Below are 123511 nucleotides of genomic sequence, written 5' to 3' on the forward strand. Positions count from 1 at the left end.
AAAAAATCCAAAGGCAGGGAATATGGTTTGATGGTAAAAAAAATACCTGACCATTTTCAAATCTGTGGATTCAATTTCTAACACAGAAGGAAAGCAAGAGATATAATACATCCTGGGAAAAACACTTTTTACAAAGACAAAAAAAGAGGCTTTTAGTGTCAGGAAAATGGCTATCCTGAGTGACGGGCAGGGAGACATGTTGAAGACCACAGTGATAAATCGATTCAGTTGTGTAAAAGAGGACATAAAGATTGAATAAGAAATTTTTCCAACAGGTTGAGGTGTTTGAGTAGTCGGTTGGTCCCAAGCTGGTGCTCTTCTGCAAGGGTGTAAAAATCTTTGGAATATAGGTTAAAACTGGCAGTAGGGATGAAGCTTAAGAATTCTAGGCCAGTCAAGTTCTGTTTGCTTCTTGACCTATGGTGTCTGAGGAATCCATTTCACAAGTTTTGCATCCTTGAACCAAAACATGCGCTCCCACCAGAACAGGCAGGCATCCTCTGAATCTGGGAACCATTAGCTGATGACCAGGTGTTTATACACATGAGCCTCTGGAACTATTTGAGATTCAGACCCTAACAGTTAGTTATTCTGTTGCTCTGGAGACTGTGGCAAAGCAGCATGTCACAGGCTGAGGGTCAAACCTTGAACACAAATACCCAGCTGTAAAGGCCATAGTTGTTGATGTGACCTTTTTGGAGGTGATGGGACCTTGAAGAGCTGGATGATGTCTTCATAGTGCTAGTGAGACCTGGCTACTCCTCACTGGCTTGCTGTTTTGCTTTGGGGGCCATAAGGTAAGAACTTGATTTAGCTTTGATTTGGGTTGTGTGTTCTGTAGCCTCTCTGCCCCCTCAGCACGGAACCTGAAGAGGCAGGGACAATCAGTGGATCAAGATGAAACTTTCCTTTTCTAAGTGGATTGTGGCAGATGCATGGTCCAGTAAATAAAAGGCTGTCCGAGCAGAAGCAAGACGATAGTGTTTATTCATTTCACCATGAGACTGAAGAAATGTGTTGAGGCTGAGGGTCTTTATCACAGTAGTGTAATCACGGGTGGCCTTGGAGGGCAACGAATGAAGAACAGCACTGTGGTGGGAAGGGGACAACAGATCTGTCTCCTGGAAACTGTGGCAGACTGGTTATAAATATATTCAACCTCTTTAGAACATTTGTTATTTAACTTTTAGGGATAGCAAAAATTATTTCAGCCAGTACAATAAGTCTCCTAAGAGATTTTAACAGTGGAACGTTTCTGAAGATTAGGCTAAACTTCCTGCCCCCAAAAATTTTTAGACTCCATTTAGGTAAGGAAACAGGATGGAAAATGTGTTTCCAGAGTCAATGTGTATCTTTTTTTAATTATTACTTATCATTTTGTTCATTTATACTTCAAGTGACACGTGCTAGATGCATGTGTCATAGTCTGTGCTGCTGTTTGTTATTTACTGTGTGTTCCCTATGTGTGTTCCTGTCCTGCTCAGAAGTAGCTGAAAAACTCCTGCTCCTGCCCCCAGGTACAGGAAGGACTCAAATTTTACACTGCATTTTGCTTTTGTTTGAGGTAGGTGTATACTTCAAAATAGTAGTTAAAAATCTAGCACAGTAAATGTAGTTCTGCCATGAAAATATAACAAACATGAATAGACAAATATATAATTAGCATTGTGTAGATAATAATTAGATAATAGCTAAATAAAGTTCTAGACATGTTTGTGTCGAGATTACCACATGGTGGCAGCAAAAGTCAAGAATATAAGTACTGCCATATTTTTAAAACCATTTGAAAAATAAGAAATTGAGAAAATACACCAATGGGTGGCCCATCACCACATGCAGACAGACAGCTCTAACTGGAGTAAGTGAATTACAAAAGAGGAAGAAGAGAAAGAAGATGAAGTAGGGAGAGGAACATGAGGTGGGCAAGATGATCAAAGAATGAATAAATAAAATGGACAAAAGGAAGAGAGACACGGGAACAGAGAATAACTGTGGAAAATTAAAATGATAAAATATAAGAGAAACGTAATAGCACAATGTTCCATTCTCTTTGACCCACCAAAGCCACAGTCCCACCTTCCAAATCATTTCCATGTGGATTAAATTCCAGACTGGAGCAGTAGTCCAGCCCAGGGCACTGCTGGACAGGAGTCAGGCTCCAGAGCTTCAGGAAATGATCCTCCGTTCTCTGTGGCTTTTGGTGATGCACGGATCTGCTGAAGTGTAAAACTGATTAAACTTCATACTAGGTCTCTGGGCTTTTCCTAGAAAGACACTAATTATGAGGGTGAAAGCTCCACTCTCACAATCTAATAATTTCCTGAAGGTCCCCTTCTCTGAATATCACCATATTGGGAATCACGACTTGCAAATGTTGAAGGGTTAGGACCATTGAGTCCATGACAACTCTGTTATCACAATAAACAGCAGGGTCAACGTGACAGAATGAACAGTGTGACTCACACAGACCCACAATAGTGAAATGGCTAATTCAGACCACAGCCACAAATAAAGCAGATGAGCCTACTGACTCCTCTCACTTGATCTATATAAACAGAAAACTTCCAAGTCAAATATCTGAAATTGTAGACTGAATTAGAAAAGCATCAAAGCCAATTCCCAGACTTGAGCCAGTTTACATGGAAGGGAAGTTGGCCTCTACTAGGAGAAACCTCCCCACTCCCTGGCACCATGCACAGTCATGCTTTCTTCCCTAAAAGGACCTTGGACTTTTATCAGGGTAGATGCATACTGAAAAGAAAGCAGTAATTAGATCCTTAGAGAATAACTGGACACCAACTTTAGCATTAACTGGACATTAATTCCAGTAGACATAAAACATCACTGTAGCCCTCTAGTCAATGTAAAGGTTAATGGGGATGTGGGGATGGGATAACGGGAATTACTTTAAAAGATTAAACTCTAGTAACCAGAAGGTGTAGAGGAAATAACAAATTTATAATCATGTACATGACTGATAAAGTATATCCATGTGGGTGTTCGTATTGAATTTGAGTCCTTTACAAGAGAAACAAGTGCTCTTAAGCCCTGAGCCACTTCTCCAGGCCAAAATGTTGCACTGTGAATAAGTTTTAAGATAAACAATTTGCCTGGGTCTATCACACATAAACAAAGAAAATACAACGCATATGTTCAAACATGCACATGCAGGCACATGCATGCACATGCATGCACATGCACACACCCTATCACCCAGTGCTGTTCTGCCAATAAAGAGGAAAGAGGAATCCGGTGACTTGCAGGAAGATGGGGAAAACTGACGGTCATGGTGGAGAGTGCAGTAAGCCAGATGCAGAACCACAAGTGTGCTGTGATTCTTCTCTCATGTGGAAGAGGAAGAGACATTCACCGTGGGTCAAAAGCAGGAGACAGAGTCTGAGGGCCTGAAAGAGAGGCTATGCAGATGAAGCCCCTTCCCCTAGTCCTTCCCAGATTATATGCTCTAACTCTCTCTGGCCATCAATACCCTTAAGTCAACTGCGCAGTTAGGGAAAAACTGAACAAAACTACCCTGAAGTCAATGGTGTAGTTGGGGCAGAATTGGACACAACTGGTTGGAAGGGGTGACTGAATATTCAAGTGATTCCTATGAGGGTTCTTGCCTCTTGTTCCTGTGAGGGAAGTTATCCATTCAAGAAAGCTTTCTAGGATCCTCTTTTACAAGCAAGCACAGTTGAACTCCTGAAGATGGTGGCTATAGTTATCTGGGAGGATAGTTCTGTACTCTGTGTGTGTGTGTGTGTGTGTGTGTGTGTGTGTGTGTGTGTGTGTGTGCAGTGCCTGAAGAAGGCAGAAGAGGGCATCAGATTCCTTGAGTAGAAGTTGTAAGTCGTGAGCTTCCTAATGTAGATACTTTGAACTGAACGTATGTTCTCTGTAAGAATTGTCTCAACTCTTAATGGTTGAGTCTTTCTCCAGCCCTCTAGTAGGTTGTTCTTGTTTGCTTTGAGGATTTTTATTAATTCAACTTGTTTATAGACAAATCCACACATGTTCACTATGCTTGGTGACCAATGTTTTTCCTTGACTCTTTGTCTCCAGACCTTTATGTTTAGTTCTCAGGGAATGGAACCCATCTTTAGGGGAGATGTACTTGATAGCCTGCTGACCTCTCTGCTATTACAGTGAGAGGCTATAGAAGACTCTAGGGCTTCAGCTGTAGAGCCCACCTTCTTGGTCACATGAAACCTGCAAGCAAGTTTCTATGTGGTCACACCTTACACTTTATTGTGTCCTTGGAATTGGAATGTTGATTGTCTGGGGACCTAGAATGGGAAAGATTGTGGCCTGGAAACTCGTCTCCAAACTGTACTGTGTTGAAATATGCAGGCTGCAAACCAGACTCCTGGAGTTTGATCTGGCCTAACAAAGTCAAGCTGACCCAAGATGTCATTCTAACCTCCTCACTGCTGTACACTTCCCTGACTGCCATGCTGCTATAACACTGTCAGGGATCCTTGTAACACATGAGGAAACTGATACCTGCAAGCTGTACTCTGACCTCCATATATATACATATATACATACACACACATACACACACATGCATGTCACGCACACACACACGTTATATATATACGTATATATACATATACATACAATACACACACACACACACACATATATATATATATATATATATATATATATATATATAATAGTGTGATTTCACAAGCAAATGTAAAACACAAACCCGAATCAATATGGAAGGAAACCACGTTTGGTCCAAGCTGCACGTCCCACAGGAACTGGCTCTGGGCTCACCACTGTGGCTCAGCTCTACTCTAGAATGTCCTTCCTGCTATGTCTGTGTCTCGCTGGAACATGCATCAAGATTGCTCCCTGGTGGGAAGCAGGGGAGGTGGGCAGAAGCGCCCTGTATCACCTGTACACATCCAGGAGTCACATCATTATACACGAATCTAGGTGGTATCGTAAAGGCCATTTGCAAAGTAGTAGATTTACTGATCATTTCCCTAAAAAGTGACCCAAAGAGATACAGTCTGGGCGGCCCTGACTCTATCGCTTGGAAAGTCCATAAATTAAAGGAAAGTTTGGATTTTTCTGCTTCAAAACAATGAAGGCTGCCTTTTCCTTTAGCATTCTTCTCAAATATTTGTCTGTGGCCATGTTAAGTTCATGCCTGTTGGTGTCAGTTCCTCCCTAATGTCGTAGCTGCTTAGCTCAACCTCACGGGAGCAGAGATTAATACCCATAACAAGTGTGATTATACAGTACATTCCTTCCCATTTTGTCTCACGTGTGTCTACACATGAACAGATGGCATGCATTGCTTCACATGTCGATAAAGCATGCATGCATTTATTCTGTTTCCTGATTGTGGAGGTCATTTGACCATCTGCTTTACTCTCCTGCTGCCTTGATTTCCCCACCATAATGTGCTGGACTCTTGAGATGTGACTCAGAAGACACCATTTTTCCTGTTAAGTTGCTCTTACCCAGGTTGTTCCTTTGAATCATGAAATAGAGCAGGCATCACGAGATCTTTGGGTCCATGACAAGTTCCTGAGTTCTTTGTGAGTTGGGAGGAAAAAAAAAACAATGATTATCATTTGCAGACTGAAGACCCTTAAAGCCTAGAAACAAAACCACTACAGACACAAAAACTCCAAGAAGAATTTGTCTCTTGTCACATCTCAAGAGTGCATCACATAATTTGGCTAGAGACTCACGAGAGTGTAATACCAGGAACCTCTGATAGCCATGACAGGGAACAGACAACTGCAGGTACAAAGCCATTGGTGTAGATGCTAATGTACTGTGCCCTTAGTGTGAAATAAAATGAACCCTGCTTCTACTGAATTTGTCAAGTATCTTGTAGGATTAATAAGAAAAGTAATATTCTTTTATCCCCCCCAAAATAATATGGTCTTCCAGATATATAAAAGCAACCATTTATGGGCAGTTACAACAAGGTAGGGAAATTTACATCTACAGGTATTAGATGTACAGACAGCATCCTTAGACTCAGGCTTGGTGGAGTGGTTCTGATTCTGAGATACGTTCTTAGAGTGGTTGTTTTGATAGATAGGATATAACAGTTCAGATATCAAGGTTCAAAGTCTTAGTCATTGTTATATTGCTGTAAGAAACACCAAAACCAAGGCAACATTTATCAAGGAAAGCACTTAATCAGAACATCCCTACAGTTTCAGAGGTTTAACCTCTCATCATCATGTTGTGGAACATGGTAGCACACAGGCAGGTGCTTGAGCAGTAGGTGAATTCGACATCGTACCCATGGACAGAGAGCCAGAGGACCGGATCCTAGTATGGACTTTGGAAACCTCAAAGCCTATCCCCAGTGGCCTACATCTACCAACAATGAAGAGATCTCTGTATCTTTCGTAGTCTCTACAGTGTTTAAAAGTCCAAAGTCTCTTTTGACATTCGAGGCAATCTCTTAACTGCCATCTATGTAAAATCAAAATCAAAAGGCACATTACGTATTCCAACATACAATGTCATAGAATATACATTACCATTCCAAAAAGAGGAAAGAGAGCCTAGTGAGGAAATACTGGACCATCCTCACCAAACTTGTAAAACTCCTATGAGGTAATAAATCAATCCCTTTGCTTTTTAAACCCACATGTTGCTGTGTACCAGGGAGTGAGATAACCACTCTATTGGTGATTCAGGGGGAGAGAAACAGAGCCTCACAGCTGAGAGGCATAAAAGCAGTTTCTCACCCAGCTTCTCATCTCACACAAATGAGATGCCTCCCTTTACCATCTAACTGGTTCTACATAACACACCTTCTATTTGGGTTTAAGACTGTTGGCCTGCTAATAAATTCATTTATTGGTAATTTTAATTAACTCTGTAATCTTTTCCCCAATGGATTTCATATCTCTAACAGGTGTCTCTAGAAATATAGGCTTTACCTTTACAGTTTCATGCAATGGACTCTCTGAGCCTTCATGCAGGGCCACAACCCTTACACATGCCAAAGTGCAGAGGCTTTTCTTAGCAGGAGATTCTACAAATCCTTTCTTGTATCTTTGATTCTAAAGACAAAGCCATGTACTGATGTTGCCCAATTCTGCTGCTTAATCAGGCTGGAATTTGACCCCCTTTAAAATTACATCTGCCTCAGCTTTCTGTTGCTGATGCTGCTATTCACTGCTTAAGCTTGTCTACATTACCTTTCACACATTGGAAGCTTTCATTGGTGAGGTCTTGCCCTGATGTCACGATTCCATCTAGCATTGGCCTCTTCCTGACACTTTTTAATCTCCTTGAACACTGGACTTACCTCCATTACATTTACTGTTTCCATTTTCTCTCAAACTCTTCATCTGTTATTTCTCCTACTTATCCCACTTATCCCTCTTTATTGTATATCTGCATAAGAGTATCAGCTAGTAACTATGTCAATACTACGCTCTCTTGAAATCTTGGCCAAGGCCACTAATCCAAAAGTCTTCAATGCAACCTCAGGTAAATTTTAGGACAAAGGCAGAAAGCAGCTTCATGCTTCACTAAAGTATCCCAAAAACAGTCTCTAGGGCTCTCACTAATATTTTTCCCACCTGAAACTTCTTGAGCTGGGCTACCTAGTTCAAATCACACACAGCACTGCCTCCCTTGTTCTTCTAGGATTGCCCAGTTAGCTCCACTTAAAGCATCTGACTGCTATTCTAGCCCAGAGTCCCCAAATTTTCCACATTCATCCAACAAACAGCATGTCAGGCTTGTAACAGTAATACCCCAGACTCTGTCTTAGTCAATGTTCATTTCACTGTGAAGAGACACCATGATTAAGACAACTCTTAGAAAAGGAGGCTTTTGACTGGGGGATTGCTTATCCAGGGGCTTATTCCAGAGGCTTAGTCCCATATCAATGTGTTAGGTAGTATGGCAGGATATAGGCAGGATCTAGAGCAGTAGTAGAGAGCTACTGAAGAATTAAAGTTTCATAGTTTCACAGATATGAGAAACAAAGTTGTAAAAGCAAGGTTTTGAGGAATACATCTGACGTCAGGTTGCCTAATGTTATGACAACGTTTTGTTCATCACAATATTGAGTCAGAAGACCAGGCTATTCTGACTGAGCTAAAGTTAAGACAAAGCAAAAATAACTGTTCTCAGACAGATCCCCCTCCCCTTGCCTGTGGTAAATCCCAATAACAACCACAAGATGTCATCCTGACCCTGTCCAACCAACCAGTTCCTCCCCCTTCTAAGGGACTTGCCAATTTAGCCCAAGGCCAGGTGTAGGGCTTGATGAGGAAAGTGACCAACTGAGTGATGAATAGACCCTTGAGCAGGCCAACCAATACCTGACCAGATCCTTTGTCCTGTGTACCACCAATGAGAATGGGCCAGATGACCCTGTTGCTGAAGTCTGCCCTCGGTAATGAATAAAAGTTGTGTGCTTTTTGGGTTTGGGGTTGCCTCTTCCCATGTGCATGAGCAACCCCATGTACGTGGATCATTAAACGTCTTGCCATTGCAGTACTCTCTCAAGTTGTGTTCTGTGGGGTTGTGCTCCTGAGTTAAGGCCAATTCGTGGGTCTTACGACATTTAGTGCATTGGCCGGGAACTGTGCTCCCCGACCACAATTGGAGAAGAGATTAGAGGTAAGCTCAAGCAAATCTGTGTCCGGTGTTCTGTATTACTTTCTGTTTTGTCTCTGTGTCATGTTTTCTCGAATTTATCTTGTGTTGTCTGCATCCACTGTCTGAGGGGTTAGAGTGCCTTCAGAGAGGGGTTAGAGTCCCCTCGTGGTGGTCTCAGGCCAGGTGAGACCAAAATGTTTCTGAGGGGTTAGAGTCCCTTCAGAGAGGAATTAGAGTCCCCTTAGTGGCCGCTGTTGGTCCCATGAGGGGCTTATGGCTATGAAAGGCAGACATGCTAGTTGTCACAGGCCACAAGCCCAGGAGGGAGGGAATCTGGAGGACACTCTAGAACCCCGTTGGGAGGTAGAATCAGAAACAGTCCACCTAATCCGGAGGCAGCTAAAGTTTCAGCCAGGTATTTAAAGTATCAGGCATTTGTAGAAATCGTGTATATGAGGCCTTGTCTTGGTCTTGTTTGTCTTGTTTGTTTTCTTTGGTATTGTAGGGTCTTTTTGGCTTTGTTTCCTCTTTGCACTTGGACTGATGACTGTGTTTGAAATCATGTACTGCTGATTGTGTTTGGGATCATGGAACTGCTTGTTTTGTTTGTCAAAGAATTTTACTTGGTCCTCTTGGTGCATAACTTGGAAATAATTTGCTTGAGAGAAATTGTTTTCTGCCAGGGAGTTTTGTCTTTCTCTCTTGAGCCTCCTCCCCAAGGAGAAGAGGAGGGTGGCAGGTGCATAGCCTGCTAGCAAGCGAGCTACAGTCTGTACTCGGGCAGTGGCGCAGCTTAGGCCCAAGCAGCGCGAGAGTAGTTTCAAGGAGATGGGGCCACCTGCCGGTACTTATGCTTTGACAGCAAAAAGGTAGCACGGATTTAGTGATTGTTTTAAAGACTATTATGAGACCTTTGGCCCCCCAAAAAATTCTAGTCCCTGCCTTCAGTGGCCAGACCTTCATCGCTTGCTCACAGAAGAAGAGCGTTCATTAAAAATATTTTCTTTGAGGGAGCCTGCCTCCCTCTCCTTATCTGCTGGCCCTATTGCAAGAGAGGAGTCGGTCTCCAGCATTAAGTCACCTTCCCTGTCAGTTATCATTGACATGAAGAGTGCCTCTGATCCTATCCCCGCAGCAGCCAATTCCTGCCCCAGTGGTCAAAATACCCCAGGTTAGGGGGGGATGGGAGCCCCCAGAGGTCAAGAGAGAGTCTGCAACAGACTGAGAGGAACTTTGTTTTGCCAGTCAGAATTTGGAACAGGCTTTGACTATGTTTACCCTAGGATGATATCAGGAGAAAGTCTTGGCACAGGCTCTTCAGCTTACTCCAACTGAAGGATGTGGCAAAGGTCAAGATCAATGTTTTCTTTTCCAAGGGCCTTTAACCAAGTGAGACAGCTTGGTGAAGGGCTGGGGGGAGGGACTGCTACTGAAGTCTTGGAATTCAGAATCATGGGAAGGGCTGTAGTTCTACTGAAGATCAGAACTCCAGTGTTAGCAATCTTTTTATTGGATGTAAGAGGCAGGAAGCCCAGCTCAACTGTGACTGATAGACCCAGTTATCCCTGACTATAGATTACTCTGATACCCAAGGCTTCAGTCAGATCACATGCCCCTGGGCAAGCCTCCCTTCAACACTCTAGAGGCTCAAATGCTTTTCTCTCCTGGTCTCTTGGCTCAAGGTCACCAGGCATGCCTGACACCCTGGAAGAAACTCCCCCTCCCACTAAATCTGGCTTTTCTTCCGAGCTCACCAAGGTGTTCCAGGGAGCAGATGAGCCATACAATTCTTTTCTTTCCACAAAAATATATTTTATAACTTGTTGCATAAAATCAAACACAAAATTTTATCAATAATTCAAAGTCACTTCTAAAAAGGGTCCTTATATTTAGGAAAAGAACTAAAATATATACATAGTCACAACATTTGTAAGCGCAACTGAAGAGCTATGATGAAACTCAAGAATTCTAGATTTACAGCTGGAAGTTCCATAAGTTTATCTGTAATCAAATGTTCGGCACTAGTTATGAACAACTATTAAGCCCAAAGCAAGAAAAAATAGGAAGGAATGACCTGTTTCTAAACCTTTATGACAAAGACTTCTCAAAGATAAAAAAGGCAATATGAAATTACTTAAGTCACCAAGATTCCTCATTGGATCCCTGATTGTCACTTTTGGCACGTAGCCCAGCCTGATGGAAGACGGTATTCCCTGTGGTCAGGAAGCCCGTGCTGTGTCTCACCAGAGCCTTGCTGACTGTACTCATGTGCTCTGGCTCAAAGGAAGGAAGGAAGCAGTATTAGCAACAGTTGCGCACTGACTGAGACGTGTATTTATTATATGCCTGTATCTCCGACTCTATTCCTGAAAGGCTTTATCTCCCTCCTTCAAAGGTGTACCTCACATAGGGAGGAGGTGTGAGTAGATGACCACACACACCATATACACCTTGGTCCCCATAAAGGCTCCATGCCCTGTTTTTATTTTGAACTATACCCATGGCAGTGGTCGCACCATCTCAATCCAGAAAACACCTGACGCCACAAGGAGCCGCTGTTCACAGTGTGCTCTTGTCTGCTTCCTTTTCGGAACAAGAAGGGTGTGTCCACTCCTATTTAATGTCATTTATGACAGTCTCTTCCTGTACTCCTTTCCATTCACAGTCTCCAAAGCAGTTTCCTAACAGGATTTCGTAGTATATGCCATATTGGCTTTTTAAGTGATAAAACTTTCTTGGTTCAATAAAGAAAAAAATTGATAATATATGTAAAACTAGAATTTTATAATTCCAAATCGCAAGTTGCCTTTATTAACCAAAGAACTTGTTTGCAGTCATTTATCTGAAAATATTATAAAGCTCTTACAAAACCTGGCTTGTGGTAAGTTAACTTAAAAACTTCTTGCCATGGTGCTGGGCAAACCACTGCTGCCTCTGCTTGAGGTTTTCCAGCTCAGTGACAAGAGCCTGTCTGTAGGCCTCATACAACTTAACAATCTGCTCCAGTTCCTTCATTAAGAGCAGCTTCAGCATTCCCTGGTATGTGTCCAGGTCAGCCAGCTGGAAGAGCTCCCGCTTCAGAATGTGGTTGTGTTTCACAGGGGCTCGGGCATAAACCTGAAGCCAGTCAGGAATTTCTGCAGTATGGTAGGGGTTCACAGGGACCAGGAGAGACTGATTTCTTTCTGTTTGCTGTGGCTGATACGTGATGGGTGGAGGTTGATCATACCGAGGCACACTGGGAGCACAGGGGTGCCTGTACTGAGCCCTTTTATTTGTGTGACCCACATAATAGGTTCCAAATTCTGATGATTTCACTCGCTCCCACCCAAGAGGAAGTCCTTCTCAAGAGGATGACTCCAATGAGTTGTGTTTGTGTTATGAACTATGTAGTATTTTCTCCCTCTCATTGTCCAGTCCACAGACTAGCCAGAAGGAAGGGGTAAATCTTCAGATCCATGGTTAGTTAAATTTCCTAAAGATGTAGCAATACCCGAAGTATGCCTCCCCTGATTCTGTGGCATTCTTTGGAAGAGATCATGGTTGTATTCATAATATCTGTAGTCTTCTTGTGCACGATCCCCAAGTGGCCTCCTTCTCTGACCATCAAAAAAGTTATTTGAATAAAAATATCGAGAACTGGAGTCTCCATTTTCAACATCAAAATTAACTTCTGTTAAAAATGACTCTGATGAGTCATGTTCTTGAGGAACATCTGCTAGGCTCTTGACAAGGTAAGAAGATGGTGCAGACAGTCTGTTGCTTTTTCTTCTCATTACTTCATGAGGCATCCTTTGAACTTGAGTTCTCAGGAAACTCTGGTTTCTTGAAACTATGCCATCTCCAGAAGCTGAGAAAGTACTAGCACTTGAATCTGGGTCCATCTTGGAATTGTTGGACCGTCCGAATGAATGAAGGCATGAGATTCCCTAGCAGGGGCAACGTCTCCTTCTTCACGTACTTGCCCTGCACCTCAGCTGGCTTAGACACCTCATTTTTGGTTTTCTTGTGGGACAGCATCCTCGAGGATGACGCCTGCCACTGCCCCGGCAGCCTCGCTAGGGCTGTGAGCCCGCTGCCCACCACAGCCTCGTGGGCAGTGCCGCCTTCGCCTCGGGTCTCCGCTGCCCGCACCCACCTGCATGTTGGCAGTGCTAAGCGCACCCACAGCTACTCACTCACAGGGCAGCTCCTGCCAGGAAGTCAGCCTGCTCAGCGCTACCACCTGAGGCCACCTTGGGACAGGGCCCTGGCCACCCACTAGGCTAAAGCTATGGCCACCACCTGCATCCGGTAAACTTTCCCCACTCCCCTATACAGTTCTTTTGTCAGCCACTTGGTATCTAGCACCCAGGTCCTAACCATCTCTCCATTCTTTTGTTATTAGTTCTTACTGGAAGCCTAGTGTCTTTTAGAGGCTGGGTCTCTTGAGAGGCAGAGCCACCAAGCTGACACTGAAGAGAGGTACTCCTTAAGGGAAAATCTAAGTCCAGAGAGATAGCCAGTAACAGACCAGCTGCCCCTCTTCTCAGCTTTCTGTCTCACAGGCTCGAGGCTTGTGCTTATTTTTGCACTGGCCTTTTCCTCCCGAGAAAGCTTCCTCATTTAGCTGGGTGACAAATACTATTTGTCCTCTTCAGCGAACCTCTATTTTCCAGACTCTCTTCTTTATCTCACTAGCCCACTTGAGATGCTTGATATTAGCTGTTACCGGTGCTCTTTACCACCGAGGAAAACAGAATCCTACTAGGGGCCAGAAAGAATGTTCCGGGCCTGGATGGAAGGCCCTCACTCCTACTGTTGACTTCAATATGCCTGAAGGTAGGGAGTGCCCAAGGTCAAACATCAGACACCAATGGTGGGTCTCTGAGGGGCTGGAAAATGCCCCACCAATCTGGCTAAGGTAAGGGAAATGGTCCAGGGGCAGACAGAATCCCCCTGAGTGTTCTTGGAATGTTTGATGGAGGCTTTCCATCAATTCAAGCCCTACAACCCTACAGCAGAAGAGCACAAGGCCACTGTTACTGTGACCTTCACAGACCAGTCAGCTAAAGGTATAAAGAGAAAGTTACAGAAATTTGAAGGGTTGCTGAGAGTGTTAGTACCAGTTGCAGAGAAAGTAAGGTTGAAATGTGTTTCAGGGTCTGTGCACATAAGTGGACAGCATCTAGTAGCTGTAGAGGAAGATGCAGAAGATATCATAACAGAGAGACTGAGGAAGAGAAAGAGGGAAAAAGGCAAAAAGAACAGGAAGCTAGAGAGCTAAAGAGAGATAAAAGGCAGGGGAGGAACTTATACTGGCCACAGTAGTTAGAGAAGTAGGAAGACAGAACCTGGCAACAGCAGAGAATTCCTGGCTAAAGATCAGTGTGCCTATTGTATAAAGGACAGTGGGTCAAGGACTGTCCCAGGAAAAAGAAGAGGGGCCTCTCCAGTGTCCCCAAAGGCAAGCCTCTCGGTCCTAGAGTGCTGGTTATGCAAAGATGGAAGGGAAGCCCACCCAGTGTTTTGTGAATACAGGGACCCAACACTCTGTGCTCCTACACCCAAATGGACCAGTGTCCAGGAAAGAACTTGGGTACAGTGGGCTACCAGCAACAAACAATACTCATGGCCTACCCAAAGAACAGTGGACCTTGGTGTGGGCCAGGTATACCACTTGTTCCTTGCAATCCCAGACTGCACCTATGAGAATAAACCCTGCAACCTTGCTCCTGGACCTTGTCCTAGACACCTCCCCTCCCACCATGACTGTCAGCAGGTGCTCGCTGAAGCACAGGGGTGGCATAAAGATCTGACTGACCAGGCACCAGAGGGGACACCAGATGCCACCTGGTTCATGGATGGGAACAGCTTCTTAAAGGAAGGAAAAAAAAGGGGCTGGGGTGGCAGTGGTAGATGGAAACAGAGTTATCTGGGCTCAGGTCCTACCAGAAGGCACCTCTACTCAGAGGGCAAAGCTCATTGCCCTCACCAAAGCCCTTGAGCTGGGAAAAGGGAAAGAGACTTAACATCTATATGGACATCAGATATGCCTTTGACAAGGCTCACCAGCAGAGGGGGCTGCTGACATGTGAGGGCAAAGAGATTATGCCATATGGCTGAGAAACACCTAAAGAAATGTTCAACATCTTTAGTCATAAGGGAAATGCAAATCAAAACAACCCTGAGATTCCACCTCACACCAGTCAGAAAAGCTAAAATCAAACACTCTGCCATTGACTTAGATGTAGAAAGAATAGAAGAGACTTTAACTGACCACCAAGAATCCCTGACCTCCCTCTCAGAAGTGGCCCTTCAGAATAAGAGATGATTAGACCTGTTACTCCTTAAAGAAGGAGGCCTGTGTGCTGCATTAAAAGAAGAATGTTTTTATAGATCACTCAGGAAGAGATAAGACAATTTGGCTAAGATTAGAGAAGGATTAGAACAAAGTTTTAGAGAGAGAGAGAGAGAGAGAGAGAGAGAGAGAGAGAGAGCACTCAAGACAAATGTTGGTTTTAAACCTGGTTCAATACTTCCCCTTGGTTCACAACTCTGGTTTATTGCTTATTAGAGAATGTATTGTTAAGACAACAACACAGGCCCATCACTAGTGATGAGATCGAGTTATGATTTTAAGAATAAAACCAGGACAAAAGAAAAAGAGGGGAATGAAGAAATAATGTTTCACAGTTTCATAGATATGAGAAGCAAAGTTTTAAAAACAAGATTTTGAGAAATACATCTGACTTCAGATTGTCTAATGGTATGACAAAGTTTTGGTGATCAAGATATTGAGTCAGAAGACCAGGCTATTCTGACCAAGCTAAAGTTAAGACAAAACCAAAATCACTGTTTTTGGAAAGACCCCCCTACCTCTCCTTGTGGTAAATCCTGAGAACAAACACAAGATGTCATCCTGACCCTCCCTGACCATCCAGTTCCTCCACCTTCTAAGGGACTTGCCAACTTAGCCCTTTCCCAAGGATTTTCCAAGTCCAGGTGTGGGGCTGGATGAGGAAAGTGATCAACTGAGCCAAGGACAGCCCTGTAAGCAGGCCAGCCAATACCTGACCAGATCCTTTGTCCTGTGTACCACCAATGAGAATAGGCCAGCTAACCCTGTTGCTGAAGTCTGCCCTCTGTAATGAATAAAAGTTGTGTGCTTTTTGGGTTTCAGGTTACCTCTCCCCATGTGGATGAGCAACCCCACGTACATGGATCATTAAACCTCTTGCCATTGCAGCATTCTCTCAAGTTGTGTTCTGTGGGCTACGCTCATGAGGTAAGGCCACTTTGGGGGACTTACAACATTACATCCTGATCTACATTTAAAAAAGAGGGGAAATTTTGACATGGAGTGGTCTCCCCCCATGACATAATTTCTCTAACAAGGCCATGGCTCTTAATCCTTCTAATTCTTTCAAATAGTGTCATTCCCTGGTGACTAAGCATTTAAATATATGAGCCTATGAAGGGGAGGTATTCTTCAAATCACTGAAGTTAGTAAAAGGAATAAGATGGCCCAAGATGATTTTGTTTCTTCCCTATCCATATAGTATGGGGCAAGTGGACTGTGAAAACTGGTAAGGTTGAGCCAACCTGAACCTTGGGAAAGTTCAGAATTGAGAATGACAGGCATGAGGCCAGCTTCCTACTAAATGACCTGATCTGGAGCAGGTAACCATGACACCCCACTGAGAGGACCATGACATTCAGTTACATAGCATCAAAACCTGAAGTTGTCCTTGTTAATGAGGTATCTAGATAGGCTCTAAGTGTCTAGCCAATGAGTTTCCCTTCCTGAGCATTCCTTCCTGCAAAAGATATTTAATCTATGGTTCATCTTGAGTAAGGAGTATGCATTCACACCAACCATCAAATAAAGCAGTTTGGACAAGCAAGGACCAGCTCCTTTATCAAAGATCGCTGCAGAGAGAGGCTTTATTGTAAAGAACTGTGCCCAAATCTCCCAGAGGCCTTCTCTCTTCCAGCCCCTCCAAACTCAGTCAGACCAAACAATCCTATCCCAGGCTCAGCCATCTCCTTCCTACCTTGCATTTTGGGGAAGTGCAGACCCTCAGGCTGTTCTCAACTTTTCTTGGTACCCCAGTGGTGTCTGGGTACACAGGAGACAGAAAACTGCAGGATCCATCCCAGGCCTTGCTGTTTCTAATCTGGGGAGGCACAGGGTGGGACCTCTATCATGAACTATGCTCTGCCACCCCTAAGCAGCTTACAGGAGGGACTCAGGCTCCTCAGCAGAAAGGCAGAAATATGGCCGGACAACATCCTATATCTCCCAAGACTGCCAACACTCAACAATGAAACACCCTGACTTCAGACTTGACTTTCTCAGAGAACCACAGCCCAGGCCACCAGGACATCAATGGGGGCATCTCTCCATATACCATGAAAACAATAATTAACAGTCGTTTTTACAAAAAGAAAAGATAAAGTCCTTTCTGAGACATTTCCCCTGGTGAGGTCTTCTATAGGAAAGAGGAAATAACATCAACTCTCTATTATCTCTTTTAGAAAACAGATGCATAGGTAATGCTTCCTAATTCATGCCATTATTTTAACATTACCATGACATGATTGTGAGTAATATGGAGGGAAAACTAATACATGGAATAAACACAGATGATGTTTGTATCATCAAAAATTATGAGCAAATCAAACCCAACATACAGCTTATTCATCAAGATCAGGATGGACTTGTTGAAGGTAAGTTTCTTTCATCAGTTTATAAAGAAACTCTTGTTCAAAAGACATGACTTGGCAGTAAAGAGCATGACCTGCTTTTTCAGAGGACAAGGGCATATGTTTTAGAGTGTTATTGCTGTAAAGAGACACCACGATCAATGCAACTCTTATAAAAGCAAATATTTAGTTTAGGCTGGCTTAGAGTTTCAGAGGTGTAAGTCAATTTTCATCATGTGAGAACCATGGCAGCCTACAGGTAGACACGGTCTGGAGGAGCCTGGAGTTCTACATTGAACTGAAGGCAGCCAGGAGGACACTGTCTGCCACACTGAATAGAGCTTGAGCATAGGAGACCTCAAAGCCCACATCCACAGTGACACACTTACTCCAACAAGGCCACACCTCCTAGTAGTGCCACTCTTCATGGGCCGAACATTCAAACACATGAGTCCATGGAGGCATATCCATTCAAACCACCACAGCATGGTTCCCATCATCTATATACAGCCACTGTAGCTCCAGGGGATCTGATGCCTTCTGCTAAGTTCCAGGAGCACTGCAAACACACACACACACACACACACACACACACACACACACACACAGACAAAGACACACACACAGAGACTCAAACACCAAAATATGCATAAATGTGAATAAAATAAGGGACTTGTAAATGACTCAGAGTTAAGAGCACTATGGATTTTGCAAAAACATGGGTTCAGTCCCAGCACCCATGTGGTCGCTCACATTCATCTATAACTCCAACTCCAGGTTTGCTGATGGCCTCTTTTATTCTCAGAGGCCACCAAGCATGCATGTAGTACAAATTAGTGTTTCAGAGCACATAGGAAAATAAAACTCAAAAAATCTTTGAAAAGATAAAGTAAAACAAGGAAACGGAAAGTCAATCCATTTAGTCAACTATGTTAATGGGATCCAAAAAAAAAAAAAAGTTGATTATACAAATTGGTGCAGAAAAAAAAATGTAAAAAAGCCTGAATGTCAGTTTGTTGCAAACACTCTGCACAAGTTAGGACGGGACACTTATAATATCACAATATCCTAAAGAAACAACATATTTAATGAGCAAAATTAGATCCTTTTTCCCAAAGACTGAGAAGAGACAAAAATCTTTTTCTCCACTCAAACTCAATCTCCCGTTAGAAGTCTTATGTAGGTAGCAAGGTAGGAAGAGAAGAGAAGACATATGCCTTGGGAAGGAAAAGCATTCTCCTCAGACAGCAATCTCATGTATGTTGACAGTCTCATGGATTTTAACAGAGAAGTTTATGAAACAGTTAAGCGATTGGTAAGATTGTGGAGTATATGGCCAATATTTGAAAACCCGTATTTTTATGAAGACCTGAAGCTAATTTATATTAAAAAATTATATCTTACAGACAATATTACTATATTCTAAAATTAGATAAATATGGTACAATAGGTGAGGTGTTATTTGCAGCAAATACAAAATTATTGTGACTGAAGTGAAGAAAAGTCTTAATAAATAGAAAGCTAATAAATAAAGAAGTTAGATTTAACTGAGATAATCAGATCGATCATAAGAGCTGAGCCACTGTGAATGGATCAATGCAGGGGAAAGTTCGTCTTAGATGTAATGCTGTCTTAAGAAATTAGCTCAAATCCTGGGCCCCTATGAAACACCATTTGAAGTCAAATCTACTGGCCTAAAACATACAGGAAATCCAGGACACAATGAGAAGATCAAACCTAAGGATAATAGGTATAGAAGAGAGTGAAGACTTCCAGCTCAAAGGACCAGTAAATATCTTCAACAAAATCATAGAAGAAAACTTCCCTAACCTGAAAAAAGAGATACCCATAGGCATACAAGAAGCCTACAGAACTCCAAATAGATTGGACCAGAAAAGAAACACCTCCCGTCACATAATAGTCAAAACAGCAAATGCACAAAATAAAGAAAGAATATTAAAAGCAGTAAGGGAAAAAGGTCAAGTAACATATAAAGGCAGACATATCAGAATGACACCAGGCTTCTTACTAGAGACTATGAAAGCCAGAAGATCATGGACAGATGTCATACAGACCCTAAGAGAACACAAATGCCAGCCCAGGTTACTGTACTCAGCAAAACTCTCAATTAACATAGATGGAGAAACCAAGATATTCCATGACAAAACCAAATTTACACAATATCTTTCTACAAATCCAGCACTACAAAGGATAATAAATAGTAAAGCCCAACCTAAGGAGGCAAGCTACACTCTAGAAAAAGCAAGAAACTAATCATCTTGGCAACAAAACAAAGAAAAGAAAAGCACACAAACATAATCTCACATCCAAACAGGAAGCAACAATCACTATTACTTAATATCTCTCGACATCAATTGATTCAACTCCCCAATAAAAAGACATAGATTAACAAACTTGATACACAATGAGGACCCTGCATTCTGCTGCCTATAGGAAACACACCTCAGAGACAAAGACAGACACTACCTCAGAGTGAAAGGCTGGAAAACAACTTTCCAAGCAAATGGTCAGAAGAAGCAAGCTGGAGTAGCCATTCTAATATGAAATAAAATCAATTTTCAACTAAAAAAGATAAGGAAGGACACTTCATATTTATCAAAGGAAAAATTCACCAAGATGTACTCTCAATCCTAAATATCTATGCTCCAAATACAAAGGCACCTACATACATAAAAGAAACCTTACTAAAGCTCAAAGCACACACTGCAACTCACACAATAATAGGAGATTTCAACACCCCACTCTCATCAATGGACAGATCATGGAAACAGAAACTAAACAGAGACAAAGACAGAAAGACAGACTAAGAGAAGTCATGAAAAAATGGATTAACAGATATTTATAGAACATTCTACTCTAAAACAAAAGGATATTCCTTCTTCTCACCACCTCATGGTACTTTCTCCAAAATTGACCATATAATTGGTCATAAAACAGGCCTCAATAGATACAGAAAGATAGAAATAATCCCATGTGTTTTATCAGACCACCACTGGCTAAAGCTGGTCTTCAGCAACAATAAGGGAAGAACACCCACATATACATGAAAATTGAACAATGCTCTACTCAATGATAACCTGGTCAAGGAAGAAATAAAGAATGAAATTAAAGACTTCTTAGAATTTAATGCAAATGAAGGTACAACAGACCCAAACTTATGGGATACAATTAAAGCCATGCTAAGAGGAAAACTCATAGCACTGAGTGCCTGCAGAAAGAAACAGGAAAGAGCATATATCAGCAGCTTGACAGCACACCTAAACGGTCTAGAACAAAAAGAAGCCAATACACACAGGAGGAGTAGAAGGCAGGAAATAATCAAACTCTGAGCTGAAACCAACCAAGTAGAAACAAAAAGGACCATAGAAAGAATCAACAGAACCAAATTTGGTTCTTTGAGAAAGTCAACAAGATAGATAAACCCTTAGCCAGACTAACAAGAGGACACAGAGATTGTGTCCAAATTAGCAAAATCAGAAATGAAAAGGGAGACATAACTACAGAATCAGAGGAAATTCAAAAGTCATCAGATCCTACTACAAAAGCCTATATTCAACAAAACTTGAAAATCTGCAGGAAATGGACAAATTCCTAGACAGATACCAGGTACCGAAGTTAAATCAGGAACAGATAAGCCAGTTAAACAACCCCATAACTCCTAAGGAAATAGAAGCAGTCATTAAAGGTCTCCCAACAAAAAAGAGCCCAGGTCCAGACGGGTTTAGTGCAGAATTCTATCAGACCTTCATAGAAGACCTCATACCAATACTCTCCAACAAAGAAATAGAACTTCAGACCAATTTCCCTCATGAATATCGATGCAAAAATACTCAATAAAATTCTTGGAAACCGAATCCAAGAGCACATCAAAACAATCATCCACCATGATCAAGGAGGCTTCATCCCAGGGATGTAGGGGTGGTTTGATATACGGTAAACCATCAATGTAATCCACTATATAAACAAAGTGAAAGAACAAAACCACATGATAATTTCATTCTATGCTGAGAAAGCATTTGACAAAATTCAACACCCCTTCATGATAAAAGTCCTGGAAAGAATAGGAATTCAAGGCCCATACCTAAACATAGTAAAAGCCATATACAGCAAACCAGTAGCTAATGTTAAACTAAATGGAGAAAAACTTGAAGCAATCCCACTAAAATCAGAGACTAGACAAGGCTGCCCACTCTCTCCTTACTTATTCCATATAGTTCTCAAAGTTCTAGCCAGAGCAATCAGACAACAAAAGGAGATCAAAGGGATACAGATTGGAAAGGAAGAAGTCAAAATATCACTATTTGCAGATGATATGATAGTATATTTAAGTGTTCCCAAAAGTTCCACCAGAGAACTACTAAAGCTGATAAACACCTTCAGCAAAGTGGCTGGGTACAAAATTAACTCAAATAAATCAGTAGCCTTCCTCTACACAAAAGAGAAACAAGCCGAGAAAGAAATTAGGGAAACGACACCCTTCATAATAGTACCAAATAATATAAAATACCTCGGTGTGAGTTTAACCAAGAAAGTGAAAGATCTGAATGATAAGAACTTCAAGCCTCTGAAGAAAGAAATTGAAGAAGATCTCAGAAGATGGAAAGATCTCCCATGCTCATGGATTGGCAGGATTAATATAGTAAAAATGGCCATTTTACCAAACGGGATCTACAGATTCAATACAGTCTCCATCAAAATACCAATCCAATTCTTCAGAGAGTTTGACAGAACAATTTGCAAATTCATCTGGAATAACAAAATACCCAGGATAGCTAAAACTATCATCAACAATATAGGACTTCTGGGGGAATCACTATCCCTGAACTCAAGGAATATTACAGAACAATAGTGATAAAATCTATGGTTTTGGTACAGAGACAGGCAGAGAGCCTAGTGGAATAGAATTGAAGACCCAGAAATGAACCCACACACCTATGTTCACTTGATTTTTGACAAAGGAGCTAAAACCACTCAACGGAAAAAAGATAGCATTTTCAGTAAATGGTGCTGGTTCAACTGGAGGACATCATGTAGAAGAATGCTATTGATCAATTCTTATCACCCTGTACAAAGCTTAAGTCCAAGTGGATCAAGGACCATCACATCAAACCAGATACACTCAAACAGATGGAAGAAAAAGTGGGGAAGATTCTCGAACACATGGGCACTGGAGAAAATTTCCTGAACAAAACACCAATGGCTTATGCTCTAAGATCAAGAATCGACAAATGGGATCTCATAAAACTGCAAAGCATCTGTAGGGCAAAGGACACTGTAGTTAGGACAAAACAGCAACCAACAGATTGGGAAAAGACAACAGATAGAGGGCTTATATTCAAAATGTACAAAGAACTCAAGAAGTTAGACTGCAGGGAGACAAATAACTCTATTAAAAAATGGGGTTCAGAGCTAAACAAAGAATTCACAGCTGAGGAATGCTGTATGGCTGAGATGCACCTAAAGAAATGTTCAACATCTTTAGTCATGAAGGAAATGCAAATCAAAACAACCCTGAGATTTCACCTCACACCAGTCAGAATGGCTAAAATCAAAAACTCCAGCGATAGCAGATGCTGGTGAGGATGTGGAGAAAGAGGAACACTCCTCCATTGTTGGTGGAATTGCAGACTGGTACAACCATTTTGGAAATCAGTCTGGAGGTTCCTCAGAAAATTGGACATTGCACTACCTGAGGACCCAGCTATACCTCTTTTGGGCATATACCCATAAGATGCCCCAACATATTACAAAGACACGTGATCCACTATGTTCATCGCAGCCTTATTTATAATAGCCAGAAGCTGGAAAGAACCCAGATGCCCTTCAACAGAGGAATTGATACAAAAATTGTGGTCCATCTACACAATGGAATAGTACTCTGCTATCCAAAACAATGCCTTTATGAAATTCACAGGCAAATGAATGGAACTGGAAAACATCATCGTGAGTGAGGTAATCCAATCACAGTAAAACATACATGGTATGCACTCATTGATAAGTGGATACCAAATGCTGAAATTAACTGAGATGCACAGAAAACATGAATCTCAAGAAGGATGACCAAAATGTGAATGTTTCACTCCTTCTTTAAAAGCGGAACAAGAAATCCTTTAGGAGGGAATAGGGAGGCAAAGTTTAGAACAGAGGCTGAAGGAACAGCCATTCAAAGCCTGCCCCACATGTGGCCCATACATATACAGCCACCAAACTTGATAAGATGGATGAAGCAAAGAAGTGTAGCCCGACAGGAACCGGATATAGATCCCTCCTGAGAGACACAGCCAGAATACGACAAATACATAGGCGAATGCTAGCAGCAAAACACTGAACTGAGAACAGGACCCCCGTTGAAGGAATCAGAGAAATGACTGAAAGAGCTTAAAGGGGCTAGAGATCCCATATGAACAACAATGCCAACCAACCAGAGCTTCCAGGGACTAAGCCACTACCCAACCACTATACATGGACTGATTCTGGGCTCCAACTGCATAGGTAACAATGAATAGCATAGTAAAGGGCACCAGTGGAAGGGGAAGCTCTTGGTCCTGCCAAGACTGAACCCTCAGTGAATGGGATTTTTTGGGGGAAGTGCGGTAATGGGAGGAGGATATGGAGGGGAATACAAATATAGAAGGGGAGTGGAAGGGCATAGGGGGACGTTTGCCTGGAAACCGGGAAATGTAATAACAATTGAAATGTAAATAAGAAATACCCAATTTACTGAAGATGGGGAAAAAAGCCATACACACACATTCACACACACACACACACACACACACACACACAGAGAAGTATATTATATATAATAAATCCTATATTCCCTCTGCCATAAAGCCACAAAACATGATCCAGACTATAAATTAAAAGAAAAAATCAAGCATAAGGTATTATTAAATGTGTCATGTTAATCTACCCAATTAGTAATGTAAACAGAAAATCTTGCTTACATATGATTTATTTTTTTATTACTTTTTTTAAATTAACTTAAGTATTTCTTATTTACATTTCTAGTGTTATTCCCTTTCCCGGTTTCTGGGCCAACATCCCCCTAGCCCCTCCCCCTCCCCTTCTTTACAGCTGTTCCCCTCCCCATCCTCCCCCCATTGCCGCCTTCCCCCCAACAGTCTAGTTCACTGGGGGTTCAGTCTTAGCAGGACCCAGGGCTTCCCCTTCCACTGGTGCTCTTACTAGGATATTCATTGCTACCTATGAGGTCAGAGTCCAGGGTCAGTCCATGCATAGTCTTTAGGTAGTGGCTTAGTCCCTGGAAGCTCTGGTTGCTTGGCATTGTTGTACATATGGGGTCTCGAACCCCTTCAAGCTCTTCCAGTTCTTTCTCTGATTCCTTCAACGGGGGTCCTATTCTCAGTTCAGTGGTTTGCTGCTGGCATTCGCCTCTGTATTTGCTGTATTCTGGCTGTGTCTCTCAGGAGAGATCTACATCTGGCTCCTGTCGGTCTGCACTTCTTTGCTTCATCCATCTTGTCTAATTGGGTGGCTGTATATGTATGGGCCACATGTGGGGCAGCCTCTGAATGGGTGTTCCTTCTGTCTCTGTTTTAATCTTTGCCTCTCTATTACATATGATTTATTAACAAAAAATGCAATTAGGCAATAAGTTAAACCATGGATATGTGTCTTCCATGGGTCAATGTCCTGAATAAACATGTTACGTTTGGCCATTAAAACTTAAGTTAAAACAAACAAACAAGCAAAAAAAGAAATTAGCTCAAATCCTGCGCCCCTCTGAAAGACCATTTGAAGTCAAAGGGTAGCAGGCAGATGTCCCCCAAGGTGCTCCTAGGCAGTTACACCCTCATAAAGAGAGGGCGTGTTCTGAGCACACTGTGTCCCAAATAGAAAAGAGAATTTGTGTCTTCCCACAATATCTGAATTTATTGAAATAACAAAGTCACAAGCTGTGGAGGTGCCAGAGGCAGGAAATGGTCAGACATTCCTACTTTCCTTGTTAACCTCTGCTGAGGTGAGCAGCTTTGGGTAATCATACAATTTTAATGAGGAATATTATCACCTGATCACATATTACATACTAAATCTATCAACTTTCTTCATCCTGCTTTCCTTTCTTTTTTTCTCTCTCCCTTTTCCTTCCTTATCATTTGGGCTTCTTTGATTGCTAGCTATACATAGGTTTTATAATCACTTTAAGGGACTAAGAGGCCACGGAAGCCTTGAGGTTTCAGAAGCCAGATAACAGAAACATGAAGGAGTCACCAGTGATAACAGAAGAAACAGAAGCTGCAGGGAAGCTGAAGACACATCCTGGGTCTCAAAGGTACAGACTTGAGTCCAAAGAGAAAGGACAGGGTCCAGGACTAGGCAGATAGATGGATAGACAGCAGGTCCCATGAAGGGGAATACAGGCAGATGCCACTTCTTTTGTCAATGGCAGGGATTAAACCAAGATGAAGCCCTTGGAGAGTCAGGAGTTCTCCATCTGTCCATCCTCAAAACATATGCTGAAAGACAAGGTAAAAGCTTTGCAGGAAATCTCCCAGGGGACAACCCTACAATCTTCCTGCAATTTAGACAGTTTTATCTTTGTGCAGGGCAGAGAGGCAGATCAGGGTTGATGCTTTGGACAAAAACTCATATGACAGAATGAATGAACAGGATGTAGAATAAAGAACTAAGCTCACTGGGGGACAAAAACAGTAACAGACAAAGCAGCCCTCCTCCCACCCTCCATCTTCGTGTAGGTCTTGACTTCACAATTGCCAATTAAACAAGAAATTTATTTCCACAGTTTAATAATAACCCAAGCTGAGGTATTTGTTGGAGGGCAACATGACATCACCTTCCATGGCCATAGAAATAAATCATTTTTGAGCATATTACCCTGGAATGATGGAATTCTCAATGATACTGAACCCATCAACCACTGTCTTTTTAGATCTAGATTTTCTTATGAGAAGTCAGATGAGGATATTATAGGGTGGTTGGGATGATGCTTCTTCCTCTGGGACCCCTAGATGTTCCTCACGTGTCCTGGGGAACTTGGAAGCAGAACACCTTTTTTTTTTAAACAGCATCTCCGTGTTAGTGGGGGAGCATTTTTTAAACCTATCTAAGTTTAAAGTAAAGGCATATGAATGCCTGCATGCAGAGATGATGAATCTATAAAAGCCAAGTCACAAAGCCATTAAAGAATTCTTCCTAACTTCGCAAGTAGTAAAAACCAGTGTCCATCACCAGGGAAGCAAAATGCTTCCAGAGTCTTTCATTATCTGGGTCTTTATTAATCATTACTCTTAGGAGTGAAAGGCTTTTTTACATGTGATATGACCTGTGCTAACTGAGGTTTGTCCTCTTAGGTAGGAATTGTTTGAGGAGTTAGGAAACCTTTGGATATGTGGCCTGGCAGGAGGTAGAATGGCTCCTTAGGAGACCTGGGAGATTGTCAGCACAGTGAAACCAGTTGCCTCAGACCCTGCTGCCAGTGAAGCAGCTGAGCCCACCCCCACGCTGGGCCTAGTCCTCGGAAAGCCGGTACAGCATAGTTTTGTGTGTCACTTTGACATGAGTTAGAGCCACCACAGAGGATGGAGCCTCAGTTGAGAAAATGCCTACACGAGATCCAGCTGTGGTGCATTTTCTCAATTAGTGATCAATGTGGGAAGGCCCAGCCCATGGTGGGTGGTAGCATTTCTGATCTGGTGGTCCTGGGTTTTACAATAAAGCTGGCTGAGAAAGCCATGAGGAACAAGCCAGTTTGCAGTACCCTCACCCTCCTTGGCCTCTACATCACCTCCTGCCTCCAGATTCCAGCCCTGCTTGAATTCCTGTTCTGACTTCCTCCAAAAACCTATCTAAGTTTAAAGTAAAGGAATTGAGTGCCTGCATGCAGAGATGATGAGTCTGAAAACGTCAAGTCAGTGCAATATGATGTGGAAGTGTAAGCCAAATAAACACTTTCCTCCCCAACTTGCTTTTTGGTTATGGTGTTTTGTCACAGGAATAGATAGCAACTCTCACTAAGACAAAGTCTGAGCCAAAATGGTGTCCACATCTCTTGAAAAGAACTAGAGGATGATAACGGTTTTTGGTGAGCTGAGATTGGCACATGACCTCACAAGCTGCCATTGAGGTAGAAGATCACCCACCGAAGGTACCAGCTGGAACTGGATCTTGTGCACAAACTGCAGAAAGGCAGTTGGTTGGCTGGAGAGCAGTTGGACTCAGACTTTGGTTCTCAGAGAATTTTATTTTTTATTGTCCCTCTTTGGAATTGAACATCGGTGATCCCCACTGACCTGAACATAATGAGTTTGCTTCCTGATCAGTTGGGGTTTTTGTTGTTTTGTTTTCTGTGCCTGGATTTTGAGTTATGGTTTATTGTTTTGGGTTTAGTTTGTGCATTTGCTTCAGGTGTTTTTTAATTACTAGCATCACCTGTTTTCTATTGTTATCCCTTCATTTATCTTTGACATTTTGTATGTTGACTCATTTCTTTACTGTAAAGTTCTTGTTAGTATATATCAGCTGTAAAAAATAAGGACTTTAATTATACTTGGATCATAACCACCAGTTTGTTACTCCCCAGCCCACCCTTCAAGCCTTTCTCTGTAGTGATAAGTTCCCCTATCATGTTAAGAGTCCTACCCTACCTTACCCTGCTACTCAAGAGACTATACACTATGGGGGATCTTGAGGGATGACATTTTCCCTTAGGGCAACACATTATCACCAACAGGCTACCATCTTTTTGATGCCTATAACTATGAGGTTAAGAAAAAGGAAGTAGGTCTCATGCCTGTAGGCAACGAATAGAAGGTCTGCAGTAGTTGGTCATTAGAGAATTTAAGGGTCTGAGCCAAAATGACCTCTGCCTCTCTTGAAATGCACTAGAGAAAAGCGCCTTAAAGAAGTCCCTGTGTTCACTCTCCAGCCACATCTTGAATCCAAGTCAGCACAAAGCTCATCCTTCTTTTTACTGCTGCTCTCATTCAGGTCAAAAATGTCCTCTTCAAGGTTTGTATATAGAGGTCACACCACCTCCTGTCTCTAAAATGCTGGTCTCTTGCAGGGGTGTGTCTGGAGGAGTCATTAATGACCAGGACAGTGGAACCCAACAAGAGGAACTGGGTCACTAGAAGCAAGGGGATTTGCTAAATCCATGTAAGCAGCTGATTCAGACACATCTTCCCAAGTCTCCAGCCATGCCTTCCCTGCTCTCTGAGAGCCTGGGCCAAAATAGAACCTGTGTACTGTATGTTTCTTCTCAGGAATGTAGTCGTGGCAGTGAAAGTAATGGAGCGCTTGGAGACGGGAAGTGAAAAACTTCTTTTTTGGTTATGAAGAGCCATGATGATTGTCTCATTTCTTGCTATGACTTCATTGGTGCCATGGTGACAAAGTGCAGACCCCTCCCATTGAAGGCTGGAAGTGGGGGCAGGGAGACACTGGATCTTGTCCACATACTACACAGAACTTATTGTTTGGTTGGCTGCAGAGAGGTTGGACTCACAGATTGGTTCCTGTAGACTTTGGTATTATTGATCTCTTGAAAACAGACATTGTTGATCTGATTTGATATCCAAAGAGTCAGCTTGTATCCAGCTTTGCTGGTTTCGATTTATATCTCTTAATTGGTTTCTGGATTAAGTTTGGGTTTAACTTGAATTTCTTGTTTTCTAGACCTGTAAAAATATTCTTAAATAAGCACAGTTCATTGATATTTTTCAATTTAATTTTTATTTTAAATGCATCGTTAGTGTGAATAAGAAGTGGACAATAAAGAATCTCATCACAGTACGTACTTGAAAACATCCGCTGAACGGTTATACCCACTAACCTTTGATGGGCTTAAAGCTTTTCTCTCCTGATAACTATCTTGCCATGACCCCTCCTTGATAAAACAAAATCATGCCAGCTGGACACTACCATTGGTCCTGATAAACTCTGGCTTTCCTAATCTCTTGGACCTTGATATGGGCAGGTTTCCTCTTTGTTGGTTTGGTTTTCGTGTTGTTTTTCCCTTTTCATTCACACACTCAATTCTTTTGCTTGAAGCATTGATTTCTGCTTGTGTGTTAAATGTTCTTAATTGTTCCTTTGTCAACAGTTTGTGTCTGCCATGTTTTCCTTTGGTTTCATTTTCTTATTTGAAACCTTCTCTGTAAGATATGGAATTTCCCTGTGGCACTCCTATACTCTTATGAAGGGAACTTGGGTCATCATCTACTCTGTTCCACTGCAGCAGGCCCTGGCATGTGACTGAAAGCCTCTCATTTTTATTAAGGTTCCAGCTATGTATCCATGGCCCTAGTTAGGCTCTCCTTATCTCTGGAACTGACATGTTGCAGAGAAGCAACCCTCAGTCTGTTCACATTTCAGAAAAAGACAAAATTTCATTCTTCATGGCTGAGCATGGGCCTCTTCACTTGTTCTCCTTCTATGCTTCTTGTTGACTACTTGGTTTGTGGAATTAACCCAAGATCCCATGCTGAACCCAACATGAACACAAAACACCATCTCTATCATGCTGAAATGTATCTGAACTACAAAGTAATCTCCTAACAGATGTATATTTGAATGTTCAAGAATATTGACAGATATATTTATGTATATGTGTGTATGTGTGTATGTGTGTATGTGTGTATGTGTGTATGTGTGTATGTATGTATGTATGTATGTATGTATGTATGAATGTACATATGTGTATGTGGCCTCTGTGTGCCCATGTGCTGTTATGGTTCTGACACTACAGTAAAACTGGCTTTGTAGGTTGTTAAAACAGCTTGAGCACTCATCTTCGTGGCACTTTATAGCCAGTAGTTAAGCTCCATCAATTTGTTGGTCCAGGCTCTCTTTCTTAGGGGAGACTATAACACATCTTTCTATCTTGTCCCTATATTGAGCTCTTCATGTTTTGGAATATCCTGAATTTATCATCAGGCCAACAGACTAGCAGTGGGAAGGCAGCAAGTACTTCATATTTGATAACCTCCTATCAATTTTGATGTCTGAGAAATGTCTTAAGGATTGTGAGCACTCTGGAATATAAGTTTTCCTCATAGCCCTTAGGGTTCCAATGGATTGTAACTTGTCTCTTCTGTGTCTCACATTTTAATAATTTGTGTCTTCTGCGTGATTGATGCCAAGGGTTTGTCAGATTCGATCATCCTATCAAATTTGCAGGTTTTTGTTTCCGTGATCTTTGTTTCACCCTCTATGTGTTTGCTTATTTCCAGCTCTGATATTTCGTATACTTTGCATAACTACTTTGGAGTTTGGGTTGGGTTTTTGTTGTTGTTCTTTATCTCTGAACACAAGATGCATCATTAGGATTCTTGAGATATCTGTGGTTTTAATAATATAGAAACTGAGCACCTAGTTCAATTCCCAGCAACCACCTGGTAATGGGGTTTGATGGCCTCTTTTGGTGTCTCTGAAGACAGCCACAGTGTACTTATATATAATAAATTAATCTTTGAAAAGAAAAGAAGCCTAAATGCACAGAAACTGAGAGCCATAAACTTGTCTGGTAGGCCTGCTTTGGTTTTTTGTATTTTACTTCTAGCATCTTGTAGTGATGTCATTCCCCACCTATAAGTGGGAGAAATGGAGGTGGAATTCCCATGCCTGGATCTCTGTGATGCAAATTTGCCATCAGCAGTCACAGAAAGACATTCCAGGTGGCCCATGCCTACCATAGTGGATGCTATATGTTTCTTGAACTACACGCCAATGGAAACCCACTAAGTGGAAGAATAATTAGATTTAATGATGTTTAAAAAGGTATATTCTACCAGAAAAAAATAGTGGTTACATTCTTGGAGTAATAGAGTTTTTTCAAAAGATCCACTCAAAAATGGGTTTTGCATGTCTCCTAACCCTCCCTCTTTACCTTAATGGGGAGATGGAATTACCTTCCCTGCCCACATTTATGGCTTCTGAGGACAACAAAGGGCAGAAGGCAAATGAAGAAAAGCAGTGGCAAGGGTTCCTCTAGGTCCAGATCATCTGATTTATGCAGCACACTAGATATCAGCTCTCCTTGGACTTCTGACCTACAGGAGAATCTTGTGGATGCATACGACATCTATCTGATATGGTGGTACATCCAAAGACCCCTCTCTTACTTGGAGGACAACACTTCTGATTTGAACTAAACACCACAGGACAAGGGTGTAGAAGCTGAGATTGAGGAGAGTGGGGGCACTAAGTGCCATGGGATCCCAGAGACACAGGATGATATTGATGTGACTGATACCATGCACATAACTCATGAAATTGACCTACAGTTCAGTGAGAGAACATGTACTAATATAAGAAAGCAGTCCCACAGCAGCAGCTGGAGCTCACTCTCATCCCTCACTTGTTGGGCCACTGCAGAGGCATAGGTGTGCCTGTGCTCTGGCATAGGTGAGTTATGATCCATCCAGGAGGTCAATGTCTAAGAAAATAAGTTCATGAAAGATGTTTGAGGTTGATAAATGCAAAGATGTTTTAAAGTTGGTAAAGACGTATAAAGTTAAGATATATAAAGTTGGCAAGTGCAAGTTAAAAGTGTTAATGGGTCTAAGAAGATGTTTCAATGTATATAAATGCAAATTATTGAGATGTAAGAAATGATTTAAAGAAAAATTGGAAATGTTTCATATTTCTCTTATATGCAATTGTTATTTCAGAGTTTAAAGTTTTAGCATTGATCAATGGAGTTATGATAAGCTAATGGAACATTGGCAATTTGTAATTCAGTCACAAGCTTGTGGTTTTAATTTCCTTTTGATTCTTTCCTAAATATAATGTAAAGATTTAGCTTTTCATCATACTAAAAGCATCTCTTCAATCTGTGTATCTAGCCCTCTGGATTGAGGAAAAATGTTCTGTGCCTTTTAATCCAAACCTATAGCTTTTACTAAGTCTCAAATGCATGAGTCTACTCCTGTTATCTAACGAATTCCTGTTAACTATATTTCTAAAATATGGACTTAATACAATGGTAAATACTAATATATATCCTTTTGTAAACTAAAGTTCACATAAGCTTCAGAGAATCCTAAGACTTGCACCCACCTGTCACAGATCAAATGGATTCCAAAAAGTACACTGCCTGTTCTGATCCAACCCAGTAGGTGGCCCCATATATAATTCATATAAAGTAACATGTATCACACAAGTTAGAAATTATATACATTGGAACATGTATATAATAACTATGTGGAGGTTCACATATGCATGTGTTTATATAAATTATGAACATTAAATATGAATTATACAAGTTAAATATAATTTATTTATTTAGCGAATATTCTGTATATTACTATATATACAGTAATTATAAATTATTTGCATTAAATATTAATTATATACTTTAAATGAAAAATATATTTATTAAATATATTTCATATATTTTAAAGTATGAGTTAAATCTATGAAATATGTTATTGTCTATATAATGTACAAATTTCACATGTCCTCCAGGACAGGGAATTGTGGAACATGCCTGCGGAGCTCTAAAAATCAGTGATGAATACATAAAAAGGAGGGGGTTGTATATTCCTTCACCACAAAATTTTATTTTGAATTTCCTGACCTTGGATACCAAGGGAATCCCCGCTGCTCTGTGTCAAAGGTCGCCCTGCAGCTGGTGAAATGGAAGTATCCACCTGCTAGCATGTGACATGGTCCTGATATGGCGTTGATATGGAAGTGGACATATTGGTGTTTCTTCACAGGATGCTGAAGGAGCAGTAGTGCATAGTGATTGGTGAGACATGCTGACGCTGGCACAGAGAATGAGGGTGGCCTTGATTTTGCTGGGTGCCCTGAAGATGGCGACAGGGAAGGTGTATTGGACAAATGTTCCTGACCCACCCTTGCTACATCCTCCTGTGTGATCAAGGCCAGACGTGCTTGTGCTATCTAATAATACTCAGCTCTTAGGGTTTCCTTGGTCTGAGAGTAAAATATATTTCAAATTAATGAATGACACTGCTGTGGGTCAGGGGCTCCCTATCTGTTTTGCTAGAAATAGTATCACTGCTGGATGTGTCTCTGTGTACCCCAAGACTTAGAAGAAGACTACAGTGCCAAGCATTAAGATGGGAATGCCTATATCTCAGACTGGACAAGCTGCCTTGCCTCAGGCATTTTAGACATCGTAGGACAGAAAACACAGAGACTGTGGAACCAGCCTCTGAAAAATCAATCAAGGAGAAAAGTTTTTAGAATGACCCTCCTCTATCTTTAATGTGACCAGTTATTGTGACTCAAGCATGTACTGGTCGAGAAATCAACCCAATATTGGACAAAAGGAAATGACAGTGGACATGTGGAGGACTGATTGTGGATATTTTCAGAGATATCTGCCTTGTATGATGTTATGTTTGCTTTAGATAAAAATGGAACAGGTTCATGGATTGATGTAAATGTAACATCCTAAATTACGCACACCTACTTTTATTTATTGTTACCTCGGTTGTAGGCTCTGATAATGAATTCAGTATTTCTTGTTTTAACTGTCTTTTGTCTAATTGTGTTTCTGTCCTGTGTGATGGTCAATCTTTAATGGTAAAACCAGCTTTTTTTTTTATAATTCCTGGCAATCTGAATCCTGGTATTTTGAAAAAGGCTTTCAGTTTTATAAGAATTAGATCATGCTCTGGCAAGGAGCAAACATACGATTGGGATGATCATTGCCAGTATGTTTTCCTCTCATAAAGATGATAGACAGTGCTATTAAGAGGTACAAAAATCGAGTTTTGTTAATCATCTTGCTGAAATTGTAACCAATGCCCTGAGCATATAAGAGGATTTGGATAGATGACTAGAACAAAGAATTGACATATTATATGATATAATCAGATCATGAGAGATGAGGTATAAGGAATGAAATTCAGAAGCCATTTGGAATGTCATACTCAATATCTCTGGATTTGTATAAGTCCACAAATGTATAATGAGAGGTAGCATAACCAGAACAGAGTTAAAAGGCACACTCAGGGTATTTGGCATAACACTAATAGTTCTTTAGATTTGTTAGCCCTGCAAAATGAGTTTAAGCCTTTGACTTTTGATGCTGCTAGCATTGCAGATGATATTTTTAAAGAATTACAGGCCATTTTTCCTCATTTACATCTCTTATTGGGTGTAATGGGGACTTGGTTTTGTGATCCTTTTTATGGCATGTCTATTACCTGCTCTTTTGAGAGGAATCATGAGAGCTTTTACAGATGTCAAAGCAGAGTTACATAAATTAAAGCTCCAAAGTCTTCCCTAGCAAAAGTTGGTAGTCAATGACAGGTAAGATCATCTTGAAAATTTCCTCAACCTAAGACAGGCCACAAGTACAAGATTATTCATATCCCAATCATGGGTAAAAGCTGTGTTTCTAGATGGCGACCTAAGAAAGGCACAGCATTCTGTTCCAGGACTGATAAAGTGCCTCTTATAGATAAAAAAAGATGGCTAAGATTCTCTCAGAGGTGGATCAACCTAAGCCAGGACATGAATGCTTAAATTCATGTACCAGTGACAGGTAAGGTCCATACCTCTTGAGGGGATGTCTAAGACAGGCACAGTCTTTCTGTGCCAATAGCTGAGACAGTTTGGGCTTGCATAGATTAAAAAGGGGGACACGTGGGGAAAACTTCTAGAGCTAGCTTTGACTGACTTGCTTGTAATAATCATAAATGAGTCTGCAAACTCTTTGTTTTTAATTAAGACATGCATGCATTATGCCCTACCAAGTTCCTCCACTTATGCAGGAATCCTTGAGAAACTGTCTTAACCTGAAGGAAATGGTTTAAGTGAAACATAGATAGTGTGTATAACAAACTCACGATGTAATGATTTGTGGCTGTTGTTTATCTTCCTAGAATTGGTCATGGTTTGTGCTGCTACCCTTTAAAAGTCACTGAGAAAGTATATTTGCTCACTGGAATGGTATTAACCAATGGCACTCTCAAAGCTATTTCTCATAACTTCCTTCTGACTTTCTTATAATCATCCTCACTTGCCCAGTCCTGGCTCTCATGTTGACTGACGGACTGGCTCCTGCAACTCTGGATATCAGCAAGTGGTGTCATGTGGAGCCTTTCTGACTAGGAATCTGTTTGCCTTACTAACTTTCAGGCAGGGAGCAGCTCTGTGAGTCAGCAAAGGCAGCACAGCTGACAGGAAATGCAGGGGCATAATCTGTGGGGATCTCTCAATCTCATTCAGGTTCAGTCCACTTGTAGTGGTGGATGAGTCTCTGAAGCCTGGACTTAATGTAACCCTGACATATTTGAGCTTTTTCTTCAGAGAGATTGTTATGGTCAACGGGAATGTGGTCATTTGTGACAGATTATCAGTTTGTGTGGAATTCACATCCTTGACCACAGCTTACACCTATAGCCATGACCAGGTTGATATAGCAGTCTGGTCTACTCAGACCTCATTACTGCCATAGTGCAGAAGGTCATCATAATAAGGGCTTGAGTCTTGGTTCTGTGATACCCTGGACCATTTCCCGTACACTATCCACTTACAGACGAGGCACATTCCTTCTGTCATAATTTACAATCTATTGCCATGTCAAAATATCATGATCAAGGTAATTTATAAGTGAAAACATCAAATTTTGAGGCTCCCAGTCAAGAAAATTAGAGTCTGCAATCCTTATTGAGGAGAACATGGCAACAAGCAGACAGGTATGAGTCTAAAAGAGTGCTGAGAGCTCATATCTAAGAGAAGACCGACTTCCAGGCATCTAGGAAGTAGGTCTGGTAGCCCATGCTCACAGTGACACATCTACTCCAACAGGGCTATACCTTCTAATAGTGCCTTTCCCTCGACTGAGCATATGTAAGCCATCACACATCCTCAAGACAAAGGTTACCTAGTTTTATGAAATATGAGAAAAATTAATCCCTGATAAATGAGGTCACAAGAGCAACTATGAATGTCATCCATTTATTTAGGTTACTGCTCTTCAACACCACCCACACACAAAGTTTCTTATGCTATGAGGCCATTGCTTGACCCTCGATATGTTCATCCCTGTGTCCATTTCAGACAGAATATCCACCCTAGATATTAAAGACACAACTTTTTTTTTGTTCTTTTTTTCGGAGCTGGGGACCGAACCCAGGGCCTTGCGCTTCCTAGGTAAGCGCTCTACCACTGAGCTAAATCCCCAGCCCCAAGACACAACTTTTAATGCTTGTCTCCCTGGTTTCCCCATATTCTAAAATGACTGGAAATTGATAATAACCCATGGTGCTCGTTAATTTGCAGGTTTTCCTTAGTCATACACTCTAGACAGAAACCATGTTCTACCACTAGCTTGTCCTGCATCTTGTACAGAGCTGCAAAGAACATTGGCCATAGCACTGAGTTTATGAGCCAAATACTCTGTGGATTAACTCAGGCTCATGAGAGAAGACATGCATGAGGAATCTAGCCAAAAAAATTGTCCTTGTGTCATGGATGAGAGCTCACTAGAAAAAAGCTAATGCAAACTTCAGGACATGAACTTAGAATTCGTTATGACTTAAGAGCCTTGCATGGCAGTGGTGTGCCTATAATCCCACTTCTATGGAGTAAGAAGGAGACCAATCCCTTAGGATTCCTGTGTTAGATTGTCTAAGCTAATTTATAACTTTCAGCGTCAAGAAAATTGTCTCAATAAGCATGGTAAAAAATGACACAAGACCCTTGTCCTATACACAAATGAGTAAACACATTCAAGTACCATAACCACACATATAAACTTAGACACATGTACTCAGATACACACAAACAGACCCACACACACACAAACAACACACACACAAACACACACACACACACACACACACACAGATAGGAGCCATGAAAAAGAGGAAAAAGAGAACACTATTGATTAACATTTCATCTTTCTGAAATGACAGTTTTTACCAGCACCAGATACTCATGGTTCTAGGACTGAATCTGAGAGCACTCTCAAGATGTAGCTATGAATTACACTAGTAAGCGGATTATAAAGGCAAAACTCACAAGGGTATCTACTTCCTGCTTATGTGCAACCAGCCACACATCTGACCTACATGCAGAAAAGCACACATCTTTCATGCTGTCAGAGGCAAGCAACTTTGTTTACAGGAGTGAAAACACCTGACTTGTTATCTTACATAAACAAATCAGGTAATTCCAGGTATAATTCTCTCATTCTAGGAAAGACATCTGTCCTCCGGCTAGTGAGCTCCCAGGTTAGAGCCATTTTGTTTTATATTAATTTTAAAATTTTAAACATAGTATTCACCATCACACAATGTTCTATTTTTTTCCTGATAGTTTTTGTTTGTTTTCAATATGTCTAGGATATATGTGTCTCTTGATCGACACACCTTAGACATAACCATTATTTTTAAGTTAAAACACAAAACTACCTTCCATATTTTTATTTCTTGTATTAGGATCTTCGCACATAACTTGAAGCACTAAAAAGTACAATAAGTCTTAATACATGTCCTGTTTCCCCCATACCTGGCTGTCTCTGTCATGGTCAGTGTGAGAGACCAGACCATCTCCAGCATGGATTCAGGCTCCATCTTAAAGGATCTGACCTGCTTTCTTCCTCCCTTCTTACCCCCTCTTGTTCTATGTTCTTCACTGCTCTTGTCCCCATATACCACCCCCTCCATGTTCCCATGGCTGGCCACCTTTTCTACTCTTCTCTCATTAAACCTCTACACTTGGGGAAAAAAAAAGAATCTGACCTAAGGTTGAACTCAAGTTAACCAGCAAGCCTGAATCTAGCACTAGTTTCCTATTGATTAATTTGGGTTCAGAGGTCCATCAGAAAAATACATAAGTTCTGTGTTGTTTTTCTTTTCAAACCAAGGCATATCTCTGTGGAAGCTCTGGCTGTCCTGGACTGGCTTTGTAGACCAGGCTCTCCCCTCAAAATCACAGAGATGTGCCTGCCTCTGCCTCCTGAATTTTGGGGCTAAAGTGGTCCACCAGCCTGCCAGGCATGAGTTTTATTTTTTTCATCCCTTACATGCATCCATTACATTCCCTTCTAGTATGTTCTTTATTTCTACTCAATGCCTCAACATTAAAATTGATCCAGCTTATGCTACACCTCCCTCTCAAGCCTATGTCACAGAATCTTTGCAAAAATAAACAGCCCTGTGACCTAGACTAGAAATTCTAATGTGGTTCCTAACTCATACCTTAATAACCTTCCAAAGGAATCGAGCCGTGTCCCAAATACTGATACCCCAACAATTGACACAGTCACCTGTAGTTGCACAGGTTACACTTGGTCTCCTAGTAAACCGCAGAGATAGAAGCGTGTTTCTAGATCAGGTTTGTGGATTTCTGCTCTAACAAAGAAGATTTATGCACAGTGACTTGTAACAGGGGAGTTTTTTATACACAAGACCCAGAAAAGTAGATACTTGAACAACCAGAGACAGGAGAACTTAAAATCTCCAACCTGGACCACTCTATTGACTCTCAAACGAGAAAGGAAAGAAACGGAGATGACACATCCCAGAGCGTGCTACTAGATTCTGAGTGAGTAGATGAGAGTGAGGAGGTAAATGTCACACAATCATAGCAGAGTCACCCATGGAGAAGACTTACTGGTCATTAAGATGAGAAAGTCTGCTCTAATTCAGACCAAGCAAAATCTGTGGCCTTGATCCTTTACCAACACTGTCCACAGATCCCCTGGCACCTTTCCTGCGACTGTTGTAATTTATTTGAGTTGTGCTCGGGCCACCACTGCACACAGTGACATTCACAGAGAACAAATATTCTATTTTGCTTTTTGAACACCTTGGGCAGAGAGTTCTGTTTACAGAGAGGACTCATAAATAAGCCGCTGTGGATTGGAGGACTCTGGAAACAGTGTTAAGGAAGAGGACAGCATAAGCTCTGTCCTCCTGTCCTCCTGTCATCCTGTCCTCCTGTCCTTCCATCATGAAGAAGAATAGAGAGGCTCAGCTGTGCCTTTTTTCAGCTCTTCTTGCCTTCCTGCCCTTTGCTTCCTTGCTCAATGGAAACTCGTGAGTACCACCAAGACCCTCTTCCACATCATCCCTCCTCCAATCAGAAACTATCCATTTCAATTCACAGTCCCTTCCCCTGAAAACCTCATGAAATTATTTTTGCTTTTTAATTAACAATTTATGTGTATATATATATATATATATATATATATATATACAATTACAATTATATATGTACACATGCAGTTGTTACCTGATTCTAGGTGATCTTTTCTCCAACTTTAAAGCAACCAGTGTTACTAAACTGAGGTGTGCTGTGATTCAGAATAGTGTTGCTCTTATTACTGAACAAGTAGTATCTCAAATCCCAATCATCAGAGACATTCTTAGCTGTTGAAACTATTTAATCACTTTGAAAATAAGCATTTAAATGGGTGGTATCCTTGGTTGGAAATGTGTAGCCTATGGTTTAGCCTTGAGATAGATTTAGCTGTCTGGCACATCAGAACCCTGTGGATGTTTGTGTCCTAAAACAATACTCTTGTTAGGATCAAAGACTTTAGATTAAACTACCAATAGAACTTCTTAGTTGATGACCAAAATAACCATATAATTAGGAGTATATTGTTGAGTGATTTTATTTGTATCTGTGATCATAAAAATATATTTACGGTAGTAAAAATGATAAGAAAGCTAGTGATATTTTTGCATACTGTGATATAGAAATGACCAGCTAGATTTTGGGGGGCAAAAATTTCTAATTATAGGAAAAGGTAGAGAATGATTCCTACAGATAGCCTTTGGCACTTGCTCAAGTGTAACATAGGTGAATTATACAGGTTTGAATTTCACAGTCACATCATAAACCTTCAGTTGAAAAGTACCTCAAAATAAAAACAGGGTATTGAGTTATTTTTACGGATTAAAAATGTTAATAAAAACAATCATGATAAATTTCTATGAAAATAAAAATTATTCCTCCTGGATTTTAATTTAAAAAATAGAAACTTTATAGAACTTAAATGCTGGTTGCTTAGTGAAGGGAGTACATGCCATTCAAACCTGCCCTGGCAGGTATCACTGCTGCAGCCGATGATTGACAAGCTAATAGTTGTCTTTCCACTCTGCTGTGTGGCAAACTGTGACACTGCCACACTGTCAACCTGACATCTCAGACTGTTGAAACATGGATGGTAATGGTGACTGTGATGAAACTCCAGTTATAGACAATGAGATCAGTCGTCAGCTGTCCGGAACCCTTTCCTTTCCAGGAAGTATATGGTGCTGGTCCCTTCCCAGCTCTACACCGAGACCCCTGAGAAAATCTGCCTGCATCTATACCATCTGAATGAGACAGTGACTGTGACAGCTTCCTTGATATCTCAAAGGGGAACGAGAAAACTGTTCGATGAGCTTGTGGTTGACAAGGACTTGTTCCACTGTCTTTCCTTCACTGTGAGTACTAAGTACCCGTCCTGATTTGTTTATATATTTATGCACATGCGTGTGAGTATGTACATACAATACCCATACATGTTTCCAAAAAAGGTTAATCTAAAAATATATCTGTGAACTCAAAACAATAGGAATTTAGAGCATTTATCCAAAAAACAAATAGAATACATCATCTCACCCCGAACTGAGAAGGTTCAATACTTGTCCCATTCAATTCCCTCAAAAAAGCCCACATCCCAGAGAAAGAAAGGGTTCTCCAGTTCATAGCACTTCCTGGTGCTGAGTTAGTAAACTTTCAAACAGCACTGATAAAATTAGGACCACAGCTCCTATGCATAATCCTGAGATCCTGAATAAGGGCTGGGTTTCTTCTTCAGGACCTCTCTTCAAGACTTAATTCCTAACACCTTTTTTTTTTTTTTTATTAACTTGAGTATTTCTTATATACATTTCGAGTGTTATTCCCTTTCCCGGTTTCCGGGCAAACATCCCCCTCCCCCCTCCCCTTCCTTATGGGTGTTCCCCTCCCAACCCTCCCCCCATTGCCGCCCTCCCCCCATAGACTAGTTCACTGGGGGTTCAGTCTTAGCAAGACCCAGGGCTTCCCCTTCCACTGGTGCTCTTACTAGGATATTCATTGCTACCTATGGGGTCAGAGTCCAGGGTCAGTCCATGTATAGTCTTTAGGTAGTGGCTTAGTCCCTGGAAGCTCTGGTTGCTTGGCATTGTTGTACTTTTGGGTCCTAACACCTTTAAAACATTACCATTCTCTCTACCTCAGTTTCAAGTTAGAGCTAAGTTTCTCTCATGTCTTAGAGTTAATTTTCAATGAAGATTATATTTACTCTGTAAAAATGACTGTTTTTATTGTTCACATAAACTCCCACTGACATACAGAAAATGATTTTTCTTTTCATCCCTTTCTTTTCCTGGCAATTTTTCCCTCCATGTAATACTTAAACAGAAACTGATGGCACCTCCACCTCCATCAGAGAAAAGGTTAATGAGGTAATGTAAGAAAGGCAGAGGGAGATGGTGAAGGGTCTGTGTTCCTGTTGTTCTCAGATCCCTAGATTGCCCTCTTCTGAAGAGGAGGAGTCACTCGACATCAACATTGAAGGGGCAAAGCATAAATTCAGCGAAAGGCGTGTGGTGCTTGTGAAGAACAAAGAAAGTGTTGTCTTTGTCCAGACTGATAAGCCCGTGTACAAGCCAGGACAGTCAGGTATGAAGCTCCACGGTGGGCAAAGGAATTAATACACCACCCTAAACATGGTGTGAAGAAGGCCTGGGTCTTTGGAACTCACTAGAAAATTCTCTTTTTCCAGTTAAATTTCGGGTTGTCTCTATGGATAAAAATCTACACCCCCTGAATGAGTTGGTGAGTTTTTTACCTATGGGTATTGGTGGGTTCTTCAAGACAAAATGTCACAGCAACATTCTAATTTCCAGCTCCTTCTGAGACATGGGTTAGCCCTTTTTTCTATTCTGTTCCTTTGCCACTTTATAGCCTCAGCTCTTCTACCATTGGCCATCCTATGGCTTCCTTATATGTGACTGTCCTTATTTGGACTCCATTTGACTGGATAAGTATCTCTGGGTTTTCTTCATACTCTGTGGAGCCTTATACTGTATAGAACCTTTTAGGTTTTTCAGTCATTTCTTTTCTAGATTCTGTTACCATCCCTCAGAAATCCATTTCTAGTGTGACAGGGATATTTTTCACACAGTCTCTATTATTTTTATAGCCTCATATTTAACACTTGGGTTCTTCCCTAGTTGAATTCCTCTAAGAATAAAATTGCATTTCAGTCTCTTGTGCTCTGTGCTTAAGCAAGTTTGTGTATCTGTGTTAAATACTCTCTCCTATGAATAGAAGGTTCTCTGATGAGGCATGAGGGATGCTTCAATCTAGAAACATAAAGATAAATCAGCAACAGTTAGACTAATCCTGTGTCCTCTAGCAGCACAATGATAGTGTGTTCTCATTTGGGGCCTATGATGCATGAAGCCCATGATTCCAAGTGTGTGGGTTTCATCTTGCACAGTGGGACTTAAGTCCAGTCAGACAATGGTTGGTTACTTCCTTGACATTTGTGCCACTATTGCTCCAGTGGGTATGTCTTACCTGGACAGTGGTTCTCCTAGTTTATAGGCTTCATAACTGGGTGAGGTTGCTTGTTATCTTCCCCCTCTGATACTATGCATCACACCTTCCAGCTGCATGAAACCAGCCAGTAGGGGTGATCATTCCTATCTGTACCAGTTTTACTGTAGAATATGAAATCCTAAATTGGACATATAAATCCCATCCTCACCTCCCAAGGCAGCGAGATTATTTGTGTCATGAGGAAAGAAAAACCGTAAGAGGCAGAGGTGAATCCTGTTAGATCCAGAATGCATGCAAGGGAACAATCCCTAACACAGCATGGCGGCTGCACATATGAACTTACACTTGCACTAGCATACACAAGCATATGCAGAACACTGCCATGGAGAGGGGAGATGGACACGAAGTCCAACCCCTAGCTGAGGAGCTCTTGTTAGGACAGCTAGTGGGGGAAGCTCAGTTATCTTTTCAGGGATAGACCCTGTTAAGTCAACCATCCTCCAGTGGAAGTCCACATGTCCAAGAATATATGGGTATGCAGCACAAATTATACTTAATGGATAGAGAAAAAGGACAGAACACTAATCAGGTATGTAGGGAAAGGAGGTAGATCTGGAAGGGGTGAAAATCATTAGAAAATACTGTAAAAAAATCTCAAACAAAAACTTAAAAATTAAACAAAATCTCAATCCACTTTTACTTAATTTGTTCTTTACAAAAAGCAAATTACAATACACACAATTTTTTGGAGACTCTAAAAGTTCTACTTATCCCAATAATCTGTTGTATAATTTTTATCAAGTATATATTTTTCTTTTTTCTGATTTATTCTTCTTTCTTCCAAAACATCCTGACCATAGCCTCCCTTCTCCCTGCTCCTCCTAGTCTCCCCACAACCTTCCCTTTGCTCCAAATCAATTTCCCTTCAGAAAAAAGTAGTCCTCCCAGTGTTATTAACTGAATATGGCACAACAAGATACAATAAGTCTAGGTACATTCCCTCATATAAAGGCTGGGCAAGACAACCCAGTATAGGGTAAAGGGACCCAAGAGCAGGAAAAAGAGTCAAAGACACTCCCAGTCCCTGTGTTAGGACCCCCACAAACACCCTGAGCTAAACCAGCACTGCATGCAGAGAATCTAGCACAGAGCCCAGAGGGGTCTGTCTGCTTTAGACATTAAATTTTGTAATCTCCATATCATAAATGCTCAGGGTGGGTCTTCGAGAACATCAGAGAAAGCTTACTGATGATGTCCCTCAAATTTCTGTTTGTGAGTTCCAATCTATTGAGTGATTCGTATGACTCAGAATTCTAGAAAATATACTGAAAAGTTCTCTATGGTGGTGAATAGGCTTACACTTGACTTTCTTACTGGACATTAAGTTCATTAAATTTTGGCTGAAACCCCCATCCTAGGGCCTACTTTATAAATCTATTGGATTTGCTCTGTGGGTGACATTTTTAAATCAGTGGTTCTTATCCTTCCTAATACTGCCACCCTGTGCGGCAGTTCATGTTGTGATAGCCCCCAACCACATTTTCTGTTATATTTGTTGCTACTTCATAAACATAATTTTGATACTGCTATGAATGGTAATGTAAATAATTTTGGAAACAGTTTTGCCAAAGGGGTTGTGACCCGCTGTTCTAACCTAATGTTGTTTTCCTTGTGTTTCAGTTTCCTCTGGCTTACATTGAGGTAAGAAATTTAAATGTTTCATAATCAGAGAGAAATCAATCTGATAAAAGTAACCTGATGTTGGAATGTTGTTGAACTTCTATGGGTCAGCAGCCCTCTGCCATTCGATATAATGAGTTTGCTATTTCCCACTTCACCTTTATTTCTTTTTCCCCAAAGGAATATAACCGAGTCCCCAAGTGCTTCCATCACCAGCACAGTGATCCTAGAAGCGTTGTTATACTTAACACTATACTGACTTGGAAAATTTACACCCTCATCCACAGGATCCGAAAATGAACCGAATTATGCAGTGGCAGGACATTAAGACAGAGAATGGGCTTAAGCAATTGTCCTTCAGCCTGTCAGCAGAGCCCATTCAGGGCCCCTACAAGATAGTGATTCTCAAACAGTCAGGAGTGAAGGAAGAGCATTCCTTCACCGTCATGGAATTCGGTATGGATTGGGAAAACCAAAAAGAGAAAGTGGGTGTCATAGGTTTCTGGCTATCATAGAATGAACTACTTTGGGTTTTAGGCTGGGTTTCATCTGACTCTAGCTAAGGCTATTCATCTCCAATTCCAGAAAGTCCTGGGATTTTTCAGAAGCAAATTACTTGTTTTGTTGTTTTGCTGTTTGTTTGTTTAATCAAGTAGATACCCCTGTGGTTTGCAAGAAGTGATATAGCACATAACCACTCAACATTCTAACTTTATTGGGGGTGAGGACATTGCCTTAATAATGTGAAATCTCCATTTCTGGACAGAGAATGATCGTTTAGGCAACAAGACAACACATTTCACATCTCCTCTCTGAGCATCTCCTCTCTGTCTCCCACATTAGTGCTTCCCAGATTTGGTGTCGATGTGAAGGTCCCAAACGCCATCTCTGTGTACGATGAAATAATCAATGTGACTGCCTGTGCGATGTGAGTTACCTGCTTCTGTCCTTCTTTCCTTAAGAATGTACTCGGACACAGAATATGCCTGGAATAATGCCTCATTTTAGAATATGTAGAGATGCTACACTTGTGTCCTTCCCCGACTAGAACATTTCCCCTGTGGTGTTCATGTGTCCTTTACTGCTCTGCATCAATCGCTGTGCAATCATTCGCTGCGTGCATTACTGATATCAATGGATAAAATCAATTGTTTGAGGCAGTAAAGACTTCCTGCCTTTGGAGACAGGAAGGGACCTAATAAGATCCACTGACCCATGTGAAGAGAACATAAGCACTAAGTCGAGGCATCTCCCTGCCTTCTTATGGTCTGACAGAAAGAGCAGAGAAACAAGAGCTCCCTGTTTGCCTCCACCCCTAACCACTGCCACCTACGTTTAAACTTTAGACATCTCAGCATTCTGCTTGAATTTCTGGACCTGATAAATGAGGACCTTACATTACAACAAATAAAAGTACTATTTAAGTCTAGAACCTTAAAGAAGAAATTTGCAGTATGTGCCTAAATCTAACAGAAGACACACCGCAGCCTACATTGTCTTTTCATTCCAATTAATGAGCTCAAAAACTAAACCATAGGACAAAGGCCAAGGACTGAGGAGGTGCGTTAGGTTCTGAGTTATTTCCCATCCTCCCCACTCATTTCAGCCCCATCATCTAGTAGCTGAGGATCCTGGTTTGGTTACTTAATCTTTTCAAACCACAAAAAGGAGGAAACCAGGTCTTCCTAGGTTCTTAATAGAGCTAAGAACCTATGCTTTTTGTTTATTAATTAATTAATTTATTTACATTGCAAATTTTTAGCATACGCACTTAGAAGGTGTCAGGAGGCAATGGTGGTCTGTGTTTGTGCCCATTATGAAACCATACAGTCTCAGTGAGTAGACAGTGGGTCTCCACTTTAGAAAGACCCTGGGTCTCTGTGACTTTATCTTGTGACAGATATACCTATGGGAAGCCTGTTCCAGGACATGTAAAGATAAGTCTTTGCCATGGAAATCCTTCCTTTAGCTCTGAGACAAAGTCTGCATGCAAAGAAGAGGACTCCGAGGTAAGTGAAATCTGTTCAAAGGTTTTTTGTTTTTGTTTTTGTTTTTTTAAATATCTAAGGTAACCAACAGAAAAGCACTCAGCAAAGATGAGAGGAAACACTTAGCCAGATGTTGACAGAGGATGTTCTGGGACCTTGGACTGTAGCGCAGGGATGGAACAGTAGCCCAGGCATGTGTGCAATGCCCAGAAGACCCCACTGACAGAAGTGATAACCCTCAGACCCACCACTGTTAAAGGCACATTTCAACAAGTTTACTTGGCCACTACAATTTATTTTGAGCACATATTCATTGTATGAAATAGTAGGTTTACGACATTTCCATACATGAGTGTCATGTCTTTTAACTATATTCCCCTGTCCCATTGCCACCTCTGTTCTCTTGGGTCCTCATTCTTATGTGTCCTCTTCTCTTCCTAGGTAACCTCCACTACTTTTGTGCCTTGTAGACTATTCTTTGAAGGTGCATTTTAATAAGCACATATAAAAAATAAGTAGTTGTTCAAAACAATAGCCTTCTATACAATATATTCATTCATGCACATCATGTACCTGATTACCTACCTCAGTGCTTATCTGATTCTCTCCTTCCTTCCTCCCGCCAGACCTTTCCTCCTCCCAAATGGAACCACTGTTTTGCTGTCTTCTGGTTCTGTTTTGTTTTACCTCCCATAGGAGAGAAAGCATGCACTGTTGTGTGTCAGAGTCTGGTATATTTTGTAAAAGGTGGTCATCTCCATACCCTTAACATTCTCCTATTTGGTTTTGATTATCAGTTAATCTGGTGAACTCTCTTGTCTGTGACTCATTTAATTGGCAAGCCATGCATGGGAACACATTTTAGTATGCTGACATAGATTCCTTTTGTAGATTCCTGACAGCTGATCATATGGTCCCTTGACCTCTCGTTTTCTGAGGATCTTCTAGACTGAGTGGGTAGTGGCTGTACTAGGTTGTAGCCTCACCCACAATGTACGAGATGGGTAGAGCATGAGGCTCTTCTGCTGACCTGCTCACCTTAAGCATTAGAGAAAACAGGAATGTTAAACACAAGCTTGTCTCCTCAACAAAGGACACAAGGCCACACCTGAACTATTACAGACTCTTCCTTTCTAGACTCTTATCCTGAGCAGTTTCTTGGTCAATAAAACCCATTGTTATGGGAGATGCCATTTATAATTTCCAACTGCCTGTGTGACCCATATGCTATCTGTAGAGCCAAGCGACTCCTGACTCCCACAGACTTTTACATTTCTCTTAGTCATTCTCAGCAGCTATGGTTACCTGCAGCTCTTGATCTAGGAGTGGGGTTTGTGAAATTTCCCCTTTCCACCACATTGGCAGGTTAACTTGTTTTACCATTGTTTAAATCTTCTTCTGGCAACCACACTGTTGAGATTTTTATGGGTGTCTTTCCCTGTTGTGTCTGAAAGACCCTATTTTTGCAACAGGCATTCTGGTCTTTTACAATCTTCTGACTCTTGTTCCATGATTTTCCCTAATCCTTCAATGTAGGGGTTATGTTGGGGTTGGGTAATCCTAGGCAATTCTGCATTTTGATGGGTTGTGGATCTCTATACAGGTCTCCATTTCTTGAAAAATAAGGTTCTTTGATGAGATGAGACCCACATGCATCTGTAAGGACAGGACTTTAGATACAGTAAAGGACTACATTGGTTAAGGAAAATGGCAGTAGTAGGCTGCTCTCTACAGAGTCCATGTGACTGTTGAAGTTATCCATTTCTTCTTAGGTTAACATTTGTATTTTGGATGAATGTAGAAATCTGTTCACTTTTAAGTTTTCTAAATTAATTTGGTATAGGTTTTTGAAGTATTCCCTTACAATAGTCCAAATCTCTATAATGTCTGCATAATAGTACCCTGCAAATTTCTGATTCTATTGATTGGGTCATTTTCTTTCTTTTGTTTTGTTAATTGTTTCAAAGATTAGTCTTGATCTTATCTTCTTAAATAACTGTCTCGTTCTTTGTATTCTTTCTTTCTGCTGCACTAGTTTCTGCTCTTTTTTTATTATTATTTCTTACTATCTGCCAATACAGAGTTTGGATTGATCTTTCTGTTTTTATGAATCCTTGATGTATATTATCAACTCACTTATTTGTGTTAAATCTTTTCCTTATTTTAAGCAGCACTCAGAACTAGTTATGTCTCTCTTGCTTTGAATACCTTCAAGAGACTTTTGTGTCATGTTTTTATTTTCATTTAATTCCAGGATTTTTAATTTTATTCTTGAGTTCTTTGAATCATTCATTATTAGGTTGTGTTTTGTTTGATTTTCATGAATTAATCCAATTTCTTTAATGCCTTGTGCTGTTGATTTTAAGCTTTATTGCATTGTGGTCAGATACGGTGCACTGGGTTATTTTAATTTTTCTTTATTTTTCAGACTTGCTTTGTTTCTCACGGCATCATCTATTGTGGAGAAAATTCCTTTCACTACTTCAAAGAAATTATACTTTAGTGTTTCAGTGGAGTGTTCTATAAATATCTGTTAGGGCAAAATGATAAATTGATTGTATTTAATTCTGATGATTCTACCTTTATTTTTTGTCCAGATGCCCTATTAGAGAAATTAGGGTGCAGAAATCAAGTATAAACACTGAATTGTGTTTCGTCTGTGTCTTGAAATTGCATCATATGCTTTTTATGAAAGCATGTGTGGTAGACCTTGATTCATCTATGTTTATAGTTGTAGTGTCTTTCAGTTAATTTTTCACTTTATCAGAATAAAGTGTACCTCTTTATCTCATCTAATTAATTTTTGCTTGAAATAAGGTTGGTCAGATATTATAATAGCAATGCTTGCTTGCTTTCTGGTTATTTGCTTTGAATACTTTTCCAATCCCTTCACTCAAAGTGGTGTTTATCAAGTGAGTTTCTTGAAACAACAAAAAGACTGATTTTGTTTCTTAATCCATTCAACCAGCCTATGCCTTTTGATTAGAGAATTGTTGCCATTAATATTTAAAGTTATCACTGAAAGGTGCGTGTTGATTTCTGTCATTTTACTTTGGGTGCTATTTGTGTTTAATTCTATTTTATGTTTCAATAATTATAGTTTCATTTGTTTTCTTTCTGTAGTGTTTTAGCATTGCTTACTTCCCTCTTCTTTCAATCTTCTCAGTAGAGCTGGTTTGTTGGACATGAATTCTGTTAGCCTGTTTATAGTCTTACAATTTTTTCAGTTTACGAACTTCTTGAGCCTTGTCAGTTATCTATGTCCTGAGCTTTATAAGTCTTGTTTATGTCCTGAGTCTCAGTAAACTCCTTCCAGATGGAAAGTTTAATTCAGATGAAATTTCTACATAACACCCTAACAATTATTATTATTTGGCCAAATGATCAATTTAATGAGTGTGTAGTAGTAAAATCACCCATTATTATTGTACTGGGATCCATCTATCCTTTGTTTAGTAGTGTTTCTATTATGAATTGTGACGCACTGACATGTTTACTCAGTAATTAGGGGTAGGTATTCCTTTCACTAATAGGTATTGACTCTTTTATTCCTTGTAACTAAATTTGGACTAGTCAATTCTATCATATATGAGTATTAATATTTCTGTTTCTTCTCAACTTGGATTTTCTTGATCAATCCCTTCCTAGCCTTTCATTTTCGATGTGTGTGTTCTTTGGAGTCTACCTAGCTAGCATTTTTTTTCTGCCACGAGGTGCGTTTTATTTTCATCAATCATACAAATGATTTTCCATATCACAGGGCAAGCTGAGTGCCTGGGTGTGTTCACAGTGTAGCTTGTCGCTTGTGTCTGTCCATCTTCCCCGTCAGAATGGGGTCTCAGAAATGATGAGGTGAGGTGGAGAAATCCTCCTAGGCTTGTAGGAAATTTTACTCCTCTTTTCCTGTTGAATGGTCTTTTGGTTGGCTGGTGTTCTTCTCATGCTCTTTGGTTTTCTCCAGTGTGGCTTTATTGAAGCTTGTGATTTCCCCCATGGATAACTTGCCTGCCATTTTCTTAGAACTCTTGGAATCTTGCTCTGAGCTCATGCTCCAATTGCTCCCACTCACATTTCGGCAGCAAAGGATCTAGTCTGTGTCTTTTAATTAAAGACTTAAAATCATTTATACTTAGAGTTACTGTTGATAATTACATGTTCATTCCTATGACTATTGGATGATATTTATCTTTTATCTCTTATCTGTTGCTGATTTATTGTCTTGTTCTGAATTGATAGCATTCAGATCTGTCTCTGCTTGCTTAAATCCTCTGTGAGATCACTAGTCATTTCCAAGACTACACTATTATTTGTCCAGCATTATGACAATTTGGATATCCTAGGATTCAGTTAGTGAAGATCTGTGCCTCTTTGTACATGTCATGTTTCCCTGCTTGTTCATGTTTCCTGTATTTCATTTTTTATTAAATTATGTATTTACTCTATATCCTGTTCACAGCTTCCCCTCCTTCCTCACCTCCCAGACCCTCCTTCTCACCTCCTCTCACCCCTCTTCCCTATCTCCTCAGAAAAGGGATGGCTTCCCATGGATATCAACCAGCTTTGGCATACCAAGTTGCAGTAAGACTGGGCACATCTTCTAATGAGGTTGTACAGACAAGGCAGTGCAGAAAGGAGAAAGGGATCTAGACAAACTGCCACAACAGCAGAAAACCAAAGTTGTTAGAGCAATGCAATTTAAATGATGTAAAGTTTGCTACTGTACCGACAATAACTGTAACAATGAAAATGACAAAAAAAGAGTAAACTGTTAAGCTTAACTTTAATTTGGAACAAAATAATGATCTTGATGACTCTTATCTTTCACAGTTCAGAATAATGTCAATTCTTTCCTATGAAGGCTATTCTCATTCACCGATCCACAGAATGGCAGCTTCTCAGCACCATTTCATTCCGGAAATGGATTTCAGTTTACTTTCTGCCACTAGGTATCAAGCCATCAGGTTCATGTCTGCTAGTAAAAAGTACCATTGAGCTACATCCATACCTGTGGTTGCTATTTTAATAATAGAAAGTAATTATTAAGTTCTAATGGCATGCAAGTTAAGTGTTCTGTATATTATAATTATGATAATGAATTATACTTAATATTCCTTAATAGATGTATTAAGTACTAAGTGGATACTTAGAATACAATCACTGTGTTTATGGATGACCAAGCCAAGGCAGCATTGTGACTGGTCATGATCACACAGCAGCACAGTGTTTAAGCTGAGTCCCAGGCTTAGAACCAGAAGACCATGTACTAATCACTCTCTTTCTGATAGAAGCCCTCGTGTGTGGGTTACAGTAGACCATCAACATGACCAGTGTGCTTTGTCACCTTGCTTTTATCTTAAATATCAGCTAGACAACAACGGCTGCAGCACACAAGAAGTGAACATCACTGAGTTCCAATTAAAGGAAAATTACCTCAAAATGCACCAGGCTTTCCATGTGAATGCAACTGTTACAGAAGAAGGGACAGGTATGTGAGTAAGAATATAGAAGATGGCGCTGTGAAAACTGATACCTTTTCACATCGAGATGGTAGCTCAGAGACGCAGAAAGCAAGCAACTCTCTAACCAGCTTGGGCCTTCAATGTCGTCACTAATTTCTTCCTCAGGGTCAGAGTTCAGTGGATCTGGAAGAATTGAAGTCGAAAGAACCAGAAACAAATTCCTATTTCTGAAAGCAGACTCACACTTCAGACACGGGATCCCATTCTTTGTGAAAGTAAGGTGCTTTATGGTTCATAGGTGGCAGAGCTGTAAAAGGTGCTTCAAGGCTGTTCTGTTGATGTTAAGCATTTCTGACATCATGGGTTGCAAGACTAGAAGCGCAGCTTAGTGGTGGAGTTTGTATTTCACATGGCCAAGCACACGAGTTCAATTCCCAGAACTAAAGTGAAGACTAGGAAAGTTTATTGAGAGGCTCCAAATTTAAAACCTATGCAGCAGAGTTTTCGTTTATAACTGCTACGCCTGAAAACCTTAAACCCCAGAGTATCACTGTGTTTCAATGGTGAAGTAACATGAGCTACATATTCATAACACACCCATGCTCACTGGCAGCCTCTGCTCCCTCACGAGTTGTTCTTTTCATCCTGTAAAACACTGCAAGTACTTGTTGTGTCAGAGCATGTACTTGCAGTGTTTTAATAGATGGGCTCATTGATTGTCCCTTGTGAATAATAGGAAAATAGGAAGCATCTAAAAGCATCTGTTATGAAATTAAGAGTATGATACCTTCAGTCTCTGTACTTTCACAGCATAGCTAGTTCTGCAGGTATAGATTTTCAGAAACTGATTTTTGCAGACTGAATTAGTGACTGCATCTTTGTAATCTTTATATAATACTGAAACAGGAGTTTCTCTCCCGTGTCATATACCCATGCCTAGACTATGCTTTTCTTCCTTGTTCAATTTAGATCCGCCTAGTGGATATCAAGGGAGATCCTATCCCAAATGAGCAGGTCTTCATCAAAGCACAAGAAGCTGGCTACACCAATGCTACTACCACTGATCAGCATGGCTTGGCAAAGTTCTCCATAGATACCAGCAGCATCTCAGGCTATTCCCTCAATATCAAAGTAAGTCAGAAATGAGGAGGACATAAGATACAAGGTGAGACTTTGCAACAGCTTGAACTCAATGTGTAGCTTAATGAAAAAAATATTCCATGCCAAACTCTTATTTTAAGGCAAAACACGAAATGTTTCTGACCACTCATAAAAGTATCAGCATACATTGTGAACAAATTTTAAACACAATATTTTTCATTGTCTCTTTTGCTTTATTTCTGTTTGAAATATCTCAAGTTAGGACCTTGAAGCAAAAAAAAAAAGTTAAAAGATCATTTTCATCTACTTAGTTAAGAATATTTATTGTGTGTCCTCAAATTCATTACCCAAATATGTTTGTGCCCATTTTCTCAAACAAGAGATACTTATTGTGTCACTGAAAGTGACTGACATTACGCTAGTTCCTGCTTTAGATGCACAGAAAGGGGGTTCAAGGTGGAGAGGAGAGAGAGAGACTCAACAATTTCTAGAAATGCAATTTGGAAATAGGAAAACTCTAGAGATCTGCAATCTGCTCTCAGGAGGAACTAGACAGAGTCCCCCTGTATATCATAGCTTAGTCAGATATGTCACAAAGGGGAACCATTTGAAGAGAAGCTCACTATCTGACTTTCCAGGAGAGGTCTCTGAAGACCCTGCAGTCTTACATCTCTAGGTCCCAATAGCCTTTTCCCCAGCTGTCTCAGCAGGTGCCTCTCTGAGAACCCCTATGGGGACAGGAATGCCAGTGGTGACTTCCACACATCTCTGGCTGCAAATTTATATGGTGGAACTCATAATCTGTCTTATAGGAAGAAGCTGAAAAGCATGTCCCTTTGCAAACAGCAGATGGACCTAGAGATAGGGTGGAGTGTGGATTTTGATGGAGGAGGGAAAGAGCAGTGTGGCACTCACTAAGGTGGCCAGCCAGTGTCTCATTACTCAGATGGCTTTGGTTTGGAGGTTTTCTCCAAGCCCAGAGGCTCAGAGTCACATACAGGATAAGATGTCAAACTTAATTATCTCCAGTCCTCCACCACAACACCCGTCCATGCAGTCACACACACACACACACACACACACACACACACACACACACACACACACACATGTGGACTGATAGGGATCCTCGGTTGTAAGGAGAAATTCTATCAGAATAGGTTTAGCTGATCGGATTCGATCTTGTGTAGCTCCCATTGTCATTATTTAACATCTCCCTACACAAATACATACCTAGACTCAGTGACCAGAAGTGAGCCCTTCAGAGTGGCACACATTATCTTAGCTCAGTTAATGGCTGAGGCAGGTGTGCTCATCCCTCTGATTGCCCATCTGCCTTGATCATCTTGTCTGGATCTCAGATAGGACAAGGCCCACTACTGTCTATTCTTCTCCTGGGACTCCTGGTGACCCTAGAAATGAAGCCTGAGGGAGAGCACCATGTCTTCCTAAGTCAAGAAAATTGGTTTTCCTTTTTCCTTCGTGATCTTATTTCAGGTTTTCATCCTTCTCCCTGTCCTCCTTTGAACTTGATATGTTTTTGTTTTGTTTTGTTCTTTACTGAGGATAGAAAGTATCAGGCTTTATTCTGGAATTTCATACATTTTGTCGCTTAATCCTGCTCTCCTGATTATCCCTCCATCCCCCCAAGTTGCAAGAGTCTTCCTTCCACGTCCTCATAACGGAGTGCAGACTCCTCTTGTGTTCTTCCCTGATTTTCTTTCTCCTTCTTCAGCCTTGTTTCCTTTCTCTCTGATCTTAATCCTTTTTTTTCTTTTTTCTCAGACTTCCTTTACTGCTGCTTGAGTAATAAAGTTTATCTCTTTTCTTTTTACTTAACTTTTCTACTTTCTATGCATTTGATTTTGGGGTAGAGTGGCTATTTTTAATTGTTTTTTAATTACATCCATACATGTGATTTGCTTTGTTGTTGATGGATTTATTGAAATGTCCTACATTTTCCTAGGGTTTGTTGAATTTCAAGCCTTTGAAAAGGGCTACTCATAATGAAAATCTCCTTATTATAGCAGATGTTCTATAGCCATCAGGAGAGATGTATACATGGAAACATTTAACTAGACGGAAAAAAATTTACCCCAAAGTGCTTAATTTTTCAGTAACTGAACTCAAAGCTATTGAAGCACATGAAATGTTATATAAAAAATTTTACAGTTCTAATTTGTAAAATTATTTATGACAAAATCAGACACATGTACAACACCTAACACACACACACACACACACACACACACACTGCCCAATGGAATAAAGAATAGATTATAGATTCTGCCCAAACAAAATTTCTGAATATTTTTTTAAAAAAATGTAAATACAAAAAATAGCCTAAATAAAAAACTAAGTAGATGGTTTCACTGATAGATTAGATATAATGGAAGAAAAATACCAGGATTTACAGATAGTGAAAAATTTTTATTACACTTAATGTGTGGTAACAAAAAACTAAAAAAATCATGACCCCAACTCTCAAGGCCTCTGGAACTGAGTTAGGAGACAAGGCATGAAGGTATTGGCATTGCACAGAGTGTAACATGCAAGCAACTGTCATGAAAACCCACTCAGTGGACGAACAGAACATTCCCCAACCTGAGAAAAGATACAGACATGAGAGTACAGGACACATTTAGAATGACAGACAACTAGAAAAGAACTCCTGAATTAAAATGCCAAGAATACAGACACAATAATGAGCAGATTACTAAGTGCTGCAAGAGGGAAGGTTCAGCTCACTTACAAAGACAAACTATCAAAGTAGTAACAGTCCTAGCCACGGAAACTCCGAAGGCCCGGAGCCTGGGATGATGTTATTAAAGTTGAAAATAAGTAAATAAATGGATAAAACAAAACAAAAAGCTGGCATCCAACTGTAATATTCAGATGAAGTTGTTCTGTAAAATTGAAAGAAAATTGATAAGATGAGATGAGACCCAATACAGACCTGCAGAAATACTGCAAAAGTGTTGAGTTCTTGATAACCACAAGAGGACCTAGGTTCTGTTCCCAGAACACACTTGGTAGCTTACAACCATCCATCACTCCAATCTCAAGTGATACAATATCCTCTTCTGACCTCTTCAGGCATCTGGTATATAAGTGGCACACAGAAGAAGCATTCATTTAAACTAAACTAAAATAAAATATTTTAAAATAAGTTGAGTAAATTAAAGCCATCATGAATACCATACCAGCACTGTAGAAGATACTTCAAGAAATACTACTCACAGAAAAAACGAGAAAATATGCAATCATCAGAAGTTAGAAAGAATAATCTATCATAGAAAGATAAAAGAGAAAAAAACAAACATTATCAATTCATTAAGCTAAGAAACTTCTAAGATGAACAAAGGAGGAAGAAAATAACAGAGACCATCCAAAACCGGTATGATGGTAATAGTAACTTCAACTTGGCAAGATGCCGAATCACCTCCGCAGAAAGCCTCTGAGGGAGAGATTAGGTCAGCCTCTAGTCATGCTGCGAATAAATTCGTGGGTTAATTTAAATACAAAGACCCACCATAAATATGGATCTCACTTTCAGCATGGCCATGCTCGCCTCCACCTCTCACTATCAGTGCTACAGCTATTGCTATTGCAACCATTTGCAGACATCAGAACCAGTTTTATTGTGGTTGTTTGCTTGCTGGCTTTGGATGTTCAATGTGCTCTAGAGACCATGGGCTATCCAGGAATCCTCCAGGCCTTTGACACCAGATTGGGACTGCTAAGACACACAGTCTGGGGATGCTTATCTGCCTCCCGGCCTCTCTAACAGCCCAAGACAACTATTGTTGAACTACCCAGACCACACTGTAAGTTAATCTAATATTCTTTTAGTTTACCTTCATTTTGTCAGTTCTGTTCTTCTAGATAAACTTAATGTAGACATCAAAAAAAAAATAAACGTAGTACTGTAACATTCAATACTAAGTGCAAATAAATACCAATTTACATCTCTGCATACAAAACACAAATGGGCGGAATAGATTTTAAAACAACATCCAACTATTTGCTGTCAAAAAGAAACTCACTTCATAAAAAAGATAGCACAGAAACTGTATTGCGTGAAAGAAAAATTATAGTTAAACTAAACAGAACTCTAAAACAAGAAATAATTACTATGCCCTTATCTGACCAGTAGATTTCAAGCATTTTAAACATAAATAATTCATTAGAAAGATCCACATGTAAATGTATATCCCCCAAAAGTGGGTTCAATGATTTTCATAAAAAATAAATACAGCTATGCTAAAAGGACAAATAGGTATAAATGCAAATTATTGTATAAGTAACTTCATATATAGTGTGCATTGATAGATGTATCATCCGTACCAAGAAATCTTAGATTAAACTGCACCTTGCATCACACGGCTTTAACATCCACCTACAGAATGCGATATCCAACAGTGATGAGATATACATTCCCATCAGCAACTGATGGGGGTTTCTTTAAGATAGATCTCAATTTTAGTTCATAGAATAAATGTTAACCAGTTCATACTTTAAATCATGTTATCATGATAAAAAACACTATCATCATAAATAAATAATGAGACAAACTAGAGAGCATACACAGGTATTTATACCAAATAATATTCTTGACAGTGATCATTGAAACATTGACAGTATCAGAAGCATGTTTTTTTTTAATTTCTAGAGTCAATAAAGCACACCAGAATTTGAACAGTCTACAGGGAATGAACTTCTAAGAGGTCTGTGTATAGTAAACCCCTACACTAAATAATCAGAACCCTATCAAATAAATAGCCCTATGCTGTATCTCAAACTGTTACCAAGAACAGGACAAATACAAAATTAGTGAAAGGAAGGAAATAATAAATATGGCTGAAAGTAATGGTGGGGACAAAAGGAACAATAAAGATGTTTGCTAATTGAACCAAACTTAAGAAAAGAAATATTATTGCATAAAGACTCAAAATAAGGAATGCCTCCTAAGCCATTCTATGAATCTAGAATAACCCAGAGACCACAACTAGACGAGGAAACAGTGAAAAGAAAACTTCAGACTAATTTACCCCATGGACATTAAAGGAAAGTCTGCATTGAAATTCTTTCATGCCAAATTCAACCAAACATTAAACAAATATGTACCATGATCAAACTGATTTCATACTAAGAATGCATGGGTGGTTTCACATTTGTAAGCTGAGAACCGTGAAACAGCATATGAACAGAATCAAGAGTTAAGAATCACATGGTCATCTCAGTAGAGCCAACAAATCATCTATTTTCAAGACACTAAGTACAAATGGTCAAGAAACACATGCAAAGATGCTCACCATATTTGGCTCTCAATAAATGCCGGCTAACACTATGTTGAAAGTTCATCTCACCCATCAAAATGGTTATCATCAGGAAAGCAAATATTGGCAAGGTTATGAGAACAAGGGAACCTATATGCACAGCTGGTGAGAAGGTAAATTAGTATGACCATGAAACTCAGAGCTTCTACAAACACCCAAAATGAAAGCAGTGTATAGTGCAGGCATGCTACAGTCATATGCATGTCCATATGAATCAAAGCTAACATATAATAGAGATCTACATCCCCATGGCAATCTCAGCAGTTCTCAACACAATTTGAGCAATGGAGCCAACTTTAATGCCTAGTGATGGATGAGTGTTTACAGAGACTCTCTTATGCAATGTATAGAAGCATTACCTGTCAATAAAATGCTGTTGGCCTATTACTTCAGGCAGGAAACAGGGAGTTAAAAATTCTGGTACAGAGAAGATTTCTGGTATAAAGTCAGGCATGGGGGGTTAACCTCAAACTGAGGAGAGGTAACCAACAGAATAGAATAAAAAGGATAATTAATGGTGACCTACAGGAGCAGCCAAAGTTTTGGACTAGACAATTATTCGTAATAATCCAGTCTCGGAGTCATTATTTCATGGACTTGGGCACAGGTGGAAAAGCCCACTGTTACATGAGTGGATAGAGAAAATCGGAAATACATGCACATTTACTCACAACTTTTAATCAGATGATTATAAGAAAGCCATCTTGTGTATAGAGAGATGAATGGATATAGAAATTGTCAACTAAAGAAAAAAGTATAAGACTAGGAGAAAATGTCCGCCATGTGTGGAAAGAACACAGTGGAAGTAGAAGGGTCTATTAAGGAAGAAGGAAGGCAGCACGAAGCATAGGATTGGGTAGTACGGTGGATGAGTACACTCAGAGTACTTTACATTAATATATGAAAAGGTCCTCATCAGCCCATTAATTTGTACATTCATTATGCACTAAAATTTATATATGTAAAAAAATTCATTATATATTAGATGCACAAAAAATACTTCCTTTGTCTCATAAAAATAATTCACCTCCCTTTTCTCTCTTCCCAAGTATAAATATTTGCCTCAATTCTGAAAATTTGGGGTGTTAGACATCAATTCATTTAATGAAATTTCCCTCCATTTTTAATAAGATATACAAAATATTCAATCATTAAAAGAGATGGGAAAATCTGCTGAGTCATCACAGAAGAGATATTCTGCCTAGGCAGTCTACGGCATAGTATTTTCTTGTTTCTCCAGGTCTACCACAAGGAGGAAAGTTCATGTATCCATTCCTCTTGCACAGCAGAAAGACACGCAGAGGAACATCATACGGCCTATGCTGTTTACTCCCTCAGCAAGAGCTACATCTACCTTGACACAGAAGCTGGCGTCTTGCCCTGCAACCAGATCCACACAGTTCAGGCGCATTTTATTCTGAAGGGGCAGGTCTTGGGAGTGCTGCCACAGATTGTTTTCCACTACCTGGTGAGTTCTGGGTCCAAGTTGGAAAAAAGAAAAGAAAAGAAAAGAAAGAAAAAGAGAAAAGAAAAGACCATGTCTTTCCTGACTCATTGAGATCTAGGCTGGGTATTTCTGCCTGGAGTACAATAGATTCTTCTATTTCTTCTAGCACAGTTAGAAGAAAGCCTTGCAAAACACAGATGTAAGTTTGGAAAATACTTTCCATTGTAGGTCATGGCCCAGGGCAGCATCCTCCAGACTGGAAACCACACTCATCAAGTGGAGCCAGGAGTATGTAAGTGTTTCCTCACACCGAAACATTTCTCCAACTGAGTGTCCACATACGCACCATGGAATCTCATGACTGAACAACTAGCAGTGCCATCATGTTTGTGTGTCTCCGTAAACATTCTCCACAGTAGGATCTCATGGCTCTGCCCTCTAATGTGAGTTATTACTCATACCATGACCTTCAGGGGAAAAGTCCCAGAGTCCCAAACTGAGTATCCTTTGACATGGTGAAATATCTATTGTGAATAAGTAACACCTGAGTACACAATGTACCTCGAGATATGACCCATGTGCAGAAACTGTGCACTCACATGCAGATTATTCCCAACATGGCAAAGGAGTTATCTTAGTGTCTGTCCAAAAAAATAGTAATAATCTGTAGCCTTGGTATTTCCCATTCTGCTACAATGGTTTTCATGTATTTGATTCATTTTTATTATTTTTAAATTATGTGTGAAGTGCTTTGGGTAACTATCGGCATGTCAATACAGGTCCTCTGAAAGCTAGAGGCATCAGATCCCCTAGTTATCCTGGAGCCAGAATTATAGAGATCTGAACACCCTCGTGTGGGTGCTGGGAATCAAACTTGAAGAACATTAAGTGATCTTAACTTCTGTTCTCTCTCTCTCTCTCTCTTTCTCTCCAGTCCTTTATTTTTACCTTTAAAGACATTTTATTTATTCTTTGAAAATTACATTCATTTATTTATCCAATGTATTTTAATCATACACTCTCCGCACTAATCCACTCTCTCCAAATCCTCTCTGCCTACCACACCAGGCCCCTTTCTTATTTTATGTCTTTTTTAACCTATTGAATTCAGTGAGTGCTACCCATACATGAGGAGGTATTGGGCCAGTCCCTGAAACATGGGCAGTCTACCAGGAGCCACATCACTGAAGAGATCTGACTCTTCCTCCTCTCAGCAGCCATCAACTGTGTTAGCTCCTTAGCTAAGAGTGGGTCTTCACAAACCCCTCCCCTTCCATGCTGGAATATTGATGGATTGGCTGTTGTGAAGGTCTTGGGCAGGAAACCATAGCTGCTGTGACTTCTGAGTCAAGTCACCCTGTCATCTCCTGATACTTGCTCAGTTCTACTGAAACTTGACTCACTTGTCACTCCCTTAATCGGGCCTCTTCCACCCACTCCTTAAAATCCCAAGTCACCACTGAATCCTGGTAACCTCGATGCTCTGTTCTGGTCATCCTTCCCTTCCCAAAGAGCACTTACCACATGCAAACACATTTTCTTTTTTTTTTTTTTAATTAACTTGAGAATTATATACATTTCGAGTGTTATTCCCTTTCTCGGTTTCCGGGCAAACATCCCCCTCCCTCCTCCCCTTCCTTATGGGTGTTCCCCTCCCAACCCTCCCCCCATTGCCACCCTCCCCCCAACAGTATAGTTCACTGGGGGTTCAGTCTTAGCAGGACCCAGGGCTTCCCCTTCCACTGGTGCTCTTACTAGGATATTCATTGCTACCTATGAGGTCAGAGTCCAGGGTGAGTCCATGTATAGTCTTTAGGTAGTGGCTTAGTCCCTGGAAGCTCTGGTTGCTTGGCATTGTTGTACATATGGGGTCTCGAGCCCCTTCAAGCTCTTCCAGTTCTTTCTCTGATTCCTTCAACGGGGGTCCTATTCTCAGTTCAGTGGTTTGCTGCTGGGATTCGCCTCTGTATTTGCTGTATTCTGGCTGTCTCTCTCAGGAGCGATCTACATCCGGCTCCTGTCAGTCTGCACTTCTTTGCTTCATCCATCTTGTCTAATTGGGTGGCTGTATATGTATGGGCCACATGTGGGGCAGGCTCTGAATGGGTGTTCCTTCTGTGTCTGTTTTAATCTTTGCCTCTCTCTTCCCTGCCAAGGGTATTCTTGTTCCCCTTTTAAAGAAGGAGTGAAGCATTCACATTTTGATCATCCGTCTTGAGTTTCATTTGTTCTAGGCATCTAGGGTAATTCAAGCATTTGGGCTAATAGCCACTTATCAATGAGTGCATACCATGTATGTCTTTCTGTGATTGGGTTACCTCACTCAGGATGATATTTTCCAGTTCCAACCATTTGCCTACGAATTTCATAAACTCGTTGTTTTTGATAGCTGAGTAATATTCCATTGTGTAGATGTACCACATTTTCTGTATCCATTCCTCTGTTGAAGGGCATCTGGGTTCTTTCCAGCTTCTGGCTATTATAAATAAGGCTGCGATGAACATAGTGGAGCACGTGTCTTTTTTATATGTTGGGGCATCTTTTGGGTATATGCCCAAGTGAGGTATAGCTGGATCCTCAGGCAGTTCAATGTCCAATTTTCTGAGGAACCTCCAGACTGATTTCCAGAATGGTTGTACCAGTCTGCAACTCCACCAACAATGGAGGAGTGTTCCTCTTTCTCCGCATCCTCGCCAGCAACTGCTGTCACCTGAGTTTTTGATCTTAGCCATTCTCACTGGTGTGAGGTGAAATCTCAGGGTTGTTTTGATTTGCATTTCCCTTATGACTAAAGATGTTGAACATTCCTTTAGGTGTTTCTCAGCCATTCGGCATTCCTCAGCTGTGAATTCTTTGTTTAGCTCTGAACCCCATTTTTTAATAGGGTTCTTTGTCCCCCTGTGGTGTAACTTCTTGAGTTCTTTGTATATTTTAGATATAAGGCCTCTATCTGTTGTAGGATTGGTAAAGATCTTTTCCCAATCTGTTGGTTGCCGTTTTGTCCTAACCACAGTGTCCTTTGCCTTACAGAAGCTTTGCAGGTTTATGACATCCCATTTGTCGATTCTTGATCTTAGAGCATAAGCCATTGGTGTTTTGTTCAGGAAATTTTCTTCAGTACTCATGTGTTCCAGATGCTTCCCTAGTTTTTCTTCTATTAGTTTGAGTGTATCTGGTTTGATGTGGACGTCTTGATCCACTTGGACTTAAGTTTTGTACAGGGTGATAAGCATGGATCAATCTGCATTCTTCTACATGTTGACCTCCAGTTGAACCAGCACCATTTGCTGAAAATGGTATCTTTTTTCCATTGGATGGTTTTGGCTCCTTTGTCAAAAATCAAGTGACCATGAGTGTGTGGGTTCCTTTCTGGGTCTTCAATTCTATTCCATTGGTCTATCTGTCTGTCTCTGTACCAATACCATGCAGTTTTTATCACTATTGCTCTGTAATACTGCTTGAGTTCAGGGATAGTGATTCCCCCTGAAGCGCTTTTATTGTTGATGATAGTTTTAGCTATCCTGGGTTTTTTGTTATTCCAGATGAATTTCCAAATTGTTCTGTCTAACTCTTTGAAGAATTGGAATTTTGATGGGGATTGCATTGAATCTGTAGATCGCTTTTGGTAAAATGGCCAATTTTACTATATAAATCCTGCCAATCCATGAGCATGGGAGATCTTTCCATCTTCTCATTTCCATCTTCTCACGTCTTCTTCAATTTCTTTCTTCAGAGGCTTGCAGTTCTTATTGTACAGATCTTTTACTTGCTTGGTTAAAGTCACTCCGAGGTACTTTATATTATTTGGGACTATTATGAAGGGTGTTGTTTCCCTAATTTCTTTCTCGGCTTGTTTCTCTTTTGTGTAGAGGAAGGCTACTGATTTATTTGAGTTAATTTTATACCCAGCCACTTTGCTGAAGTTGTTTATCAGCTTTAGTAGTTCTCTGGTGGAACTTTTGGGATCACTTAAATATACTATCATATCATCTGCAAATAGTGATATTTTGACTTCTTCTTTTCTGATCTGTATCCCCTTGACCTCCTTTTGTTGTCTGATTGCTCTGGCTAGAACTTCAAGGACTATATGGAATAAGTAGGGAGAGAGTGGGCAGCCTTGTCTAGTCCCTGATTTTAGTGGGATTGCTTCAAGTTTCTCTCCATTTAGTTTAATGTTAGCAACTGGTTTGCTGTATATGGCTTTTACTATGTTTAGGTATGGGCCTTGAATTCCTATTCTTTCCAGGACTTTTATCATGAAAGGGTGTTGAATTTTGTCAAATGCTTTCTCAGCATCTAATTAAATGATCATGTGGTTTTGTTCTTTCAGTTTGTTTATGTAATGGATCACGTTGATGGTTTTCCATATATTAAACCATCCCTGCATGCCTGGGATGAAGCCTACTCGATCATGGTGGATGATTGTTTTGATGTGCTCTTGGATTCGGTTTGCTAGAATATTATTGAGTATTTTTGCGTCGATATTCATAAGGGAAATTAGTCTGAAGTTGTCTTTCTTTGTTGGGTCTTTGTGTGGTTTAGGTATAAGAGTAATTGTGGCTTCATAGAAGGAATTCGGTAGTGAACCATTTGTTTCAATTTTGTGGAATAGTTTGGATAATATTGGTATGAGGTCTTCTATGAAGGTCTGATAGAATTCTGCACTAAACTCGTGTGGACCTGGGCTCTTTTCGGTTGGGAGACCTTTAATGACTGCTTCTATTTCCTTAGGAGTTATGGGGTTGGCAAACACATTTTCTATAATTTAGCTTCTATTATTCATCTCCCTTCATGGCCATGTCAACTGCAGGGAGCACAATTGAAACCATGCACTGTTTACAGGCGTCTCACCCAAGATAAGGACAGTAAAACTCTTCTTCATATTGAATTAAAACCAGGACTGGTTAGGAATAGTTATATGATCACTCTCATAGCTTCAAAATTATTATTGACACTGACTAATAGCATGTTCTAGATGTAAACCTGTGTGCTCCATGCAGTCACAGATAACTTTCAAGTAATTTCTAGAAGTGGTTGATACTCAGTGGATACTCAACAAATTCACTGAAAGGGGGCTTCCTTGTCATTGATCAATTATAAAAACTATTCAGTTGTTCAATAAGATATGCAGTCAGTTCTTCAACAAACACTAAGAGGGAATCAGAGCATCGATCTTGAGAAGTTTTATGAGTCCCCTCAGGGTCACCAGAAACAATAAGTGAGACTTCAAAATGCATAAAGTTCTCTGAAGAGAAGTAAATACTGTGAACATTGCATTGAAAACCAGTTCAGTACAAAGCAATGCCTGTTCTATCAAATGTGTCTGGCTCCTCTGAGGTGATTATTAATTTTCAGCTCGCCAAGTACCAGGATTTACTCTTATCATTTTTCCTTTTATCTGAATAATAAATAAAAGGGACAAAAGCCAGGGTTGTCTCATCATTTTTATAACAGGAAGATCTAACATGCTGTTTGAGATGCCGAGGTATAAAAGAGATATGAGGTTAGTATATGATTGGCTATCAATAACCAATATAACTTTGACAGTTAACATCCTGGTGGGAGATTTTCTTTGAGATACCCTCCTGAGATCATTAGCAAACAACTAACCGCAGGACAGGAAGACACCTCTCACATCTAGACAGTCCTCCAAATCCCTGTGTTCAGTTATTTGTGTTTTCCTGTCAGTATTCTGACCCATAACCATCTCTTCCCATTCCCTCCAGCTCAAGTACAAGGCAACTTCGCCTTGGAGATCCCTGTGGAGTTCAGCATGGTTCCCGTGGCTAAAATGCTCATCTACACCATCTTGCCTGATGGAGAAGTGATTGCAGATTCTGTAACGTTTCAAGTTGAAAAATGTCTTCGCAACAAAGTAAGGGATTTATTACCTAAAGTTTCTATTTAAAACATGGGAGTCTTAAAGACACAGATTTCAGATCAATATGCTAAACCCAGTCATTGCTGTGTGCCTATTGGCAAAGATGAGAACGGTTCCAGAGTGCCAGATTTGAGTTCACAAACCACACACATGGTCAGAGGTTTAAGAGAAAGGAAACAAGGAGGTGGACAGCAGGGGAGGAGAATGAATCCTTAGTACCTACTTTAACATTGTGAAGCTTACTTTGTGCTGTATTTATCTGTGTATGCACATGCACATGTAAATGAACACTTGTGGCAGAAAGAGAAGTTTTAGAAGTCCATGTTCTCCTTATTCGTGAGTCACAGAGGTCATGCTCAGGTCAACAGACTTGCCGGCAGGAGCGTTTACCCACTGAGTCATCTCATAGACCCTTAATGTCCCATGAACTCAGTCACATAATCCAGTCAGAGGACCCAGGCCTATCAATTGTTGGTGCCTTTATTTCCCTCCAGTTTTTCATTATGATTTTTCTATACGTGTGATAAGAACCTAAGGCCTTTGCTATTGAATGTGTGTAGCATCATAGATCTTTAGTACCTGTTCACATTAGGCCGTTGAAACTGTGTCTGTTGGTGAGCATCTATGCTTTGCTTGGTCTAGAGTAGTTAACGTTGCCTCTGATCTGCTTTCTTGGCCCCTTTCACTGCAAACCAATTTGCTTCACTCACTGAAATGAAATAGGAAGCATTGAGAGATGAAGATGAATGGTAGATGATCGGTAGACAGACAGAAAGGCAGAAGTAGACTTATTTCCAATTGGAATACTGATTTTTCTACCCCATGTATAAGATTCTTTGTGAAAAAGTCCTTTAAAATGAGTAATTTTGTTGGGGGTTTTTGTTGTGATCCCTTTATGCCAACACTCAGGAGGCAGGCAGATCTCTGAGTTTGATGCCAGCCTGGTCTACAGAGTGAGTTCCAGGAGAGCCAGGGCTGCACACACACACAAAATACATTGTCTCAAAAAAACCTCACCAGAGAGAGACACACAGAAAGAGAAGGGAGAGGGCTGGAGGGCGGGACAGAGGAAGGAAAGGAGAAGGACAGGGACAGGGACAGGGACAGGGACAGGGACAGGGACAGGGACAGGGACAGAGAAAGATAGAGATGGAGAGAGATAGGAGGGGAAGATGGGAAGGGGAAGATGGGGAGGGGAGAGGGAGAAGAGGAGGTGGAGAGAGAGGAAGTGTAACTTCAGGGCTGCAGAGATGGCTCGGTAGGAAATAGCACTGCTGGCACTGAATTCTGATCCCAGCACTCATGTAAAAGCCAGGCGTGACCAAAGGGTCCTATAACCCCAGTGATGTGGAGGTTAGAGGCAGGAGAATTGCTGGGACTTGCCTGCTGCCAGTTTAGTTCCATGGACATTCTCAAGAGAATAAGGCACTGTGTGTGAGCAGGGCACCCAAACCCTCCTCTGGCCTCTGCTGGGTGCATGGATACATACACCCGCACACGTGTGTGCATTGCTGAACAGTCACATACATGTGCACAGACACCAAAAATGATCTATTCGCAAGATTTCGGGGATCTGAAATTGTCATTTGTTGCTTTGGAGTTTGACTGACACATTTCCTGTTTTCCTAAATCAATCCCAGGGGAGAAAGGGGAAACAACAAAGCTCAGTTATGCTTCTGACAGTATTCATAATCTGGAAAAACACATGTGTCTGCAGAGTTCCCGGGTGACTCCATGTGGCAGGTTTCAGGGCTGCAAGGCAGGAACCCAACCCCTGCTAAAGCTTGATTTTCCTTCCCCCAGGTGCACCTGAGCTTCAGCCCATCCCAAAGTCTTCCAGCCTCACAAACCCATATGCGGGTTACAGCTTCTCCTCAGTCCCTCTGTGGCCTGAGAGCTGTGGACCAAAGCGTGCTGCTGCTGAAGCCTGAGGCTGAGCTCTCCCCTTCCTTGGTGAGTCCCCTTTAGCTTCTGTTCAAAAAAGGTCAACAGAGTGGGCTCTGGGCCGGAAGTGGCCCTAGTTCTGATGAAATTGCTTGTTCGGCCCCGAGAGCTCTTGAACACTAAAATACTGCATTTCATGCTGACAGTGTCTGTAAGGGAGCTCTTCACTCTAAAATCCCAGAGAACAGATCAGAAAACTTTAGCCAATAAACTGAAGACAGAGAAGGAAAAGAGGCTCTCTGAGTTGTAAAAACTTCTGTGCCTATACTGGACCTGTCCTCCCACAGAGGTGGCTTGTCCTCTGCATATGTACATGACAGAGCTTTTCAGACTCACACGGCATGTGGGAGCCAAACGAAAACGTTTATACGAATAGAATCTTGCACATCTCAAGAGTTCTCCAGAATAAGAAATAAAAGGATATATAGTGGTTTAAAAATTTAAATTTTAAAATGCAAGGTTCTCACCTCGTTTTGAAAATTCTCAGAAGCACAAGTGAACCACGCACTATTTACAAGAGTCTCACCCAAAATAATGAAGAAAACCTCTTCTTTATATTGAATTAAAAACAGGACTGATTAGGAATAATTTTATGATCACTAATAGTGTAAAAATTATTATCGATAATAGCATGTTTTAGAATGTAAGGTAGACATGTAAATTTAAAAACCGATATCTTTAGTTCCGATACTGCTGGGAACTTACCAGTCCTAAACTGACACATAAGTTAAACCAGTATTTAATTAGTTTAATCATGAGATTTTGTGATGCACGTGCAGAACATGCTTTGGAAAGTATCCTGCTAAAACGTTTCTCTGTTTGATTTTTACTTTTTCCAAATATTTTAAACAAGAAATTTCCTGACCAGTTGTTTTTAGCTGACAAATACAAGCATTTAGTTTTAAAACAAAAGCGTTGTTTAAAAGGGGTGGGGTTTCCTTGCTCAGCCCACACTGCCCTCTCCATGCTCTGGGTATCCACACTTTTGATGAGGACAGCTATTTTCTTGAACATTCAGGTATTTGTGGTGATCACAGTGATTTTTTCTTTTGAGAATCCTCGAAGAAACCCAAGAAAGAGGACCCTGCCAGAGCCAACCAGTCAGTCAACTCTGGAACCACAATGTCAGCCAAAGATAACTCGGAAAGTGCTCCAACATGCCTTCTCATCTCCTGTCTCTTACAGATATATGATCTACCAGGTATGCAAGACAGCAACTTCATTCCAAGTTCTTATCATCCATTTGAAGACGAATATGATTGTTTGATGTACCAACCAAGAGACACTGAAGAGCTCACATACTCAGTACCATATGGACGAGAGAAGGATGTCTACAGATATGTGAGGGTGAGCCATGCTGTCTATTGACCTGCTGCTATGTGAATTATTTAGGTTTAATGAAGCCCTATATTAGTAAAGAATTTTAGGCTTAGACTTAGGGTTCACTCCTAAGCTTTCCAAAATCTATATCTTTGAAAGTGGACAGTCTAGACTATTGTTTTCTCTCTATGGAGGAACTGACACAGAGAGGGGAACTGACTTTATTATTATTATCATTATCATTATTCTTATTAACTATTATCATTATTATTAATGGTTTTAAGGACAGGCTCTCATTATGTAGCTCTATGTTGTCCTGGTTCTCACTCTGTAGACCAGGCTGGCCTCAAAGTCACAGAGATCTGTCTGCCTCTCAAGTACTGGGATTAAAGGCATGTGCTGCCAAGCATGACTGTGAGCGACTTCTTTAAATGGCAGCACTGTACGAGAAAGCAGGCCTGCAAATGAGCCTCTCTATAAACTTTATGTTCCTCACCACACTCCAGGAGTATGAGACACAGAATTTGAGTAGGAATTCTACTTGAACATGTAAAACTGTATGTGAAATAGTTACTGAGATTTTTTATATAGACTTTTTCTCACAATTTTGAGATATTTTGCTTGATTAGTACTTTTCTTTCTAGGACATGGGTTTAACAGCATTCACCAACTTGAAGATCAAACATCCTACATATTGTTATGAAATGAACATGGTTGTACTATCAGGTAAAATTCAAATCTATATATTGAGAGCAACATAAATGTGAATTGTTTATGGAAGCTGGTAAAATGAAATTGGTGCACATGTAGAGCATCCGTGTAGAGGAAAAGAGACCAAGTTTACCAGAATGAAATGTGCCCAGAAAATACGCTGCTACTACAAGGAAGTTGAAGGCTGAAGATCTTTAAGTCAATGTTAAAAGAAGACAAAAATGCCATAGTCATTGTGGTACAGGGTCATTGTGTGAAGTGGGAAGAACTTTTGCAGATGGGTCATGAGAGGTGAAGAGAGTTCCCTATGCATTAGAGAGGAAAGGGACAGAAAAGTCAGGCATTGCAAATAAAGGAGAGGATAGGAAGAAAAAAAGCACACTCATATACTAACCAACTAACCACTTAGTCTTCCCCTCTTCCTCTCGTCTGAGTTCCTTTCAGAGTGACTGCACCATTTGCATCCCCACCAACACTGAATGAGGGCTCCCTTTACCCATATCTTCTCCAGCACTTGTTGTCAGTTATTTTGTTGCCCTTAGCCATCCTGATTGGGGTGAGATGAAATCTCGGTTGTTTTCATTTGCATTTCCCTAATTGCTAGCATAACAAACAATGTTAAAAGTTATGTCTTAACCTTTTATTGTTTTTGAAACCACTGTTCAGGTCCACAACACATTTTTTAAGTCAAGCTGTTTGTTTACTCCACTCTTTTTTATCAGTTCTTTATATAGTTGGGATATCTATCCTCTATCAGATGTATAGCTAGCAAAGATTTTTCTCCCACTCTCTGGGCTTCCACTTCACTCAATTGATTGCCCTCTAGTTGTGCAAAAGCATTTCAGTCTTTTAAGGTCTCCATTTGTCAAGTATGTACCTTAAACTCTAGGTGAATGGATCTCCCTCAGAGAGTCCTTTCCTACACATGCATTTTGTACGGTTGCTGCCTATGTTTCCTCTACTACCAGTGTTGAGTTTCATGTTGAGGGCATTGATCCATTTGGTGTTGATTTTTGTGCAGGGTCATAGATATAGGTCGACTTCCATTCTTCTATATGTGAACATTCAGTTTTCCCAGCACCATTTGTTAAAGACACTATCTTTCCTCTGGTGTACATTCTGTCATCTCTGTCAACTATCAGTTGGCTGTGGTTACTTGAGTGTGTTTGGGTCTTGTATTTTTTTCCATTGATCTATATGTCTATTTTTTTGTGTTTCCCATGCCGGTTTATTACTCTACCTCTGTAATATAACTGGAAATCATGAAGCCTTATCTTTATTATCATTTATATTCTAAATATTAAATGGATTATTATGACTTAACATAAAATGAAACATTATTTTGACTGGACTGTATTAATTTAACTCATACTAGGTTGAAAGAAAATTGAAATGTCTTCACAAGTTTCTAAAAGCAGCAGAACCTGAGGCACTGTGAGGACTCTAAACAGTGGAATAAAAGGGAAACTATCCCTGTAGCTGTTAAGGTGATGGGTGTAGAATGTAAAACACTAGAAAATAGTTCTTGACGGTAAATATAAAGACCGAGGTCGGGTTACAGGTTGTGGCGATCACAGGGAAGGAACTATAGAAATGCAGCTCTGTGTGTGTATGAATTAAAAAATAGGGAGAGATTCTCCATGCTTAGAAGTCAATAGGGAATACTTAGGTGAAGCCCTAACTAAATCTGCATGTAAACTCGTTCTTGAAAAAAAAGCAGAGTACAGAACCTCAATCGCCAGCTTTAAATCTACATTCTTGCCAGTCCAAACTCAAGTCAATGCTATGATTCTTGGGTAATAGACTTTCTGTTTCTAACCCAAGAGTTTGTACTTATACCTATTCCCATTTTTTATATAAATTGAAAACCTATTAAAACATTGGGTCAATCCTACAGATCTTAAGAAAGAAAAAAAGATGGCAAGAGTATCTCTGACGACAATGTAGACATCATTCAGCTCTTTTCTGGAGTGATTTTCATTGTAGCCATGAGATTCGTTACCTAGGATCGCATTACGGATATTCATTCCTTCTGTGGGAAACAGTAGATCTGTAAGCATTCACTAACCTTCCAATTTCAACCCAGGAAAATATGTTTCATAGTTCCTTCCAACTCCAACTGCTCCAGATGAGGTTTCACCTTGTTGAAAAGATGTTGCTTAGTCTCCTCCAAAATGAGTGATTCGGGGCATCATTTCCAGTGTAGCCATAATAGTGTCTAACAGTCAGGAAGAAACTGAAGATTAAGGTACATTTACACTGTACCATTGTGTCTCACTGTGTGTTCATTTCTTCCATTGTAACTTCATAGCACCTGCTGTGGAATCTGAACTTTCACCAAGAGGGGGAGAGTTTGAAATGATGCCCTTGGGAGTAAATAAAAGTCCACTACCTAAAGAGCCACCACGTAAAGATCCACCACCTAAAGATCCAGTTATTGAGACCATTAGGAATTATTTTCCTGAAACCTGGATCTGGGATTTAGTCACAGTAAAGTAAGTGATTTCCATTCGTATGATTTGGGCTAGGTATAAAATTTTTCTTTATTTTCTTGTATTTCACTAATTAATTGATTTTTATCATAAGCAAAGAAATTAGTCATTTACAAAACCATAGCATATCAACCCAACAATTATAAAATACATGTATTTCCATCATTCCCAGAAAATGCACATAAAATGTATCATGTATCTTTCTGATAGTTAAAACCATTCAGGATCACCATGTTGAAAAGTAGGTGAGGCCATCTTACATGGGGCAGACCATATACATCATAAAACTGTTGAATATTTTGAACATGGGAATTCAGAGAAAACCTCAAATCTATGTTCAGCTTTCCACTAACATATGAACTTGGAGATGTTGTGGGGCTACGACTTGAGTTGGAGAAACAAGATTTCATTCTTCCATCTGGAGCCGCATTTACCCTGTTCACTTCCTACCACTCCTTTGAATGGCTCATGGGATGCTGCCTCGTCACACTCAGTTATCACCTCAGAGAAAACTCACTCATGTGTTCCCTCTCTCTGCTTCACACTTCTGTTCTCCCAGCTCCTCAGGAGTGACTGAAGTGGAAATGACAGTCCCTGACACCATCACTGAGTGGAAGGCTGGAGCCCTCTGCCTGTCTAATGACACTGGTCTTGGCCTCTCTTCTGTGGCAACTCTCCAAGCCTTCCAGCCCTTCTTTGTGGAGCTCACAATGCCCTACTCTGTGATCCGTGGAGAAGCCTTCATGCTCAAGGCCACAGTGATGAACTACCTCCCTACAAGCTTGCCGGTAAACGCCTTTCCGAACTAAGGGTGACCAGAGGGGAAGAGAGCAATTAGTGTGTGTAGATTATGACTAAGACTTAAATGAAAAGGAGAGAGAAAGGAAGGAAAAGATTGTATTGGACCAGTCAGCAAGGGGTTCTAAATGCTTAAACAATTTCCAGAGTCTAGCTACATATATACAGCAAAGGGTTGTTCAACAATATGGACACTACATAAAATTAGGTGACTTGGCCAGTATTTAACCAGCATGTACTGTACTGACAGAGATAGGATATTCCAAGTAGCCTCTGTATACCATCAAAGGACATGGTTCACATAGGTATATGAGGTTGTTGTCAGTGGATTTTGCTTTTGTTCCAGGTAAGTATATACTTAAAAATAGTAGTTAAAAATCTAGTACAGTAAATGTAGTACTGCCATCAAAATAAAACACATATAAATTGACACATATGTAATTATCTCCTCAATGGTTTGTGTAGATAATACAAAGATGATAGCTGAATAAATTTCTAGACATGTATCTGTAGATGAAATCTAGGCAAGTCTTCTGTGTAACTTACATGACATTTTAGGCATGCCCTCTATCACCTCCTGGACTCTTTTGCCTACATACACTCTATTTGTATGCACTCTATTTGACCTTCTATGGCAACATTGTTTTCATTTATTTAGTTTGCTATTTCTTTCCCTGTGGGGCCACAGATGGCTGTGCAGCTGGAAGCTTCTCCTGATTTCACAGCTGTCCCAGTGGGAAATGACCAAGATTCTTATTGCCTTGGTGCCAATGGGAGGCACACCTCATCCTGGTTGGTAACTCCCAAATCTTTAGGTGAGTGAACATTTTGTAAGTGGACTCTACCCAGAAGAGGTGAGGGTAGCAAGGTTCTTTCAGTTAGTTTCTTCACACTGGGTTCCCAAGAGGAAGCTCTCAGTCATTGCTATTTCTGGCCAATGCTTACCCCCTTCTTCAATACAAGACAAGCTATTGACTCACTCATAGATCTGAGGATACCCTGAAGATCTGTCTTTGGTGGATGTTAGGGTCCTAGAAGATCTGAGCTCAGCTCTCTGGATCATGTGTTTCAGGGAATGTGAATTTCTCTGTGTCTGTGGAAGCACAACAGTCCCCAGAGCTCTGTGGTTCTCAGGTAGCCACAGTGCCTGAAACCGGGAGAAAGGACACAGTAGTCAAAGTCTTGATAGTTGAGGTGAGTAAACTTACTCAGTCAGCAGTGTGCTGAGTCCAGAAAATGGAACACTGTTGACTATATACATAACATATAACTATATAATAATATACGACCTTGACATAGTTCATAGCTGGGGAATCCATGCTTTTAAATCCATATGTGTTCTGTCTTCTTTTCCCTACCTAATCTTTTAACTGAAGCATGGGGTGAGGGGGGATAATCTAACCTTGGCTATCTTCCTAAAGCTAGACCTCTAATGATTATGCCCCACCCATTTTTCTTTATTATCTTTCCCTATTATGTTTGTTTTGACCTGGCATGCCCAAATTCTCACATGCTGAAACCATTCTAGCCCATGACCTCACAAGTAAAGCTGTCACTCAAAAGATAAAACAAAATAAAACAAAACAAAACATAAAACTGCCTCCTGCAATTCTGTGTTTGCACACACTGTGATTTCTCATGTCATGTGATTTCCTATCCTTTTGTCCAAGCCTGAAGGAATCAAGAAAGAGCATACCTTCAGCTCACTTCTCTGCGCATCAGGTGAGAATCTTTCAAAACAACAATGAAATAATAACTTAAGTTGCGTACTTAGAGATCTTACAATATTCCTATAAAATAATCAGGATCTACAGACCTTATAACCCCTAAAAAAACTAACAAAACTGAGTCTTGTAAATTAAGATCATCACTTACTCAATGCAGCTCTCAAGAGTATTATTTATGCAGAACCTCACACTGTAGCCCTTTTTATTTTTAGAATACAAAAGCCTCTTCTTCAATCTCAATACTTAGCAAGTTATAGATAGAAAGTGAGTAAGAAGAGGTCACAATTAAAATTTTATTTTAAAAGAGGTAGGAATGGGAATATAGAGAATACCCTGAGAAACATATTTGTTTTTTGTTAGATCATAAATAAAAGCAAAGATTTATATGACTGAAAAATTTCATACGTAAGCCAAGCTAAATCATGGTGTGCACTTAGCATAACATTGTTCTCTAGTAGTTGTTTTTATACTTTGCTCTTTTATCCTTGTTCCACACTGGAAGACAACGATTGCAAAGGAAATATAACAACACTTGGTACAAGAGGAAGCTCACTATCCCCTATGAGGGACAAACATAAGGTCAGGGACTGTCCACTCACAATAGTGGCTCTACGACCAGCATCTCTGTTAGCCAATGCTTGTAGTGTCTACGCAAAACATATTTGTCAATAGATAAAAAAGCCAAAGATAGGATAAGAAAAGCCCTATTCTTTTCACTGGTCAATTGTGCTTCCCCTCACCATTGCTGATTACAATGTAATCTACCCATCATCCCTGCCTTAGAAAGCCATCATGACAGCTGCATGGGAGGGAACAGAAAGCCTCCCAAGCTGCTCAGGGAACAAGGAAGAACAAAAGCTGGCTCAGGATTTCTCCACTCATTTATTGTGACATATTGGATGTTTCTTCACATTGCTTTGTTGTAGGATTCCGTCATTGTGATAAAACACAAGGACCCAAAGAAAATTGGAGTGTTGATCAGCTTACATGATCACTGTCCATCACAAAGTGAAGGCAGGCAGGGATCTGGAAGCAGGAACTGAAGCAGAAGCTATGGAGGGATGCAACAGCCTAGCTTGCTCTGCTCTGGCTCAGTTTGCTTTCTTAATATAGCACAGATGGTGCACACCGGGCCAGGACCTCTCACATCTATTATTCATTAAAAGAAAAAAAAAGCTTCAAGATGGGCTTGCAGCCTAGTGTCATGGAGGATTTTCCCAATTGACGTTCCCCATTCCCAGAAAACACAACTTATGGCAAAGTTCACACACACACAGACACACAGACACACAGACACACAGACACACACACACAGACACACACACAAACACACACACGTGCGCACGTAAGAGAGAGAGAGAGAGAGAGAGAGGATGTTCCTAAACCAAAATTCAATAAATAACACATTTTCATGTGTCTATTTAAATAACTAATTAGGGTTTTGACAGAAGTAGCGTAACACAGGTCACAGAGCCTCAGACGTTCCGTTTTGGACAGATGCTGCGCTTCAAAGCAATAGGTGATAAAGGGGAAGAGGGTGGAGTTTGACAAGGCAGTGGTACCAGGGAATGTCGATTTCTGATATTTAACCTCAAGATCATTTTTCTATGGTGACAAGAACTCAAAGCTTAGGGCACAGTTTTGAAGCCACTGATCTTAGGGCACTTTAGATATGCAGAGAACAGAGATGATCATCTACCTGTCTGTTTTGTTTATTAAGATGCTGAGCTGTCAGAAACATTGTCTCTGCTGCTTCCACCAACAGTAGTGAAAGATTCAGCCAGAGCACATTTCTCTGTGATGGGTGAGTCAATCCATCTCTGAAGGACTTGGAACAATTGTCACTACCACTGCCCTGCCCCCACCATGATTTCAAATATAGCTTTCAAACTACTACCCTTGATCTCTTTCACAACCTTCTTCTGACTTTATCCCCTCAATATCCCCTGGGATCCAAAACATGTCACCCATAAAACACCTTCACATCACTGAGAAGTGATTCTAATAAAGACATTACTTTGTTCTTAAAGATAATGGCTATTCTGATGTCCCACCCTCTCAATTCCAGGTGATATCTTGAGTTCAGCCATAAAAAACACACAAAATCTTATCCAAATGCCCTATGGCTGTGGGGAGCAGAACATGGTCCTTTTTGCTCCAAACATCTATGTTCTGAAATATCTGAATGAAACTCAACAGCTGACAGAGAAGATCAAGTCCAAGGCCCTTGGTTACCTCAGAGCTGGTCAGTAAGTCTCAGAAACTCTGCCTTGTTCTTGTAAACATTCTCTCTACAAATGGGCTGAGCATTGGATGGGAGAGCTGAGCAGTGTTCTTGGTCAGTCCTATAAGCCAGGGTATGTGAGGGTATCTCTGACTTCAGATTTACAACCTGCAAGTCTCTGCCGTAATCGTTTCCTTAGAACACATCCAAAGCGTTCTCTTCCAGGTTATCAGAGAGAACTGAACTACAAACACAAAGATGGCTCCTACAGTGCTTTTGGGGATCACAATGGCCAGGGTCAAGGAAACACTTGGTAAGAGGAGTCCACTGTATGCTTGCCCTTGTTCAATTCTTGTTCCTCACGGCAGCTCAACATGCATCTTATTTCATGGGAGTCTAGAGGATGCCTGGGCCTGGGAGGAACATGTGTGAGGTAGTGCAAATCATGAATTGCAGAACTAAGATTGTTTTGAGCCTTTGACTCTGCACCATATGCTTTAGTGGCTTTGGTAAGCCGAATTTTTCATTTCTTTCTAAAATTGTTCATCAATAAGTGCCTGGCTACATTTTACTGAACATTCAAAGATGCTCATAACTCAGACTTGAAAACCTCTTGCCAGTCTTCATGCAACCTTGCATTGCATAAGAATGTATTATTGACGGCTAGAGAGGTGGCTCAGTGGTTAAGAGCACTGACTGCTCTACTAGAAACCCTGAGTTCAATGCCCAGTAACCAACCACATGGTGGCTCACAACCATCTGTAATGAGATCTGGTGCCCTCTTCTGGTGTGTCTGAAGAAAGCGACAGTGTGTTCACATAAAATAATAAATTTTTTTTTTTAAAAAATTACTCACCTAAAAACAAACCCAAAAGCAAAACAGAACAAAAGGACAGTGTTAGTGAGATAAAACACACAGACAACCAACCAACCAACAGGTGACAAAGGAAAAAGTGACTGGCATAAACTGGAGATAAACCAAGAAAAGGACCTAATTTTTTGAAGCACAAAACATATGGCTTTGGCTTTTAGGAAAGGAGATTCTTCTTTCTACAAAAGGAAATCATAGGAAGTGAGGGGAAGCCTAGGATAAGCATGCAGATGTGTTAGAGAAACACCAGAGGGCGCAATATAGGAGCAATGAGAAAGGAAGCAGGAAGCACCTGAAACCACACCTAGTGCGTCTCCATCCAAGTGGACCAAGGAACGTTAGACCACTTGGGAGTAGCCAGAGACACTGTCCAGCTGTTCTGCTCAGAGACACTTAGACTGATTGCTCATGAGTGTGAACCTGGCCCCTGGAAACACATGTGTGGAGATGCTGCCTCAGAACAAAGGTTTCATCTCCACACTCCCCCTCCCCCATCAGGCTCACAGCCTTTGTGCTCAAGTCTTTTGCCCAAGCTCGAGCCTTCATCTTCATCGACGAATCACACATCACCGACGCCTTCACCTGGCTCTCCAAGCAGCAGAAGGACAGTGGCTGCTTCAGGAGCTCCGGATCACTGTTCAACAATGCCATGAAGGTGATCTTTTCTGAAGTGCTTATAAGCATGGTGGCCTAATAACTCCTCAAGGTCAGGTCCTACTACTTACGATGGGGAGGAATAAGCCTCTAGGTTGGGATGTACTTTTTCATAATGGGGATGTGAATGGGAACTTCCATTGAATACTTGGATTGGCCATGAGAGGAGAAGACATCTTGCTTGCTGTATTTTCTGCTGATTACTCTCCTTTGTTGTTTGCAGGGGGGAGTCGATGATGAAATCACCCTCTCTGCCTATATAACCATGGCCCTTCTGGAAAGTTCACTCCCAGACACGGTAGGTGCCACACTGCTTTCCAGCATCCAAAGTGGTACAAAGCCTGTGACTTCCTATCCTTTCTAAAGCCAAGAGGAAGCTTTCCTTTTTTACAATGCTTTGCACTTGTCAGATTTCATTAATAAGCATCCACTTACTCAACAAAATCCTGGATATGTTCCAAAAAAATCAACCTGAAATCACAGCCTCTGATACTGTCCCTATTCGTCTGTATCTTATATAGAACATAGTTTATAAAAAGGAATGGCTCACAAAAGATAGCAGAGAAGTAGACAGATAATCAATGACAGGAAGAAGATAGGAAAGGCGGAATGGAAGAAGGAAAGGAGGAAAGGGAGGGCGAAAGGAAGGGATGGAAAGAGAAGGAAGGAGAAAGAGAGGGAGGAAGAAGGGGAGGGAGGGAGAGGGAAGGAGAAAGAGGGAGAAAGAATGGGGAGGATGGAGGGAGGGAAGAAAAGGGAGGGAGGAGATGGAGGGAGGACACACAGAGAGAGGCAGACAGAGAGAGATAGAGAAAGAGACAGAGAGATACAGAGAGAGAGGAGCAAATAAGGGAGGAAGGGAAGGAAAAAGGAAGGGAGAGAGATGCATGGAGAAGAATTGGGAGGGTAAAGGGAGGGAGGGATAGAGAGATACTAGGGAGGTGGAAAGGAAGGAGGAGAAGGATGGGAGGAGAGGGGAGGGAAGATTAATTTGAAAATTGTAAACACACTAGCCTCCATATTTGTCCTCGATCTTCTAGGACCATTTTTTTCCCAAATAGCTCAGTTTTTCTTTTTCTGCCAACAGGATCCTGTTGTCTCCAAAGCCCTGGGCTGCCTAGAGGCATCTTGGGAGACCATAGAGCAAGGAAGAAATGGCAGCTTTGTGTACACCAAGACACTGATGGCCTATGCTTTCGCTCTTGCGGGAAACCAGGAAAAGAGAAACGAAATCCTGAAATCCCTTGATAAGGAAGCTATAAGGGAAGGTAAGAATGTGTGTTCTCAAGTTTGTCTCCATCCAGCCCCCATGAAAGAAAACAGGGGAGCACATGGAGAATGGATACAGCATTACATTTTAGTCCCAGCTCTATGGCACACTGAGGTTCCTCCTTGGACTTCCCCATTACCAAATGACTTTTCCTTCTCTACAAAAGCCTTCTGTTTGGCATCTGCTCATAGTGTGACCAAAACCAACAAATATAATATCACAGTAGAATGCACACAGGTCTTACTGTCTTACTAAGACAGTTAAGCTTAGCTTTTTTTCCTTTTGTGAAAAGAAGTTTATTTTTATAATGTTTTAGAATTAAAGAAGGCCAAAGTTTCTAAATTGTTGCTAAGACCAAGAAGGAAAGTCACTCTTTAGTAAAATCTTTCACTGCTGCTCAGTGAATTATGATAGAACTGCCATTTTACATGGATCCTTGACACTTTAAAAGAGTATCTGAAAAATAAGGATTTTTTTAAAATTTTTCTTAGATTATATTTCCTTACTTACAATTCAAACATTATTCACCTTCCCAGTTTCCTGTCCATAAGACCCCATTCACTCCACTCCCCCAGACGGGTATTCCTCCTATACATCCCCCTTATTGCCCCCCCATATCTCCCTCCACTGGGGTTCCAACCCTAGGAAGACCAAGGGCTTCCCCTTCCCCTGGTGCCCCAACAAGGGAAGGGAAGGCAGTTGTAGCCCTGGGTCAGTCCATGTACAGTCTTTTGGTAGTGGTTTAGTCCCTGGAAGCTCTGGTTGGTTGGCATTGTTGTTTTTATGGGGTTGCAAGTTCCTTCAACTCTTTCAATACTTCCTCTAATTCCCCCAAAGGGGCTACTATTCTCAGTTTGGTGGTTTGCTGATAGCATTGACCTCTGTATTGGACATGCTCTGGATGTATCTCTCAGGAGAGATCTATATCCAGTTCCTTTCAGCATGCATTTTCTGGCTTCATCAATCTTATCTGGTTTTGGTGGTTGTATATATATGGGCCAGGTGTGGGTCAGGCTCTGAATGGCCATTCCTTGGGTTGCTGCTCTAAACTTTGCTTCCATATCCCCTCCTATGGATTTTTTACCCCTTTTAAGAGGAGGGGGAGCATCCGCATTTTGGTCATCCTTTTTCTTGAGCTTTCTGTGGTCTGTGGATTGCATCTTGGGTAATTCGAGGATTTTGGCTAATATCCACTTATCAATGAGTGCACATCAAGTGTGTTTTTCTGTGCTTGAGTTACCTCACTCAAGATGATATTTTCTAGTTCATTCCATTTGCCTATGAATTTCATGAAGCCATTGTTTTTGATAGCTAAGTAGTAATCCATTGTGTAGATGTACCACATTTTCTGTATCCATTCCTCTGTTGAAGGGAATTTGGTTTCTTTCCAGCTTCTGGCTATTGTAAATAAGGCTTCTACAAACATAGTGGAGCATGTGTCTTTGTTGAATGTTGGAGCATCATTTGGGTATGTGCCCAAGAGAGGTATAGCTGGGTCCTCAGGTAGTGGAATGTCCAATTTTCTGAGGAACCTCCAGACTGATTTCCAGAGTGGTTGTACCAGTTTGAAATCCCACCAACAATGTAGGAATGTTACTTTTTCTCCACATCCTTGCCAGCATCTGCTGTCACAAGTTATATATTAGCTATTCTGACTGGTGTGAGGTGGAATCTCAGTGTTGTTTTGATTTGCATTTCCCTGATGACTAAGGATATTAAACATTTCTTTAGGCACTTTTTGGCCATTTGATAATCCTCAGCTGAGAATGTTTGGTTTAACTCTCTACCCTATTTTAATAGGCTTCTTTGACTCTCTGGAGGCTAACTTCTTGAGTTCTTTGTATATTTTGGATATTAGCCCTCTATCAGATGTAAGAATGGTAAAGATCTTTTCCCAATCTGTTGCTTGCCATTTTGTCCTAATGACAGTGTCTTTTGTCTTACAGAAGCTTTGCAGTTTTATGAGGTCCAATTTGTTGATTCTTGATCTTAGAGCATGAGCCATTGGTGTTTTGTTCAGGAAATTTTCCCCAGTGCCCATGTGTTCGAGACTCTTTCCCATTTTTTCTTCTACTAGTTTGAGTGTATCTGGTTTGATATGGAGGTCCTTGATCCACATGGACTTAAGCTGTGTACATGGTGATAAGAATGGATCGATTTGCATTTTTCTACATGCTGACCTCCAGTTGAACCAGCACCATTTGTTGAAAATTCTATCTTTCTTCCATTGGATGGTTTTAGCACCTTCGTCAAAGATCAAGTGACTATAGGTGTGTGGGTTCATTTCTGGGTCTTCAGTTCTGTTCCACTGATCTGCCTGTCTCTGTACCAATACCATACAGTTTTTATGACTATTGGTCTGTAATACTGTCTGAAGTCAGGGATGATGATTCCCTCAGAAGTTCTTCTATTGTTGAGTATAGTTTTTGCTATCTTACATTTTTTTATTCCAAATGAATTTACAAATTGTTCTATCTCTATAAAAAATTGAGTAAGAATTTTGGTGGGGATTGCATTGAATATGTAGATTGTTTTTGGCAGAATGGCCATCTTACTATATTAATCCTTCCAATCCATGAGCATGGAAGATCTTTCCATCTTCTGAGATCTTCCTCAATTTCTTTCTTCAGAGACTTGAAGTTCTTATCATACAGATCTTTCACTTGCTTGGTTAAAGTCACACCAAGATATTTTATGTAATTTGGGACTATTGTGAAGGGTGTCATTTCCTTGATTTCTTCGTCAGCCTGTTTACCCTGTGTGTAGAGGAAGGCTTCTGATTTGTTTGAGTTAACTTTATACCCAGACATTTTGCTGAAGCTGTTTTTCAGGTTAAGAAGTTCTCTGGTGTAACGTTTGGGGTCATTTAAGTACAGTATCATATCATCTGCAAATAGTGACATTTTGATTTCTTCCCTTCCAATTTGTACCCTTTGACCTCCTTTGGCTGTCTCATTGCTCTGGCTAGGACTTTGAGTACTATATTGAATAAGTAGAGAGAGAGTGAGCAGCATTGTCTAGTCCCTGATTTTAGTGGGATTGCTTCAAGTTTCTCTCCATTTACTTTGATGTTACCTATTGGTTTGCTGTATATTGCTTTTACTATGTTTAGGTATGGGCCTTGAATTCCTGATCTTTCCATGACTTTTATCATGAAAGGGTGTTGAATTTTGTCAAATGCTTTCTCAGCATCTAATGAGGTGATCACGTAGTTCTTATCTTTGACTTTGTTTATATAGTGGATTACATTGACTGATTTTTATATATTAAACCATCCCTGCATCCCTGGTATGAAGCCTACTTGATCATGATGGAAGATCATTTTGATGTGTTCTTGTATTTGGTTTGCAAGAATTTTATTGAGTATTTTTGCATCAGTATTCATGAGTGAAATTGGTCTGAAGTTCTATTTCTTTGTTGGATCTTCGTGTGGTTTCAGTATAAGAGTAATTGTGGCTTCATAGAAGGAATTCTGTAGTGCTCCATCTGTTTCTGTTTTATGAAATAATTTCAACAGTATTGGTATGAGGTCTTCTATGAAGGTCTGATAGAATTCTGCACTGAACCCATTTGGACCTGGGCTCTTTTTGGTTGGGAGACTTTTAATAATTACTTCTATTTCTTTAGAAGTTATGGGGTTGTTTAGATGTTGTATTTGTTCCTGATTTAACTTTGATACCTGGTATCTGTCTAGACAATTGTCCACGTCCTCCATATTTTCCAGTTTTGTTGAATATAGGCTTTTGTAGTAGGATCTGATGATTTTTTTAAATTTCTTCAGATTCTGTTGTTATGTCTCCCTCTTCATTTCTGATTTTGTTAATTGGAATACACTCTCTGTGACCTCTGGTTAGTCTGGCTAAGTGTTTATCTATCTTGTTGATTTTCTCAAAGAACTAGCTCCTGGTTTCTTTGATTCTTTGTGTAATCCTGGTTATGTTGATTTTTTTATAGTCCTTTTCATTTCTACTTGGTTGATTTCACCTCTGAGTTTGATTATTTCCTGCCTTCTACTCCTCTTGGGTTTATTTATTACTTTTTGTTCTAGAGCTTTTAGGTGTGCTGTCAAGCTGCTGACATATGCTCTCTCCTCTTTCTTTTTGCAGGCACTCAGATCTATGAATTTTCCTCTTAGTAGAGCTTTCATTGTGTCCCATAAGTTTTAGAATGCAGTATCTTCATTTTTGTTAAATTCTAAGAAGTCTTTAATTTCTTTCTTTATTTCTTCCTTGACCCAGTTGTCATTGAGTAGAACATTATTCAACTTCCATGTATATGTGGGCTTTCTGTCATTATTGTTTTTATTGAAGACCAGTTTTAGAGTGTGGTGATCGGATAGGATGCATGGAATTATTTCTATCTTCTTGTATCTGTTGAGGCCTGTTTTATGACTGGTTACATGGTCAATTTTGGAGAAGGTTCCATGAGGTGCTGAGAAGAAGGTATATCTTTTTGTTTTAGGATGGAATGTTCTATAAATGTCTGTAAAATCCATTTGGTTCATAACTTCTAGTAGTTTCTCTATGTCTCTGTTTAATTTCTGTTTCTATGGTCTGTCTAGTGATGAGAGTGGGGTGTTGAAATTCTCTACTATTATTGTATGATGTGCAATGTGTGGTTTGAGCTTTAGTTAGGTTTCTTTTATGAATATAGGTGCCCTTGCATTTGGTGCATAGATATTTATGATTGAGAGTTCATCTTGGTGGATTTTTCCTTTGATGAATATGAAGTGTCCTTCCTTATCCTTTTTAATGACTTTTGGTTGAAAGTCAATTTTATTTCATATTAGAATGGCAACTCCAGCTTCTTTCTTCAGGACATTTGCTTGGAAAGTTGTTTTCCAGCCATTTACTCTGAGATAGTGTCTGTCTTTGTCTCTAAGATTTGTCTCCTGCATGCAGCAAAATGCTGGTTCCTCTTTACGTATCCAGTCTGTTAGTCTATGTCTTTTTATTGGGGAATTGAGTCCATTGACCTTGAGAGATAATAAGGAATAGTGATTGTCACTTTCTGTTATTTTCATTGTTAGAAGTGGAATTATGTTTGTTTGTCTTTCTTTTGGTTTCATTGCAAGGACATTCTGTTCCTGATTTCTATATGGTGTAGTTTCTCTACTTGTGTTGGAGTTTTCATCTATTATCCTTTGTAAGGCTGGATTTGTAGAAAGATATTGTGTAAATTTGGTTTTGTCAAGGAATATCTTGGTTTCTCCATCTATGTTAATTGAAAGTTTTGCTGGATACAGTAACCTGGGCTGGCATTTGTGTTCTCTTAGGGTCTGTATGACATCTGTCCAGAATCTTCTGGCTTTCACAGTCTCTGGTGAGAAGTCTGGTGTGATTCTTATAGGTCTGACTTTACATGTCACTTGACCTTTTTCCCTTATTGCTTTTAATATTCTTTCTTTGTTTTGTGAATTTAGTGAATATGAACTATTATGTGGCTGGAGGAATTTCTCTTCTGATCCAATGTATTTGGAGTTCTGTAGGCTTCTTGTACATTTATGGGCATTTCTTTCTTTAGGCTAGGCAAGTTTTCTTGAATAATTTTGTTGAATATATTTGCTGGCCCTTTAAATTGGGAGTCTTCACTTTCTTCTATACCTATTATCCTTAGGTTTGATCTTCTCATTGTGTCCTAGATTTCCTGTATCTTTTGGGCTAGGAACTTTTTGCATTTTACATTATCTTTGACAGTTATGTCGACGTTTTCTATGGTATCTTCTGCCCCTGACAGTCTCTTTTCTATCTCTTGTATTCTGTTGGTGATGCTTGTATCTACAGCTCCTTGTCACTTCCTCTGGTTTTCTATATCCAGAATTGTCTCCCTTGGTGTTTTCTTCATTGTTTCTATTTCCATTTTCAATTCATTCATCTGTTTGGCTGTGTTTTCCTGTAAATCTTTCAGGGATTTTTGTGTTTCCTCTCTAAGGGTTTCTATTTATTTTTTTGTGTTTTCCTGCATTTCTTTAAAGGAGTTTTTTATGTCTTTCTTAAACTCCTCCATCATTATCAAAAAATGTGATTTTTAAATCTAAATCTTGCTTTTCTGGTGTGTTTGAATATCCAGTATTTTCTTTGGTGGGAGAACTGGGCTCTGATGATGCCAAGTAGTCTTGGTGTCTGTTGCTTAGTTTCCTGCACTTGCCTCTAGCCATTGGGTTGTCTCTGGTGTTTGCTTGTCTTGCTGTTTCTGAGAGTGACTTGACCCTGCTGTAGGCCTCTGTGTCAGCACTCCTGTAGAACTGCTTTCCTGTTTTCTTTCAGCCTTTCCTGAGAACAGGGGCTCTGATTTCAGATGTGTCAGTTCTCCTGGAGTCTGTCTTCCTCCTCTGGGTGTGGGCAGGAATCAAAGGATCCTGCCCCTGATTTCTCATGTAGGTCCTTGCACCCCGCCAGCACAATTGGCACTAGGTGATTCCCTCTTGGGTCTGGACTGTTGGCAGAGAGTATTCTCCTCTTACTTCTCAGGACTATCCACATTTCTGAGGATCCAGCTCTCTCCCCCATGGGATTTGGGTGCAGGGAACTGTGGAATGGTATCTGCTCACTTCCGGGCAGATCCAGAAACAGGAAGTACCTTGACCCAGAGGACTTCTGCCTCTGTGTATCATGAATCCACCAGGAAGGTCACTTGGTAGCAGAAAAGTAGGTCTTACCTCTGCTCCTAGCTGTGGCAGCATTTCTGGAGACAGTCTTCCTTCTCTGGGTGCTGGCAGGAATCAAAGGGTCCTGTCCCTGATTGCTCCTGTATGTCCTTGCACCCCGTGGGCACAGTTGGCACTATGCGATTCCTTCTTGGGTCTGGACTGTTGGCAGAGGGTATTCTCCTCTGACTTCTCAGGAGTATCCACACTTCTGAGGGTCCAGCTCTCTCCCACACGGAATTTGGGTGCAGGGAGCTGTTTGGCCAGTTCAGTTCGGTCCTGGGCACAGACCAGAACTGCAGGTACCAGCGGCTGTCTGTTCCTATATCCCTGTGTCCAGAGGCACTGTGCAGATTCTCCTTGGACCACTGATGTGGGCCAAGGTGTGCAGAGGTGGCACTCTGTCGTGCAGCCTCAAGATTTGTGCACTCCTGGGTAGTCCATTCTCAAAGCTTAGCATTTCTCTCTGCTACGTGTATTCCTATCCAGAGCAGCAAAGACTATGAAGAAGAAACAGAAGAAATATGCTTCAGTGTTCTGCTATTTCATTGAAACTTCGAACCCACTGGGAAACTTTAATAAGTCATTTGGTTTGAACACTGAACAAGTGACCCTTTTTTGGGTGTGAGGGAATTAATGAGTAAAAGAGACGTGTTGGCTCTTGTCTCTTCAACAGCTCTCCTAGAGCTCTATTGAGGACTTAATTTAGTTAATAACATAATATTTCTGTCCATGGTCTTTCTCAATCATGACCCATCCACACCAACTGCAGACTTTTACAGTAAATTAGTAAACCTGGGTGTATTGTGAGTGAAAACTTTAAAACCTTCTACAACCTTTTACGGGTCCTTCTTTCTAAATACTGTCATGCAATCATTCTCCATTCAGACTTTTAATTTTCTCTCTCTTTTTACCCTAAGACAACTCCATCCACTGGGAAAGACCTCAGAAACCCACAAAATCAGAGGGTTATCTGTACACACCCCAGGCTTCCTCTGCTGAAGTAGAGATGAGTGCCTATGTCGTCTTAGCTCGCCTCACTGCCCAGCCAGCCCCATCCCCTGAGGACCTGGCTTTGTCAATGGGCACCATCAAGTGGCTCACAAAGCAGCAGAATTCCCATGGCGGCTTCTCCTCCACACAGGTCAGTGGTTTTCCTTCAGAGTCCACATGGGATTAGGGAATTTGAACAAGAGACACAGGAACCATAAAAAGGTGAAGAGAAGAGAACAAGGAAATGTTACTCTTGGATATTTTGTGTCTATAGGAAGTGAGGGATGATAGAATCTAGCAATAAATTGCCCTCGTTCCTGTTCCCAGCCACAGGAGTTCTCTTGATACCAGGATTAGTGAAACAGGCCTATGTTTCTGAGAACTTCCTAACCCAGATCCAATCCTTAATATAAAACAGTGGACAAAATCCTGGATTATCCAGAATCCTAGGCATAGTTCCCTCACCCTAGACATAGCTCCTTCACCCTAGAACAGCATACGGAGACCCAAGACCAAACCGACATGTCTGCTGCCCTACTGACCTTAGGTACAGCTGTTTCCCTTCTCCTGATAGGCCCTCCTAATCTTATGTGGGATAGATCACTCTTGGCTTCTCTCCAAGCTGGCAGGAGGTTCTGCTACCTCTTGATACTTGGGAACCACCAGGGCTGTCCTGAGGTAATAACATCTCCACCTCCAAACACATCTGCCACAATGACTATAATCCATGCTGCAGTTATTCTGGCACCATGGCAGAGTTAATAGTGAGATGGCAGGGTCCTCTAAAGGATAAGTACAATGTATTGGAAAGAAAACTAATGTGATACTAGCCACCCTGCTCTGCAGTTCAGTTCTTTTCCTCTTTCCTTTCACTAGACATCCCTGTTGTGATCATAAAGTCCTTGCTTCATGTTTCTGCTCTCTTGCTGGGCCCTGTTCTCAGGTTAAGTTCTCTTAGGATAAGAAAGGATCGTGTGAGAGAGATCCTTTCTGGAGCCTGGAGGACACATGACCAGAGTATCCCACTGAGGAGCAAGGCAGTGAAGGACAACACTAGTTCGTGGCTTTTTCTATGTGATCAGACTGAACCAGGACAGGCACATGGCCATGCTGCCTTCATTGCTCAGCAAGTGCAGAAGCAAGTTTGTCAATGAGGGAAGGGACATGATTTTGTGGGAAGATGGAGAGGGTAACCCTGGGAGTTGGGAACAAAGGAAAAAAACAAGAATGCTGGGAGGAAAATCTAATCCGTATTCATATTTTCTGCTGGCTAGGGAGGATTTGCATATGGCAGGATACTCTAAGTAGGAAAACCATGGGGAAGTTTTTGACTCTTAAATGTTTCTATACTAAAGCCTGAAATAAAGTCTAGAGCTCAAGTAATTAGAGACAGGAGTTTCATGACAGTTTGTCACAGCTAGAGCAAACTTTGGGAAGAGCTCAAGGCCTTCCAAATGGATGCTATCCTGAACGTTTTCATTCATTCCTGCCAGGACACTGTGGTGGCCCTTGATGCTCTGTCCAAATACGGAGCAGCTACTTTTTCCAAAAGCCAGAAAACTCCTTTGGTGACCATTCAATCTTCAGGGTCATTTTCCCAAAAGTTCCAAGTAGACAACAGTAATCGCCTGTTACTGCAGCAGGTCTCATTACCAGACATTCCTGGGAACTATACCGTCAGTGTGTCAGGGGAAGGATGTGTGTATGCTCAGGTAAGATGCTGGGAAGTTGTGGGTATGTGGCTGTGAGCCTCCTTCCCCAAAATGGAAAGTCTGACTTTGCACACACTATGCTCAAATTGGGGAAAATTGATCCAAGGACTCAGTGCAATGGAGGTGATGTATTTCTGTTCACTACTTATCAGACCACGCTGAGATACAACATGCCCTTGGAGAAGCAGCAGCCTGCATTTGCTCTAAAGGTGCAGACAGTACCCCTGACTTGTAACAACCCCAAAGGCCAGAACAGCTTCCAGATCTCACTAGAAATCAGGTATGAGATAGGCATGTGTCTCTGTCTCTGTATGAGCATCTATCTCTGTCTCTGTCTCTCAGCTACTATAGGGCTGTCTTCCTCACACTCTTCATGGAACGGGTTCAAAGATACCTAAAGTGGGTCTCTTCATTAACAATTGTTTTTGCCTGTAAAAATAAATGATTAAAAATACTGGGCTTCAGCAAAGTGAACAATGAGGAATTGTAAAATGACTCCTCCTGTGCACTTCTTTGGTCTGTAGTTACACGGGGAGCCGTCCAGCCTCCAACATGGTGATTGCTGATGTGAAGATGCTCTCTGGCTTCATCCCATTGAAACCAACAGTGAAGAAGGTAGGCAGAGACGAGATGTTTGTGTTCCCTGTATCCTCAGACTAGGAGCCTACCAATACCGTCATGATTACGTCAACCCATGTCAAAGCCATTAATTTAACACACTTGGGTTTTGTCAAAATGCTGGTGTAGGTATGGACTGTGATAGCAGCCAGCACAAGAAACATAAGAAAGAGATCTGAGTTCACTGAGTCTACAATCTATCTAACGATAACTTTTAAATTGTGATGAACCTGCTCAATGATTCGTGGGAAAATATTATTAAATGGCCAAATTGCAGGTGTAGTTTAAGAACAATGAAAATTGACAAAAAACTAAGGTTGATAACAGCACATTGAATATGGGGTAGGTACTACCAGATGGGTGACTATTTTTAATGTTCAAACAAAAGTCAAAAAGCCTATCACTCATATTCAGCCAGGCCTTCAGTAGAGTAGTAGTCACAATTTTCTAAATATATTTTCATTTTATTGAGAAAGTTTCTTCCCATTCATTTAAATGAATTCAATAACATTACCTGTTTATCATCCACCACCCCACAGTTCATTTATCTTCCTCACCCCCCAAGGTTTTTTCAGTAATTCGGGGTTTTCTCTCATTTTCAGCTTGAAAGATTAGAGCACGTAAGCAGAACAGAAGTGACCACCAACAACGTCCTGTTATATTTGGACCAGGTACAATTCCTTCCTGCTTCCCTAGATCTGCCGAGGCAGCAGTCCTTGATCTATGTGGGTCAGGTGAGGGTCCTTCCCGCCTTCCTATACATGCCTAGGTGGGGAATATTTCTTGTGAATCTATGTGTGAAGCACATAGCAGAAGAGAAATAATTCTAAAGGAATTAGCAATTCTAATTGAGTTAGAGGCATGTTCTCTCCTACTAGATGATGCTGTGAATTCTTTCTCTCTGGCCTGGAGACCTGATTCAGCAGTTAAGGGCACTTACTGCTCTTGCAGAAGATCAGAATTCAGTTCCCTGAAGCCAACCCAATTCACACTCCCTATAACTTCAGTTCCAGGGAATCTGATTCCCTCCTCTAGGCTCCATCAGTACAGAAATACAACACACACACACACACACACACACACACACACACACACACACACACAGAACAACAGTAGTAGTAGTAGTAGTAGTAGTAGTAGTAGTAGTAGTAGTAGTAGTAAAACAAATCTTTAAGTCTTGTTTCCTCATTGCTGGCTTTCCTGGGACTTAGCTTTGGGTCCCAAGTCAGCAAGTCAAAAGGTTAACTCTCACAATGGACAAAATCAAATATCAAAGGAGGAATATGGATTTTTGGAATGGTTTAATAGACTGGAAAACCTTCACATAGTCCCAGGAACCTGTACTTCAGTTCCTCCCACCCCCACTCTAAAACCTATCTCAGCATCCACGTAGGTGGGCAGTTAAGGAACACAGTGAGTGTGAGAGCAAATGCTACCCAACACATAAGTCAGTCAGGCTGAGGAAAAACACTGGCCCCTTTTGTGAGTCTGGATCATTTTTCTCTCTTTCCCAGGTAACCAATCAGACACTGTCCTTCTCCTTCATCATTCAACAAGACATCCCAGTAAAGAACCTGCAGCCTGCCATTGTGAAAGTGTATGACTACTATGAGACAGGTCAGCGAGATGACCCTAAAGAAGCTTGTTGTTTTATTTATTTATTTTTTTATACTTTCTCACTACATAACCCAGGCTGACCCAAATTCTTAGTCCTCTTGACTCAGCCTCCAGATGCTAATATTACAGACATACGCAATCACACCCACTAGTAAAAACAATTGATTTTCAGACAATGACATATGCAGGCCAGACAACAATTTATAAAATTTCAGTTTATTCAGCCACTCATGCCTTGTTCCTGTTTCTCCAGGTAATCATGTGGGACCAAACACTTTACAAAGTGGGGGTTATAGGTTGAAAGACACACAAATCTTATAAATGCAGCAATGGGAAGAGGAAGAAATGTACAGATAATTAGAGTGGAAATATAAAGGTGAGAGGGAATTGGAGCCCTTGTGCTTAGTGGTGACCAAAGAAGGAGCACAACGCCAGAGGGAACTAAATGGAGGGCTTTCTGTCAAGGGAAGAGATATAAACCAAATGTTTCAGACTAGAAGAATTCAAGAAATAGTGAAGGAAAAGAGGAACATAGAATGGAATCAGAAAGGACCTATGTCTTCAAGGATCACAGCTAGTCCTCTGCTCAAACACTGTAGGAGAAGTGTTTGATTTCTCCACAGGGTAAATGACTCCACTGTTGTTGTGTTTGTTTGTTTATATTGTGAGAGGCGGGCACATCACAGTGTTTGTGGAGGTCACCTGGTCATTTCGCTAAAATGGGCTCTCTCCTTCTGCCTTGCGGATCCTGAAGACTGACCTCACTGAGGGCATAAGGCTTGGCAGCAAGCACCTTTCCCCACTGAGCCAACTTGCTGGCCCAGGATAAAAATGCCAGCCAGTTGCATCTAGGGGAGATGTTCCCTCCTTTGGTTGGTCTGATATCTCTAGAGAAATGATGTTTTAGCCATCACCCAGGTTCTGATTGAGGAAAGTGGTCAGTCCCAACACATCACCTACCCTCCACACACCCCTCCCTCCACCTACCTGTCCCTCCACACACTCCTCTCCCAAAAACTCCGCTTCTCAAGTTCTAACTCCATGTCTTTCAGATGAAGTGGCTTTTGCTGAATACAGCAGCCCCTGCAGCTCAGGTAAGCACCTAGCACTCCTTGCACAAGCCTTCCTCTGACCTCCTTCACTTCAAAACTATCCCAAACTTTTGTTAGATGAGCTCAGACAATTCTCACTGATCAAAAGCACAGAAATGTGCACCTTTGGATTGGTGTACTAACCCTAGGAGACTCCTGTAACATCTCAACAAACATGTATGGTAGCTTATGGTAGAAAATCTGATGGATCCCATTCTGCACCTTGGCCAGTTTGCTGTCCAGCAGAGAACCTTGCTGCCTTTACCCAATGACATTATACTCATCACATGCTGTTTTCTCTTCTCCCCATACAGACAAACAAAATGTTTGAAACTCATATCTGTGGACAAGGCATTGCTGGAATCCCCAAACCAGAGAACTTTCAAGGTGGTGATTTGTGTTTGTCTCTGAAATACAAATACTGAACAATCTTGGTAAATAAATAATAATTCTAGCGAGTCTCTATCTGTGATTATTTCTCCACTTAATCCAAATTTACTCCTTGTTCAGTTAGCGTTTTGCCCTATGCTCCACATTTTGAATAAACAGAGATGACTTCTAAACAGAAGAGCATGCATTGTGAGCATGGGAAACACTGCAACTGCTTCAATTAAACAGAACTCCAGACATGGACAACCCCTGTGGCAACCTTACCTCCGTAGGAAAATGACCATGGATGTATTAGTGACACAAGACGACACTGAAGGCACAAAATGCAGATTCCAGCTTGCATTCAGAGCATTTCTGGAGGATGAGACAAGATTGTCAGAAATTCAAGAGTGACCCAGGCTCCTTTTGCAAGTGCCAAATGAGCCTGGACTTCATAACAAGATCGACTCTCAAAAAATCCAAAGGCAGGGATTATGGTTTGATGGCAAAATACTTGGCGATTTTCAAATCTGTGGATTCAATTTTCTAACACAGGGGGAAAGCAGGAGATATAATACATCAAGGTAAAAACACTTTTTCAAAGGAAAAAAAGTGGCAGGAAAATGGCTACACTGACTTATGGGCAGGATGCCATGTTGAAGATTGCAGTGATAAATCTATTCAGTTGTGTAAAAGAGGGTATAGAGATCAAATGGGAAATGTTCCCAACAGGCTTGGGTGTTTGAGCAATTTGATGGTCCCAAGCTTGTGCTGCTCTGCAAGGGTATACAAATCTTTGGAATATGAGTTCAAACTGGCAGTGGGGGTGAAGCTTAAGAATTCTAGGCCAGCCAAGTTCTGTTTGCTTCTTGACCTATGAAGTATGTGGAATCCGTTTCACAAGTTTTGCATCCTTGAACCTAAACATTCCTAGTCACTGAGCTTCCCCAGCACAGCAGTCTGGTGTCCTCTGGACCTGGGAACCATCAGCTGATGGCCAGGTGTTTATACAAATGAGCCTCTGGAAATATTTGAGATTCAGACCCTAACAGATAGTTATTCTGTTGCTCTGGAGACTGTGGCAAAGCAGCATGTCATGGGCTGAGGGTCAAACCTTGAACACAAATACCCACCTGTAAAGGCCATAGTTGTTGATGTGACAGTTTGGGAGGTGATGGGGACTTGAAGAGCTGGATGATGTCCTCACAGGTCTAGTGGGACCTGGCTACTCCTCACTGGCTTACTGTTTTGCTTTGGGGGCCATGAGGTAAGAACTTGATTTAGCTTTGATTTGGGTTGCGTGTCCTGTATCCTCTCTACCCCCTCAGAATGGAACCTAAAGGGGCAGGAACAATCAATGGATCAAGATGAAACTTCCCTTTTCTAAGTAGATTGTGGCAGATGCATGCGCCAGTAAACAAAAGGCTGTCCTGGCAGAAGCAAGATGGTAGCGTTTATTCATGCCACTGTGAGCCTGGAGAAATGTGTTGAGGCTGAGGGTCTTTATCACAGTAGTGTAATCACGGGTGGCTTTGGAGAGCAATGAAGGGACAGCACTGTGGTGGGAAGGGTACAACAGATCTGTCTCCCAGAAACTGTGGCAGACTGGTTATAAATGTATTCAACCTCTTTAGAACATTTGTTTTTTAACTTTTAGGGAGAGCCAAAATTATTTCAGACAGTACAATAAGTCTCCTAAGAGATTTTAATGGTGAAACTTTTCTGAAGATTAGGCTAAGCTTCCTGTGCAAAAAAATTTTGGGGGTCCATTTAGGCAAGGAAACAGGATGGAAAATGTGTTTTCAGAGTCAATGTGTATCTTTTTCATTACTATTAATCATTTTGTTCATTTACTTCAAGTGATATCCTCCTTTCCAGTTACCCTTCCTTCAACTCCAAATCCTATCTCCTCACTCCCCCCTCCCATTAAGCACCCACTATGAGGACACTCCTCCACCCTTTCGGCAGCCTACTGACTCCTCTCACTTGATCTTTATAAACAGAAAACTTCCAAGTCAAATATCTGAAACTCTGGACTGAATTACAAAATCATCAAGGATGATTCCCAGAGTTGAGCCAGTTTACAGGGAAGAGAGGTTGGATTCCATGAGGAAAGACTCCCATTGAACCAAACATGCACAATCATGCTTTCTTTCCTAAAAGGACCTTGGGCCTTTATCAGGGTAGATGTATACTGAAAAAAAGCAGTAATTAGTTCCTTAGAGAACAACTGGACACTGTCTATAGCATGACATTAATTTCAGTAGACATAAAACATCACTGTAGCCCTTTAGTCAACGTAAGGGTCAATGGGGATGTGGGGATGGGATAATGGGAATTATTTTAAAAGATTAAACTCAGTAACCAGAAAGTCTAGAGGAAATAATAAATTTCTAATCATGTAGGTGACTGATAAAGTATATCCATGTGGGTGTTCGTATTGAATCTGAGTCTTTTGCAAGAGAAACAAGTGCTCTTAAGCCCTGAGCCATCTCTCCAGCCCAAATTGTTGCACTGTGAATAAGTTTTAAGATAAGCAATTTTCCTGGTTCTATCACACATAAACAAAGAAAATATAACACACATGCTCAAACATGCACATGCAAGCACACACACACACACATGCATGCACATGCACACGCCCTACTCCCCAGTGCTGTTCTGCCAATAAAGAGGAAAGAGGAATCCGGTGACTTGCAGGAAGATGGGGAAAACTGACGGTCATGGTGGAGAGTGCAGTAAGCCAGATGCAGAACCACAGTGTGCTGTGATTCTTCTCTCATGTGGAAGAGGAAGAGACAACCATGGTGGGTCAAAAGCAGGAGACAGAGTCTGAGGGCCTGAAAGAGAGGCTATGCAGATGAAGCCCCTTCCCCTAGTCCTTCCCAGATTATATGCTCTAACTCTCTTTGGCCATCAATACCCTTAAGTCAACTGTGCAGTTAGGGAAAAACTGAACAAAACTACCCTGAAGTCAATTGTGTAGTTGGGGAAGAATTGGACACAACTGGTTGGAAGGGGTGACTGAATATTCAAGTGATTCCCATGAGGGTTCCTGACTCTTTTTCCTGTGAGGGAAGTTATCCAGTCAGGAAAGCTTTCTAGGATCCTCTTTTACAAGCAAGCACAGTTGAACTCCTGAAGATGGTGGCTATAGTTGTCTGGGAGGATGATTCTGTACTCTGTGTGTGTGTGTGTGTGTGTGTGTGTGTGTGTGTGTGTGTGTGTGTGTGTGTGTGCAGTGCTTGCAGAAGGGAGAAGAGGGCATCAGATTCCTTGAGTAGAAGTTATAAGTCATAGTGAGCTTCCTAATGTAGTTACTTTGAACTACACTTTGGAGGTGGGCAGAAGTGCCCTGTATCACCTGTACACATCTCAGGAGTCACATCATTATACATGAATCTAGGTGGTATCGTAAAGGGCATTTGTAAAGTAGATTTACTAATCATTTCCCTAAAACATGATCCAAAGAGACACAGTCTATGTGGCCCTGACTCTATCACTTGGAAAATCCATAAATTAAAGGAAAGTTTGGATTTTTCTGCTTCAAAAAAATGAAGGCTGCCCTTTCCTTTATCATTCTCCTCAAATATTTGTCTGTGGCCATGTTAAGTTCATGCCTGTTGGTTACAGTTTCTCCCTAATTTTATAGCTGCTTAGTTTGTCCTCACGGGAGCAGAGATTAATACCAGTAACAAGTGTGATTATACAGTACATTCCTTTCCATTTTGTCTCATGTGTGTCCACACATGAACAGATGGCATGCATTGCTATACATTTCAAGAAGGCATGCATGCATTCACTGTTTCCTGATTGTGGAGGTCATTTGACCATTTGCTTTACTCTCCTGCTGCCTTGATTTCCCCCACCATAATGTGCTGCACTCTTGAGATGTGACTCAGGAGACACCATTTTTCCTGTACTGCACTCTTGAGATGTGACTCAGAAGACACCATTTTAAATTGTTCTTACCCAGGTTGTTCTTTTGAATCATGCAATACAACTGGCATCACAAGATCAGTGGGTCCATGACAAGTTCCTGAGTTCTTTGTGAGTTGGGAGGAAAAAAACGATTCTCATTTGCAGACTGAAGACTCTCGAAGCCTAGAAACAATGCCACTGTGGACACAAAAATTCCAAGAAGAATTCGTCTCTTGTCACATCTCAAGAGTGCATCACATAATTTGTCTAGAGACTCACAGAGAGTGTAATACCAGGAACCTCTGTTAGCCATGACAGGGAATGGACAATTGCAGGTACAAAGGCATGGCAGCCATTGGTGTACATGCTAATGTACTGTGCATTAGTGTGAAATAAAATGAACCCTGCTTATACTGAATCTGTTGAGTATCTTGTAGGATTAATAAGAAAAGTAATATTCTTTTATCCCTCCAAAATAATATGGTCTTCCAGATATATAAAAGGAACCATTTATGAGCAATTACAACAAGATAGGGAATTTTACATCTACAGGTGTTAGATGTACAGACAGCATCCTTAGACTCAGGCTTGGTGGAGTGTTCCTGATTCCGAGATACGTTCTTAGAGTGGATTTTTTTTTCAAAAATAGGATATAACAGTTCAGATATCACGGTTCAAAGTCTTAGTCATTGTTATATTGCTGTAAGAAACACCAAAACCAAGGCAACTTTTATCAATCAAAGCACTTAATTAGAGCATCCCTACAGTTTCAGAGGTTTAACCTCTCATCATCATTTTGTGGAACATGGTAGCACACAGGCCCATGCTTGAGCAGCAGGTGAATTCGACATCATACCCATGGACAGAGAGCCAGAGGACCTGATCCTGGTATGGACTTTGGAAACCTCAAAGCCCCTCCCCAGTGGCCTACATCTACCAACAATGAAGAGATCTCTGAATCTTTCATAGTCTCTACAGTGTTTAAAAGTCCAAAGTCTTTTTTGAGATTTGAGGCACTCTCTTAACTGCCATCCATGTAAAATCAAAATCAAAAGGCACATTACATATTCTAAAAAATAGTGACATAGAATATATATTACCATTCCAAAAAGAGGAAAGAGAGCCTAGAAATACCAGACCATCCTCACAAAACTGGTAAAACTCCTATGAGGGAATTAACCAATCACTTTCCTTTTTAAACGCACATGTTGCTGTGTACCAGGGAATCAGATAACCACTCTATCAATGATAAAGGGGGAGAGAAACAGAACCTCACAACTGAGAGGCATAAAAGCAGTTACTCATCCAGCTTCTCATCTCACACAAATGAGATGTCTCCCTTTAAAAACCATCCATCTAACTGGTTCTACATAGCACACTTTCTATTTGGGTTTAAGACTGTTGGCTTTTGAATAAATTAATTTACTGGTAATTTTAATTAACTCTGTGATCTTTTTTTCCCAGTGGATTTCATCTCTCTAACAGGTGTCTCTAGAAATCCAGGCTTTACCTTCACAGTGTCGTGCCATAGACTCTCTGAGCCTTCATGCAGGGCCACAACCCTTACACATGCCAAAGTGCAGAGCCTTTTCTTAGCAGGAGATTCTACAAATCCTTTCTTGTATCTTTGATTCTAAAGACAAAGCCATGTACTGACGCTGCCCCATTCTGGTGCTTAATCAGGTTGGAATTTGTCCCCCTTTAAAACTACATCTGCCTCAGCTTTCTGTTGCTGATGCTGCCCTTCACTGCTTAAGATTGTCTACATTACCTTTCACACATTGGAAGCTTTCATTGGTGAGGTCTTGCCCTGATGTCACGATTCCTTCTAGCATTGGGCTCTTCTTGACACTTTTTAATATCCTTGAACATTGGACTTCTCTCCATTACATTTACTGTTTCCTTTTTCTCTCAAACTCTACTTCTGTTATTTCTCCCCCACCCTACTTATCTCTCTTTATTGTATATCTTCATAAGAGTATCAGCTAGAAACCATGTCAATACTACGCTCTCTTGAAATCTTGGCCAAGGCCATTAATCCAAAAGTCTTCAATGCAACCTCAGGTAAATTTTAGGACAAGGGCAGAAAGCAACTACCTGCTTCACTAAAGTATCCCAAAAACAGTCTCTAGGACTCTAACTAATATTTTCCCACCTCAAACTTCTTGAGCTGGGCTACCATAGTTCAAATCACACACAGCACTGCCTCCCTTGTTCTTCTAGGATGGCCCAGTTAGCTCCACTTAAAGCATCTGACTGCTATTCTAGCCCAGAGTCCCCAAATTTTCCACATTCATCCAACAAACAGCATGTCAGGCTTGTAACAGTAATACCCCAGACTCTGTCTTAGTCAATGTTCATTTCACTGTGAAGAGACACCATGATTAAGACAACTCTTAGAAAAGGAGGCTTTTGACTCGGGGTTTGTTTATCGTTCCAGAGGCTTAGTCCCTTATCAATGTGTTAGGTAGCATGGCAGGATGTAGGCAGGATCTAGAGCAGTAGTAGAGAGCTACTGAAGAATTAAAGTTTCATAGTTTCACAGATATGAGAAACAAAGTTGCAAAAGCAAGGTTTTTGAGGAATACATCTGACGTCAGGTTGCCTAACCAAGTTTTGGTCATCACGATATTGAGTCAAAAGACCAGGCTATTCTGACTGAGCTAAGATTAAGACAAAACAAAAATAACTCTTCTCAGAAAGACCCCACTACCCCTCCCTGTGGTAAATCCTGAGAACAAATACAAGATGTCATCCTGACCCTGCCCAAACTACCAGTTCCTCCCCCTTCTAAGGGACTTGCCAGCTCAGCCCTTTCCGAAGGATTTTCCAAGGCCAGGTGCAGGGCTGGATGAGGAAAGTGACCAACTCAGCCAAGAATAGACCCTTGAGCAGGCCAGCCAATACCTGACCAGATCCTTTGTCCTGTGTACCACCAATGAGAATAGGCGAGATAATCCTGTTGCTGAAGTCTGCCCTCGGTAACAAATAAAAGTTGTGTTTTTGGGTTCAGGGTTGCCTCATCCCACGTGGATGACCAATCCCACATACGGGGATCATTAAACCTCTTGCCATTGCAGCAGTTTCTCAAGTTGTGTTCTGTGGGTTGTGCCCCTGAAGCTAGGCCAATTCGGTGGTCTTACAACATTTGGTGCATTGGCTGGGAACTGCACTCCCCCAGACCACAATTGGCAAAGAGTTTGAAGGTAAGCTCGAGCAAACCTGTATTCTGTGTTCTGTGTTACTTTCTGTTTTGTCTCAGTGTCATGTTGTCTCGTCTTTGCCTTGTGTTGTCTGCATCCACTGTCTGAGGGGTTGGAGTCCCTTCAGAGAGGGGTTAGAGTTCCCTCATGGGTGGTCTCAGGCCAGGTGAGATCAAAATGTTTCTGAGGGATTAGAGTCCCTTCAGAGAGGAATTAGAGTCCCCTTAGTGGCCGCTGTGGGTCCAGTGAGGGGCTTATGGTTGTGAAGGGCAGAAATGCTAGGGCACAGGCTCCAGAGGGAGGGAATCTGGAGGACACTCTAGAATCCCATTGGGAGGCAGAATCAGAAACAGTCCACCTAACCCGGAGGCAGCTAAAGTTTCAGCCAGGTACTTAAAGTATCAGGCATTTGTAGAAATTGTGTATATGAGGCCTTGTCTTGGTCTTGTTTGTTTTCTGTGGTATTGTAGGGTCTTTTTGGCTTTGTTTGTTCTTTGCACGTGGACTGATGACTGTGTTTGAAATCATGGATTGTCGACTGTGTTTGAGATTATGGAACTGCTTGTTTTGTTTGTTTGTCAAAGAATTTTACTTGGTCTTCTTGGTGCATAACTTGGAAATAATTTGCTTGAGAGAAATTGCTTTCTGCCAGGGAGTTTTGTCTTTCTCTCTTGAGCCTCCTCCCCAAGGAGAAGAGGAGAGTGGCAGGTGTATAGCCTGCTAGCAAGCGAGCTACAGTCTGTGCTCAGCAGAGGCCCAGTTTAGGCCCAACTGGTGAGAGAGGAGTTTCTAGGAGATGGGGCTGCCGGCCAGGATTGATGCTTTGACAGCAAAAGTGTAGCATGGATTTAGTGATTGTTTTAAAGACTATTATGAGACTTTTGTCCTTGAAAAAATTCTAATCCCTGTGACCAGACCTTCAACACTTGCTCACAGAAGGAGAGCATTCATTAAAATAATTTTCTTTGAGGAATCCTGCCTCCCTCTCCTTATCTGCTGGTACAATTGCAAGAGAGGAGTCTGTTTTCAGCATTAAGTCACCTTCTGCTTCATGAAGAGTGCCTCTTATGCTATCCCCGCAGCAGGAGAAAGTCTTGGCATGGGCTCTTCAGCTTACTCCAACTGAAGGATGTTGCGAAGGTCAAGATCAATGTTTTATTTTCCATGTGCCTTTAACCCAGTGAGACAGATTGGTGAAGGGCTGGGGGAACTGCTACTGAAGTCTTGGAATTCAGAGTCATGGGAAGGGCTGTAGTTCTATTAAATATCAGAACTCCAGTGTTAGCAATCTTTTTATTGGATGTAAGAGGCAGGAAGCCCAGCTCAACTATGACCTGATAGACCCAGGTGAACCAGTTATCTCTGACTATAGATTACTTTCTGATACCCAAGGCTTCAATTAGATCACACACCCCTGGGCGAGCCTCCCTTCAACACTCTAGAAGCTCAAATGCTTTTCTCCCCTGGTCTCTTGACTCAAGGTCATGAGGCATGTCTGACAGCCTGGAAGAAACTCCCCACCGCCGAAATCTGGCTTTTCTTCTGAGCTCACCAAGGTGTTCCGGGGAGCAGATGAGTCATACAATTCTTTTGTCAGCCACTTGGCATCTAGCACCCAGGTCCTAACCATCTCTCCATCCTTTTGTTATTAGTTCTTAATGGAAGCCTAGTGTCGTTTAGAGGGTGGGTCTCTTGAGAGGCAGAGCCACTGAGCTGACACTGAAGGGGGGTACTCCTTAAGGGCAAATCTAAGTCCAGAGAGACAGCCAGTAACAGACCAGCTGTCCCTCTTCTCGCCTTTCTGTTTCACCGGCACAAGGCTTGTGCTTATTTTTGCACTGGCCTTATCCTCCAAAGAAAACTTCCTTATTTAGCTGTGTGACAAATGCTATTTGTTCTCTTCCATGAACCTCTATTTTCCAGACTCTCTTCTTTATCTCACCAGCCCACTTGAGATGCTTGATATTAGCTGTTACAGGTCCTCTTTACCACTGAGGAAACCAGAATCCTACTACAGGCCAGAAAGAATGTTCCAGGCCCGGATGGAAGGCCTCATTCTTACCTGTTGACTTCAATATGCATGAAGGTAGGGAGTGCCCAAGGTCAACCATCATACTCCAATGGTGGGTCTCTGAGGGACTGGAAATTTGGCTAAGGTAAGGGAAATGGTCCAGGGGCACACAGAATCCCCCTGAGTGTTCTTGGAACATTTGATGGAGGCTTTTTGTCAGTTCAAGCTCTACAATCCTACACAAGAAGAACACAAGATCACTGTTACTGTGGCCTTCATAGACCAATAAGCTAAAGATATAAAGAGAAAGTTACAGAAATTTGAAGGGTTGCTGAGAGTGTTAGTACCAGTTGCAGAGAAAATAAAGTTGAAATGTGTTTCAGGGTCTGTGCACATAAGTGGACAGCATCTAGTAGCTGTAGAGGAAGATGCAGAAGATATCATAACAGAGAGACTGAGGAAGAGAAAGAGGAAAAACGCAAAAAGAATAGGAAGCTAGAGAGCTGAAGAGAGATAAAAGACAGGAGAGGAACTTATACTGGCCACAGTAGTTAGAGAGACTAGGAAGACAGAACCTGGCAACAGAAGAGAATTCCTGGCTAAAGATCAGTGTGCCTATTGTATAAAGGACAGTGGGTCAGGGACTGTCCCAGGAAAAAGAAGAGGGGCCTCTCCAGTGTCCCCAAAGGCAAGCCTCTCGGTCCTAGAGTGCTGGTTATGCAAAGATGGAAGGGAAGCCCACCCAGTGTTTTGTGAATACAGGGACCCAACACTCTGTGCTCCTACACCCAAATGGACCAGTGTCCAGGAAAGAACTTGGGTACAGTGGGCTACCAGCAACAAACAATACTCATGGCCTACCCAAAGAACAGTGGGCCTTGTCATGGTCTAGGTGTCCCACCTGTTCCTTGCGATCCCAGACTTCACCTATGAATCTGAACCCTGCAACCCTGCTCTGGGAACCTGACCTAGGACCCACCCCCTTTCATAACTGTCAGCAGGTGCTCACTGAAGCACATGGGTGGCATAAAGATCTGACTGACCAACCACTAGAGGAGGCAGAAGCCACCTGGTTCACGGATGGGAGCAGCTTCTTAGAGGAAGGAAATAAAGGGGCTGGGGCGGCAGTGTTAGATGGAAACAGAGTCATCTGGGCTCAGGTCCTACCAGAAGGCACCTCTACTCAGAGGGCAGAGCTCATTGCCCTCACCAAAGCCCTTGAGCTGGGAAAAGGGAAAGCGACTCAACATCTATATGGACAACAGGTATGCCATTGCCAAGGCTCACCAGCAGAGGGGCCCGCTGACATCTGAGGGCAAAGAGATTAAAAAACAAAGAAGAGATTCTGACTCTGTTAAGGGCCTTCCACGACCCAGCCAAGACAAGGAAGGGGCTCAGGTATACCTGAATGGGAAAGAAGATCCTGATACAAAAACAGGCAAAGGCCATGATAAAACAAATTCATCAATGGACTCACTTAGGGGTAAGCAAACTCATCCAGACTTTTTCAAAAACCAAATATTATGTACCAGGTCTCTGGTATCTCGTGGAACAGATAGTTCACCAATATGTACTATGCCAAAAGTTAAATGTTTACAGGAATAAAGTTGACTCTGACAGAAGGCTCTGTGGGGATCGGCTTGGGGCCTACTGGGGAGTGGACTTCACTAAGATAGAGCCAGGAAAATATGGTTACAAATATCTCCTAGCATTTGTAGATACTTTCTCAGGATGAGTAGAAGCTTTCCCCAACAAGCAAGAGACAGCCTCAGTAGTCATAAAGAAGATACTGGAAGAAATCTTCCCCCAGTTTGGAGTGCCCAAAGTAATCGGATCAGACAATGGTCCTGCCTTCATTGCCCAGGTAAGCCAGGGTGTGACCAGGTATTTAGACATCGATTGGAAATTACATTGCATCTACAGACCTCAAAGTTCAAGACAGGTAGAGAGAATGAATAGAATTCTAAAAGAGACCCTGACTAAATTGACCATGGAGACTGACATAGACTGGGTGGTGCTCTTCCCCTTGACCCTTTTCCTAAGTTAAGAATACCCCTTTCAGATTCAGCATTAACCCCTTTGAGATCTCATATGGGGCCCCAGCTCCTCTGACTGTATTAGATGATGTTATTGAACAAACATGTCATAGTAATAATGATTTTATGCCAGGCTAAAAGGACTACCAATGATACAGAAAGAAGTCTGGTTGCAGCTGGCACCAGCCTATGCCCTGGGGACCCCTAATCACCAGTTCCAGGTCAGAGACTCTGTCTACATACTACAACACCGGGCCCAGACACTTGAGCCTCACTCCTAAGGACTGTACCTGGTGCTACTGACCACCAGTTCTGATCAACTGATCAACAGTTGTCAAGTGTCAGTCCTCACCAGCCTTGTACTAGCTGTTGGGGTTAGGGGGCTGGGACCTAAAAGGACACTCAGATCTTTAAAAAGCTCCCTAGACCTGCACCTCAGATAAGTAGATACATCAGAGACATGACTGGGGGGTTCCTGTAATGCTCACTTGAGAAGTGTGCTTTGGAAACAAGAATTTTAAGTTTGCCCTGGATTCCATCAAGATAGGTCACTCAATCACACAAGTGCAGGGGTATGCTTGATTTCTATTGCAAATGATGTAACATGCCCTTACTATGAAGGCATTGCATATGTTAGTACTCCTAACATTTCATTTCTTGAGGCCTGTGCCTCAGGAATCACAACCTGTATAAGTTTAAAAGTTCTAAAAGGCAATCATGACTTTGGTGTGTTAGTTCAGATAGTGTCTAGACTGTTATACCATCCTTATGAAGATGTACTGAACTATTGAGATCCTGATGCTAGAGACTTAATAAGGCACAAAAGAGAGTTGTAGATTACTCTGACAATTATCTTAGGGCTAGAATTAGGTACTGCAAGGGCAGCTATAGGGTCATCTGCCATTGCCCTCCAACACAAGGCTTATAGAGAATTGAGAGCTGCCATTGACTTAGATGCAGAAAGAATAGAAGAGACTTTAACTGACCTCCAAATATCCCTGACCTCCCTCTCAGAAGTGGTCCATCAGAATAAGATGATTAGACCTGATATTCCTTGAAGAAGGAGGCTTCTGTGCTGCATTAAAAGAAGAATGTTGTTTTTATAGATCACTCAGGAAGAGATAAAGACAATTTGGCTAAGATTAGAGAAGGATTAGAACAAAGTTTTAGAGAGAGAGAGAGAGAGAGAGAGAGAGAGAGAGAGAGAGAGAGCGCACTCAAGACAAATGTTGGTTTTAAACCTGGTTCAATACTTCCCCTTGGTTATCAACTCTAGTTTATTGCTTATTAGAGAACATATGGTTGAGGCAACAATACAGGCCCATCACTAGTGATGAGATCGAGTTATGATTTTAAGAACAAAACCAGGACTCAACAATGAAGCACCTTGACTTCAGACTTGACTTCCTCAAAGAACCACAGCCCAGGCCACCAGGTCAGTCACATGAAACTGAGGAAGGATGGCAACAAACAAGTTCTAAATGTATCCTGACATCCTCAGAGCACTGAACCATGTTAGTAGCTCCTCCAATGAAGACCTGAAACTAATTTATATTAAAAAATTATTGTATTTTACAGACTATATTATTATATTCCAAAAATTAGATAAATAGTGTACAATAGGTAAGGTGTTATATACAACAAATACGAAATTATTGTGACTGAAGGGAAGAAAAGTCTAAATGAATAGAAAGCTAATAAATAAAGAAGCTAGATTTAACTGAGATAATTAGATCAATCATAAGGTCTGAGCCTCTGTGAATGGATCAGTGCTGGGGAAAGTTCAGTCTTTGATGCAATGCTGTCTTAAGCAATTAGCTCAAATCCTGCACCCCTCTGAAAGACCATTTGAAGTCAAAGTGTAGCAGGCAGATGTCTCCCAAGGTGCTCCTAGGCAGTTACACCCTCCTAAAGAGAGGGCCTGTTCTGAGCACACTGTGTCCCAAATAGAAAAGAGAAGTTGTGTCTTTCCACAATATCTGAATTTATTGAAATAACAAAGTCACAAGGTGTGGAGGTGCCAGAGGCAGGAAATGGTCAGACATTCCTACTTTCCTTGTTAACCTCTGCTGAGGTGAGCAGCTTTGGGTAGTCATGCAATTTTAATGAGGAATATTAGCACCTGATCACATATTACATACCAAATCTATGATCTTCCTTCCATCCTGCTTCCCTTTCCTTTTTCTCTCTCTTTTTTCCTTCCTTATCATTTGTGCTTCTTTGATTGCTAGCTATACACAGGTTTTATAATCACTTTAAGGGACTAAGAGGCCACAGAAGCCTTGAGGTTTCAGAAGCCAGATAACAGAAACACGAAGGAGTCAGCAGTGTTAACAGAAGAAACAGAAGCTGAAGGGAAGCTGAAGACACATCCTGGGTCTGAGATCAGAGGTACAGACTTGAGTCCAAAGAGAAAGGACAGGAGAAAGGATAGATGGATAGACAGCAGGCCCCATGAAGGGGAATACAGGCAGATGCCAGTTGCTTTCTCAATGGCAGGGATTAAACCAAGATGAAGCCCTTGGAGAGTCAGGAGTTCTCCATCTGTCCATCCTCAAAACATACACTGAAAGACAAGGTAAAATCTTTGCAGGAACTCTCCCAGGGGATAATCCTACAATCTTCCTGCAATTTACCCAGTTTTGTCTTCGTGCAGGGCAGAGAGGCAGATCAGGGTTGATGCTTTGGACGAAAACACATGTGACAGAATGAATGAACAGGATGTAGAATAAAGAACTAAGCTCATTGGGGGACAAAACAGTAACAGACAAAGCAGCCCTCCTCCCACCCTCCATCTTCGTGTAGGTTGGTCTTGACTTCACAATTGCCAATTAAACAAGAAATTTATTTCCACAGTTTAATAATAACCCAAGCTGAAGGATTTGTTGGAGGGCAACATGGCACCACCTTCCATGGCCATAAAAATAAATCATTTTTGAGCATATTCCTGGAATGATGGCTTTCTCAATGATACTAAACCCGTCAACCACTGTCTTTTGAGATCTAGAGTTTCTTATGAGAAGTCAGATGATATCTTAGAGGGTGGTTGGGATGAAGCTTCTTCCTCTGGGGCCCATAGATGTTCCTCGAATGCCCTGGGGGCCTGGAAGCAGAGCACCCTTTTTTTTCTTAACAGCATCTCCGTGTTAGTGGAGGAGCACTTTTTTAAATCTATCTAAGTTTAAAGCAAAGGCAATCGAATGCCTGCATGCAGAGATGATGAGTCTATAAAAGCCAAGTCACAAACCATTAAAGAATTCTTCCTAACTTCGCAAGTAGTAAAAACCAGTGTCCACACCAGGATAGTCTTTCAACGCTTCCAGAGTCTATCATTATCTGGGTCTTTATTAATCATTACTCTTAGGAGTGAAAGGCTTTTTTACATGTGATATGACCTGTGCTAACTGAGGTTTGTCCTCTTAGGTAGGAATTGTTTGAGGAGTTAGTAAACCTTTGGATATGTGGCCTGGCAGGAGGTAGAATGGCTCCTTAGGAGACCTGGGAGATTGTCAGCACAGTGAAACCAGTTGCCTCAGACCCTGCTGCCAGTGAAGCAGCTGAGTCTACCACATGCTGGTCTTAGTCAGTACAGTATAGTTTTGTGTGTCATTTTGACATGAGTTAGAGCCACCACAGAGGAAATAGCCTCAATTGAGAAAATGCCTACATGACATCCAGCTGTGGTACATTTTCTCAATTAGTGATCAATGAGGGAGGGCCCAGCCCATGGTGGTTGGTAGCATTTCTGATCTGGTGGTCCTGGGTTTTACAATAAAGCTGGCTGAGAAAGCCATGAGGAACAAGCCAGTTTGCAGTACCCTCACCCTCCATGGTCTCTGCATCACCTCCTGCCTCCAGATTCCAGCCCTGCTTGAATTCCTGTTCTGACCTCCTCCAATAAACCTATCTAAGTTTAAAGTAAAGGAATCGAATGCCTGCATGCAGAGATGATGAGTCTGAAATCTTCAAGTCAGTGCAGTATGATGTGGAAGTGTAAGCCAAATAAACACTTTCCTCCCCAACTTGCTTTTTGGTTCTGCTGTTTTGTCACAGGAATAGCCACTCTCACTAAATCAAAGTCTGAGCCAAAATGGTGTCCACATCCCTTGAAAAGAATTAGAGGATGATAATGTTTTTTGGTGAGCTGCGATTGGCACATGACCTCACAAGCTGCCATTGAGGTAGAAGATCACCCACCGAATGTACCAGGTGGAAATATATCTTGTGCACAAACTGCAGAAAGGCAGTTGATTGGTTGCAGAACAGTTGGGCTCAGATTTTGGTTCTCAGAGAATTTTATTTTTTATTGTCCCTCTTTGGAATTGAACATCTGTGATCCCCACTGACCTGAACATAATGAGTTTGCTTCCTGATCAGTTGGGGTTTTTGTTGTTTTGTTTTCTGTGCCTGGATTTTGAGTTATGGTTTATTGTTTTGGGTTTAGTTTGTGCATTTGCTTCATGTGTTTTTTTTAAATTACTAGTATCACCTGTTTTCTATTGTTATCTCTTCATTTATCTTTACATTTTGTATGTAGACTTATTTCTTCACTATAAAAGCTCTTGTTAGTATATATCAGCTGTTAAAATTAAGGACTTTAATTATACTTGGATCATAACCACCAGTTTGTTACTCCCCACCCCACCCTTAAAGCCTTTCTCTGTAGTGATAAATTCCCCTATCATGTTAAGAGTCCTACTCTACCTAATGCTGCCATTCAAGAGACCAAACACCATGGGTGATCTTGAGGGATGACATATTTCCTTAGGTCAACACATTGTCACCAACAGGCTACCATCTTTTTGATGCCTAAAACTATGAGGTTAAGAAAAAGGAAGTAGGTCTCATGCCTCTAGGTGGCAAATAGAAGCTCTGCAGTAGTTAGTCATTAGAGAATTTAAGGGTCTGAGCCAAAATGATCTCTGCCTCTCTTGAAATGCACTAGAGAAAGGGCCTTAAAGAAGCCCATGTGTTCACTCTCCAGCCACATCTTGAATCCAAGTCAGCACAAAGCTCATCCTTTTGTTACTGCGGCTCTCATTCAGATAAAAAATGTCCTCTTCAAGGTTTGTATGTGAGAGGTCACACCACCTCCTGTCTCTAAAATGCTGGTCTCTTGCAGGAGTGTGTCTGGAGGAGTCATTAAAGACCAGGACAGTGAATCCCAACAGGAGGAACTGGGTCACTAGAAGCAAGGGGATTTGCCAAATCCATGTAAGCAGCGCTTCAGATTCATCTTCCCAAGTCTCCAGCCATGCCTTCCCTGTTGTCTGAGAGTCTGGACCAAAATAGAACCTGTGTATTTTATGTTGCTTCTTAGGGATTTAGTCATGGCAATAAAAGTAATGGAGTGCTTGGAGATGGGAAGTGAAAACCTTCTTTTTTGATTGTGAAGAGCCATGATGATTGTCTCATTTCTTTTTTTTTTTTCTCGGAGCTGGGGACCGAACCCAGGTCTTGCACTTCCTAGGTAAGAGCTCTACCACTGAGCTAAATCCCCAGCCCATCTCATTTCTTGCTATGATCTCATTGGCACCATTGTGAGAAAGTGCAGACCCCTCCCATTGAAGGCTGGAAGTGGGGACAGGGAGATGCTGGATCTTGTCCACATACTACACAGAACCTCACAGATTGGTTCCTGTAGACTTTGGTATTATTGATCTCCTGAAAACAGACAATGTTGATCTGATTTGACATCCAAGGAGTCAATTTGTATCCTGCTTTGCTGGTTTCGATTTATATCTCTTAATTGGTTTCTCGATTAAGTTTTGGTTTATCTTGAGTTTCTTGTTTTCTAGAGCCATAATTTTATTCTTAAATAAGCACAGTTCGTTAATATTTTTCTATTTAATTTTTTTTACTTTAAATTTGTCATTAGTGTGAATAAGAAGTAGACAATAAAGAATCTCATCACGGTAAGTACTTGAAGACATCCGCTGAACTGTTATGTCCACTAACCTTTGCTGGGCTTAAAGCTTTTCTGTCCTGATAACTATCTTGCCATGACCCCTCCTTGAAAAAACAAAAACATGCCAGCTGGACACTATCATTTGTCCTGATAAACTTTGGCTTTCCTAATCTCTTGGACCTTGATATGGGCAGGTTTCCTCTTTGTTGGTTTGGTATTTGTGTTGTTTTTCCCTTTTCATTCACACACTCAATTCTTTTGCTTGAAGCATTGATTTCTGCTTGTGTGTTAAATGTTCTTAATTGTTTCTTTGTCAATAGTTTGTGTCTGCCATGTTTTCCTTTGGTTTCATTTTCTTATTTGAAACCTTCCCTGTAAGATAAGGAATTTCCCTGTGGCACTCCTATACACTTGTGTAGTAAACTTGGGTCATCATCTACTCTGTTCCACTGCAGCAGGCCCTGGCATGTGGCTGAAAGCCTCTCATTTTTATTAAGGTTCCAGCTACATATCCATGGCCCTATTTAGGCTGTCCTCATCTCTGGAACTGACATGTTGCAGACAGGCAACCCTCAGTCTGTTCACATTTCAGAAAAAGACAACATTTCATTCTTCATGGCTGAGCATGGGCCTCTTCACTTGTCCTCCTTATATGCTTCTTGTTGACCACTTGGTTTGTGGAATCACCCTAAGATCCTATGCTGAACACTATGTGAACACAAAACACCATCTCTATCATGCTGAAATGTATCTGACCTACAAAGTAATCTCCTAACAGATGTACACGTGAATGTTCAAGAATATCGACAGAGGCATTTATGTGTGTGTGTGTGTGTGTGTATGTATGTATGTGTGTATGTATGTTTGTGCATGTGGCCTCTGTGTTCCCATGTGCTGTTATGGTTCTGACACCAGAGTAAAATTGGCTTTGTAGGTTGTTTATAATGATCTCATCCCTTTTGTGAAGCAGCTTGAGCATTCTTCTTCGTGGCACTTTACAGCCAATAGTTAAGCTCTGTCATGCCAACCTTGGCTGGCAAGGAAGATGCAACACTGTTGGATTCTTCTCAACAGCCTTTATTGCAGGACCACCTCATTGCTGATATGGGGACCTCGAGCGGCAAAGTGCTCGCCTTATATACACAACAGGCTGGGGCTATGCTAATTGTCTTTCAGGGATTGGTGGAGCACGAATCACCCCACTATCACCCCTTCTACTTGTCCTCCAGGGATTGGCGGAGCATGAAACACCCCATTAGCATGGTACCACCCTGGCCAGATTGACGCCAGGTGCAAACCCGCGCATGCATAGTACTGTTTTTCACCACAGGAGGGCGCCGGATCACCTCATTATCCTATGGCCGCCCTGGCAAGGGGACAAGCCTGCGCATGCGCGACAAGTTGTTTACATCCAGATGGGACTGGATGTCGGCGCCATCTTTGTTTTACCGCGCCACTCCCTACATCTCCCCCTTTTTTGCTTAATAAAAGGACTGGTCTAGATCAGGGTGTCACGCCAATATGTTATTGTTCCTGTCTTAGGTCATCCCTGACAATGACTCAGCCTTACCTGTCATAGGGTAACCCTATCGCCACCGGGCCCCATGTCTTAGGTTGGTCCGAGCTCCAGGAAAGTTGCCCGTCTCTGGATACAATGACTCCACATGACAGCAACAAAAATGATCTAGGGCAAACTCTTAATCTTTCAAAGAGGCCAGCCATATGTTGGGAGAAACACCATTTTCAATAGCGATCATAGCCTGGTAAACAACTGCTTTGTGTCTGGCATGTTCTCTTTTTAAACGGCCAATAAGCCAGAGACATACTCTGCATCCCAAGATGACAATAGCTCCCCAGGCAAACATGCCAGACCACTCCTTAAAAAAGGAGAAAGCATTGGTGATCCATGAGGTAAAATCTTCAACTGTAATGGGGTCCAACCTAGTGCTGTTAAGGACAGCAATCTGCATCAGCAATTGTCTTGATAGTTGCTCTGCTTTCATGGACCAGTTTCCTTTCAGATAATTTGAGATTTCTTTGCTCTGTTGAGAATGCTGAGAAAAGTTAGCTTGCAAAGGAGTAATGCATAAACCTCTAAGGGAGGAAACGCAGGACAGCTGTGTCATATGATACAGTGCTTCAATTTGTTCTTGAATTAAATCTATCATTTGATTAGCTAATAGAAGACCAGATGCCAAAGGGGTATTAAATTCTTCTTGTATCTCTAGCGCCACTGCAGTTCTTTCTACAATCTGATTGACAGTCTCAGCCGTCTGTACTTGTTTAGTCATGGTTATTTCGGCTGTAGTAGCTGCAGCAGCAGACAGCACAATAGCTGAAATTATAGCTGCCATAATTCCAAAATCTCTTCTGGCTCTCAGCAAATTAAGAATAGGAAAGCTATCTGGGTTTGCCTCCACTGGGATTGGCACAAAGGAGGGAATCTTAACCATCACTGCAGTGTCGTTGGTGCCGTCCCAGCATTCAGCTAAATAGCAGACTACATCAGAGCTATTACAATTTAAAACATCATTGCTTACATTAATGCTGAAAGAAAAAAGGTGATCTAACACATACTGAAGTACTACTGGCAGTATCATTTGCCAAGAGGTTATTATATTGAATATTGATTAACCTGGTATCATTTTTTCTGGTAGCTGAAACATTATACAGTGTGAAGTTCTCATCCATCAACCAAGCAAAGGGGGTCAGGGATGTATATGCCCCTTGCTCATTGGACAGCACCCATTGAAACCAAGGCCAGAGATTTTCCATGCCAGACTTATTCTGTTTCCAATTAAATTGTGTTTTTCTAAGAGGTGGGAAAAACTCAAATCCTGGCAAGAATTGTTTTGCTCTATGAAATGGACTCTGACATGGGGTAAAATGAGGTGGGAACTCTTGATACGGGGGGCAAGTGAGTAAGACTCTACAATGGGTAGAGTTATCCTGTGTATAGTTACCTTGCCCCGGGCGTGATGGAATGCTACAATTATGCATCCTAATCAGTGTTGTAATGTTCAATCGGCAAAATTATTAACTGACATGTTTCTGCTGGGTGAAGAGCCCCCCTGGGTAATTTGACTCAAAGCATCCAGGATGATCCCGGTGCTCATTGCACTGTCACTCATAGGATCCAACCAATTAGCTAATGTGGCTCTGTGCAACCAAACACAGGGCAGGGAAGAGTTCTTGACAGTAAAGCATAAGGTATGCGACAGAGAAAAGTTAGTGGCAGCATATCGTTGGGGCATTTCTCCATTTGGCACCATACAGGGAACATCACGCAAACAGGAGGTGGAGAAAAAGGTTGGCAAAACAGTAGAATTGCTATGAACTGGCATGGGTACTGGCCAGGATCTGGCAATAGCCCACAGGGTGACGAATCAACCTGTATTACCATTCCCAGTAGTAATAGTAGGGTTCGTAGTCTCATCTTCAGGAAGAGCAGAAGGCACTTTTCGAGTCAAGCGCTCAGGTACCCAAATTGGATTTTCTTGATTCTGCGGAAAAACACAAACAGCTCCCCTAGATCTCAAAATCATGGGATTTGGGCCATGTCATTCATCAGTTAAGACATCCTTCCACTTTACTTCTGCATTAGTTATAGGTGTAGTAGCAGCATGGCGATCCGCAGCAGAGCGGCCATGCGCATCCAAAATTAAGAAATTTAGAGTAAAAAGAGCTAAAAAAAGTTGTTCTTTTGGTGTTTGGCCGCTGGCAATTCCCTCTTTTTGTTTTTGTATAAGCTCTTTTAATGTGTGATGGGTTCTTTCCACAACTCCTTGACCCTGGGGATTGTATTGCAATCCTGTAGTATGACCGACCTGCATTGTCTGGCAAAATGCCTGAAAGGACTTTGCAGTGTAGGCAGGCCCGTTGTCTGTCTTGAGACTATCAGGCTTTCCCCAGGCTGCCCATGCCTCTAAGCAATGACTAATGGCATTACAAGCCTTTTCACCAGTCATCAGATAGCGTGTATAATACCGGAACAGGTATCAACGGAAACATGAGCATATTTTAAATTTCCAAATTGAGATATGTGTGTGACATCCATCTGCCAAAGTTTTAGTGGGATCAGACCACGAGGGTTAATCCCCACCTGAGGAGGGTGGTGAAATTGAACACAATTCTGGCAACATAATACCATGGGCTGTAGCTCTAGATATTTTAAATTTTTGTTGAAGAGTAAAAGCAGGAACATGAAACTTTTGATGAAATTCTCTAGCGAGATCAACCAGAGCAGCATGAAAAATAAACTCTCTACGAGTACTAGCATCCACCAGGGTGTTATAACTGGCTATGGGACTAGGCAAATTCGTATGGGCTCGAGTATGTTGTATGAAAAAATTATTTTTTCTGGCCCAAATCAATTTTTGTAAATCTAAAAGAATTTGACATACGGTACTAGTCGGCCGAATTGGCCCTGCAATTTCAAGTGAGCACACAGCATTAACTACATAAGCAGAGTCAGAAATTAAATTAAAAGAATCATGAAATCTTTTTAAAACTTCCAATACAATTTTACATTCTGTAATTTGGGGGGTGCCTGAACTGTACTGAATTAATACTGGTTCTTGAGAATCAACCATATAGGCACCTACACCTGTTTTGGAGCCATCTGTATAAATATCTAACGCTCCAGACAAAGGCTCAGAGGCAGTGACCTTAGGAAAAATCACTGGATGTTCAATAAAAAATTGTAGCAACGGATCCTTAGGATAGTGATTGTCAAACTCTCCATCAAAACTACAGCGTAATATGGCCCAATCATCTATCAAGGCACACAATGTTTCTATCTGAGCTGTTGTATATGGTATAATAATTTTCTTGGGTAAAATACCAAAATGCTGAATGCAAGATTTAACGCCTAACACAGCAAGCTGTGCAATGGCAGAAGGATAATATTCAAGGGGAATATTTAGGAGAAATATGGGGATAAATCCAAAGAAGTGGACCTTGTTGCCATAGCACTCCTGTAGGCTGACGAAAGGTTCTCAGTATACACAAAAGGAGATCCTCCTTTTCCTTGTACCTTCTTAGCATTGCCTTTTCCAGTCTTTCTTCTACTTTCCTCAAGGATAATCGTGCTTCCTTGGTTAAAGTACGGGGTGAAGTAAGCTGAGAATCCCCTTTCAGGATTTCATAGAGTGGTTGCAAATCTACATTGGGCATTTTAATATAGGGAAGAATCCAATTTATGCTTCCTAGTAATTTCTGAAAGTCATTTAATGTTTTTAAATGATCTTTTCGTAATTCAATTTTCTGAGGGGAAATACTATGAGGAGTGATTTTAGTTCCTAGATATTCCCCCATTTGGCCCATTTGAACCTTTTCAGGTGCTATGAACAATTGATTGTTTTCAAGCACCTTAACCACTTTCGCATAGGCCGCTTTTAGGGTGCCACAATCTTTAGCAGAAAGCAAAATATAACCTTGGCCAGATTGGTGGGGCATTTTCCAGCCCCTCGGAGACCCACCCTTGAAGCCTGGCGGTAGACCTGGGTGTTAGATGTCAAGTGGCTGACAAAAGAATTGTAACCAGTTCACCTGGGACTTTCAGGACCTCAGTAGCAACCTTTTATCAAACTGTCTCAGTGGGCTAAAGGCCCATGGAAAAGAAAACATTAATCTTGACCTTGGCCACAGCCTCCAATTGGAGTAAGCTGAAGAGCCGGTGCCAAAACTTTCTCCTCTTATCATCCTAGAGTAAAGCCTGTTCTGTCTGGCAAAACAAAGTTACTCACAGTCTGCTGCAGACTCTTTCTGAAATTACTTTAGGGGCTCCCCTGTCCCCAAACCTGGGGCATTTTGACCATAGGGGCAGGAACTGGCTGTTGAGGGGATAGGATCAAAGGCACTCTCCATGTCAATGATGATCAACGGGAAAGGTAACTTAATGTTGGAGATCAACTCCTCTCTTGGAATAAGGCCAGCAGATAAGGTAGGCTCCCTTAAAGAACTTCTCTTAATGAATGCTCTCCTTCTGTGAGCAAGTGTTGAAGGTCTGGCCACTAAAGGCAGCAACTGGATTTTTTTTCTTTTCTGACCCTGTTCTTTGAGGGATGGATAAATTCCTTTTTTGTTCTTGTTTTCCTTAGAGTCCTCCCCCGCCTCACTCTCAGTCTTTTCAGATCGTTCCTCCTGTAGCATTTCTAATGCAGCCTGTCCCTTTTCTATAGCCTGCTGACAGCATTTCTGATCTTCTATGCAGCTACGCACTAAGCGACATACCGGCCGAACCCCCACCTTTAAGGTTCCTTGCTCCCAAGCAAAATCTAAATCCTTCCCCAGCTTATCCCAGCTGCCCACCGTGAGATTCCCAGAGACAGCGAACCAAGGTGCAATGGCATCGCACTCACTAAGAAATCTCTCTATAGTGCTTCTTTTCATCCTAAGCTTTTTTCTTTCAAACACCTCTTGAAGAGCCAGAAAAATTGGGTGAGACTAATAAGTCCCCATGTTCGCTACAGCTGGTCCGTGGCTAGTTTCGCTCCCCTCTACTTTCCGACGTCACCATGCTGGATTTGAAGAGTTCTGAATCCACGAGGATGTCCTCGTTTGCCGTATGGGCCACCAGTTGTCGCACCCACCTTGGCCAGCAAGGAAGATGCAACACCGTCAGATTCTTCTCAACAGCCTTTACTGCAGGACCACCTCATTGCTTGAGCGGTAAAGCGCTCGCCTTATATACACAACAGGCTGGGGCTATGCTATTTGTCTTTCAGGGATTGGTGGAGCACGAATCACCCCACTATCACCCTTCTACTTGTCCTCCAGGGATTGGCGGAGCATGAACCACCCCATTAGCATGGTACCGCCCGGCCAGATTGACACCAGGTGCAAACCCGCGCATGTGCAGTACTGTTGTTCACCACAGGAGGGCGCCGGATCATCTCATTATCCTACGGCCACCCTGGCAAGGGAACAAGCCTGCGCATGTGCGATAAGTTATTTACCTCCAGACGGGACTGGATGTCGGTGCCATCTTTGTTTTATCTCGCCACTCCCTACAAAGCTCTATCAATTTGTTAGTCCAGGCTCTCTTCTTAGGGGAGACTATAACACATCTTTCTATCTTGTACCTATATTGATCTCTTCATGTTTTGTAACATTCTGAATTTATCATCACACCAACAGATTAGCAGTGGGAAGGCAGCAAGTACTTCGTATTTGATAACCTTCTATCAATTTTGATGTCTGAGAAATGTCTTTCAGGATTTCTTGTGAGCACTCTGGAGTATAAGTTTTCTTCATAGCCTTTAGGGTTCCAATGGATTGTAACTTGTTTCTTCTGTGTCCCACATTTTAATAATTTGTGTCTTCTACGTGATTAACGCTGTTTGTCAGATTTGATCATCCTATCAAATTTGCAGGTCTTTGTTTCTGTGATCTTTGTTTCACCCTCTATGTGTTTCCTGATTTCCAGCTTTGATATTTCGTATGCTTTGCATAATTGCTTTGGGGTTTAGGTTGGGTTTTTGTTGTTGTTCTTAATCTCTGAACACAAGATGAATCATTAGGATGCTTGAGTTATCTGTGATTTTCATAATATAGAAACTGAGCACCTAGTTCAATTCCCAGCAACCACATGGTGGCTCACAACCATCTGTAATGGGTTCTGATGCCCTATTCTGGTGTGTCTGAAGACAGCCACAGTGTACTTTTATATAATAAGTAAATCTTTGAAAGAAAAAGAAGCCTAAATGCACAGAAACTAAGAGCCATAAACTTGTCCACTAGGCCTCCTTTGGTTTTTTGTTTTTTACTTCTAGTGTCTTATACTCATGTCACTCCCCACCTATAAGGGGGGAAATGGAGGTGGAATTTCCAGGACTGAATCTCTGTGATGCAAATTTGCCATCAGCAGTCACAGAAAGACATTCTAGGTGGTCCATGTCCACCATAGTGGATGCTATGCGTTCCTTGAGCTACATGCCAATGGAAACGCACTAACTTGAAGAATAAATAGACTTAATGATGTCCTTGCCATACTTTAAAATGGTATCTTCTACTAGAAAAAAAATTAGTGGTTACATTCTTGGGGTTAATAGGGATTTTTCAAAAGATCCATTCAAATATGGGTCTTGCATGTCTCCTAACCCTCCCTCTTTCCCTTAATGGGGAGATGGAATTACCTTCCTTGCCCACATTCATGGTTTCTGAGGACAACAAAGACAGAAGGCAAATTAAGAAAAACAGTGGCAAGGGTTCCTCTAGGTCCAGATCACCTGATTTGTACAACACACTAGATATCAGTTCTCCTTGGACTTCCGACCTACAGGAGAATCTTGTTGATGCATACGACATCTATCTGATATGGTGGTACATCCAAAGACCCCTTATCCTACCTGGAGGACAACACTTCTGATTTGAGCTAAACCTCACAGGACAAGGGTATGGAAGCTGAGATTGAGGAAAGTGGGAACACTAAGTGCCATGGGATCCCAGAGACACAGGATGATATTGATGTGACTGATACCATCCACATAACTGGAAACATGAATGAAATTGACCTACAATTTAGTGAGAGAACATGTACTAATATAAGAAAGCAGTCCCACAGCAGCAGCTGGAGCTCACTCTCATCCCTCCCTTGTTGGGCCACTGCAGAGGCATAGGTGTGCCTGTGCGCTGGCATATGTGCGCTGGCATAGGTGAGTTATGATCCATCCAGGAGGTCAATGTCTAAGAAAATAAGTTCATGAAAAATGTTTGAGATTGATAAATGCAAAGATGTTTTAAAGTTGGTAAAGATGTATAAAGTTAAGATATATAAAGTTGGCAAATGCAAGTTAAAAGTGATAAAGGGTCTAAGAAGATGTTTTAATATATATAAATGCAAATTATTGAGATGTAAGAAATGATTTAAAGAAAAATTGGAAATGTTTCATATTTCTCTTACATGCAATTGTTATTTCAGAGTTTAAAGTTTTAACATTGATCAATGGAGTTCTGATAAACTAATGGAACATTGGCAATTTGTAATTCGGTCACAAGCTTGTGGTTTTAATATCCCTTTGGTTGTTTCCTAAATATAACGTAAAGACTTAGCTTTACATCGTGCTAAAAAATCTCTCTTCAATCTGTGTATCTAGCCCTCTGGATTGAGGAAAAATGTTCTGTGCCTTTTAACCCAAACCTATAGCTTTTGCTAGGTCTCAAATGCATGAGTCTATTCCTGTTATCTAACGAATTCCTGTTAATTATATTTCTAAAATGTGGACTTAATACAATGGTAAATACTAATATATGTCCTTTTGTAAACTAAAGTTCATGTAAGGTTCAGAGAATCAATGTCCTAAGACTTGCAACCTCCTGTCACAGATCAAATGGATTCCAGATAAGTACACTGCCTGTTCTGATCTAATCCAGTAGGTGGCCCCACACATAATTCATATAAACTAGCATGTATCACACAAGTTAGAAATTATATACATTGAAACATGTATAGAATAACTACATGAAGGTTCACACATGCATGTGTTTATATAAATTATGAACATTAAATATGAATTATATAAGTAAAATATAATTTATTTATTTTGCAAATATTGTGTATATTACTATATATACAGTAATTATAAATTATTTGCATTAAATAGTAATTGTATACTTTAAATGAAAAATATATTTATTAAATGTATTTAATATGTTTTAAAATATGAGTTAAATCTTTGAAATATAGGTTATTATCTATATAATATACATAATTTCACATGTCCTCCAGGACAGGGAATTGTGGAACATGCCTGTGGAGCTCTAAAAATCAGTGATGAATAAATAAAAAGGAGGGAGTTGTATACTCCTTCACCACAAAATTATATTTTTAATTTCCTGACCTTGGATACCTGTGTCAATGGTCGCCCTACAGCTGGCACACTCATGCCCAGGTGAAATGGAAGTATCCACCTGCTAGCATGTGACATGGTCCTGATATGGCGTTGATATGGAAGTGGACATATTGGTGTTTCTTCACAGGATGCTGAAGGAGCAGTAGTGCATAGTGATTGGTGAGACATGCTGACGCTGGCACAGAGAATGAGGGTGGCCTTGATTTTGCTGGGTGCCCTGAAGATGGCGACAGGGAAGGTGTATTGGACAAATGTTCCTGACCCACCCTTGCTACATCCTCCTGTGTGATCAAGGCCAGAAGTACTTGTGCTATCTAATAATACTCAGCTCTTAGGGTTTCCTTGGTCTGAGAGTAAAATATATTTCAAATTAATGAATGACACTGCTGTGGGTCAGGGGCTCCCTATCTGTTTTGCTAGAAATAGTATCACTGCTGGATGTGTCTCTGTGTACCCCAAGACTTAGAAGAAGACTACAGTGCCAAGCATTAAGATGGGAATGCCTATATCTCAGACTGGACAAAGCTGCCTTGCCTCGGGCTTTTAGACATCGTAGGACAGAAAACACAGAGACTGTGGAACCAGCCTCTGAAAAATCAATCAAGGAGAAAAGTTTTTAGAATGACCCTCCTCTATCTCTAATGTGACCAGTTATTGTGATTCAAGCAAGCACTGGTCTAGAAATCAACCCAGTACTGGACAAAAGGAAATGGCAGTGGACATGTGGAGGACTGATTGTGGATATTTTCAGAGACAGCAGCCTTGTATGATGTTATGTTTTCTGTGGATAAAAATGGAACAGGTTCATGGATTGATGTAAATGTAACATCCTAAATTATGCACACCTACTTTTATTTATTGTTACCTCAGTTGTAGGCTCTGATAATGAATTCAATATTTCTTGTTTTAACTGTCTTTTGTCTAATTGTGTTTCTGTCCTGTATGATGATCAATCTGTAATGGTAAAACCATCTTTTATTATAATTCATGGCAATCTGAATCCTGGTATTTTGAAAAAGCTTTCAGTTTTATAAGAATCAGATCATGCTCTGGCAAGGGGCAAACATGATTGGAGTGATCATTGCCAGTATGTTTTCCTCTCATAAAGATGATAGGCAGTGCTACTAAGAGGTACAAACATCATGTTTTGTTAATCATCTTGCTGAAATTGTAACCAATGCCCTGAGCATACAAGATGATTTGGATAGATGACTAGAACAAAGAATTGACATATTATATGATGTAATTCAGATCATGAGAGATGAGGTATAAGGAATGAAAGTCAAAAGCCATATGGAATGTCATACTCAATATCTCTGGATTTGTATAACTCCACAAATGTATAATGAGAGGTAGCGTAACCAGAACAGAGTTAAAAGGCACATTCAGGGTATTTGGCATAACATTAATAGTTCTTTAAATTTGTTAGCCCTGCATAGTGAGATTGCAAGTTTAAGCCTTTGCCTTTTGATGCTGCTAGCACTGCAGATGATATTTTGAAAGAATTACAGGCCATTTTTCCTCATTTACATCTCTTATTGGGTATAACAGAACTTTGTTTTGTGATCCTTCTTATGGCATGTCTATTACCTGCTCTTTTGAGAGGAATCATCATAGCTTTTACAGATGTCAAAGCAGAGTTACATAAATTAAAGCTCCAATGTCTTTCCTAGCGGAGGTTGGTAGTCAGTGATAGGTAAGATCATCTTGAAAAATTCCTCAACCTAAGACAGGCCACAAATACAAGATTATTCATATCCCCATTATGGGTAAAAGCTGTGTTTCCAGATGGCAACTTAAGACAGGCACAACTTTCTGCTGGAGGACTGATAAAGTGCCTCTTATAGATACAAAAGATGGCTAAGATTCTCTCAGAGGTGGATCAACCTAAGACAGGACATGGACACTTAAATTTAGGTACCAAGGATGGGTAAGGTCCATACCTCTTGAGAGGATGTCTAAGACAGGCACAGTCTTTCTGTGCCAATAGCTGAGACAGTTTGGGCTTGCATAGATTAAAAAGGGGGGACACGTGGGGAAAACTTCTAGAGTTAGCTTTGACTGACTTGCTTGTAATAATCATAAATGAGTCTTCAGACATCTGTCTTTGTTTTTAACTAAGACATGCATGAATTATGCCCTACCAAGTTCCTCTATTTATTCATGAATCCTTGAGAAACTGTCTTAACCTGAAGGAGATGGCTTAAGTCAAACATAGATAGTGTGTATAATAAACTCACCATGTAGTTATTTGTGGCTGTTGTTTATCTTCCTAGAATTGGTCATGGTTTGTGCTGCTACCCTTTAAAAGACACTGAGAAAGTACAGTTGCTCACTGGAATGGTATTAACCAATGGCACTCCCAAAGCTGTTTCTCATAACTTCTTTCTGACTTTCTTATGATCATCCTCACTTGCTCAGTCCTGGCTCTCATGCTGACTGATGGATTGGCTCCTGCAACTCTGGATATCAGCAAGTGGTATCATGTGGAGCCTTTCTGACTAGGATGCTGTTATGTTCGCCTTACTAACTTTCAGGCAGGGAGCAGCCCTGTGAGTCAGCAAAGGCAGCACAGCTGACAAGAACTGCAGGGGCATAATCTGTGGGGATCACTCAATCTCATTCAGGTTCAGTCCACTTGTAGTGGTAGATGAGTCTCTGAAGCCTGGACTTAATGTAACCCTGTCATATTTGAGCTTTTTCTTCAGAGAACATATTATGGTCAATGGGAATGTGGTCATTTGTGACAGATTATCAGTTTGTGTGGAATTCACATCCTTGGCCACAGCTTACACCTATAGCCATGACCAGGTCGATATAGCAGTCTGGTCTACTCAGCCCTCATTGCTGCCATACTGCGGTACAGTAGGTCATCATAATAAGGGCTTGAGTCTCGGTTCTGTGATAACCTGGATCATTTCCTTTCTACTGTCCACTTACAGATGAGGCCCATTCCTTCTGTCATAATTTATAATCTATTGCCATGTCAAAATATCATGATCAAGGTAATTTATAAGGGAAAACATTAAATTTTGAGGCTCCCAGTCAAGAAAATTAGAGTCTGCAATCCTTATTGAGGAGAACATGGCAATAAGCAGACAGGTATGAGTCTAAAAGAGTGCTGAGAGCTCATCTCTAAGAGAAGACTGACTTTCACGCATCTAGGAAGTGGGTCTGATAGCCCATGCCCACAGTGACACATCTACTCCAACAGGGCCATACCTTCTAATAGTGCCTTTCCCTGGCTGAGAATATGTAAACCATCATACCTCCTCAAGACAAAGGTTACCTAGTTTTATGAAATATGAGAGAAATTAATCCCTGATAAATGAGGTCGCAAGAGCAACTATGAATGCCTTCCATTTAACTAGGTTACTTCTCTTGAACACCTCCAGGGCACAAAGTTTCTTATGCTATGAGGCCATCGCTTGACCCTCGATATGTTCATCCCTGTGTCCATTTCAGACAGAATATCCACCCTAGATATTAAAGACACAACTTTTAATGCTTGTCTCCCCCCTCTCCTCATATTTAAAATGACTAGAAATTGATAATAACCCATGGTGTTTCTCAGTTTGGAGGCTTTCCTTAGTCATACACTCTAGACAATGCAGAGACCATATTCTACCACTAGCTTGTCCTGCAAGTTGTACAGAGCTGCAAAGAACATTGGACATAGCACTGAGTTTTTAAGCCAAATACTCTGTGGATTAACTTAGGCCCGTGAGAGAAGACATGCATTAGGAATATAGCCAAAAAGACTGTCCTTCTTGTGTCATGGATGAGAGCTCA

General features: G+C 41.1%; 1 protein-coding gene, 1 long non-coding RNA gene and 1 pseudogene across 4 annotated transcripts; 2 read left to right on the forward strand and 1 right to left on the reverse strand.

Annotated features, from left to right (window-relative positions):
* The first annotated feature begins 8449 nt into the window (after window positions 1-8449).
* On the forward strand, window positions 8450-33801 carry LOC147995049 (uncharacterized). The gene is made up of 4 exons (XR_015686982.1): window positions 8450-8628; window positions 15770-15874; window positions 28364-29088; window positions 33021-33801. It is a non-coding gene; the product is annotated as an uncharacterized LOC147995049 (long non-coding RNA).
* On the reverse strand, window positions 11494-12627 carry Sav1-ps1 (salvador family WW domain containing protein 1, pseudogene 1; annotated as a pseudogene).
* A 5243-nt stretch (window positions 33802-39044) lies between the features above and the next one.
* Mug1 (murinoglobulin 1) lies at window positions 39045-92875 on the forward strand. 3 transcript variants are annotated; one of them, NM_023103.1, is made up of 36 exons: window positions 39190-39326; window positions 40541-40724; window positions 41790-41949; window positions 42053-42105; window positions 44515-44535; window positions 44802-44970; window positions 45358-45442; window positions 46415-46523; window positions 51867-51987; window positions 52127-52236; window positions 52931-53092; window positions 59642-59869; window positions 60077-60140; window positions 65575-65723; window positions 67533-67682; window positions 68859-69020; window positions 69638-69719; window positions 72016-72199; window positions 72756-72984; window positions 73683-73809; window positions 74067-74188; window positions 74665-74716; window positions 76442-76525; window positions 76790-76966; window positions 77171-77258; window positions 78315-78471; window positions 78694-78768; window positions 79558-79738; window positions 87307-87530; window positions 88873-89091; window positions 89244-89371; window positions 89616-89706; window positions 90312-90380; window positions 91224-91326; window positions 92379-92420; window positions 92732-92853. In NM_023103.1, the coding sequence occupies exons 1-36, from the start codon at window positions 39241-39243 to the stop codon at window positions 92746-92748; spliced, it is 4464 nt and encodes a 1487-aa protein (NP_075591.1). In that variant the 5' UTR covers window positions 39190-39240; the 3' UTR covers window positions 92749-92853. The 3 variants fall into 3 exon arrangements, with proteins under 3 accessions (XP_087514645.1, XP_087514646.1, NP_075591.1); XM_087658519.1 differs by lacking the exon at window positions 92732-92853 and having other exon boundaries at window positions 39045-39326; window positions 92379-92473; XM_087658520.1 differs by lacking the exon at window positions 44515-44535 and having other exon boundaries at window positions 39081-39326; window positions 42053-42124; window positions 92732-92875.
* The last annotated feature ends 30636 nt before the right edge of the window (window positions 92876-123511 follow it).

Source organism: Rattus norvegicus, chromosome 4 (genome assembly GCF_021556685.1).
Source record: "Rattus norvegicus strain SHRSP/BbbUtx chromosome 4, alternate assembly SHRSP_T2T, whole genome shotgun sequence".
NCBI lineage: Eukaryota > Metazoa > Chordata > Mammalia > Rodentia > Muridae > Rattus > Rattus norvegicus.

Excerpts from the sequence above, each read along its gene's own strand:
- Mug1 (XM_087658519.1), top strand. The coding sequence starts at position 39,241 with ATGAAGAAGAATAGAGAGGCTCAGCTGTGCCTTTTTTCAGCTCTTCTT. Across the intron at positions 72,985-73,682 it reads ACCTCCCTACAAGCTTGCCG|ATGGCTGTGCAGCTGGAAGC; the intron begins GTAAACGCCTTT and ends GTGGGGCCACAG. Across the intron at positions 78,769-79,557 it reads AAAGTTCACTCCCAGACACG|GATCCTGTTGTCTCCAAAGC; the intron begins GTAGGTGCCACA and ends TTCTGCCAACAG.